Source organism: Garra rufa, chromosome 18 (assembly GCF_049309525.1).
Source record: "Garra rufa chromosome 18, GarRuf1.0, whole genome shotgun sequence".
Classification (NCBI taxonomy): domain Eukaryota; kingdom Metazoa; phylum Chordata; class Actinopteri; order Cypriniformes; family Cyprinidae; genus Garra; species Garra rufa.
Window position 1 is genome coordinate 31,202,095 of NC_133378.1, and position 144,179 is coordinate 31,346,273.

General features: G+C 37.3%; 4 protein-coding genes across 6 annotated transcripts in view; all 4 read right to left on the minus strand.

Moving 5' to 3' along the window:
* itga5 (integrin, alpha 5 (fibronectin receptor, alpha polypeptide)) overlaps positions 1–19,176 on the minus strand; it is a 74,951-nt gene extending 55,775 nt beyond the window's left edge. The window contains exon 1 of the mRNA XM_073822951.1: positions 18,806–19,176. Within this exon, the coding sequence (XP_073679052.1) occupies positions 18,806–19,002 (197 nt within the window). The 5' untranslated portion in view covers positions 19,003–19,176. The remainder of the gene's footprint in view (positions 1–18,805) is intronic.
* Positions 19,177–76,802: 57,626 nt separating this feature from the next.
* On the minus strand, positions 76,803–89,445 carry csrnp2 (cysteine-serine-rich nuclear protein 2). The gene is made up of 5 exons (XM_073823021.1): positions 88,820–89,445; positions 83,421–83,590; positions 81,356–81,618; positions 80,966–81,262; positions 76,803–80,731 (listed from the first exon to the last, which is right to left on the minus strand). The coding sequence occupies exons 2-5, from the start codon at positions 83,575–83,577 to the stop codon at positions 79,874–79,876; spliced, it is 1,575 nt and encodes a 524-aa protein (XP_073679122.1). The 5' UTR covers positions 83,578–83,590; positions 88,820–89,445; the 3' UTR covers positions 76,803–79,873.
* Positions 89,446–91,638: 2,193 nt separating this feature from the next.
* Positions 91,639–108,627, minus strand: tfcp2 (transcription factor CP2). 2 transcript variants are annotated; one of them, XM_073823258.1, is made up of 17 exons: positions 108,339–108,627; positions 107,850–108,060; positions 106,919–107,070; positions 105,377–105,453; positions 105,060–105,165; positions 104,820–104,926; positions 102,699–102,851; positions 102,432–102,542; positions 102,022–102,110; positions 101,804–101,852; positions 100,015–100,056; positions 99,670–99,763; positions 99,324–99,414; positions 97,953–98,059; positions 97,427–97,569; positions 92,963–93,014; positions 91,639–92,865 (listed from the first exon to the last, which is right to left on the minus strand). In XM_073823258.1, the coding sequence occupies exons 2-17, from the start codon at positions 107,969–107,971 to the stop codon at positions 92,828–92,830; spliced, it is 1,533 nt and encodes a 510-aa protein (XP_073679359.1). In that variant the 5' UTR covers positions 107,972–108,060; positions 108,339–108,627; the 3' UTR covers positions 91,639–92,827. The 2 variants fall into 2 exon arrangements, with proteins under 2 accessions (XP_073679359.1, XP_073679360.1); XM_073823259.1 differs by lacking the exon at positions 100,015–100,056.
* Positions 108,628–131,058: 22,431 nt separating this feature from the next.
* The window catches only part of pou6f1 (POU class 6 homeobox 1), a 13,407-nt gene continuing 286 nt past the window's right edge, over positions 131,059–144,179 (minus strand). Inside the window, exons 2-11 of one of the 2 annotated variants that reach the window (XM_073823261.1) lie at positions 143,986–144,030; positions 141,238–141,421; positions 140,917–141,032; positions 139,491–139,716; positions 139,068–139,261; positions 138,488–138,616; positions 136,128–136,364; positions 135,766–135,901; positions 135,372–135,537; positions 131,059–132,912 (exon numbers count right to left, since the gene is read on the minus strand). In XM_073823261.1, coding sequence (XP_073679362.1) covers positions 132,567–132,912; positions 135,372–135,537; positions 135,766–135,901; positions 136,128–136,364; positions 138,488–138,616; positions 139,068–139,261; positions 139,491–139,716; positions 140,917–141,032; positions 141,238–141,421; positions 143,986–144,030 — 1,779 coding nt within the window. In that variant the 3' untranslated portion in view covers positions 131,059–132,566. The remainder of the gene's footprint in view (positions 132,913–135,371; positions 135,538–135,765; positions 135,902–136,127; positions 136,365–138,487; positions 138,617–139,067; positions 139,262–139,490; positions 139,717–140,916; positions 141,033–141,237; positions 141,422–143,985; positions 144,031–144,179) is intronic. The other variant, XM_073823262.1, reaches the window with a different exon arrangement.

Sequence of the window (144,179 nt, forward strand, 5' to 3'; positions counted from 1 at the left end):
CCGAAATAAGTTCAAAGCTTGTGTTTTTTAAACAACATTAATATATCAGTAACACTAACGTTCAACTTTCCACTTTATAAACGTCCCAAAGTGTCACACTAAATTGGAAAAATACACGTATAATAGGTGGATCTGGCAACAAACGGAGGCTGCACACGCGCTCTCACTCAACGCGCTCTCAAGCCCCGTTCACTGCGCTAGCTTCTCGCGTCGCATCAACATGAATTGCAAACACTCATGTGATATGAGGTGGTTTAAACGGCTTAATAATCATTCAGAGAGCTTGGCATTTTATTTTTGAATATACAAAAATGACCAATGGCCGGACCTCGGTGACCTCATAGCTGGCTACGGCCGTGCCTGGAAACGCCTTACAAATGAGCTAATCATTTTTTTTAAACAATTTTCTTGTTTGATAATACTATAGCAAAATAAGCCCCCTCAAGACCATCCGCTTCACATTCTGACCACACGGCTTAATCTGCGATAAAAACCTGTTGACTTAATTATTCCTTACCTAATATGCATAGCCTATTATAGGCTATTTTCACTCAAACAAAAGAGAACTAAAAACAATAGACAATTTTAACTACAAGTTTTAATTAGGCTACAATAACTTAAACCTAAACATACCTTTGCACATGAAACAGCCAGGTGCTTGGTAACCTTAAGCTGGTCATCAGAAAGAGCTCTGCTTATGACGTCTGCTTCGCGGGCATTTCACGGTGTATGCGTCACCGTCGCATTTGCGCACACAATTTGAATTCATGTTTTTGGTCTGCCAAATTGATATAATAAAGAGAACGATAAAAATACCGTTATTAACCGGTTAATTTGGAATTTCTGTTTCTGTTTCTGTTCAGAACGATTAAAATTGATTTTGTTTTCGTTTTTGTTCCTGTTCCTGTTTAATGTCATTTGTTTTCGTTTTTCGTTTTCGTTCCTTAAACCGGTTCAGAGCCCTGGTTCCGACTCACAAAACGTCTACAGGAAACTTTGTTAAAGGGTTCGGATTTGACCATCAGAGCTTTCTTTCCATGTTAAAGAAGAAAGATAAAAACACCAGTGTTGGGAAGCCATTTTGAAATAGTTTTAAATTGAAACAAGGTAGTTATATTAGTAGAACTATTACTAGTTACTTTTAGCTATTTTTTCCCCCTAGAATTCTAAAGCTTGATATTAGTGCCATTTTGGACATAATAAAGACCAGCACACAACTTATGATCTTTGAGGAAATGGACTGTCTCATAATCGACCATACAGAGCTGAATTATGTAACAGCGTGGCCATGTGCAATGGTTAGTAACTTGGTTGGCAACATGTGACCGCCAACACACAACCACACACACACACCAGGCCCACTGGGTAATAAGTCAATGGGAAAACAAGAGCCAAGACAGCCGAAGTCAAGCTAGTGCTGCTTCTACAGCTGCTTTTCCCCCTGGGTTATCACAAACATATCCAAATATTTGAACACAAACAGACAAACATAGCCACATATATTTAAAAGCATGATCTCCAAGTAATCCACACATCAAAACTTCACAAAACCAAACAAACTTCTCAATACAGAGGAATAAACAGGTTTTGACAGGATGACAGAATGAAGCAGGAACAGCTGTTTACAGCATTTTTACATTCTTTGAAGAAAAAGTGCGGGAATGTTGCGATTGGTGTTTAGCATTACTAGGTAGGGTTGCCAGGTGAAATGCATGGTTTTTTGGAGTAGTTCCCCTGGTAAAATTCACATTCCAGGGGCTAAATATCACATTATTGGGGTCGCTCCAACCCACGGACAAACTGAAAAACAACTCGCGGCAACAGTGTTAATGTTAAAAGTTCCACAGGAAAACCGCGGACTTGGCAACACTGTTGCTAGGTGGCTTCTTACAGGCTCAAGTCAAAACTGTTTGTGATATTCTGGTCTCCAAATACGGCTTCATTCCCTGTTTTTATGTCTACCGTCATTCACATTTTTGAAGTCAGTTAGTTTTTGTTTGTTTTTTACTTTTATTCAGCAAGGACAAATAAATCAAAGTAATCAAAAAAGACATTTTGTGTTAGATTATATCAAAACCAGTCTTAAGTAGCACAGGTTTATTTGTAGAAATAGCCAAAAAACATTGTGTGGATAAAAATGATCGATTTTTCGTTTATGCCAAAAATCATTTAGATATTAAGTAAACATCCAATTTTTGCTTAGTAATATGCATTGCTAAGAACTTCATTTGGACAACTTTTTTACGTGATTTTCTCAATTTTTCTTCTCATTTAGATTTTTTTTGCACCCTCAGATTCTAGATTTTCAAGCCAAATGCTGTCCATGCCAAATAAAAACCACGCATTAATGCAAAGCTTATTTATGCAGTTTTTTAAGGTGATGTATTTTTTTTTTGTAGTCCAGGGTCACATATGTTGTTACTATTTTAATAAATGATATTCTATTTAACTTTATTCATCAAAGAATCCTAAAGAATTTATCACAATTTCCACAAACATAAAATATTAAGCACAACCTTTTTACCTTTGAAAACTGACTTTTTTCTTGCAATGGCAAGTTTAAAGCTCACAGTTTTTATTCAGCAAGGACACATTTAATTAATAAAGTGCATGTTGTTGCTATTTTTAATAAATGATGTTCTTTAAACTTAATTCTTTTAATCCTAAAGAATTTGTTAAGGTTTCCACAAATATATTAATTGCCACAGTTTTCACCTTTGATTAAAAAAAATTTTGAGCACCAAATCAGCATGTTAGAATGGTTTCTGAAGCATCATGTGACACTGCAATCTGGAGTGCTAAAAATTAGGGATGCACCGATATGAAAATTTTGGCCAATATCGATATCCGATATTAATTTTTCTGTTATGGCCGATGGCCGATATCGATATGTGTTTTTAAAAAGTGTATCTGAGATGATAAAAGTTTGTACATACTTAATTTCTTCCTTTATTTTCAGAATGTATTTTATTTCCAAATAACAAGGTTACAGGGCTACCATAAAACATAAGTAACCAACTTTTACCACTTATCAAGCATGCCAGTATTCTAGGGCTGGTCCGCATTTCCTGAGCTTCGAAGCTTCGGTAGTAATCAAAACCGAATATTCGAAGCTTCGGTGGGAGGGGCTGAACATATTCTTCTCTCTAATAAAGGCATGAATCTCTGCATGTCTTTCTGTTTGCATTTGTATTATGTTGAAAACAGTTCATCCAAACGATTTTTGCTGTGGACCCAAGGGAGTGCAGTGTTGCATTTTGGTGCAATATGGACACATGAAAGGAACGTTCAGAATTAATATAACGTTTGTGTATATAGGCCTATATATAAAATACAAATGTATATTATTTTGAAACCCAAAATAAATGAGGCTCAAACATTATTACCAAACGTGCGTGTTTATTTGAGCACTTCCGTCAGTGAACAAGCAGCCTACAAAACGCTAAAATAAATCAAATAAATAATACATTTAAATATGAAACTAGCCTAAATAATAATGTTAAATAGGCTATTAAACAAATATTTGTGGCAAAAATTTCTGAATTAGAAATCATCAGAATTACTGGCCCGAGTCCGACTGAAACCGGTCTTTTTTATCTTTCTCTTCCCCATTACACAGCTGCCATTTTTAATAGCAAAGTGATTACACTTATTTTCATTTCTTTAGTTTATGAAGTTAATTTAAAGATACATTTGGAACACTTTTTGTTTGTTAAATTCCAGTTTTTGTTTTTTGAAGTAAAGACCAAGCGGCAGACAGATCAATTTAGCCCTCTCAAGTCATCACGATTTAAATTAAAATCCATAGATATAAAAAACTTAAAAATATATCACAACATTAGTTGAAACGTTTAACCTAGATAAATGTGTGCTACTAGGCTCATATCCAATCGTTTGTGCGGAGAGTAAAGCTGAAGCGCGCTTTGCAGGACATGAAGGCACCGGTGCGATGTGAAACTTCAAGGTAAGACTAATATATCATCCGGAACTGTAAAAAAAAGAATTACAAAACTCTTTCATTAGCTATAGGCCTAATCCATAAATATGCATTTATAAATACACTTATAAGCTCCTTGAGAACCATTTCGCGGGGGATGCAAGGTGCAAGGTGTATCAAAAAAAAAAAAAAAGAATATTCGAATCTCAAAATTTAAAATCGAATGCCAACCCACCAAACGAATATTCGAATAATCGAATATTCTGGTCCAGCCCTACAGTATTCATGGCAACATGTTTTCAGCTCGGTGCACTCCAGTTAAACTCAAATTTGAGAAAAAGGCTAAATCAAAATATCCAACACATATCCTGACTGTTCGTGCACATTTTTATGTAAATGTAAATGTCCAAACCCTGAAACAAGGTTTCTACCAAGCAAACATAAAAAAACAAGTCAATTTTAAGACCCATCTATAAAAATGTTCAAACAAAAATGAGAACTGTGACATCACCGTAATTCAAAAGACATGGTATGATATCGGACCGATGAAAAACAAATTTTCGGACCAATGCCGATAGGTAAAAAAAAAAAAAAATGACGAACATCAGCCGATATCGATATTTATGCCGATATATTGTGCATGCCTACTAAAAATGCAATAAAACAAATTAATAATTTCACAATATTACTGTTTTTTCATGAAAGCTTGTTTCCGTCACTGAATCAAAAAAAAAGATTTTTTATTATTATCTAAATAAATAAATAAATATAAATATATATAAATATTCTTTCTTGCAATAGCCAGTGTAAAACTCAAAAGTTCAGACTTTTTTCTAAGAACTGAGTGATATAAGCTCTTTGTGAGACAAAAAGTTGCAATTAGATTTTATATTTGTTAAATTTCATGACAGAAAGAAGCTTCCATGTATTTTTAATCAAATAAATGCAACCCTGGTGAGCACTTATATTCATTTACTCTAACCTAATTTAACTTACTTTTAATTAAATGTTTTCCTGTTATATAATCTGTCAGCTGAACATAATAAGAATGACCATTTAGAAAGGTAATAGCACATTATTTCTTGAGATTTGACATTCGAAACAAGCTCTCTGAGAAGTACCCAACAGTTTAAACGGAGACTCCCACAGTCCCTGCTCTTCTAATCTGTGTCTAATTTTCCAAGAGCCGGCATGGATTGGTGCAGTGCCGCCATGACCTCATTGTCTGTAAACTTACTATCATCTTTCCTGTCATTAAGGCCCAGTCCATTGAGAGACGGGGGATGGGGGTGTGGAGGTGTTTGTAAGAGGGCGCTGAGGGCATCTCTAGGGGGGGGTCAAGGTACAGGAAGAGAACACCCTTTCCTGCCCCCTGGGCTGGTCTCAGTGACGCGTAACCGAGGGCTTCCTTACAAAGGCTGTATTCAGCCATGGAGACTCAAGCCCACTTTAGATGGACTGCAGAGATAGAGTCCTATAGGTAGGACCAGATGACCACTTAAGACGAAAACAGCAAAGCAAGCAGAAGACAGATCGTCAACTGCATCCTAAATGAGAGGGATGGATTTTCTCAGCTGTTATTTACAAAAAAACAGTGAGTCTGGAGTCAAAGAATTAAAAGGTTGAGAGCATCATCAAGGTCTATAGCTTAAAGGGTTAGTTCACCCAAAAATAGCTCACACTCATGTCGTTCCAAACCCTTAAGACCTTCATTTATCTTCAGAACAGATTGCAGATTCACTGTGTGAATTTTGTATGTTTCTTCTCATTAAAGAAAGAGACTTTCTCCCTTTTGTTGTTTGATGACATGAACAGATGGCAGGAATATTAGACTGCTGTCACTCTAAGAGCTGCCCGCATCCAACAGACTGTTACACATGATATTATACATGATATTATAAAATAACTTGGGCTGTTAAACAGCTCACGTTTATCGTGAAATGAGTTCTCTTTTGCTGCTTATTGCACTTCAATGGCTTAAAACTCAATGCTTTAAAATGCATGTAAACAATAAGATTTCATTACCACGAGCCTGTAATAGAGACAACAGTCATAAAAATCTCTACCAATTGACACATTTTTACCGGTTAATCGTGTCTACTGGTATCGCCCACCTCTATATTGGATGTAAAAAAAAACATTCTACTCTTTAAAAAAAAAAAAAGCCGGAAAATTAGAAATTTTGCATTTAAGTTAAAAATACTAAAATTAAACAACTTAAATAAAAACTAACAAAATCTAAATTAAATGGGCTGGTTCACCCAAAACTGAAAATTGTCACTAATTACTCACCTTCATGTCGTTCCAAACCCATAAGACCTTTGTTCGTCTTAGGAAAACAAATTAAGATATTTTTGGTGAAATTCGAGAGCTTTCTGACCCTCCATAGACAGCAAGGGTCCTTACCACGTTCAAGGCCCAGAAAGGTATCAAGAACATTAACAAAATAATGTGACATCAGTGGTTCAACCGAAATTTAATGAAGCAATGTTCTTGGTACCATTCCGGATCCTGTCTATGGAGGATCAGAGAGCTCTCGGATTTCATCGAGAATATTTTAATTTGTGTTCCAAAGACAAAAAAAGTCTTACTTACTTGGAACAACATGAGGGTGAGTAAGAATGTCTGAATTTTCATTTTTGGGTGAACTATGCCTTTAACCATAATAAAAATCCTTAAACTTCAAATAGAATTAAAATGAAAACTGAAAATATAAAAATGCAAGCCAATTCATCATCATATTCATCTGCACTGACTTTCATTGTTCTGGGGTACTTTTTTCTGTCTACGTCTTTGCTATTTTTACTACGCCTTGAAAGTCACGCAACAAATTTTGTTGCACAATGACAGTAAAATAATTGAATAATTTAATAGGACAGTTTCTAAATCCTACACTGGGAGGAATGCCAGACAAAAAGGAAAAGGCCTGAACAATGGATCAATAGATAAATAGTGAGGACATTAAACGTGGAAATGTTTGCTGGGGTCACCAGATTTCAAGGCCACTACAAGTGAAGCACAAACCACACACACGCACCAACAAAAAAAAAAAAGGAGCAGACGCTCCATTTGTTTTTATAAGGGGGGAACCAAAACAAAGCCTTTATCCGGCTTGGAGAGAGTATCCCATTTTTCCGCCATATGTGTGTATGGACAGAGGGAGTGTCCCAGAGGTGTTACAGGACCCCAGTTGAGTTGTAATGTCAACCCCAGATTCCCATAACGGCTTTCTCTTGGGAATTAGGATGTCGGACAAAATACCCACTCTTTTAGTGATAAAACCTATTGATAATGTCTTAAAACGAAGATGTGAACAGAACAGTCCACCTCATTTGAACCCCTCTACACTATGAATGAACTCAAGTGCACTAGTCTGATGAAATGTTATGTTGCTATGATGCATGTGAAATGCGTCTAACAGCTGCAAATTCACCAGCTTTCCCAAGCACTTTCACTCTTCTGCTCCAGTTCCTGGAATGCTGTTCACTTACACTACTGCTTTGGCTGACTGCTCACAAGTGTACAGTTACAGTCCAGCTACAATCATTGCACTTGTGTTATGATAAATTACACTCATTTAGTTTCAGTACAGTCGAGTTTTATCTTGAAAGCTGTTGGAAGTTTCCATAACTAGGTTATGTTTTAAATATTCATTCATTAATTTATGCTTAAGCATAATAAAGCAAATAACTATGTGCCTTCATTTGCAAAACAAACACCTATTTGTGTGGCACACATGTACTCTCACATAAGACATAAATGTCCATTCAAATGTGCCACTGTAAAGCAAAATTATAATATACAAAACTCACTATCAAACGTATTTAACAGGAAACTTAGAAACACAAAATTGCTTTTATCAGCAAGTGGAAATAACTGTAACATCCGCCTAACACTCAACAAACGTAGCCGAAATCGTGCCATTTCGATAATGATCTGAAAGAACTGTAAATAAGAAACAATTAGCATGTAATGAGGGTTTATCTTACGGGGGAATCTCCTCCCTCTTAAATTTCCTTCTTTTCTCCACTAAACGCATAAACGTTGGGCTAACATTAGCATAATGATAAGAGCCAGATTGCTCTTGGCTTAGATGCTAGCTTTTGTAACGGCTCCACATAAAATGAGAAAGACTTCATGAGGCCTTCCAGCAGAGCAAATGCCAAAGTGAAGCCTACTTTAATTAAAACAGTCTGGCCTTGTAAGAGAACAACAGAATGTTGTTTCAATTCTGTTATATGGAGAACAAATTTTGCTTTAACTGTGATTAGCATTTGTAAGTAGTAGGCGATCAGATTTATTACGAAAATCAGAGGTCATTGGACTTTTTAACAGTTGGCCTTCATTTACACTCAAGTCTTTGTAAAATGCTATGACAATTAAATATTTTGAAACATTTCCAGTTGTTTTGTACCCTATTCAATTTCATTGCATGAACACAAACCAAAGCATTATTCAAAATCATTTCAGAAGCGAAGCACAAAACAAAATCACTTGCAATAAAAACAGGAACGTACAAAGTAAACAGACTCAGATTTGATTTTACTTTAAGGAGGAAAAACAACATTAACACCACTTGTGGTATCTCTAAGAGAGACAACCACTGACTCCAACCAAGATGCAAACACTCGGTGTGGCTCTAATTAAGCTAATTGAGTTAGTCTGAAAATCCCTCTTGAATATGTTACCACTAAAATGCAAAGCTTGCTAAACGCTCACCGCCGAGGTAAAAGACGTCTTAAGAGTTAACCCATCACTTCTGAGGTTTGGTAATCAGACCAGAATTAAAGCTATAAAAATGAACTGGCGCACCACATATGTCATCTACTTAAGTTGTGGCGAGAAAACGTCGAGCGAAAGACGCTGATAGCGCAAAACGAATGGCACTAATGGTTGGAGGCCATCGAATGGCAAACGCCTTAATTTCCACCACCTTCTGCTTAAAACATTCTCTCACCCATTGCACGCTTCATTATCGTCCAGCTGTTTAACTTATGTCACTCGAAGGCTGTTGTAAATGCCTAAGCTTGCCAAGAAACCACACTGGTTGCTAATGAAGGTGCAAGAAAATCACAATCAGACAAAACACAACAAACCTTCATCTGCCATCACTGTAAATGGCACAGAAAACAGCATGAAACAGGGAATTTTCTGGGAAGCTTTGTTTACTACATTAGGACTTATCAGTAACACTGCTGTTTGAAAGTTTAGAGACATTTTTTTTTTAATTGATGCTTTCTATTCCAAGAATTCTGAAAAAAGTTTTTACAGTTTGTACAAAAATGTTAAGCAGAAGATATGTGACCCTGGACTACAAAAACAGTCATAAGGGTCAATTTTTTTAAACTGAGCTTTATATAAAGCTGAATAAATAAGCTTTGCATTGATGAAGCTTTGATTTGATAGGATAGGACAATATTTTGCTGAGATAAAACCAATTTGAAATGCCAAAAAATTCTAAATATTGAGAATATCGCCATTAAAATGGTCGAAATGACATTCTTAGCTACGCATATTACTAATCAAAAATTAGGTTTTGATATATTTACTGCAGGAAATTTACAAAATATCTTCATGGAACATGATCTTTACGTAATATCCTAATGATTTTTGACATAAAAGAAAAATCTATCATTTTGACCCATACAGTATATTGTTGGCTATTTCTACTAATATACTTGTGGTACTTATGATTGGTTTTGTGGTCAAGGGTCACATATGTTTTCAACATTGATAATAGGTTGAAAATGTTTCTTGAGCGGCACATTAGAATGATTTCTGAAGGATCATGTGACACTGAAGATTGGAGTAACGGCTGCTGAAAATTCAGCTTTGCCCTCAAAGGAATAAATTCCATTGCAATTGCAAAATTTCACAATATTATTGTTCCTACTGTATTTTATTCAAACAAATTCAGCCCTGGTGAGCATAACAGACTTGTTTAAAAAAAAAAAAGGCTAGTGTTTTTTTATATCTTTGTGTCAAATGGCAACAAAATCAATCAAGCTAATTGGATTTCAATATGTGTGCCAAGAACAATTCATTACCATCAGTCACTTTTGTAAGTAACTTTAATTATTTGTGATTATCCCAGTTTTCCCATGCCCATCAGACGTATATTAACTGATTGCAGTTTGTGGCCTTAGGAACATTTCTGAAACTCTGCGCAAACAAAGTTGAACAATTATCAAGCTATTTGCAGGCAAGCCGAATTTGAATGTTTTTATTAGCAAAAACGGTTACAGTGATAGCACACCACGTCCTCCCAAAAAACGTGGAACGGATCCAACACAAAGTGTACACTGTTGCAACTCTCCGACATTAAGAAAAATCCGATGACCTCAATGAACTAACATTTTCAAATTCAAAGAAAGCCAATGTGAAACTCAAGGCCTGGATGGTTCGTTTTTTAGGCGTTTTCCTTTATGCGACGCCAGCGAGCATTAGCTCGGATGCCGGTCTGTCTCTGCATCGTTAAGCAGCTAAGCGGTTGCGATGGAAGCAGCTAATAACGAGATGGATAAAAGTGGGCCGAAGAAGCTCTGTCTGTGGCCCCAGTCTGCTCGCTAGACCTGATCCAAACGTGCTCTGTTCTGCTGTCTGGGAGTTGCGGCCCGAAGATGATGAGCAAAGCAGTGACTGCTGGGTCAGCTGGCACTGGGGGACGACAGCTCACTCAAACAGTCGGCGTGCCAAAAGCCCTGAGGAGAACTGCATAGTAATGGAGGAAGACGAAAAAGCAGTCACTAAATCTCTTTGCATTAATACAAAATTGAAAATGACTTAAACTCAGTTCATGTAAAAGAACTGAAAATGACTAACAGATTCACTTACAGACTCAAAGCTTGCAAAATTCACTGGAATGTTGCAAGATGCAACAACCATCTACAGTTCCAACAATAAAACGTCACAGCCTTGTAAAAAAAAAAAAAAAAAAAAGTCTGGAATAACCGTTAAAACTGCACACATGCCCTCGACTGTTGATCTGATAAACGCCCCCACCCCGTTTTTACACAGGCAGATTTTAAAATGTCACCACAAAAACATTTCCTCCCAAAGGATATGGTTCAAATCAACATCACTACACCAGGTGCTGAGAGGTCAGCCAGATCTAGAGCACTTGGCTTGACTCACAAAAAGCCAGCTCTGCACTACCTGCTATGCCAATTAATGCACTAACTATCAAACCAGAGGGAGTCTAAAGTGAAAACATAAGAACAACATGCTTAAAGGTGCATTTTAAAGAAGTGAAAAGTGAGTGTTGTGTAAACTTTGATGTATATTTACCTCTAACACTCTCAATGCCGTTTTCAAGAGCACTTTTTACTAGGGACGTAACGATATTAAAATCTCAAGATACATTAGTATTGTGATATGATATCCTTGATACAATATTCATTGCAATATAAAAAAAGACAAATTAATAATTGAAGAAAAAAAAAATTTGTACATTTTAAAAAGTTAAATTATTTTATCTAATGCGCTTTGAGAGTTCAAAATTAAGAGCTCCAACCCATGTTCTTAACTAAAAAAAAACAAAAGTCAGAAAAAAAGTTAGTGAATTGACTTGTACCTGAACTTTAAAGGGGACTCAACCCTCTTTTTAGTTGTGATATATTGTCTCAATCTAAATGACATACACTGATATTGTTAGAAGCCAAACAAATTTGAATATAATAACAACAACAACGACAACAGTAATAGCCATACATACACTTCAAAGAGACATTTTGAATTTGGACTGCAGTAGCGCATTTAAACCACTATCTTTCAGCCATTTATACTGCACTTTTATTTTGACGGAAACGGCAGTAGAGCTTTTTTTTAATGGAAAACCCCAGCTACAGTCAAAACAAGCTTACAAAAACACAAAAATAAAGCACAACTGGTGTCCGTTGCGCTCCCAAACATGTGCTAAACTCACAGCACATGCAATAAATTAGTTCACTGCATTCACTGTGAACTGAGCCATTCTAAGGCACAGAAAACACTGGATCATTAGTTGTTCACCTGAATGAAGTGAGCACTTTGATTTGAAACACGCAGCAAAAACAGACTTGATGAAGGGATTAAGTCATATTGTGCTTTCGGTTTTAGTTTGTTGGACAGATACTGTGCCAAAGCATAATGGCTCAAAACAACTACACTGTATGCCTGATAGATCTATCGTTTCATATCATCATGTGACCACGATGATATCGAGACAGTTTTGATATTGTGATACCACGATGTTGCTAATACCATTACATCCCTACTTGTAGAATTACAATATTCTTACAAATAGGGCTTTCAGCAACAATATTTGCATGCAAAAACGTTACCATTGCATTTAATAATGCACCCATGCCACTAGGTGTCAGCATTAAGTCTGAAACTACTGTTGTATCCACTAAAGAAACAAGAACTTGGTGCAAATCAGACAATGACCGTTTCCAAAATTGCATACTCTCTGATTAGGTATTTCTTTTGAATAATTAGTTACTAAGCAACTGTTAAAATAGTATATTCTATATAGTATGAATGTGTGTAGTACAAATGTCATCAAAGCATACTATATTCACCATGTTGTCATTGTCATGTGATCTACAGCATCATATGGGTCGCTTCATTGACATTCACAAATCCTCTCCCATGTCCTTATGGAATGGTGAAGTGTCCAGAAGTAGTAAGTAATTCAGGTACTTTTCACCTACCGTTTTAAAAATATTGTGAATTTGGACATACTTCTTTTCTAACATGCTTTTTCCCCTTAATACATATCAGGGAAATATGTATTTCAGATGCAGCCAATATGCTAATATGATGCCCTCAAATTAATAATGTATAAAAGTTTACACTTTGAAGAGAAAATAACAACTTGTAGATTAAAACAGTCTGGAAAATGCATCTAAGAAAGCAAAAACAAAGTCATTCGACTGCAAGCCACATTTACGGATGTAACAGAACAACAATTTCAACCACCCCGTGACATTTACATAAACACAGTGTGGTTTTACCTCTTAAATCTCTTGATACCAAATTGTAACCCCAGCCCCCAAAGAGCTATAATTCACACATTCGCAGAGACCAGAAAACATCCCATAGCGAGTTGCAACTGTTGGCCGTCGACACCTCCGAGGGAGCTTTCTCAGCATGGAGTCCCATCTTCACACTTGAAAAGAGTAAGAGGGGCCATCAGGCGCAAACAATTAGCATCAATCGCTCACCTTCGCATGCTATGCCTCACGTCCTTTGTTTGTAGTCCTGCAGGCAATAAACAGGCCATCTAAATGCTGGCTGACTGGACATTCATTGTCGTTGCCAGCCCAGCAGGGGCCTGATAAACCAAAACAGAACAGTCCAAGATGATAACGATCTATCTAAAATGTACATCAGGAACAATGGGGATCTGCAGTAGTCCATGGATCAACCCCAGGGCCATTGTGGAGCCCAAGGGCACAGCGTCTGCAAAGTTGACTGGGCCATTTGTTCTACCGTGATCGAACACATGCCTGTTTTTCCACCAAGGCACATGTACACCCTCGCACACAAGAGCCTATTATGCGAGGCTGCCAGGTCTAGAGAGGTCATAAAAAGCAGACGACTTGTCAACGGTAAAGACAATCTAACTCACAGTCCCAATCAGCTAAGGTTGCACACATTTAACTGCTAAATAGTACAACCGGCCAACCATCACGGCCAAATGTCAGCAGGCCAAAACATGGTTTTATCAAGAAGCAAATGAGCCAAAAACATGAATAAATAAATACGGATTTAAGTCACGTGGAAAAGTTTCGCTACTGAATACAGCAAACTTTTCTAACGACGCACAAAGAGCTCTATTGTACCGACTCCATGGAAAACACTAGTCGTCGTAGGGAGAACCTGGGTGAAGAATAGCTTGGCAGCCAACGTACACACACCCATCTCCAGCTGGATGCAAGACTGTGGACAACAGACAGACTAATCCATGGAGGAAGAGTGAAAATGATAAATAGCAAATGAAACCCTGGTAGAGCTGAAGTCTCTGTATTTAGCAAAGGCAAACTGATCTCAAGGTCTGAGGTAAATATTGATTTAGTAATGGCCTTCTTTGAAAGAGTAAACTTTGTGAGAATGATGACCACAGCTAAGGACGACCGACTGTACATGATATCAGAGCCAAATCATCTATGACGTAATTCCAGTGTACCGTTTCATACAAACACATGATACAAGACCAGAGGACAGTTTCATGAAACCTTTGGAGCAAAATTTTTCTAAACAACTTTTTCAGTAAAAAGTTTGTATTCCCAAAAATGTTTTTATCTTTCTTTCCTTCTTGAATCGAACGTTTATAAAATCATAAATGTGAACATAAAACCAGTCTTTAGTAGCACAGGTATAATACATTGTATGGGTCAAAATTACCGGTTTTTCTTTTATGCCAAAAATAATTAAGATATTAAGTAAAGATCATGTTCCACAAAGATAGTTTGTCAATTTTCTACCATAAATGCATCAAAACTTAATATTTGATTAGTAATATGCATTGCTAAGAACTTCATTTAGACAACTTTAAAGGCAATTTTCTCAATAATTGAATTTTTTTTAAACCCTCAGATTCGAGATTTTCAAATAGTTGTATCTCTGCCAAATATTGTCCCATCCTAACAAACCATACATCAATGGAAAGCTTATTTAACTTTCAGATCTCAAATCCTTATGACTGGTTTTGTGGTCCAGGGTCACAAATATCTTCAACTTCCAACTTGTCTTACATCCACAAAGGTACGACTACAAAACTAAAAAAAAATATATATATATCATGAGGTTCTTGCTACTTAAAGTTTAACAGATGGAAAGTTTTTAGAATTCATCTGAAGAACTTTCTTCATCTTTTTCTTATTTTTTGTGAATCCAGCCCCAGTAGGTCATTATCAGAAGAGTGCCTAAGGGTTTGATAGCCAATGCAACTTGGTAAACCTCAACTTTGTGAATCTTTGGGTAATAAAATACACGGAGGCAGGTGAGAACGTTTTTTGTGTTTTTACAGTAATATTCCTGCCATTGTGGCTGTAAATTTGTTTCCCTTGGCTGCTAATGCAGACAGTCCAGCTCCTCGGATTCAACCACAAGCTGCAAGCGCTCGCCAACAATCATCAGACACCAAAAAACGTCTTTTTGAACATCATAAACACTAAAGGAACTTTTGCATAGGAACACATTATTCTCTGAAAACAACACTTATCATCCGGAGCCATGCAAATCCCAGCAGGAACGGAGATGGTGGTGTTTAGTTTCTATTGTTTCTACAATCCAAACATTTCAAATAAAGTCATCTCATTTTCTGACACTCAACCCAACAGCCAGACCCTGACCTTCGCCCTTTTACAATACACAGGATCATCTAATCCAAAGATAAAGAAGACACAGAGTGAGGAATGTGGTACACATCATTTTCTCTGGGTTTCTGACAAGAACATACAAGGAGACACTTGTTGCAATAATCAACTAGAAGACTTAAGAATCCCCTCAAGACACCAAGTGGGACTTTTAACATCCAGCTACAATTCTTGAGGACAAATTAGGTTTATGCACCAGACCATCCGGATGAGGCCCTGTTCTTCTCTCAGAATTCAAGAACCATAAATTTCTCTTCCATGTATACAGCTGTAAAGCCCCCTGACACCAAGATCGTGAACTCTGTCCTCAGGCAGTTCTCTGTGGTGGTCTGCATACTAGCTAATTCTATTAATGCGTGCCAAGGAGTACTATTCTTCACAGACCTTTGGGGCCAGACTATCAGGGAGTGGACAAGGCCAGGAGTGAATGTTTTGTAAAAAAGGAAAGATTTAGAGAGCGAGAGAATGAGAGAGAACATGCAGGACAGAAAGTTTATACCTGCCACCAGATTATTCATTTTAAAGAAAGAACATTGAGTTTTCAGACAGCTGGCTGCCGCTCTTCAAACGAAGCTTGGAAGACAGGCTTTTCCGTCCCACTTTGGCTATGATTTCACTAATATACGTAAATCAAACCACTCGTTTTGGAAAACCACAATAATATGGAGGCACTCCAGTGGATCTTAAACTCCTTTAACTTTTAAATACACTACCAGTCAAAAGTTTTTGAACAGTAAGATTTTTAAATGTTTTAGTTTTAAAGAGGCCCTGAATAAATGTCCTCCAGACTCCATTCAGGAGTAAAAAAAAAGCCTCAAAAGCATCGCAAGCCTAAGTAAATTCTATCATTCTATCAAACGCCTGGGAAGAAAACTCTTGATATCGTACATTCTTCCACCCCTTCACTCAGCCTCCAGTTTGAGGCCCATCCATCCTCCTCCACGACGACATCTCGGGAGTGAAAAGTTCAGATGAAGTCATCATCGAGAGAGCTGCCTCTTGCCATGACTTCACAGTTCACAAGAATAAGGCCAAGATGCTGTGTAGGAGTCGGGGGGCGTATGGTCTAGAGTATTAGACTGGAAGTACAGGGTAAGGAGTTTAAATACCATGCTGAATTACATCATCAGAGACCCTGAATGGAGAAACGTACACTTATAGATGCACACACACTCTCCTCTGACTCATTCGACCATGCGTCATGCTCTAAATCATCCGCCGCTTCTGAATTATATCTCCGCCAGACACACTATGGCAGACTAAAACAATAGCCGGAGGGTCTGCCTTAGAGAAAATGAGCAAAGAGGACTAAAAAGAGAGAAATAGAGAATTCTCACTGAAAATAACACCCCCAAGAAACCAGATCCAGCATGAGCCCACTCTGACTAAAGCCCCTTTACAGCTGTGCACAGCCAGACACAATCCAGCAGACAAACACAGATGGAGATGGCTGATTGTGGCATGTTCTAGTCAGGGCATGCGTGAGTTGATTATTACCGCAATCATACCTCCGAAACAGTGCCGCACAGCTGTCTACAGCTTGAACGCCGCCAAAGGGCAGGAAAACTCAACAGATCAGCATTGTGATTAAATGGCATGCATCATACTCTGTGATTTCCCTTTGGATTTATCACCTTGTATGCCCACAAAGATCATATCTATAGGTGGAAGGTGATCATGTGGTCTTGCAATCAAAACTAGATTACATTTACGATAACTGCTGCTCCATTCAAAGCTGTGCCGAAGGCAGACCCAAGGTATTTGGGGTGCTTAAAAGCACTTATACATCATATGTGACCCTGGACCACAAAACCAGTCATAAGGGTCATTGTTTTATTTCCCATTGATTTCCATTGACGTATGGTTTGTTAGAATAGGACAATATTTGGAAAAGATACAACTATTTGAAAACTATTTGACTTTGTTTCCTTTGTGGATAGAAGTTATTCTTAAAAATGTCCCAGTTTTTGGTTTACTTCCATCCATTGAAAGTTAATGGGGTCCAATGTTGTTTTAAACTCCTTCTGCTTTCATTGTATGGACAAAAACAGTTTAAACATTCTTCACAATGTGACCATGGACCATAAAACCAGTCATAAGGGTCCATTTTTTATTGAGATTTATACATTATATGAAAGCTGAATAAATAAGCTTTCCATTGATGTATGGTTTGGATGGGACAATATTTGGCCAAGATACAACCATTTGAACATCTAAATATTGAGAAAGTCGCCTTTAGAGTTGTCCAAATGAAGTTCTTAGCAATGCATATTACTAATCAAAAAATAAGTTTTGATACATTTACGGTAGTAAATTTGTGGTCCAGGGTCACATATCTTCTTTTGGGTTCCATGGAAGAAAGACAGACTTACATGATTTCACCAACATGTGTTTCTGTAACTATGCAGAATCAGCAGTTAAACCAGTAAATATTTGGATACTGTCAAAGCATCACTTTGAATATGTCTTAAAAGTGAGTTCTGTGACTTATTTACAATACCAAAAGTTAGTTAAGACCACAAGACTCTACAATAACTAACATTTCATTTCCAAAGAGTTACTCATAATCTAGCAAAGGTCATCTCTGAATGGTTGGAGATTCTCCTGTTAGATTATGTGGAAGGTTTAAGTGACCATAACACATGCAATCAGGGATAATTATGGGGGCAATCTTCATTCCCCTTTAAGAGAGCCGGTACCTTACTATGACATCATTACCTCCAGTCAAGTACTATTTATAGAAAAACCACCAGCGATGCCACTGACAGAGGAGAGGCATTGTCATCCAGCTCACATCTAAACCTGCACACATACTTCAGGCTTGCACTAAACAAACACTAAACCACACTTTTAGGACTGTCGCTCCCCAACTGGGGTGATACGCTTTGATCTGAATGGAAGTGCACAGACTGGGTTGGGAGTGTAAACAACAGTTGGGGGATACCCCAGGTTTCATTGCCCCCAGGACTGGAGAGTGTGAGTTAATGCAGAGCTCTAGTAGACTTTAGTACACAACAAGTCTATTGGAATGAAAGGGAAACACATTAAATCAATGAATGAACTAGGTTTGATGAATACGCTTAGAACAGTCAACCTAGGGATCCCCTTAGGACTGAAAAAAGCTTCTACTTAAGAACATTAGGTAACATTACATTACATGTTTAAAACATTGGTTACAAAGTTAGAAATCAAGAAATAGTTACAAATGTCAATCTATGACATCTCTATGGAATCCTTAGTTTAAAAAACTTGGCTAAACTAGTCATCCTTCATCACACTGATAAACAAAACTGTACCTTTCTTGAATATGAATGACAAAAATGACATTCATACAATCATAGAAGGATGGACAAAACACCAATATATGGTATTTTAATAGTCTATATAGTATAATTAATCAACTTTACGTTGGCAATGGTTAGTAAACTTGGTCTAGTTGTACTTTCTTTGAATGCACGCCAAGCCTCATTAATTTCAATATGTAAAAACAAACAAGAAACCCTACCTGGAGCCAGTCATGTAAAAGTCCACCGAGTACCCGAAGTAACTACCGTTGGGTCCGGTATACACCGCTGGGTTCTCCACATCCAAGTTGAAGGCAACAGACAAAGGTAGAAGAATCAACAGAGAAAGTCCCATTGGAGAGCAGCTCGCGTTGCGTGAAGACGCTGAAGTCTTTGAACGGTGCCTTTTGGAGCCCATAGTAATCGATATGTCAAAATCCACTTTTTTATTACAACTTCTCTCAGAACAAAAGGGGTCACTTGAGCGGAATCCTCCCGAAGATGCTGCCTTACGCAATTCTCATGCCTTAGTGAAGCGTACGAGTCTGATCCTTATTTTTCCAAGCGCTCTGGTACCGCGCCTCCGTCTATCTGTCCCCTTCTCTCCTTTCTGCGTCCTCCCTCCAGCTTAATTGAAGGGGTATTAGGAGGAGGTTCAGTTCTTCCACTCGTGACAAACTCCCATAGAGGTGGAGCTACGAGCACAATTCACAAAGTGGGGAAAAAGAGCGCTACAACATTGAGTTAGATAACTTCATTAATCAAATAAGGAGAATGCATTGAATAAAGCAACGCGATAAACCATTTAAGGATTTATTTAGAAATAGGTGCATTTTACATTTTGAAAGCTGCGTATAATACATATAATTATTTTTTTTAATTAATAAGCATAGCTTGAAGCATAACATATGCTCACTGAAATAAAATAAAAAACTAAAATATTAAATTAAAAATAGCTTAATCAATAAAAATAAAAACGTAAAAATTTGTGACCTGTTCAACAGTTTATCTGTCCACTTGAAGGACTCTCTGCATAGTTGTCAAAGATAGCCGAATGAATGATTAACCCTTTAAACAATGAAAGAGTTGTTTTCAAAGTCCGTTATCAACCAAAAAACGATCTCCAAACTTGTTGCCTTCAACGTGAACCTTCTCAGCATAGCTAAATGTTGATAAAGCTTGTCAGGAAAGCCATCACTTAAGGATTTTCAGCAATACTACAAATTCCGCGTGTAGGTATTAAGTAGACTGTGAGTCAGTTTTAATTTGGAGAAATGTTGTTTATAATACACAAGCCTGTACACTGAGCAATCCCCATTTATAGATCTGACACCGTCAAGACACACGGAGCTGGGAAATTGCACGTCTCTGAGCTGGAAAAAGCCACTCCACCGACTGGAATTAGATTGTGTTGTTTTAGTTGATTCAGCCACTGCCTAAGGGATTTAAATGGGGAGCCAAATTTGGCTGTATGGCTAAAGGGAACTCGCCGTGAGAAGCTTTCTATTTGGGAAAGTAGCGTGTGAAGGGGGAGCACACAGCTGTCGGACCACCACAGCCACACCAATCTTTTAGTCTTGTTCAAACTGAGATCAAAAAAATGTTCATTTACACAAACCATGTTTGATTCGTGAACAAATCTTCCCTTTAAATTCGATATTTCAATGAACCATTCACAAATGAATCTTAACGATTCATTCACGAGAACGATGCTTGAGTCAACTCACTCGAATCAATGAACTAAAAAGAATCTCGTTCGAACCATACGATTAAGCAAAACACACACATTAAAAACAGATGTGGTTTCAATAAACAGTATTTTAGTAAAACAGAAACCCTGCACCTTTTGAATTGTTTCATTAAATTTGGCTTCACTGAAATATTTTGATAACGCTGAGGGATCACATGATGACTAATTTCGTCATGGCGCAAATAACCACTGAATCGGTTGTTTGAAATGATTCTTTCGTAGAAATGAACACTTTGTGAAAGGCGGGAATTACCTATTTTCCCGAATTTTGTGCAAACACAAAGACTCAAACATCTAACAGAGAGAAGGTAAGCAATAGGCTAATAATAGTTTATTTATCGTTTAAATGTTTCTAAATATGTTACAAATGCATTACAAACATTTTCGTACTAAATTTACATTTGTAGTTATAGTTTTCATGTGACTGGGCGGGGCCAGTTTCTTAAAGGGATAGTTCACTCAAAAATGAAAATTTGCTTATTATTTACTCACCCTCAAGGCATTTTAGGTGTATATGACTTCCTTCTTTCAGACGAATGCAGTTTGATTTATATTATTAATTGTTCTGGCTCCCCCAAGCTTTATAATGGCATGGGTGGGTGTTTCTCTTCGACAGTCTACAACAAGTCCAATGAAGTGCATCCATCCATAATAAAAAGCACCTCACACAGCTCCGGGGGGTGAATAAAAGCCTCCTGTAGCAAATCGATGCATATTTTTAAGAAAAATATTCATATTTTAAACATAATATTCACTTAATCTAGCTTGCACTAACAAATGTACACAGAAGCCTGCGAGTCTCGCGAAAACCAATGTTTGTTTACAGGAGCAAAGGAAGCAAAGTTTCCTTACTTTAGCAAAGGAAAACCAGTCTCCTCTTGGCTTATATGGAAATCTTCCAACATTTTTTTTTTTTTTACAAATCTGCATTCTGTTCTTCCAATTCATGACCATTGTTTTGTTTCGTCACTTCTCACCATTGAACGTCAACGTCCTATGTCATCCGCCTGGAGCGGCTTCCATGTCCAACAGTTGGAGCAAGCTAGAAAAAAAATTATTTTCTTTAAAATATAGATGCACTTTATTGGACGTGTTTTGGACTGTCTTTTGACTATTCACCCTCATGTCGTTCCAAACCTGTAAGACATAAGTCATTATTTTTGTTTTCTGCGCACGCAAAAAGTTACACCTCCAGTAATTTGGGTTCATTTTGTCCTTCCCCTTTTTTTACACCTACTTGATTTCCATCATACACCCATAAAACATGAACAGATAATAATGCAGAGTGATGCTTACATATACAAATATATATACATGTATCCTGCTGACACTATAAGGGTCAAAAGTTTGAGCACCTCTGAGAGACTTCAGCATACACAGTTTAGAGAGAGATAAATGGTTACACGATCATGCTGTCTGCCGCTGTGAGTCCGCCCCCCTACTCCAGAAGGTTTTCCTCCCTATTACCTGAGAGACTCTAAATTATTGACACTGAAAACATTACATCTGCTGTGCACCTCAGCATATAATACTACAAAAAATATGGTGTACATTTCACAAATCACAACACAAATCAAAGCAACACAAAAGGAAAGCCTTATAGGTAATTTAAGGGAGTCATTTTTAAAATCCATAGCATGAGAGGCCTTTGTCCAGATCTGGTATTGCAAATATTGAGTTGGAATAACAGGAAAAGATTAGGTAATGGAGCTGGGATGTGGGTCAGGTTTTCTTTTCATGGGCTCTGCAAAGGGGTGTTATGTCTGTAGGATATTGCTTGGATGTTGTCATACATGAAGGGGCATTAACAAGTGGAGGCGGTAGCCAAAAAATGTCTTAACTAGCAGTACAACACATGCCAGATTGGTATGCCACATTTTTTTTAAAGCCGTCCAGCATATGTAGCTATAAATGGGTGAGAACACAAATTCTTTAAACATATGTGACATTTTTTCACAGGTTTTAAAGACTTAAGGGATAGTTCAACCAAAATAAACATTTTTGCAATCTGTATGACTTGCTTTCTTGTGTGGAACACAAAATGATATTTATAGCTTGTCCAAGCTCAATACAACAATAACAAAAGTGAACAGTGACCACAAGCTTGGTAAGCAGGATTTACTGTAACTATATCATAAACTTAAATTTCACTCTGTTCCTCACACAACGCTATCACATGGTTTAAGAAGACTTTAGTTCATGGTATGCATGTCCTTTCACTTCCCCATTCCCCATTTACTTTCATTGCATAAGATGCAGTGTTGCATGGAAGAAAGAAAGTCATACAGGTTTAGGATGGCATGTATGCAAATAAATAATGACAGAATTTTTATTTAAACTTTGAGTGAACTATGCTTCCATACAATGAGTGTATATTACTACAGCGTTTTAGTGCCAAAAATAAGATAACAAGATTAAAGTTGTAATATTTCGAGAATAAAGTGGAAATTACGAGAATGAAGTTGAAATAGTTTGACAATAAAATAAAAAATATAAGACTAAAGTCAAAATGTTTCAAGAATAAAGTCAAAATTACAAGAAAAAATTAAAGTGTTTTGAGAATTAAGTTGAAATGTTTTGAAAATAAAGTCAAAATATTTTGAGCATAAAGTCAAAATTACAAGAATTAATTCCTAGCAATTACAAGATTAAAGTTATAATATTTTGAGAGTATATTCTAGTCTTTTGTGCATACAAATGGCCTAGATTGAGAGCACTGGGAGATATTCCAAAGTCTCAAAATCTGTCCATTTATAGTGAAATACAAACAATATGTCTTACAATAATGTGTTTTTCACACTCTTTAATGTGGCGTGCCAGATCGCTTTATTCACCTCAGTTTAACCGGCATGTGAATCAGTCATCTTTCTGATTACAGTGAGACATTTGTTTCATTAAATTAGGCTAGACTGTTTTTTCATTCCTTCTAATGTTCCTTCACGTGAATAAAACAGCTTGTGAATCATCACTTATGTACCTCAGAAGAGACAATAATATAACCTATGTTAACAAGTTGGAGTCCACTTCAACCTTTAGAATGTTTTATTGTTGTTTTTAATTAAAAAAAAATTGAGGAATAAAAGATTGGACGCCACAGACGTTTTTGCAGAGTAGGTGGTGGAATTTTTTCACAAAGAAAACCGTATCATTTAATGAAATGAATATCTCACTGATGTAATTGAAAAGACGATTGATTCACATGTATACACAGCTATCTGTCCTGCCACTTAAAGAGTGTGAAAAACAATATTGCAAGACACACTTTTTGTATTTCGCTATAAAAATGACAGATTTTGAAAGCTGAGATTTTGTTTTATATTAAAAGCACAAAAAGCACAAAGCTTATTGCTATTATTGGGTGGCTGACACACTACAAATAGGCCTAATGAATGCAATCGAAGATGTGAAATATTATTTCCAAGCATACTGTCTCTGCGAGTATAACACATGTATGATTTCTGCTAGTAAACCCACATATATTTAAATAAATTCTGGTCGCCTGGCAACGACTTTATTCTCGAAACATTACGACTTTATTCTCAAAACATTACGACTTTATTCTCGAAACATTACGTCTTTATTCTCGAAACATGTCGACTTTATTCTCGAAACATGTCGACTTTATTCTCGAAACATGTCGACTTTATTCTCGAAACATGTCGACTTTATTCTCGAAACATGTCGAATTTATTCTCGAAACATGTCTACTTTATTCTCGAAACATGTCGACTTTATTCTCGAAACATGTCGACTTTATTCTCGAAACATGTCGACATTATTCTCGAAACATTTCGACTTTATTCTCGAAACATTTCGACTTCATTCTCAAAACATTTTGACTTTATTCTCGAAAAATTTCGACTTTATTCTCGAAACATGTCGACTTTATTCTCGAAACATGTCGACTTTATTCTCGAAACATGTCGACTTTATTCTCGAAACATTACGACTTTATTCTCGAAACATGTCGACTTTATTCTCGAAACATGTCGACTTTATTCTCGAAACATGTCGACTTTATTCTCGAAACATGTCGACTTTATTCTCGAAACATGTCGAATTTATTCTCGAAACATGTCTACTTTATTCTCGAAACATGTCGACTTTATTCTCGAAACATGTCGACTTTATTCTCGAAACATGTCGACATTATTCTCGAAACATTTCTACTTTATTCTCGAAACATTTCGACTTCATTCTCAAAACATTTTGACTTTATTCTCGAAAAATTTCGACTTTATTCTCGAAACATGTCGACTTTATTCTCGAAACATGTCGACTTTATTCTCGAAACATGTCGACTTTATTCTCGAAACATTACGACTTTATTCTCGAAACATTACGACTTTATTCTCGAAACATTACGACTTTATTCTCGAAACATTACGACTTTATTCTCGAAACATGTCGACTTTATTCTCGAAACATGTCGACTTTATTCTCGAAACATGTCGACTTTATTCTCGAAACATGTCGACTTTATTCTCGAAACATGTCGACATTATTCTCGAAACATTTCCGACTTTATTCTCGAAACATTTAGACTTTATTCTCGAAACATTTAGACTTTATTTTCGAAACATTACTACTTTATTCTCGAAACATTACTACTTTATTCTCGAAACATGTTGACTTTATTCTCGAAACATTACGACTTTATTCTCGAAACATGTCGACTTTATTCTCGAAACATGTCGACTTTATTCTCGAAACATGTCGACTTTATTCTCGAAACATGTCGACTTTATTCTCGAAACATGTCGACATTATTCTCTAAACATTTCCGACTTTATTCTCGAAACATTTAGACTTTATTCTCGAAACATTTAGACTTTATTTTCGAAACATTACTACTTTATTCTCGAAACATTACTACTTTATTCTCGAAACATGTTGACTTTATTCTCGAAACATTACTACTTTATTCTCGAAACATTACTACTTTATTCTCGAAACATGTCGACTTTATTCTCGAAACATTACTACTTTATTCTCGAAACATTATGGCTTTATTCTCGAAACATTTCGACTTTATTCTCGAAACATTTCTTTTTTATTCTCGAAACATTTCGACTTTATTCTCGAAACATTTCGACTTTATTCTCGAAACATTTCGACTTTATTCTCGAAACATTTCGACTTTATTCTCGAAACATTTCGACTTTATTCTCGAAACATTTCGACTTTATTCTCGAAACATTTCGACTTTATTCTCGAAACATTTCGACTTTATTCTCGAAACATTTCGACTTTATTCTGGAAACATTATGACTTTATTCTTAAAACATTACGGCTTTATTCTCTAAACATTTCGACTTTATTCTCGAAACATTTCGTCTTTATTCTCGAAACATTTCGACTTTATTCTTGAAACATTATGACTTTATTCTTAAAACATTATGGCTTTATTCTCGAAACATTTTGACTTTATTCTAGAAACATTATGACTTTATTCCTGAAACATTTTGACTTTATTCTAGAAACATTATGACTTTATTCCTGAAACATTTTGACTTTATTCTTGAAACATTTTGACTTTATTCTCGAAACTTTTCGACTTTATTCTTGAAACTTTTAGACTTCATTCTCGAAACATTTTGGCTTTATTCTCGTAATTCTCATTTTATTCTCTTAATATTTCCACTTTAATCTTGTAATTTTAGATGATTTTTTTTTTACATGGCAAAACGCTGTCATAGTATAAAAAGGGTATGGCTATACATAAAGTGATAGCTCGCTATTTGATAGACAAGTGACTTGTGGAAATTTGCTGTCCTTGGATGTTCAACTCTGAGTCAAGAGGTTTGTCATAGATGACTGGAGTCTAGAAAGCATTCAAGGCCTCTTTAAGTTTAGACACTTCAGATGAGTCTGATGTCTGTGTCTCAGACACATTTCTTGAGGTTTGTCACTGAAAAAAAGCACTTCGTTTTAAAAAACAGTATCTGACAGGATATCACACTGAATTGTAAATGTAACCCCATGCAGAAAGCTTTCTGGAAACCCTAGGTTAATATTCTTGTGAGGTTTTAAAAAGAAAAAGCCAAATTGATTTCATACTCCACTCAAAAATACATGTTCCCTATACAATGCTATTTTACAATGTGGCTTGTAAACACCTTGTATATTTGGTTAACTTTTACTTGGACAAATTTTGTAGGCGGGGGACTTTCATACTTGAATTGTTACTTCACAAATGCTGCCATGGCAACCAACAGTGAGCACAACAAAAATAGTGTGAGTGGCGCATGCTGTAGTTCAAACAGCTGGTGAGCTGTTTTAAGACGGAGCATACACTGTAAATATTACAAATACTCATATTCTTTTGCATTTATAGATATATACACACAGGTGTTATATTCACAAGATAGCAAATGCCTCTCAAGGGCACATAAGCTTCCTCATAACTTGTATTAACCCCTAAACATTTCATAAGTGTATCATTGGATTCTTTATTAGTGTTTTTAGTGAACCAAAAAATGAAAGAACAAAGCAAAAGACAGTAAATCCCCAGTTCTCAGATGTTTGAACTTCAAAAGCGAGAACAAGAAACCGAGACGCTTTAACTTCCATACTCGATTAGTCTTATGTGGTAGTAATTTGATTTTAAAACAAGAAAAGGCTGTTTCTTTGTTTTCCTTGAGAGTGAAGTTATGTTCACATTTGTGTTGGCTATATGCCTTCATCTTGCAATCTCTTATCAAGATCTAAATACACAATCAAGTGTGCGCTCTTTCTCCTTCTCCCTCTCTGTCACACACCCATTCTACCTAACTTCAGAAAACTGATATGCATCACTCAGACAGGAAATGCCTCTAACGTAAAGACCTGCCTTCACTTCCTGCTACTTCCACTTATTGCCTCTCTCACGAAAAAGACTCTGTGGTATTTCTTTCCCTCATTCTGTGCTTCTTTAACATTTTCCTTTAAAAGGGAGGAAGTTTGGGAAGCTGATGTTGCTGATAGCTTCAGACTACCTGTTATACTGTGAGTTAGCAGACGGATGCAAGTTTAAGGAATGGGATTGTGGCTAGTGGGAAAGTTGGGCTTTCCATTGTACTTGAGAAACTGTCAAATTGACTTCATTCTTATAATTCTAGAGTTTTTTGTAAAAAGAATCAGTAAAACCCAAACTCAGTCTTGGGTGGGGTTAAGAATTGTACTATAATAACCCCTAAAAACAACTCATACACTGAACACTTCAAAAGAGACAGACATGTGGATATTTGTAAAAGATGTTTTCTCTGTTTTGGAGGGATGAGCATTGTTAAATTCCATCATATTTACTGCATCACAATTTGTTAATACTATAGGTTATGGGTGGAAAAGATTAAATAGATAAAAAAGACATAGATTATATCTGTATCTAGTGGTCTTGTGAATGTTTTTAACATGACTTTGTGAATCTGTTTTTTTGATAGTGCTAATGTTTCTGTATGGAAGCACGTTTTTGCTACTAGATAATAAATAAAAAAAGGTAATTGTAACTTTTTAATCTAACAATAACCTTTTTTATGCAACTGCAAGTTTACATCTTGAAATTTTTACTTTTTAAAAAAAAATTGCGTTATACAAACTCGCAATTCTGACTTTTTTCTCAGAAATGTGAGATATAAACTTGCACTTGCGAGATATGAAGTCACAATTCTGGCTTTTTTTTTTTTTTTTTTTTAGAAATGTGAGATTCAAAAAAAAATTTCTTGCAATTCTTACTTTTTTTCTCAGAATTGTGAGATATAAACTCGCAATTGCTGTTATAAAGTCACATTTGTGGGATATAAACTCGCAATTCTGAGAAATAAACTCACAATTCCAGAATTGCAAGATATAAACTTGCAATTGCGAGTTATAGTCACAGTTCTTGCTTTTTTTAGAAATGTGTGATGCAAAATAAAACTCAAATTCTGACTTTTTTCTTGCAATTCTGACTTTTTTCTCAGAATTGTGAGATATAAACTTGCAATTGCTGCTATGAAGTCAGTTTTGTGAGATATAAACTCGCAATTCTGAGAAATAAACTCTCAATTCCAGAATTGCAAGATATAAACTTGCAATTGCGAGTTGTAAAGTCAGAATTGCAAACTATAAAGTCACAATTCTTGTTTTTTTTGTTTTTAGAAATGTGTGATGCAAAATAAAACTCAAAGTCAGTCAATAAAGTCAATAAAGTCAGATTTGTGAAATATAAACTCGCACTTTCAGAATGTTAAATGCTACTGGTTTTTGATAGCATTGATAACATTTCTGTATAGAAGCCCGTTTTCGCCACTGGATAAAAAATAAAAAAAGGTAATTGCAACTTTTTAATCTCACAATTCTGACGTTTTTTCTTCCAACTGCGAGTTACATCTTAAAATTCAGACTATTTTTTTCTCAGAATTACGCGATACTAACTCGCAATTCTGACTTTTTTCTCAGAATTGTGAGATATCAACTAGCAATTCTGAAAAATAAATTAGCGATTCCAGAATCGCGAGATATAAACTTGTAATTGCGAGTTATCAGTCAATTATGAGATATAAAGTCACAATTCTGCCTTTTTTTTTTTTTAGAAATGCGTGATATAAACTTACAATTGCGAAAAATTAAGTCAGAATTGCGAAATAAAACTCTAATTCTGACTTTTTTTCTCAGAATTGTGAGATATAAACTTGAATTGCGAGTTATAAAATCAAAATTGTGAGATATAAAGTCACAGTTCTGGCTTTTTTTTTTTTTTAGAATTGCATGCTATAAACTCACAATTGCGGAAAAAAAAATCTCACAATTGTGAGTTTATATCTCACAATTCTGACTTTTTTACTTGCAATTCTGACTTTTTTCTCAGAACTGTGAGATGTAAAGTCTAATTTTGAGGGGAAAATAGAGACTGATATGTTCTCACAATTGCGAGTTTATAGCTCACAATTCAGACTTATTTCTCAGAATTTCAAACTTATTTCTCAGAAAAAGTCAGAATTGTGAATTTATATCTTGCAATTCTGACTTTATAACTTGCAATTGCAAGATTTTATCATGCAGTTCTGAGAGAAAAGGTCAGAATTGTAAGATGTGATTTTTGTGTTTGCCTCATCGAATGTGGAATCCTGTTAGCAGTAACTGTGGGCTTTTTCTATGAAAACAAATTTAAAATGAAAAATAAATTAAAAAATAAACAGAAATTCAAATTCAATATCTCAGTGTAAATATTTTGAAAATAAGAAAGGAAAAAGATATTACTAACCCTGCAACTTCTGCCTTTATTAATTTTCTGAAGTGTCAAAGTGGAAAAGACAAGTCCAAAAACGCTTATAATAGCTGGATCTGGCAACGCCCACGCCCTCTCTCACAACCACTGATCTAAAGAACTGGATTGCTCATAATGTCATTTTTTGCAGGATTGCTCTGTGACCTCATAGCCTGGAAACCACTCAGAAAACCCTTGTAACTGCATAGCAACACCCTGGCATTGTGGTTTTGAGTTTTGCATGGGCAAGAAAGAACTTCAAGTTTTCTTCAGAACATGTCAAAATTGTCTCAATTTTATGAATGTGAATCTCATGTTGTGACTGAAAAACAGTTCTGTTTTCTTTCTTTTTTCTTTGTTTAACTTGTCTGTGATAAAGTTTAGCATATGTGGCAGACGGTGCTCTGATCTCCATTTTTTGATGTTTAGTTTGTGTTGCTTGGACCTCCTTCAGATTCCCTGAGTAACTTGGTCCAAAGCTACATTGCTCTTCAAAGGCTCATTAGAATTATGTCCTCCTGGAGAAACATCGCAGACTCCATAAATTCTCACACTGTGTAATTTCATTACTCTGCTCTAGATCTCTAGAAGGTCACCAAAATCGCTGTTGTTTTTGCACTGTTGATAGGTACGGCGAAAATGTACGGTCTTGTACGTTGCTTTGGTACTCAAAGAACATAAGCCAAGAAAAGTAATTTGAGAAACAAAGATGTAGAGAAATTCAGAGCTGGCTTCCTAAGTCATATTTTCGTTTCTAACAAAATATTTCCCTGCCAAGTCATATTATTGAATTACCTCATTACATTACAGACTAGGGCAGTGGCTCTGGCTTTGCTTAAGAATTTACATTTTGCATTGGACATAAATGATCCAAAGCATCAAAAGTGCACGAGTAAACTAAAAAGTTATGTTTAGCAAAACATAACAAAAACTGGGCCAAATATTGTTTTAGTGCTAGTCATATTGCAGAGGGATTTGAAGGTTGATTGGACAGGTTTTTTTTTTCATATGGTTTGTTTATTTTTATCATTTGCATTTAGCTTTGGTTTTTCCCTGTTATTTTCCTGACGCCCACCAACTGAGAATCATATTCATAGTGAGAAAGCTCTTCTTAACACTTGGTCAATACTTTTAACTTGAACACAGTTATTTTCTTAGCATATTATAGTAAATATAACTTTAATTGAGCTCAGAATACAGTTCACCTCACCCAGGTTGATTTTATGAGAAACAAGAGAATATTCTTCATTCAGTAAAAAAGTAAAAGTCCCTGTGGTGACATTTGTCCCAGGAGTTGGGGTCAAGTTCAGATGGTGTAAATTTAGAAAACAGAAAATGCAGTGTTACATATAGTTGACCCCAAGTCTTAAAGTACTCTAAGGCTCAATCCCAATTCTACCCCTTACCCCTACACTTAGCCCTACCCCTCCGTTTGGCGCGTTCATGTGAAGGGGTAGGGGTGTCTCATTTCTCTTTTGGTTGGAGGGGTAGGGGTAAGGGGAAGGGCCCTCCAAACGAAGATTTTTCAGGACCTCACTTCAAACGAAGGGCTAAGAGAAATTTCCAACATGGCTGCTCACTCGAGCAAGCAGACTCGTAAATATAAGTAATTTTTGCCTTTAATAAGGATTTTGATGACAATGTTTCATTATATGTATATTACCTTCAATCTTGTGTTTGTGTTTAAGGTGTTGTTTTGTAAATAAACGTTTGCAAAAAAATCGCTAAAGTTTGCTAGCAGATAGCACTGATTGCACGATATTACAAAATATATTTTTATGTCATATACACTTGACTGCATGTTAGAAACATGATAGACCAGCGGCACGGCAATTTGCAACAGTGGTGTAGTGGAGGGTGTACGCAGGTATACGGTGTATACACACTTTCACTTTTTAAATCCCCTCTGATGCGCATTATTCAGTAGTGTCCTGCATTCACCAAAATCATGGCAGTCCACCACATCCAGTCATGTGAATAAATGTAAATAATCGCTAAAAACACCCAATAAAGGCAGTGATGATGCAGTCAGGACCGTGGAGCCGGCTTGCTTTGAAATGTATTTGATGATTGCGCCTAATGCACCTGCGCCTGCTACGTCTACCGCACCAGTAATTTAAATCAGTACATAATAATAAAAACGATACCTTACAAATAAAAAGAAGCTGATTTTTACGATCAGAAATTTCTTAAACAAGTGAACCCCTGTAAACATTTTAGTCCAAGGATCCAGAAAACGAACGCGTTCAAATAGAAAGTTGAAAACGAAATTCACAAATGAAGCATATATACTTCTCCAGGCACCACTACACTGATCAGCAATTTGCCGCGCATGTGATAATGCGTTGTTTGTTTTGCTTACGGCCACATGTGAATGAACGGTGCATACACCATACATTTGTACTTTTTGAAACATGACAACATTTTGACATCTTGGAATGAGTGATAAACATCTGCGCATGTCCTCTGACGTAACATTAGGAACTAGCGACAACCTATGATGACGTATAACAGTGTTGTAGTGGTGTCCCATTTCTTAGGGGAAATATTTTAGCCCTTCCCCTTTACACTTTGTTTCAAGGGACAAGGGGAAGGGGCGAGGGGTAGGCGAAGGGGTAGAAAATAGAATTGGGATTGGGCCTAAATCTCATCTGTTGTGTCTAAAGTTTCACTGCGCTATTTTCGTTTCCAAACACAGGCTGTAACGGTGGCACCACAGGAAACAACTCTAAAATGACATTACAGTGTGCATTGTTTCGAAAGAGCCACAAAATGGTTCACGGCGCGTGCTTGTGTTTAATGCACATCCGCTAGGATCCCACACTGAGACATGAGGCTTAGTATTCTGCATTGAGCCTAAGCTTAGAGTTCGCCAGACAACTAATGAGACACATAAACATCCCACCATGCCTTTAACAACACACATGTTGCATTAGCTTAAGATCAGTTGTCATCCATACATGTACTGTTAAAAAAAATGTCAACTTAGTGCTGATTTTCTAGTCTCCCACTTGACATGCTTGTTCAGGAATCACATAAAATGTGACATTACTTCACAGAAGAGGTATAGGACATTGGTCAGAGTGGGTATGTTGACAGAGAGTGTGCAAAGACCTATGTGAAGGCCTTCAGGGTCACCTAAAATCCACAAGACAGCAGAGGTGAGAGGGTGAGCACGTTTAGAGCAAACATTTGAGTTAACGTCAGTTTAACATAAACTAACGTGCCTTGAGCTGTGTTCCCAATCCCAACCAGCTGCAGACATAAATGCAGTGTTTAAGTGTTTTTAAAAGACAAGTTCACTTAGCTTGCGCAATATATCATGCAGTGCATTCGAGATTGTCTACACTGCAAAGTGTACATGTTGATTTAAAACATATGTATCATAGATCATAATGAATGCAATCCTAAAATGCACTGTGCAACAGTAAATAAACTATTCAATGAGTACGAAGTAAGAGAGATATACTTTTTTAAACAGATTAATGATTTTATTTACCAAGTATATATTAAACTGGTAAAGATCAAATAATAAATAATAAAAATATCAAATAATTAAGCAGCATCAAAAATATTAAGAAGCACAACTGTTTTCATCATTTATAATAATGAGAAATGTGACTGAAGACTGGAGTAATGGCTTCTGAAAATTCAGCTTTGCCATCACAGAAATAAATAACATTCTGTTATATACAATACCAGTCAAAAGTTTTTGAACAGTAAGATTTTTTATTTTTTTAAAGAAGTCTTTTCTGCTCACCAAGCCTGCATTTATTTGATCCGAAGTACAGCAAAAACAGTAAAATTTTGAAATATTTTTTACTATTTAAAATAACTGATTTCTATTTGAATATATTTTAAAATGTAATTTATTTCTGTGATTTCCAAGCTGACTTTTTAGCATCGTTACGTTAGTCTTCGGTGTCACCTGATCCTTCAGAAATCATTTTAATATTCTTATTTGCTGCTCAAAAATCATTATTTTATATTAATAATAAAATAACTGTTTCTTAAACAGCAAATAAGCATATTAGAATGAAGGAAACATTTCTGAAGGAACATGTGACTGAAGACTGGAGTAATGATGCAGAAAAGTTAGCTTTGATCACAGAAATAAATTGCATTATAAAACTTTCTCAAATAGAAAACAGTTATTTTAAATGGTAAAATATTTTAAAATTTTACTGTTTTTGCTGTACTTGGATCAAATAAATGCAGGTTTGGTGAGCACAAGAGACTTATGGTTCAAAAACTTTTGACTTGTATTGTATATAACAGAAAACCAAATTTTAAGTTTTAAATGTTTTACTTTTTATTCAGTATTTGTGACTGTTTGTTTTTATGCTAAGAGTTGTGTGTAGTTAGCTTAGCTACATGCTAATGGCAAACTCTATTTGAGTTATTTTGAGTCTTTTTGGGTTGTTGAGTCTTCTGAAGGTTTTTGACCAGAGCTTTAGTGTTTGTTTTCCTCTTTAAGTGAAAAACGAGAGCATACAAGACAATCTCTGTTAATCTCATAACGATCTCTGGCCACTTGCTAATGAGCTGCTTTGAATCTGTGCGATTAAGTCAAACACTTAATGACATAGTTGGCATTTTCTAAATTCTTACTTTGAATGGGTTTGGAACGAAACACACATACTTGACTGTATTCTAATAATCCTTTGTTTTTTAATAAGAAATGGTATCTCTTGGAATGAGAGCAACAATACTGAAACAGCTTCCACTCATGGACATTTACTCAGTCCATTGGTTTTTTAGAGTAACAGTGGCCCTGTGACCCCCTCCAGTATTTTCTCATTGGGTTAAACCAAGTCGGAGTGCAGGCATGAGGCCCATCGGGGAAAAAATATGGAGTATGGGTTTGTGTTTGAGTGTGTTTGTGTGGGTGAGTATGTGTGTCCAGGGGTCCTGAGCAGAGAACAGACAGGCAGTAAATCAGGCTTTTAGGGGGATGCCACAGGGGAACGCTGTTCCCTCTGTCTTGAACCCCCAACACACATACTCACGCACACATAAATAAACACAGATCACCTCTGCGGTCATTCCACATCCATGGGCTTCAAAAGTTAGAAGTATTGTGCTTAAAAGAATGGCTAGCTGTAGACCATAAAATCTTTTCACAATCAATGAATTCCTTTTCAGAGTTCTCAAAATGAAAATGTCAATTGTGGCATTTTAAAATTAGATTAGGTCAAACTAACTGATATTTAAATCACTGAAAGGATAGTTCACCCAAAAATGAAAATCCTTAATTCTCACCTTTATGTTGTTCCAAACCTGTAAGGCCTTCGTTCATCTTTGGAACACAAATTAAGATACTTTTAATGCAATCCAAGAGCTTTCTTGAAGTACTTGAAGACTGACATGGAAGAGAATAAATTGTTGAACCACTGATGTCACATGGACTATTTCAATGATGTCCTTCCTACCTTTCTAGGCCTTGAACGTTATAGTTGCGTTTCTGTCTATGCAGGGTCAGAAAGCTCTGGGATTTCATCAAAAATATCTTAATTTGTGTTTCGAAGATGAACGAAGGTCTTACGGGTTTGGAACGACATCAGGGTGCATAATTAATGAGAGATTTTTATATTTGGGGGAACTACCTCTTTAAAGATACTTAAATACTGTGAAAAATTGTTTTGAATCATTTCCACAACATCATATTTTGATATTCATAGTTCAAGAGGACATACTCAGATCAGGGACAAGGGTAGAACAATAAAATTCAGTGATTATATAGATATTCAGACTTAAACTGAATACTATCAAAACCGAAGCCCGCTGGTAGGTCACAGCCTCTGTATGTTGTGTTTGGCTCTGAAGCATTCTTTAATGCTCTGTATCTTATTGTTTCTTGCATCCTGTGCTGCTATGGTTCTGCCATTTTTGGTGAGTGATATTGTTGGCAACCACACAAAATGTTAGCATAGTCTAAGAGCATCTTAGCACCCCAACTGCAATGAAACATGGTGTTCTCTGGAGTGACTCACAGCATTTTCTAACAACCATCAGACCCTCAGAATAAGACAGAGTCTTCCTTATAAGACTATGCTCACAATAAAACAGGGTGACAGAGCACAGTACCTTATATAGATGGCAGAAAAGGTTTTGATTACAATATTTGTATATCTCTATGGTGGTGAGGACCGTTTATTCTGTTCAACGGTTAAACTGAGTCACTTGTAGGTCATCATCCTTCCTCTGTGAGCAGTTGTTTGGAATATGACACCATTTAGGGTGCATCTCAAAGAAGCTCTGGAGTGGCTGTTTTAAAACACTCGGGGCAGGGCTGATGGAGAATGGTTTACACTACTTTTCTTTCGCAGGCTCGGGTTTCTGTGAAAATAAACCACAGTTGTCTTCACAAACAAACTTGGGGCAGGGGTGAGATGTTTCCTATTAATGGAGAAGTCCAAGGCATGCTGACCATGGGAGATGCGCTGGTAATTTGAGATATTCTAACCATTAATTATTGTGAAGACAACTCCACCTGTTCGGATGACCTAAATTCAATATACTCCTGCAGTTTATAAGATAATTGTCCAGACTGTGTTCTGTAAAATACATGATGTTTAATCAATAACGTATAACAATGACTAACTAACAGCTATTTGTATTATTTATTAAAATAATCAAACTATGACATTGATATTAGTTGATGTTCTGCTGTCAGGCTCGGACGCTGGCTAGTACTTTCTGGATCCTCAGTTTGAAAGCTACAGTTGAGATCAAAAGTTTGCATACATCTTGCAGAATCTGCAAAATGTTAATTCTTTTACCAAAATAAGAGGGATCATACAAAATGCATGTTATTTTTTATTTATTACTGACCTGAATGAGATATTTCACTTAAAGGACATTTACATATAGTCCACAAGAGAAAATAATAGTTAAATTTATAAAAATGAACCCGTTTAAAAGTTACATGGGAGGTAAAAACGTTTTGAATTTGAAGATCAGGGTCAATTTAACTTATTTTGACTTCTGGGAAACATGTATTTATCTTCTGTAGTTTCAGAAGGGCAGTACTAAATGAGAAAAAAAAATGTTTAGGCAAAATAAGAAAAATGTACAGTACACATCTTCATTCTGTTCAAAAGTTTACACCCCTGGCTTTAATGTATCGTTTTTCCTCCTGGAGCATCAGTGAGCATTTGAATCTTCTGTAATAGTTAAATATGAGTCCCTCAGTTGTCCTCAGTGTAAAAAAAGATGGATCTCGTTGTTGGAAAGGATTAAAATACACAAAAATGCAGAAAAAAACAAAGAATTTGTGGAACCTAAAGGATTTCTCTGAAGAACGGGCAGTTTAATTGTTCAGGACAAACAAGCGACTCATAAACAACTATCACACAAAAAAAAGAAGTTGTGAATCATTCAGGTAACAACACAGTATAAAGAAACAAGTGTATGTAAACTTCTGAACAGGATCATTTTAATTTCAGCTATTATTTTCTCTTGTGGACTGTATGTAAATATATTTTATGTTTTATGTAAATATATTTTTTTGCATGATCCCTCTTATTTCGGTAAAATAATTAACATAATGCAGATTCTGCAAGATGTACGTAAACTTTTGACCCCAACTGTATATAATATAGAATAGATTTATTCTGTATATACATTTTATATTACATACATATTTTACTGAGAAATTGTGCTTACTTTCTCTGTTGTGGTCTGTCATCTTTTTATTTTCATTAGTGATTATTACTAGTCTGTTAGATCCTATAAAATCATTTGCTTTGTAGAACTGGTTTATGCTGGTTAGTGTTGGTTTAGAGCTGATCTAGCTGGTGGACCAGCATTATCAACCATAAAATCTCTCTGGCAAAGCTTGAAGACCAAGGAAGTCTTGCTGATTAAGTCTCCTGGTAGGGACACTTTGTGTGTGCACCATTTATGGCGTTAAATCCGGACTATATGTGTTGTTACAGGAACAATCCATCACTTCCTGCTATTGTGTAAAGGAATGCTGCTGTGTTTTGGGTTTGTTGGGAGACTCTGATGCATCTCCAGCTCTTACAATAAAAGACATATTTCATGGTGTACTGTTGCTGTACAGTTGTGAACAGCATGGGGTGAAGCTTGTTTATGACTGCCTGTCCATAAACTAATGTGCTTCAGTCTTTGTTTAAAAGCTACTCCGATATCACCCCCATATTTCCATTCCACAATGTTTTCTGACCATTTCTCATGACACACGGCTTTGGTTTACAGCTCAGTGGACTGCCACAGGGAGTCTGACACCACACGGGACTTTAAGATGCATGCAAACATCTGCTACTGTGAGAGTCTTATCTGCTCATCCTCCTGTTTCCCAGAAGAAAGTCTAGGATTCAGACTGGATTGTTTGTGGCAGATCGGACAGAGGAAATGCATGGTATGCCACGTAACAACAAAACAACATTCTGATAAATGTGTTCAGCTACGGACGGGCAGCTGGAGAATGATAGGACAGTTGCGTTGCCTGCTGAGAGACAGACTCTTGTGAACTCTATGTATGTTGTTTCTTTAAGACTGTGGCATGTGCTGCCCTATACTCTACCAATTTTGTCTTTTAGTGTTTTCTGCTACACTGGAACACCCAAGAAGACTGAGACCAACCAATAGATCTAAACAGGTAAAGTTTATGGTTTGTTATTTTGTTTCAACATATCACTTAATGAAATCATCCAAATGCACCAAAACAAATGATATTTTATATAAATAAAATATATGGGCCATTCTACAGAATTGGTCCTAAGTCAGAGTTGGAAAATGTCTTTTTCCAAACAAATTGTATGTATGCAAATCATATAATATCCAAGGTACACATTTCTAGTGATTGTGCAGTTAATTCTCATATTGTTTTTTTCAGAAAGTTCTGGAATATTTGTCCTCTCCCCAAATTTGTCACTACCGACACACAGTAATAATAATTTAATTAGAAGGATTATATTGACCTATTTTTTTGCTATTTTGTAAACTTTTTTCAGTAGTAAATCAATAACAATTACATTTGAACAATATTTCAAGTGTAATTTATGAGATTCGTTGTATTTGAATCCAATTTTTGTCTACTGATTTAAAAGTTAAGGATTCATTAGTTTGAATATACATTACACCAAAAACTATCTTAACTTCTAAGTTGATAATTCAGTCTCAGCCTATAGACTAAAACAAAATGATAATAACAAAAAGATACTTTTAAAAACAACAATGGAAAGTACCCAATAAATGACGATTTTATATATATTAAGCTTGCTGATATTTGAAATATTATTGTGGGTTTCAATGGGCAATAGAAGGATCTTAGTAAACATCTAAGATTTGAATACTTAAATGCTTTTTAAGAGTGTTTTTGGTTGTAGCACGACAGTTTGCACCAATTCTGTGGAATGGCCCATATACTATATTGTTCATTATTTTCTGCAGACCCCAGTTTGAAAACCTCTAAATCTGTTGAAATCATCAGGGCTTTCACAGAACACTAGGTCACCCTGAATGTTCCCTTTAAGTTAATTTGACATCACAGAGTCGAAATAAACAAGACCAGCTGGAAGCCAATGAGAATCCATCACAGGTACTTCAGAAATAATGACACCTCTTTATAACACAAATAAACCTAAAGACACCCACCAATACACAAAACCATAAGGAGACCGAAGCACCAGAAGCAGAAGAGATTATGCCTTCTCAAATCTTCCAACCTTAATTCCTTCCTTGTATGGAGAACGGCACGAGCCGCGAACAAAGAACAAGACATAGGCTTCCTTAGTAGTTTTAGGCTAACAGAGGCCTGTCTGTGTAACAGGGGCTCCATTAGCAGCTAAAGTAAACTAAGCAAGAACAAGAGGAGTTTTTAAAGCAGTACAAAACCTTTTCAGATGATTTGCTTAGGTGAGAAAGCTGCTTTTGTATTAGATATTGCATTCCTCTCTAGTGTGTAAACATCGAGAGACTATAAAAACGTTTTTATGTTGTATGACTGCAATTTTGAGAGTGTTTGTTTTAAAATTATTGTAAACTCACTGCATGCCGTGTGTGTAATCCACCATGGTGTGAATCACCAGTATATTTTTATTGCTAAACATAACCTTTATATAAAAAGACTCATGCAAAAAGACCTTCGTTTGTGATTTCAAGCATCTATTCTTATGTGAATCAGCTCATAGCATCTAACTGTTTACACTAAACCTACCAAGCCACCACCATGTATGGCCATCTGTGTCCTCGTAAAGACTCAGCTGAATATTATCCGGAGACCTTTGGCTATTAGACTGCTGATTCAAGTGCACTTAATGATGACCGCAATGAGAGTGAGGTTCAAAACAGAACACAGACACAGTTGTCAGCTTATCTATATCATTCCTGACCGCTAGTATCAAGTGATGCTGTGGTAGCGTCATACCCCCCGTCTAAAAAAACTAATACAAAGGTTCCCAGAGGAGGTGATGTAGAGTCTGTTCTGACATGATTTCAATAGTGCAAAGGGAAAGTGATCCCAGATCTGCTGATAAGAGGCCAGGGTAAGTGGAGCCATTCTGACAGGATCACGTGAAGCTTTTCGGAAGTTGAATGCTTTGCTTTATATCTCTTATGACAGCTGACTGCATAATAGTTCAGGGCTTGAGAGAGGGTACTATCCCCTAAAAAGTTCTTGGGAAATGTGAGTCACAAACAAATGATTATGAATCATATGATATACCGCTTGAAATATTCACACACCCACTGCTTGTCTCTTACAAGTCTTTCCGTACTAGTCCTCCGAGTCATTTTGGCAGTCCTGAGATCACACTTCCCTTTTTTTAACTTCCCACTGTCACCTCTCAGACAGGATTTAAATACAGTTGAGGTCAAAAGTTTACATACACCTCGCAGAATCTGCAAAATGTAGGGAATCATACAAAATGTGTTATGTTTTTATATAAAACCTTTGAATTTGAACATCAGGGTAAATTTAACTTATTTTGTCTTCTGGGAAACATGTAAGTATCTTTTGTAGCTTCTGAAGGGCGGTACTAAATGAAAAAAAAAAAAGAAAAATTTACACATCATTCTGTTCAAAAGTTTTCACCCTGGCTCATGCATTGTGTTTACTTCTGAAGCATCTGTGAGTGTTTGAACCTTCTCTAATAGTTGCATATAAGTCCCTCAGTTGTCTTCAGTGTGAAAAGATCTCAAAATCATACAGTCATGTGAAATATATCTTATTCAGGTCGGCATTAAATAAAAAATAACATGCATTTTGTATGATCTTCTTATTTTAGTAAAATTATTAACACTTTGCAAATTCCTTTGCATTGTCCAGGAAGTACTAGCCAACGTCCGAGCCTGACAGCAGAACATCATGTAATGTCTCACTTCATGAGAGAGTGGACTTGGCTGCCATCCTATCAGTCTACATCCCACCAACCTCATATTTCCCTTCCAAGAGGTCAACCTTCCAGATGTCCTGGGCATGACAGAGTAGGTAAGCCTAGAGAGTGTGACGTTGTCTGGAAAAACTCTAGAGGAGGTAAAGAAACAAACTTTAGGGTACAGATCTCACGCTACATGACCTTTTGTAGCATGTGATTTTCCACATAGCCATGGCAAAGAGCAAACAAGAGGAACCCCACATTACTATTCCCCTCTCCTCTATGCATATCCTTCATTTCTTTTCCTCAACTGTGAAAAGTCCTGCTCCCCCATTTGCCAGAGATCTGGCTTACATTAGCGATCTGGCATAGCGCCCCTTGGGGCGGTTCACACAGCCACGAGACCCCCGCCTGTCTCAGTCCCATCCACCAATCAAAGCATCCCAGCCCCCTACAGTCACACACACCGCCCTCCCTTTTTCCCAACAGAATTTTTAGACTCCACGCCAGAGCTTGGAACGTGTGAGTGAGCTGGGAGTTTGGTGTGTAAGCAAGCTGGTTGCTAAGCTGGAATCTGTGAGGAGTGCGTACACACTCATGGCTAACTCATCCTGTCATGTTCTGGCTGCAGACCCTGAGCTGATGCTGGGGATTTTGGGAAGGCCCAGACTACTCAATTCGGACGTGAGCATTACTGGAGGCTGTAAAACATGTGGTCAACTCAGGCAACACTTTCAGAAAGCGAGATATGATGCATGACGTAAAGCTCATTGCAACAACTCAGGGACTTTGGGAGATCTGAATGAGGGAGTTTATAAACTTGGTGGACCGCCAGGTTTACTGATGTCACTCGAAGCAACCACAAGACCTAGGTACGCCTTTGTCCTGTAGAGCTTGTCCCTCAATAACATCTACATCAGGTCTTCAAATTCAAGTCTTGGGGTTCTTCCATCATCTGTAATATCATCTGGCATTTATGGTTCCCCACCCAAACAGCAGATCACACCACAGTAAAGCCATCTATCCTCTCATCCATGCTCAAGTTCACATCACCTCCCATCTCACATGTGTCACTGAGTCTCAAATGGTTGATCAATGGTTTGGCAGGCACCGAGACAGGGTTGCTTTGATCCCACCGTTTGAGCGCTCACTCTTTTAAAATGTTCCCGTGCTTTCCTACGGCCTTAATTGCTTCCATCTCCCTCAGTTGTGGTGCAGTCAACGCTGACTGCTACAGAATTAATGCAGGGAGGGCTAGGAGAACGGGACGGGTGGGGAGGATTAGGTCACCTAGTTTTGATTTCTTTTTATTTGTGTTGGACCCAACACCTTTGAAAGTACTTGCTGCCTAGAGAAGCTACGAAAGTATATCCAAGACTCATTCACACATCTACACTTATCTAAGTCCCAAAATAGGCAAGGAAAATAAGACAAAGTGAAAGAAAACCATGCAAGATGGAGACAGACTCTCACTTCCACTACAAGAACTTGCTGAATAAGAGAGTGAGAAATGGGAGATTCTGATTGAAAACACATTGCGCATGGGTTTACGAAACCCCACTCTCAAATATCAAAATGTCCTGACTCTTTTGATAAGAAGCTCTCAGCACTCTAAGTTGAATCTTAACTTGCTGCTCTCATGGGGTCCTTCACTTTACCCCATCGCTATGGAAAGGCTTGCACAACAACACCACCTTAAACCCAGATGATTTCCACCCACACTACCAGCAAGAGTTCTTTTTAATAAACAAGTCTATATAGAAACCACATTGAGTTTGCGGTTGTGCTTCTTTTGTATCAGGAAAGATCGACGAGTGGGAATTGGAAGGTAGCCGCTCCCGTGTCTCTCCAAGCAGGTGAAGATGTTGAATTCCACAGGTGTGCTTTATCTAAGCCTTACTGTTCTCCAGGTGTGTTCTGAACACATGTTTCTTTGATATGAATTAAGAAGGGGTGACATAAGGATAGGTAAGTAGGGGAACAGGGGCTCCATGGCTGAAATAGTTGGATTATCCTTAAATTACCCCATTAGAGGTCCCTGCATGCCATTAAGTTGTTAAAGCTCCATCTCACTGCTAAACCTTGACCAAAAGGGTGTTGTAAGCAGAGCCACTGTTTCACCTACTTTTGCGTAGGGGCCGCAACCCCAACATGTCTGTTTTTTTCCATTGTGTAAACCTGAGTCATTTTGATTCCAGAGTCTCCAGCTGAGCTAATGAGACCCTTACCTGGGGAGTCGGCACGAGACCTAGTTTAGCTTGCCCTACAATGGTTGACTCTACTGTAGGAAAATAGAAAAAAACAGTTCCCACAGTCTTTGCGGTGAGTGACGTTACAGCCCTACTGCCCGAGCCATCACCACCTCCCCTGCTGGAGCCAAAACAGACTCCTATTGATGAAGGAAACTGGTTAGTTACTCACACAGACATGCTTAGAATAATGCAGAGTCCACATGTTCATACAGATGATGAGTCTCCTACAGAAATGACTGTGAGGACATTGCTCCTGGGAATGAGTGTTGAGAAGAGCGAGGCAGACAAAGTGTGTATGTGTCTGCAAGAGATAGGATCTGCTTGCTGTCTGTCTGAGTATGTCTCCTAAGGTCACATGATAATGAGGAAGCACTGACCAAGTCCGTCTGAGCAGCGTCTGTGTAAGTGAAAAGACAAAGTTTTCTTACGTGAGAGTATGTGAATGCCGGAGTCCGTTTCACAACTTTAGGGAGGGTGCGAATGTCAGCTTAAATGTTCACATCCATTGGAGGATGTCCAGGTCTAATATAATGAGGCCTAGCTTGCATTTCTGTGCAGCGAGATTTAAATCCCTGGGAGATTCCCTTCAGTCATGACTGTGCCTTGGAAAACTTACATTTTATGACAAAGTTTATGCCTATAAAATTAAGCAATAAGTTCTCCTCCCTAGTTCTCCCCCCTGCAAAGATAACTAAATTCCAACGGAGGTGAGAAAAAACAGACCACCCTATGAAAGCACACAAAACTTGAATTCTTTGACAAAGTTTTTATCATTTTTCAACAAAGACTTGAAGTAATGAAATAACATCAATTTTACCTCCATTGTTTACCTAGGTTTTCAAAGACATATGGTGCAGAAATGACCAGGCTCACATCCAAAAAACTCAACAGAGAGGTTATATCATTGGAATGCCATCATTCACAAAGTTCCACAACTACTCAAATTTTGTACTTTTGTTTATTAAATAATTTTAGCTAATTTTGATTATGCTTTCAGCTATGAAAAAGAGTAGGGTATCTAGCCCTGGCAATGGCCAATTAGAATCTGTTATAGGCAAAGAATTAAATCATAGGGCCTCATTCATGAAACTTGTGTAAATATACGAGTAAATTAAGAGTAATTTGTGTGTTTAACAGACCTCCCAAAAACTCTCCTACCGATTCGAAAATACTTCGTAAACATCAGATTTGATAGTTAAAAGTGCATGTTAATAAATTCCACCATTTGTAAATAGGGTGCGCATGCACACTCATTCATGAAGTCAGAATTGCATGATATAAACTCGCTATTGCAAATTAAAGTCAGAACTGTGAGATAAAAACTCACAAGTTATAAAGAGTTTGTCAGATTCTGTGAGTTTTTATCTCGTGCAATTTTGACTTTTTTTCCCCCGAATTGTGAGATACAAAGTTTGTCTTGCAATTCTGAGAAATAAACTTATAATTGCGTGTTACAAAGTCCAAATTGCGAGATATAAACTCACAATTCTAAGAACGTATCAGTCCTTTTTTCTTCTCAAAACTGGACTTTATCACTCGCAAATGTGAGTTTATATCTCAAGAAAGTCAGAACTACGAGTTATAAACTTGCATTTGCGAGAAACAAAGTTAGAATTGCGAGATATACACTCGCACTTGAAAGAAAATCTCGCATTTGCGGGAAAAAAGTCAGAATTGCACAATTATAATTTAGAATTGTGAGATATAAACTCGCAATTATGAGAAATGAAGCCAGAATTGCTGATATAAACTCGCAATTGCAACTTATAATGTCAAGATTGCTATTTTATCACAAATGTGTTTCTATCTCGCAATTTTGACATTTTTCTTTGCAATTCTGACTTTTTTTCTCAGAATTGTGAGATACAAACTCACAATTACGTGTTGTTCAAATTGTAATTCTGAAAACTTTGCAAGAAAATAAGTCAGAATTGTATATATATATATATATATATATATATATATATATATATAGATAGATAGATAGATAGATAGATAGATAGATAGATAGATAGATAGATAGATAAAACATGTAGCATCATTAGTTTGCCAAAAAGAACACAGAATGTTTTACGCACCATTTACACATGGTAGGGTGCAGACGTTTATACATTTACCTATAAACTAGCATATATCATCTTGAAAAAACAAACATTTTCATGAATTTGAAAGTTTACATCAGAACGGCTTTACAAACGATTTACACAAAAACTCGTTCTGCTCATGTTTCATGAATAAGGCCCATTGAGTTTAAATACTACAGCTAATGATTCTTTCAAATGTCAAATATGTGGGTTGCAGAGTGACCTAACTTGTCCCTTTGTAATGAAACTAATACTGATGTCTCTTGAATTCAGTTGTAACTGTTGTGTATGGTATGATTTTGTGTATATCTGAACAGATTATTGTTTGTTGCTAGACGATGGTAATTGGCCCTAGAAGTTATCTATATCTGTACATTAGTAAGGTCACATGCTCGAGCTGATCACAAATGTATGTATCTGTGCTCTCACAGAAAAACTCACAAACTGACAAAGCTAGACTTGAATGAAAAAGTCCAGGAAGGGGTAGAGGAAATGCATTCTCTCTTAATGTCTTTCTCAAGATTCCCCTCCTTTTCTATCTGTTTTCTCTCTAATGTCTGGCGTCACGTTGGAATGTTTTGGGAAAAACTACTAGATAAACAAAGGTACTGCATAGTAGAGCGTTACAACATTACTCTGCTATGTATCTGTCCTCATCCTCATTGCTTTTGCAAACTAACATGCCATTACAAAGTCTAAACATGTTAAATATCATCAGAGCACTATATGAAACACAGAGGGACTTGGGGACCAATCCTGAAGTACCAGTTACAAATCAAGACGGTATCTTATAGAAATCATTCTCATATGCTGACTTCGTGCTCTTATTATCAGTTACTGCTTATATTTTTGTGGAAACTGAAAAAAAAAAGATCACAATATCAAAAATTGTTTCAACAATTATTAAGACAGTTTCTTCAGCAACAAATTAGCATATTGGAATGATGTTCTTAAGGATTATGTGACACTAAAGACTGTTTGGTTTTAATATATTGTCAGAAATCACAAAAACTTCATATCAGGCATCAATAATGACCCTGATAGTCCTTGGTTTCAGGCTGAAAAGAAAATAAGTGGTATCATCCATCCCAGAAAAGGTGACCTTTGAGCATCAGTTGTCAACATGGTATTGTGTAATGTGTCGTCAAATCAAGACATAAATAAGGTGCAGGACGTCCTGTGGTAAAACATTATATTTTGACCTGTTTTGACCCTAGTGAGGAGTTCATAGGCCTGGTGACCTCAGGAGGACCATATCACAGTTTGATAGAGCCTTAAAGAATGTGATCTAGATTAAGTGAAGTGGACACGTAGTCAACGTAGCTGACACTTGCTGAAGATAAATGGCCGAACATTAGCTTTCTGGCCTTATCTTATCCTGAAGAGCCATTCAACACGTCTGGGTGACCAAGGTTACACAATGGAAACTTCACAGGTCATTGGAGCTCAGATGGGAAGTTCTGCTTCCATTTCAATAAAACAATCAATTAATGTTTTTTTTTAACTCTTATGGATGCAAACAATGCTGTGATGTATAAAAATAGTTAGGGAAAAATAATTAAGCTGACAACAGCAGAAATTCTTAAAGTCCTCTGTTTTCCAAGAAATGCTCTGGGGTATTTTGAACAGTCATAAAGTGTTTGAGTTCCAATGAAGTTTCCTTTTTAATTTTGCTTAGTGCTTCGGGTATATTGAATGGTGACTCATTCCTCATTGAGAAGAATGACCAGAATGATGATTGAGAAATAGTCTAGAACAATACAAATGGGACTGTTTTATTGCTCACAAATGTGATATTTTAAATAATGCTTCAAATAGATACTCACTTCACTCTAGACTGGATAAGAGGCTTACTGTATTAAAAGTCTTTAAAGTATTTTCTTGTGTTTTCTCAAATTTAATTACTTTCAAATTCCTCCGCTTATCATTTAAGGGATAGGTCCCAGCAGCACAAGTGATTTCCACACATCTATTCCACCCAGAGAGCATCCATGCTGGGTAGAGACAGTGAGCCACTCCACCCTTATTATCCCAGCATGATTTTTTGGAGCCATTAAAAGTCAGTGCCCTCAAGATGTTTAAGGCTGGTCACCTGCTATGTCTGGTGACAATAAGTGACAATAATGAATCTTTGTCAATTCATTCACCTCTTTTCGCCTTCCTTTTAAGCTTAAAGATGATACAGGATGACAAGTATGGAAGCCCATTTCCGCTACTGAATTTAAAAAAAAATGTTATTGTAACTTATTATCTCACAATTTTGACTTTTTTTTCCAAGAACTGGAATACAAACTTGCAATTCTGAGAAATTAAGTCAAAATTGTGAGATATAAAACTTACAATTGTGACTTTTTTTTCCTCAGAACTGTGAGATATAAACTCGCAATTGTGAGTTAGAAATTCAGAATTTTTAGCAATTTTGAGAAATTGAGTAAAAAATTGTGAGATATAAACTCGCAATTCTTTTTCCTCAAAATTGTGATATAAACTCACAAATTAGATTTTTTACTCAGAATTGAGTGATATAAACTTACAATTCTGACTTTTTTCTCTATAAGCTTGCAATTGTGAGTTATAAAGTCAGAATTGCTAGATATAAACTGTAAGAAACTCGAAATTCTGACTTTTTTCTCAGAATTGCGTGATATGAACTTGCAATTCTGACTTTTTTCCTCAGAATTGTGAGATATAAACTTGCAATTTTGAGTTATAAAGTGAGAATTGCTAGATATAAACTTGGGATTCTGAGAAATTAAGTCAAAATTGTGAGAAACTCAAAATTCAGATTTTTTTTTTCTCAGAATTGCGTGATATGAACTTGCAATTCTGACTTTTTACTCAGAATTGTGAGATATATACTTGCAATTCTAAGAAACTAAGTCAAAATTGTGGGATATAAACTCACAAATTTGACTTTTTTTTGCAGTTCTCTCTTTTTTCCACAGAATTGCTAGATATAAACTCACAATTCTGACCTTTTTCTCAGAATTGCGTGATATAAACTTGCTATCGTAAGGTATAAAGTTCAATTTTGAGGAAAATAAAGGCTATGTTCTCAGATTTAACAATTGCATAATATAAAGTCAGAATTGCGAGATATAAACTTGCAATTGTGAGTTATAAAGTCTCACAATTTTGACTTCATTTATCAGAATTGCAAGTTTATATCTTGCAATTCTGATAAATGAAGTCAAAATTGTGAGATAAACTCACAATTCAGATTTTTTTTTCAGTTATAAAGTCAGAATTGCAAGATATAAATTTGCAATTCTAAAATGATCTCGCATTTCTGAGGAAAAAGTCAGAATTGTGAGTTTATATCTCACAATTCTGACTTTTTTCTCAGAAATGCGTGATATATAGCCTACTCACAGTTGCGAGAAAAAAAAGTCAGAATTGCAAGTTTTTATCTCTGACTTTTATTCTCCAAATTGTGAGATTTAAAATTTTAGGGGGGAAAAAAGGCTATGTTCTCAGATTTGCGATATATCTCACATTTCTGACTTAACAATTGCATATTAAAAAAAATCAAAATTGCAAGAAAAAAAGTCAGAATTGTGAGATAAAAAGTCACAATTACCTTTTTCATTTAGTGGTGGAAATGGGCTTCCATAGAAAAGTCCTTGAAGACTGAATTGTTACTTTTGAACCCAGGTGCTTGGTCTAAAACCAGTTCAGAAACATTTTTTTTTATTAAGGAGCATACTTGCCCCCGGGACTAAATTTTAGATGCATATTTTGCCTTTATGTGGGACTTCTATACATTGCAGTTTTTTATGCTCACCAAGGTTGCATATATTACTAATTATTTTAAAGTAGAAATAATTACATGTATACCTTTTTTAAGTGTTTAAATTTTTTTGCCAAAGCCAAATTTTAATCCATTTTACAAAGCATATTTTTGATTTACCTACAGGGAAGACTGTGCCTATACATTAAAGAGAAACCTATGACCTCTCACTCCCCAGGAAACCCCTCATCATGAAAGTCTGGAGCTCTTGAGGAGGGGTTGAACACACTGGAGGAAACCCTGAGGGAATGATTAATTAGACGAATCCTACATGCCTCAATTCAAGCCCTGCGAGAAGACAGAATTACAGTGCACATGTTTTGGTAAGTGTGTATATATGCTGTGCTCATCTTACAGCATTTCATTTCATCTACAATATCCATAACCAATTATGTTAAACAATTTAAAGCATGGCAGATATCATGAGACGGGATCCTTCATGAAGTTTAAACACTGCCAACTGTTTTCTTTACAACTTACCCACTCATTTCAGTCTAACAACTTTATACTGAAAATTAATTTGACATAGTTCAGTGACATCAGGCTCCACCTGCCGCCATTGGCCGTGTGAGAACACCACTTCTCACATTAAAACTTGTAAATGGAGGATCCATAGATTAAGTGTGGACTATTCAGGCTTTGTGCCACCTCAGCTGTTGATGGAGACGGGTGGGAAGGAAATGAGAAAGACCATCCATTTCCCAGCCGTAACACACCACACGGGTCTTCCATTAACACTTCTGGATCATTAACTTCAATATGGTAACCGGATTTAGTATGTAACGACTGTTTTGATTAGTTGATCTTGCTTTTCAGTGTCTGTTACATATGAGGAAGCTGATATTATGCTTTAATATTTGTGACCCTGGACCACAAAACCAGTCGTAAGTAGCACGGGTATATTTGTAGCAATAGCCAACAATACATTGTATGGGTCAAAATTATCGATTTTTTCTTTTATGCCAAAAGTCATTAGGATATTTAGTAAAGATCATGTTCCATGAAGATATTTTGTATATTTCCTTTCGTAAATATATCAAACCCTACTTTTTGATCAGTAATATGCACTGCTAAGGACTTAATTTGGAAACTTTAAAGGCTTTTTTTTTTAATACATTTTTTTGCCCCCTCAGAATGCAGATTTTCAAATAGTTGTATCTTGGCCAAATATTGTCCCATCCTAACTAAACATACATAAATGGAAAGCTTATAAATAAATTATTTAAAGCTAAAATTATGTTTAAGAGATTACATTATAACGTTGTTTAAAAGTTTGGGCCAAATTTTTATGCTTTTGAAAAAAGTGTGTTCACCAAGGCTGTATTTATTTAAAAAATATGCACTAGGTATATTATGACAACTCTTGGAAGATATTAGGATGGTAATAGATAGGACAATGTTAATGCATTTGGTCTTGCCAATACATACGCCAATACAGTTCTGTGAGTATTTAAGACATTCTGCTGCTGCACAAATAGCATATATAATAACCCGAAGCAGATCTATACAGGTGGAGCTGGGGAGGTGGAGGGGTTCAGAGAAACTCTGAAAGCAGACTGCAAACTACTTTAGTGAATGCTTTAGTAAAGTCATTTGTACTAGCAACATCAGTGCCTCAAATCTAGTAAGCTTGTAAGCAACCACCTAGAAAAGCTAGTAAGCAACCACTTAGTACAGCCTCGCAAACTCCATAGCAATGTGCTAAAAAGTAGTCCAAAACACTTGATCAGCTGCGTAGCAAAAGCCTCGCATCATGATAGCAAATTTTGCATGGTTAAGCACCACTAAAATCAAATTAATTTTATGTTGCATGCTATCTTTCCTTTCCAGTTTAACACCTGGCATACCAAGTCTCACAGCTTGAACGGCATTTCTCTAGAAATCTCAATGGACTTCGTCTCTGATGCATGCCAAGAATCCACCGCTTTCCTTTGGAGTTGAGTTTCCTGTATCCATACAGAGAAAAGAAGAACATGTGCTTTGGATGGTCTGGATGCGTAATGTACTGTACCTGTGGAAGGCCACTAACTAATCAGGAACAAACCCTAACATCTCAAGCCAGCTCGAATTACCGCCTGAGAATTTATGGTGGCTAAAAGCCGTTCCTGTCCCTCCCTCTGAGCTGGATCCTGTGTAGGCGAGATTGGGTTGCCATTGAAATTGTTTTATCAGTTCCTCTGGAAGCCAGCCAGCATGGGAGTATAACGTAAATCTGAAGAGATTCAAGCCTTTCCTCTGAAGTCCTAAGGAATTCGTTTTGTCAGGCCTGGTTTGGGAGAGCGAGATAAATGAGTACCCTGGGCAGCCTAGCACCATGAAATCCCACTGCTGAGAGGAAGTGCAGGGAGAGATACATCTCTTGGAGAGGTATGGGGGTCGACTGTCCAGCCAGGCTGGCACAGGTGATGGGCGATGCAGTGCAAAAGAGAGGAATGACTTTGGGCGGCTGGTGGTGCTTTATCCTAAATCTCCCCTTCCAAGATGGCAGTAAATCACGTCACGGTGAGCGGCAGTGCATTGACCCTAAATTCCAGCCGTGCCTGTCGGAATCCCCCACTCTGTAGCAGGTTTACAACTTCACCAGGACAGCATTACAAGACAAATAAGGGTCCATGATGAAATAAAGAGCCGATCCTGATGAGGTCTCACTCATGCAGAACATTTGCTGATACGGGGATTTCTGTGTCCGCTGATTTATGAAGGGAGGTTATCCACGATCGTAAAACGGAGTGGATTCTTTGGTAATTACCGGAGCGTTTTAATTCTAGAGGATTTGAGGAATGTTATTTACAGTAGATTGAAGGATGAATGGCCTCATTGGTTTATAAACGTTGGCCAAGGACACTGGCGTGCTCTCGAGAAACATACGGAATAGAGTCCATTTCCATTCCCATGACTACAAACATTCATCATAGTTGTGGTAAAATTATGTTTCACAGCACACTCGCAAGGCATACAGCCCAGATGTCCTTTATTCTCAAAGAGCATAACATTATCCCCCCTCTACAAGCCCCCTGTCCCAGGGAGACCCTATAAATAACATTATGAGCTCATTGCAAATGGTAATTAATTACAGGCAGGGGATCCCTACAGGAGAAGCCATGGGGTATTATGACACCCAGTCGTCCCTCAAGACCCACTGTCACCTGTCGGATCCATGCTGGGCTTGTTTTCCCACCAGTAACCTGGTTAGTGTCTCCTGCTGGGACGTAATGACCACTGTGGAAACCGAGAGAGGTGCTGGACATATCAACACATTAGAGACCGGAAACAGTGGCTGTCCTGCTAGTGTCTGTCTTCTTTTTTCTTCTTTAGTCTCTCTCTGGCTGTTGTACAGACTTTAGCAGTAAATCTGTTCACATCTGAATGTGTTTAAAACGACACTTCCTCTACTCTGAGTTCAATTAAAGATACATAAACTTCGAAAGCATGCTGGTCTTATGGTCGGTGTACTTATTTCTGTTCTGGGATTATTTGCATTACAATAACTTGCGTGTGATCATTTTCAACAGCTACAAGTTGTTCTGAAATTTTATACTTGGGTGAGAACCACAAAATAGAAAAACACAGCCTGTGTGAAAATAACATCCTCCATTTAATGGCACCACGAAAGTGCAAAATTGAAAATTCTGTCATGAATTATTCATCCCCATGTCGTTCAACCCTAATTTTATGATTCTCAGATTTCATCAAAAATATCTTAATTTGTTTTCTGAACATGACTGAATGTCTTACGGGTTTGGAAAGACATGAGGCTAAGTAATTAATGACCATCCCTTTAAAGCTCCAATTCATTTACTTCAAAACAGGAACCCCAACAGCCCTAGATAACATTGCCGGCCTAAACACAACAGGTGTCCTTGTGGGAACACCAACGAAGGCCTGTTGTCACCGCCCAGAGTGCTAAATTTACAGCTCTTTGAGAGTGTGAAAAACAAGTGTGCACTCAAGAAAACAATGGCACTCAATTTAACATAGTGATTTACCTGTGCTCTTACTTTACGCACTAATTCTGTCCCCATGAAATCAAAATGTAAGTTTTTTGGCTTTTAGTATGAACATGTTAGCCCAAAGGATATGTATGTATGAGCTGTGTTTCAAAACAATGACAAGATATAAGCATTCAAAACTTATAGTCTCTCACTTCCGCCAAAAAGGATAAATAATTTTGATGGCATCACCCTGCACTTCAGCTTCGCATCAAACTTTCTGTCCAATCAAATGCTCTCTAGAATTCGAAGTGTCCCACCCCCTACACTACAAGCTGAAGCTGCGGCTGTGTGTTTCAAAGCCCTTCAGTGGACCTTTAACAAGGAATACAAATATTTCCAATATTATATAAGAAATATATATATATATATATATATATTTTTTTTTTTTATACAGCGCTTTTTACAATACAAGTTGTGTCAAAGCAACCTTACAGTATTAAAATAATAAAATAAAATGTCAATAATAATGCAAGAGTTCCATATTGCAACAAAGTCAAATTGGGGAGGACTCATCTGGTTCCCCTGGCCTTGTGCCGGTGGCCGTTTAGGGTAGGAGTTCTTTCTTGATGATCTGTCTCTGGGGCTCATCTAGTTGACACGGTATCCGTTGACAGACCCACTGACAGACCCATATATATATATAAATATCTCCAAATAATTTGAATTTCTTAAAATATTATTATTCCAGGAAACAGATGCCATGAAGAAAAATGTAGCAGAGAGGAAATGTGCATCCTCTGTATCTCCAATTCTACAGTAACCACTTCCTTATTACCCTTCAAAAACAAGTGTTTTCCTTCTCATACTTGAGCCTCTTGTTTCTCTTGACCCGGAGGGCTTGATTTCTCTCTCTAAGGCACACAGGAAACAGTCCCTTCACCCTGAATCACCCCTTTATATATCCCATCCCTCAGCATGATCTCTCTCTCTGTGTTTCCAATGATTTCATGTGACTCAAGTGAATGGGCCTCTTGTGGGGTGATTTAGTAGTAAATTATTTCCAATCTCTCTCCTAAACTCTTTTTCTCTTGCTGTTCTCTGCTCTCTGTATCTCCACAACTTGCACTGTTGTCATTTTAGCCTGGGTATTAACATCCGTCTCAGGTAATCTGATCATTAGTGGTCCACAGAGTCAGATTGCTGTTTACACCTGGTATTAAAGAATTAGTTCACTTCCAGAACAAAAATTTACAGATAATTTACTCACCCCCTTGTCATCCACAATGTTCATGTCTTTCTTTCTTTAGTCGTAAGGATGTTTTTTGAAGAAAACTTCAGGAATTTTCCCAATATAGTGGACTTCTAAGATGTCCACGAGTTTGAACTTCCAAAATGCAGTTTAAATGCAGCTTCAAAAGGCTCTAAACGATCCCAGCCGATCCCAAGGGTCTTATATAGCAAAATGATCTAATACTTCTGCAGCAATGTACGATTTTGAAGTTGGAGGAGAAAATGAGATATCCTAACTGTACTGAACCAGAGTGCACAGAGTACACATGTGCATCGCAGAGCTACACTGTAAAAAATTTGCTGTAGTTCTGCAGCTGGTTGCCAGTAACTTACTGTAGAGTTTTAATTTATGTTATTTACTGGCAACAGTTTGTTCAAAGTTAAATGAACATTAAACATTAACAAGTCTTTGTCTTTACAGAATAAAACTATAAAATAACAACCTACTGCAAAGCATTCTGGGAACCAGAAACCTTCATCAACCTTTTTCAGTTTTTTTCCTTCAGATTTTGGTTCCCAGAATGCTTTGCATGAGGCTGTTATTTTAGTTTTATTCTGTAAAGATAAAGACTTGTTAATGTTTAATGTTCAATTAACTTTGAACAAACTGTTGCCAGTAAATAGCATAAATTAAAATCTACAGTAAGTTACTGGCAACCAGCTGCCAGTAATACTGTAATTTCTACAGATTTTGTTTACAGTGTAGACAAGATGAGCATTTGTGGTTAAAAAAGAAAAAATAAATAAATAGAGTATAAATTGTATTTTTTTTTTTTAGAAAATAACCGATTGTTTCGCTAGATAAGACCCTTCTTCCTCAGCTGGGATCGTTTGGAGCTCTGTGAAGCTGCATTTAAACTGCGTTTTGGAAGTTCAAACTTGCGGGCGCCATAGAAGTCCACTATGTGGAGAAAATTCCTAAAATGTTTTCCTTAAAAAACAATTTCTTTACGACTGAAGAAAGAAAGACATGAACATCATGGATGACAAGGGGGTGAGTAAATTATCTGTAAATTTTTGTTCTAGAAGTGAACTAATTCTTTAACAAGGATCTCCTGTGACTGTCTGTGGTCGAATTTTGGACAAAATCACCAAATCTGATTTTGTGCTGGTGATCAGACAGTTACTGATCATTAGCATAGTGCATGTTGATAAATAAAAAAAGTTTTCATATACTTTCAGTTTACATCTGAAAATATCTAGTTTTAAGGAAGCATTTGGGTATTGAATGCATTGGGTTGTGTTATCAATTAACAGAATATCTTATCTCTCATCACTGAACAGCTCCTGTGTGACTCAGTGGTGACCTCTTGCCCTGCCTGTATCTCCATCTGTCCATCCTTAGTTGTTGATTTGAAAACATTAACATCTTAAATCACTCAATAACGCTGTCTAGCAACCCTTGAGATACCGAAAATCCTCCTTGTAATCTAGAGTGTATCACATGTCAGATAAACTAGCTCATGTGGTCAGACATGAAAGTCAGAAATGACAAGCCACAATCATCTACCCTTTACACCCAAATTGACCACACTCGCCCTGATGTGTGAAGGCCTTTAGCAACCCTGAGAAACCAAAATCTACCCTTATACTTTCTCACGATAATATCTTCTTGTGAACGCTTACTTCCTCCCACAGATTCTCACTGCTAATTCGTCTTCTCCCTTACAGAATGATCAAGGCTTGATCGGCCGTCATCAGCACGATGATAGACGTTTAAAGATGAGATCAACGGACAGACAGGCAACCCAAATCTCCTTCCCAGCATTCCTTTTACCAGTATCTTTCCTTCCAATTTGCAAACTCCCGGCACTCCCTTTCTATGTGACCCAACGATGCAAAGCTCTCCATGCATTGAAATGATTTCATGGCTAAAGCATTAATGAGATGATGTCACTTCACCTCCCCCTACCAAAACTTCAGCAACACCACGGTTTTCCGCTGACATCACCGTGCACAATTCATGTCAGACAGGGCCCCTGAGCACCCAGATGCACTCAGGTCCTGTAAATAGAAGAGTGTTGAGCTAATTTGAAGTGTATGCTGAAGAGGCAACAGATGTAACGTTCATGACACAATGCTTCTGCTGAAAACAAGGTCACATCTGCGACAGGACACATCTCCAATAGCAAAGGAATGCTGAGAGATTGACACAGGGAAAGAGTTCAGTGAGTTTCTATGACATTGTTGATAAAAAAAAAGGTTAATTGTAATACTTGCGTTTAGTTAATGAACCCTAATCTCAAATGTTTTTAAAGTCAACATGAAAACCTTTTGTATTTTAACACATTAAATTAAATTTTTGTTATGATGCCATCTGGGAAAACCCGTCAGATGTCACGCTGGGACATTTTCAGGAAATTCCAAAAATAAGTCGAATGTCAATTCTGGTCAAAATTAGGTTTTCATTCAATTATTCTATAACATCTTGTCTATCATCTCTGAACATATCTTGGCAAACTTCACTTGTTTAGTGCAGAAAAATAGCAATTTATTGCAGCAAGCAGAAATGACTGTCTTTCTCTTTTTTTTTTTTTTTTTTATCAATATATTTATTATTTTGCATCAACAATTTACAGATTTATTTCAATATACATGTAAACATTCTTTTCTAACCACCCTTCACCCCAGTCCCACCCTCACTAGACAGAACACTTAAATGGATATAATTGTAAGGCATTGAGCTGATGTGTAAAATAAGAGGAAATAAACAATGATAACAAATAATAGAGTAAAGCCATGAAGAGTCACATTATCCCATCAGCATTTTCAGTCAATGTAGCATCCACATTATTCATGTATTCAATAAATGTGCCCCAAATCTTTTCAAACATTGATGACTTTTTTTTAAGATTAAACATTATTTTTTCAACAGGAACATAAGATGAAAGTTCTCTAAGCCAAACAATGTGACTTGGTGGTTCTACTGATTTCCACTGTATAGCTATGCATTTCTTTGCTGCTATCAAAGCCATTTTAACTAAACGTAAATTCTTCCTTTGATCAAGCTGCAGAACTGATTCATCCCCCAGTAGCATAAATCTTGGATCAGGTGGAAGCTTCACATTAATAATTTTGTTGATAGTTTGAATTATATTTCTCCAGTAGGTGTTAAGTTCAGAACATGTCCAAAACATATGTAATAATGTACCAACCTCTGTTTTACATCTAGGGCAACATTCTGAATATGAATCACTTATCTTGTGTAATCGTTCAGGTGTGTAATATACCCTGTGTAAAATATTAAACTGTATTAATCTATGTCTACTATTAAATGAAAATGTTAAGGCACTTTTACAGATAAGTTCCCAAGTATCTTGATCAAAAGTGCATTCCAAAGACTGTCTTTCTCTTAAGAACGCGGTGTGGAGGTGCTTTCTCTGAACACCACAAAAACAGTTAACCTTTCAAAATAAACTGCATAACATATTTAATAAAGGTGTATCAATTTACATTGCCCACCAGTCCTGTGTAAACTACGGCACACAAAGTTTTATTTATTTATTTATTTATTCTAAATGTAAACTACAAGGTACACTATTCATGCTATCTAAACATACAAGGGGTGATCAAATGTCCAGAGACTATGCCCATGATAAACAACGTTAGTCTGTTATATGCAGTAATGTAATGATGCATTATAGCGCTACTGACTTGACAGAGAGCTCTCGTTACATTTTGGTCCATTTGGTGGTATATACCGGAACAAAGTCTGACCTAATTTTGTAGTTATTCATTCGTAAAGTTTTAGATATGTGTGAAAGTGTGGTATATGAAAGTATTGACAGCTAAAAACGCTGGTCGTCCACATAGGACAAATGCTAGAGAAGACAGGATAATGCAGACTCTCAGTGGGGATTCGGTTCAACACTGCAGCTGGAATTGCTTGCCAGTTCAGCACTGAATAGTGTAAGGATCTGTCTCATAATGTTTAAAGGTGACATATCATGAAAATCTGAGTTTTCTCATGTTTAAGTGCTATAATCGGGTCCCCGGTGTATCTACCAACCCAGAAAACTTGAAAAAACATATACTCAGTAACTTTGTATTAGTAAAAGTTTTTCTGCAAGCATGTGAAAAACTTGCGTCAGATTTTGCTCCCTCCATGATGTGGTAAGGGGATCTTATTATGATATTACCACCCCTTACACCGTGTCTACACCGGATGCGGCGTGGCACGGCAAATCCCCGACAGTTATCTGCTGCCGCGTTCTATTTATGATGTGCTCACACAAAGTTTAAATGATTTGCAACGGTCGCTTTGTCGCATCCAGTGTAGACAGACTTTAGCTGTTGCGGCGCGGCGCGGCGCAGCCCGACCAACGTCCGGTGTAGACACGTTAATCTGTTAATCTGTTAATCTGTTAATCTGCACGTTTCCACCCACGGCACCATCATTTTTGCTGCTGCCACACAGATATATACAGTGGTGTGAAAAAGTGTTGGCCCCCTTCCTGATTTTTTTTGCATGTTTGTCACACTTCAATGTTTCAGATCATCAAACAAATATTAATAACAAATAACAAAATATTAATCAAAGATAACACAAGCAAACACAACATGCAGTTTTTGAATGAAGTTTTTTTATGAAGGGAAAACAAAATCCAAACCCACATAGCCCTGTGTGAAAAAGTATTTGCCCCCTAAATTTAATAACTGGTTGGGCCACCCTTGCAACAACTGCAATCAAGCGTTTGTGATAACTTGCAATGAGTCTATTACAGCGTTGTGCAGGAATTTTGGCCCACTCATCTTGGCAGAATTGTGGTAATTCAGCCACATTGCAGGGTTTTCGAGCATGAACTGCCTTTTTAAGGTCATGCCACAGCATCTCAATAGGATTCAGGTCAGGACTTTGACTAGGCCACACCAAAGTCTTAATTTTGTTTTTCTTCAGCCATTCAGAGGTGGATTTGCTGGTGTGTTTTGGATCATTGTCCTGCTGCAGAATAAAAGTTCGCTTCAGCTTGAGGTCACGAACAGATGGCCGGACATTTTCCTTCAGAATTTTTTGGTAGACAGCAGAATTCTCAGAATGCATTGTTCCAATTATCACAGCAAGTCTTCCAGGTCCAGAAGCAGCAAAACAGCAGTCCACAGAGTATTTTCCCAAAAGTCTTGGGGATCATCAAGATGTGTTCTTGCAAAACTGAGACAAGCCTTTATGTTTATTTTTGCTCAGAACCTTTTCCAGACTGATAGATCTCAATTACTTTCCTTCTCATTTGTTCCTGAATTTCTTTGGATCTCAACATGATGTGTAGCTTTACAGGATCTTTTGGTCTATTTCACTTTGTCAGGCAGGTACTATTTAAGTGATTTCTTGATTGCGAACAGGTGTGGCAGTAATCAGGCCTGTGTGGTTTGGACAGGGTCATGCAGGTTTGGATTTTTTTTTTCCTTAAAAACCCCTTCATTTAAAAACTTCATGTTGTGTTTTACTTGTGTTATCTTTGATTAATATTTACATTTGTTTGATGATCTGAAACATTAAAGTGTGACAAACATGCAAAAAAATAAAAAAAATCATTAAGGGGGCCAACACTTTTTCACACCACTGTAAACATGCAGTTTATTTCCTAGCTGTTTAGCTTCACAGACATAACCGACTGCTTTTGTAACTCCTGCGTGTTTTTAAAATTAACTTGTGTGAGTTTAGTATTCGCACACCATGTGATGGCCACTTTCTTTGCGCATACTTTGGATGTGTGTGCTTAGAAAACTATATATCATAAGTTTAAACTGATTTAGTTTAAAACGCATGATTTCAGCAAAATAGACATGATAATCAAAACAAAACAGATGTTTTTTAGCAGAGTATTAGAGGTACAAGCTGCAAAGCACAGTCCTATTCTGGAAAAAAGGGGCAGGAACCAGCCGCTAAATTGCATTTAAAGAGACATTTACGAAAACAGTTTCTGCTTCCACTCAAAATGGGCATTTTCAAAATTATATAATAAATGATCTGTGGGGTATTTTGAGCTGAAACGTCACAGACACGTTCTGTAGACACCTGAGACTTATATTACATCTTTTAAAAAGGGGCATAATAAGTCTCCTTTAAGTGAGGTCAGCTCATGACTAGGTCATTTCAGAGTAGGACTTTGGGTAAAAAGTAAATGTAAAGTTTGATTTCAAGTTAACTTCACTCACAGCTAGGGAGGGTCTGATAGTGTTGCTCTTGGTCGGGTCTCCTGAGGTCTCCCTCTAGCAGACCATAAAAGGGCCGGGGCATGACTTCCATCATACTGTAGCTAATTACATACCTCTCTCATCATTCATCTGCTTGATGTCAGCACATCCCTTCTGTGTTTGGGGTTCTACAGCAGAGTGAGTTGACCGTGATACGTCTCACGAGAGCCACTTAGAAAGGGATTATGTATGAAATAATTAGCTTTTACATGAAAAATGTGAGTGGGTGAGTTAGATTCTCCTTTAACATGTAATTTACTGTGACCTTCTTTGTTTTCCTATGGAAATGAAGATGTCATTTGTTAGGTAAGGCAAAAAATATTTGGAAGAGGTTACAGCCGTATTGTTTTCAAAAGGCACTTCAGCACCACAAGTGTTTATACATCAGTGTTGTCAGAACAATGGGAGGCACAGAGACTCATGAAAAACTACAAAGAAAGCGATGGCAGGGAATAAAGATGAAAATGGATATGCGAGGCAACATTTTTTTTCCTACCAGTGAGAAATGCTTAGAAAGAAGGCCTCTTCCCAGCAAGGTACAATTTACACAAAAATTTACACATTTGGAGCATAGCAGGCAAATTCCTGTGAAAAAAAGTAAGAGTGTAGTTTGCAGAGAGTGATATAAAAAAGACATTAAAGATCAATGTGTGTAACAAGCACTTACAGTTTGAGATCAAAAGTGTACATACACCTTGCAGAATTTGCTAAATGTTTTTTCTTTTTTTTATGTGTTAGTTGTTCATGAGTTGCTTGTTTATTCTGAACACTTAAACTGCCCGCTGTTTTTCAGAAAAATCCTTCAGGTCCCACTAATTATATTTGAACCCTTTCCATCAATGACTGTATGATTTTAAGATCCATCTTTTCACACTGAGCACAACTGAGGGACTCTTGTAAAAGATTCAAGTGCTCACTGATGCTTTAGAAGGGAACACAATGCATTAAAATCCGGGGGTAAAAACTTTTTGAATTTGAAGATCAAGGTAAATTTAACTTATTTGTTTTCAGGGAAACATGCAAGTATCTTCTGTAGCTGAAGGACAGTACTAAATGAAAAAACTAAATGTTCAAAAGTTTTCACCCCCAGGCTCTTAATGCATAATCTTTGGTAAAACAATTAACATTTTGCAATTAACATGTGACTCCTAATGCATCGTTTTTCCTTCTGGAGAATCAGTGAGCATTTGAACTTTCTAAAATAGTCCTTAGTGTAAAAAGATGGATCTCAAAATCATGCAGTCATTGTCGGAAAGGGTTAAAATACACAAAAATGCTGAAAAACCAAAGAATTTGTGGGACCTGAAAGATTTTGCTGAAGAACAGTGCGCTGTTTAACTGTTCAGGACAAACAAGGGACTCAAGAATCGCTAAACAAAAAAACACAGGTGCAGTTTATTCAGGTAACAACACAGTATTAAAAATCAAGAGTATGTAAACTTTTGAACAAGGTTAAAATCATTTTGATAAAATAATTAACATTTTGCAGACTCTGCAAGATGTACATAAACTTTTGACCTCAACTGTACCTTGTTTATCCTTTTAAACGTAATATTGTGTACTATGAATGCTGTTAACTCCTATGAGCATTAGCTTGTTCTTTTCCACATTTTTAGGTTGCTTTTGGATTTTGGAATGAAAGATGATGCAGAGATGTTCTTGACTGTTTTGTGAGATTCATCCTTTTACATAAACTCTTTTCCTATAAACCAATTTTTCTTTTCAGGAAACTTCAGCTGATGTGCAGCTGTGGTCCTCTTGGAACAGCTTGACTATGTTGTCATGTTCTGCCTTTGTTAAGTTCCTCTCTTATTTTCCTGCACGATGGCCGTGCGCCTGCAAATGTATGACATAATTGATTTCGTATGGTTCTAGCCGTATGGTTCAGTAGTCCCTCTGCTGCAGCGCACAAACATCTCATAGGACAAAGAAGATTTTAAAGTGTGTACTGTAACATAATCAATAGTATGTTGGGATTTCACCTGCATATTTTTGTCAATAATATGACAGAAACTCCCATCTGAGGGTTCAGCACTTCAGGACAACCACAATTTACATCATATGGGTGGATCCTCACTGTGTGATTCATATCTCCCTCTGCCTGCAAAATGAGGAAGTACATCACAACAACATCCGTTACTAGACCTTCTTCTGCTCCCACAGAACTGAATCTTCTTTGTAAAAGGAACCACAACTTCCTTTCCAAGCTGCCTCAGCTTGCTAAAGCAATATTTCTGAACAAACATACGCTCAGAATTTGGTTTGACGCTATGTGTGATTTAATTAGATTCTATTTTAGAAGCTTAGAGGAACTGAATGTTCTAACAGTCATTCAACAATTTTTAATTGCATTTAATGCGCTTAACAACAGCTAATATGTTGCTATAACCGCAAGTAACAATAAAACAAACAAAGCTTAGAGGCTAAACTGTTTACTCATTCAAAATGAGTCACCAGTACGGTTCAGTGGAGAGTACTGTACGTACAATAGAAATGTCTCTACTCACCACTGTTTCTTCAGCTGTCATGGCAGCCCTTGTGTTTTTTCCTCCTTCACTGGAACAAGAACATGGAGTTGTTTCCGTTACCTGCAAAGGAAACTTTGTAAGTTCAACAAAAAAAAAAAAAAATGAAATGGAAAAAGGCATGTATATGTTTTGAGTTATTCAGCTAAAATAATTTTGAGGTTTGACTGCTGTTTATTTAACCATTTTTAGGAATGGTTATGTCATCAGGGAATAACAACATAACAGTGTGACATAAGAGGGAGCATGATGTGACTACAAGCAAAAATATGACAGCTCAACTTGCATATTTTTTTTAAAGAAAATATGTGAAAATCACAAACTTGCAGCTATGATGCTAGGTTTATGTAAGTGGTTGCCAGGGATTTCAATGTAGCATCTGTTCTGAGAAGTTGCTAACATGTCACTATGTGGTTGCTAGGGTTTTCTGGATATTTACTAGGTATTGCATAAGTCTGGATATTCATATTTTCTAAATATAGCTTAAGTACCTCTTTTAATGCATGTGATGTTTTTTTGTTTTATTGTCTGCAAGGTAAAAACCATAAGTCAGATCACTTAGAAAAATAAAAGCATACCTCATCTCAACAAGTGGCAAGATTTGAGATATCATTCATGTCTTTAGCACTTACTTGAAGTGTGAGACTAGTTACATGCCTAGGTTTGCTACTTAAAGGGACAGTTTACCCAAAAATAAAAATTGGATGTTTATCTGCTTAGCCCCAGGGCATCCAAGATGTAGGTGACTTTGTTTCTTCAGTAGAACACAAACGAAGATTTTCAACTCATTTTCAACCCGTTGCAGTCTGTTAGTCATTTAATGGCAGTGGATGGGCACCAAAATTACACCCTGCGGCTTGTGATGATACACTGATGTCCCAAGACACGAAGCGATCGTTTTTTGCAAGAAACTGAACAGTATTTCTATCATTTTTTACCTTTGATATACAGCAATGTCCAACAACTGTCCCGAGCACGTGCTCAACATCCGGCATGTTACATGTGTACGCGCTCTGATGTAAGAGATAATGTAAGAGCTCCTTGCTCTAGCCAGTGTTGTATAGTTAACTAAAACTTATATTAAAAATAAAACTATTAAAAATTGTTTTTTGGTAGTAAAGATAAAATAAATTAAATGATCCCTTTTATTTTTGTAAAATAATTAACATTTTGCAGATTCTACAAGGTGTATGTAAACTTTTAACTTCAGCTGTATATAAATAAAAACAGCACTGCCTTTAGTGAGTATACCACCAATATTAATTATGTCATATTAGCTTGGTTATGTAGTATTTGAGCTCTTAAGTTCAAAACTAAACAGAAAAATCACCAACATTGACATTCAGCCTACTATTAAGTGTTTTTCTGCAAGAAACTATTTTCCATTTGTCAACCGGCTTCTTTTTGCCAAGTTCTTAACTTGCTCATTCATTTTACAAGTGCATAAAATGGCAAAAAGCACCTTTCCATCATTCTTGAGTCACATTTTTACAGCTTTGCTTCTCTCCTCACATGTGAAGTTTTCCTCCATTCAGTGTGTTCCAGAGGGAGGTGTTAAATCTATTCCGAGTGTGGATGTTGGAGTGCAGTGGCGTCAATGGGACTGTTTTATCATTCTCTTTGTAAGAATTACAGAATTCCCTCAGCCTGTGGTTCATCGTGGCTCATCAAACTTGTGAAGCTCTAATGATTGTGAGCTGGCTGTGATCAGAGAGCGCTGTTTTTAATCATTGGCTGGTCTTTTTTAGATATTCACACTGATGAATCCCTTTAAATAGCATAGTGCTTTGGTGGCCACTGAACTTGTATAAGATTTTTAGCCAAGTCACACTAATAGAAACACACAGTAGCACTGAATCTTCAAAGAACAGTTTCAAATACTAAGAGACAACCAGATGTTTTGAAACTTTCTAAGAACAGCCTGAGACAATTAACTTTCACTTCAGCTTAAAAATGTCTTTCTTTTGGCCTCACAACAATGAAGCTCAATTCATTGATTGACCAGATTATAGCAAGGGCTTACTACTAAAACGAGAGCAGAATTTTTCACAGGAGGGTACAATTGGATAAATGAGGCTTGCTTCACACCTCATACAAAAGCAGAACTCATTTATTTTGGCGCCCATAATAACATCATTCACATTCCCCGCAAAAGCAGCTTCTCTGTGGTGCCTAACGGTGCGTTCACACTGGCACGTAGCGAGCGGGGCGAAGCAAGCGTTTTCAATTCATTCATATGGAAGTTGCGCGTAAACGGTCGCGTGGTGCATTTTGGGATTGGAAGCAGCGCGGAGAAAGCGTTGAGAGCAGCTGACAGCGTCAAAAGGTTGGGCATTCCTCAACTTTATGCAAATTTCGAGCGCAAAACGCCGGCGACAACCAATCGGTGTGAGAAGTTGGCAAGGAAAGACTATGACGCGTGTTTCCGAAACTGGTGGATTACTGAGCTGAAATCACATATTATTGAAAAAGTCACGCAAAAGTAAATGTACATTGCATGTTGTTAGTATACGCTACAGTTTAGTTTGCGAACCGCCGTTAAAAGAAGACAATGGAACGTAAATAGGGTGTGAACATTGTTTTTCAGAGGCGTGCTCTGCCCTAAATTTGACACACCCCAAAGCAGTGGCGTTGTAGCGTTGCCAGCGGCACTGAGCGCATATTTAACCCTGTAGTGTGAACGCACCGTACGTAGCGAGCGGGGCGAAGCGAGCGTTTTCAATTCATTCACATGGAAGTTGCGCGTAAACGGTCGCGTGGTGCATTTTGGGATTGGAAGCGGCGCGGAGAAAGCGGGACTCACTAAATTCCAGGGGTTTCATTACCACGACGTAAAATGGGCGTCCCTGGGGGCGTTGGGAAAACGCCCCTTTCTAAAAAAAAAATTATTAAGAGAGGTCACCGATCATGCGCAGTAAGTCAGTTTTTTTGCGCGGGCATTTCAAAACCTAGGATCAGCACTGATGGATAATGAAGGACAACACAGTCATACAGGTTATTTTTATGTTTTAAAATCTTACATTTAAACGATTTTCGAAAACAAATAAACAGCCGTTATAGAAATGTAAAACGTGTAGCGTCTATTTACGAAAATAAATCATGGTTTACAACGGTATCGTGGACAGGTAACGTTATTTCAAGACACTGTAACGTTATATGAATATAAATATGAAGGGCACGAAACCCCTGTGATTGTGGACAGGTATTTCAAAATACTGTATATGAATATAATTATGAAGTGCACGAAACCCCTGCGATCTTGGACAGGTATTTCAAGATATTGTATATGAATATAATTATGAAGTGCACGAAACCCCTGCGATCTTGGACAGGTATTTCAAGACACTGTATGCATATAATTATGAAGTGCACGAAACCCCTGCGATCTTGGACAGGTATTTCAAGATATTGTATATGCATATAATTATGAAGTGCACGAAACCCCTGCGATCTTGGACAGGTATTTCAAGATATTGTATATGAATATAAATATGAAGTGCACGAAACCCCTGCGATCTTGGACAGGTATTTCAAGATATTGTATATGAATATAATTATGAAGTGCACGAAACCCCTGCGATCTTGGACAGGTATTTCAAGACACTGTATGCATATAATTATGAAGTGCACGAAACCCCTGCGATCTTGGACAGGTATTTCAAGATATTGTATATGAATATAATTATGAAGTGCACGAAACCCCTGCAATCTTGGACAGGTATTTCAAGACACTGTATGCATATAATTATGAAGTGCACGAAACCCCTGCGATCTTGGACAGGTATTTCAAGACACTGTATGCATATAATTATGAAGTGCACGAAACCCCTGCGATCTTGGACAGGTATTTCAAGATATTGTATATGCATATAATTATGAAGTGCACGAAACCCCTGCGATTGTGGACAGGTATTTCAAGATATTGTATATGAATATAAATATGAAGTGCACGAAACCCCTGCGATCTTGGACAGGTATTTCAAGACACTGTATGAATATAATTATGAAGTGCACGAAAGCCCTGCGATCTTGGACAGGTATTTCAAGACACTGTATGAAATATAATTATGAAGTGCACGAAACCCCTGCGAACGTGGACAGGTATTTCATGATAGTGGTCGCCAACCCGTCGATCGCGATCGACTGGTAGATCTTTATCACTGTCCTGGTAGCTCCCGAAAATAAAAACATTTTCAGTTTTGCAAGCATCTGTATTTCTTAATCCAACTGCTTTATTTTCAATGAAGTGACCAATCAGATAAAAGAAGAGCACCCGTAAATTAACTGTCGCAAACGTCAATATGGATCTCCATGGTGATAGCCCGCGCGAGCCGAGGTAACATACTACAAACTAGAATGGCGGAGGCTCCACGAAAGAAGGCAAAAACCTACAATTTTCATCCAGAATGGGAACAGGAATTTCTGTTTACCTTGGTAAAAGAGAAGTGTGTATGTATGTTGTGCCACCAAAAACAAGCATTATGTAAAAGAGGGAATCTGGAGAGGCATCACAATACCAACCACCCGAAATTTAAAGACCGCTACCCGCAAAAGAGCGCGATTCGTGCACGGAAAGTTGACGAGCTGAGATCTGAGTTGAAGGCCCAGCAATCACTTTTTACAAAATCTGCTGATCAAAATAAGGCTGCTACTGAAGCATCGTTTCGTGTAAGTCACTTTCTGGCTAAAAACAAAAAGCCTTTTACGGATGGCGAATTATTCAAGGAAGCCATGGCCATTACTGCAGAGACTATTTTCAAGGATTTCAAAAACAAAGACGACATAAAAGCCTCACTCCGTGCTGTGCCTCTCGGCCCTGCATCAGTGGCAAGGAGGGTCGAGTCACTGTCAAGGACGTGGATCGACAGGTGTTAAAGGACTTGTCACTCTGTGAATATTTTTCACTGCAGTTCGACGAATCTCTGGATGCCGTGGACACAGCTCAGCTTGTTGTTTTTGTCAGAATGGCTTTCCAGGATTCTACAACAAAAGAGGACTTCCTCACTCTTTTGCACTTAAAGGAGAGAACGCGAGGTGAGGATATTTACACTGAGTTTAAAAAATATGTAAGCGAAAATGATATCCCCATTCATAAACTGGTAGCAATTACCACCGACGGAGCACCGGCGATGCGTGGCGTGCGCCTGGGTTTTATAGCACTGTGCCGTAATGACCCTGATTTTCCCGAGTTCAAGAATTATCATTGTGTCATTCATCAGCAGGCCTTAGCAGGGAAAGTCGTAGATTTTTCACACGTAATGTCATTGGTGGTCAAACTGATAAACTCGATACGAGCAAAAGCACTTCAGCGTCGCTTATTCAAGGCGTTACTGGATGAGCTCGATGCCGCGTATGGAGACCTACTACTTCATGCTGATGTGCGGTGGTTGAGCCGCGGGAAAGTGCTCCAGCGGTTTGTTGACTTACTGCCTGAGATAAAGACATTTCTATCTGCAAGAAACGAGGAGCACAAGGAACTGTCAGATGATGCGTGGCTGTGTGACCTGGGGTTTCTGACAGACTTGACCGCAAAGCTGAATACACTCAATAACGAGCTCCAGGGAAAAGACCGACACCTGCCACACATGATCAGCGCAGTGAATGCGTTTAAGTCTAAGCTTGGTGTTTGGATCACACATCTTAAAAACGGGAGGCTAACACACTTTCCCAACCTGGAAAAAATGTCACAGAGCATTAAAGACAAGGACGTTTTTCATCCTGAGAAATACTGTGCTCACCTGGACAAAGTTGCAACAGAGTTCAATATGCGTTTTGGTGAGTTAAACGAAATGGAATGCATTGCTGCATTTGTCTCAAACCCATTCATGCTCATTGATATAGAACAGGTAGCAGCCAAATTCCAGCAAGTTTTTTCTTTGTCTAGTGGAGTTGACATGGAGATAGTTGATTTGCAAAATGACATTGAGCTGAAAGCCAGATCAAGGGACAGTGACTTTTGAAAAGTTTCCGCTCCTCACTGCATGTGCACTTAAAGTGAGTGCCTATTTTGGATCAACTTACCTCTGTGAAATGGCATTTTCACAGATGAAAATAATCAAATCCAAATACAGGAGCCGCCTTACTGACAGACACCTCACAGACTGCCTCAAACTGGCTGTCTCTAGCTATGAGCCAGACTTCAGAGGACTCACAGAGAGTATTCAGTCACAGCCATCACACTGAGTAACATTACTTCAGCAGTTTTGCCTTCTGGTGGCATTGAGAAAAGTGATGTTGATGATGGGACATAACTGCACTTAGCTTAATTTGAGATTGTTGATAATTTTGTTGATAAAACAGTTCATTTATAAAATGTTAAGGGTAGGTAGTACCGTCAGAAACTTAAGTGAATAAGCACTTTACTGCTGACAATGGCATTTTCAGTGCCACTTCATATGATCTGATTATATGATGGTTGCTTCCGAGTTAAGTAAAAAAAAGAAAAAGAAAAGAACATTTAATGTATATTAAATTCAAATACAATTCAAATACTAAATAAAAGGCCTCATGTTGGAAGTACAATCTGGGCTGTCTTTTTCTATCTATTCTTCGATAGGTAGATCTTGCCTTTCATTAAGGCCGAGGTCAGGGATCTTCGGCTTGAAAAGGTTGGTGACCACTGCTGTATATGAATATGAAGTGCACGAAAGCCCTGCAATAGTGGAGGTATTTGAAGTAAATTGCTTTTCCCTAACTGCGCATGATCGGTGACCTATGCAAATTCTCAAATAGGCCACGCCTGCCTGGTGACGCAGTATCGATTACGCTGTACTGAAACCCCTGGAAAAAAGTGCATCCCCGGAGAAAGCGTTGAGAACGTCAAAAGGTTGGGCATTCCTCAACTTTATGCAAATCTCGAGCGCAAAACGCCGGGCGACAACCAATTGCTGTGAAAAGTAGTCAAGGCAAGATTATGACGCATGTTTCCGAAACTGGTGGATTACTGAGCTGAAATCACATATTATTGAAAAAGTCACGCAAATGTAAATGTACTTTGCATGTTGTTATTATACGCTACAGTTTCGTTTGCGAACCGCCGTTAAAAGAAGACAATGGAACGTAAATAGGGTGTGAACATTGTTTTTCAGAGGTGCGCTCAGCCCTAAATTAGACACACCCCAAAGCAGTGGCGTTGTAGCGTTGCCAGCGGCACTGAGCTCAAATTTGACGCTGTAGTGTGAACGCACCTCTAGGCCGCGATCACACCGAACGCGTTTTTGCAGTTGGAGGCGCCTCTTTTGAATGGTTTTCTGTTGGCAGTGAGCGTTCTCCGCGCTGCTATGCGCCCCGGGCGCCTCGCGTTTTTGCAGCAGCGCTCTGAGCGCCTGAAGTCAGTGTTGCCAGATTGGAAATGTCCAAGTATCGTACCAGAAGCTCAAAATTATCGTATTTGGGAGAAAATTATCGTATTTGAGTCAAACGTTCAAAATAAAGATAGGCTATTTATCTAGATGTTACAGCTATTCTCCTTTTCAGCACTCATTTTCTATACCTTATTGTAATGATAAAAACTAATTATCTTACCCGAGTCAAACGTTCAAAATACAGCTATTAATCTAGATGTTACAGCTATTTATCCTTTTCAGCACTCAATTTCTATACTTTATTGTTAAACTAACAACCTCAGTTTTGAAACAACTGACCTAAGTGCGGCAGGAACGTTAACTTGTGCTCGTGAGAGAGAGCCATTCTCCACGATGATTGGTTGTGAAGACGTAAGATTGGATGCGTAACACCACGTTCACGTCTCCTCACAATCATGAAGGTAGACATAGGATCCACACAACTACATCTTTGAGAATAGAAGCTCTATAATTACAACGATCATGGTGTCACAAAATTCAGAAATTATCGTACATTGTGGTATTATTGATCGTACATCGTACAGAGGTCAAAATTATGGTACAAATACGATAATTATCGTACGTCTGGCAACACTGCCTGAAGTTGAAAAAAAATCAACTCTGAGCGGAAAAACGCCCAACGTCATTCGCGTTCTTTTCCATTGTCCAATCGAATGAATGGAGAGGCGGGCCTTCTGTTGTGGTGACGAAAGTTGTTTAAAAAGTCCGGAGACTGCAGAAAAGGAGGAGAAACCTTTGGTGTCTATCGTGGGTAACCCGGAGCTGTATTATTTAGGGTTTCTGCTAAAATGACAGTTTACTTAACAGAAAAAATAAAGATTTTAGAGGGCTCGCACTATAATCCTTTGATTTGACTGACAGGACAGCAGTTTTGGTCGTTGCTTAGCAACATAAAAAAACCGCAGCACACTGCTCTTTTATTAAAAGTCACCAAACAAGGCAGTGCTGTGCGCCTCGCGTTTTTAGAACTAAAAGACGCGTTCGGTGTGATCAGGGCCTAATTTTGCCGCGCGTTATACGCTGAACTCAGCAGAAAACGTTGGAAATGCACAATAAAGCTATTTATCAACACAATATTTTGCAATGTAGGCTTTTAAACGTAACATAAAATATCGCCGGAAGAGACTGTCGGATGTCAGTGACACAAACACATATTCAGAATATTTAAACAGTTCCTAGCTACAGTTTGGTGTTTGGCTTTAGTTAATTACCATTTCGATGTAACTGTGGTCCCGCTCATCATGTAAATAATGTCTGTTCGCATTTTAGTCAGTCATTTGAATAATAATTAGTGATAGTAGTTACTATTTCTATGGCGGTGCGCTGGGAATGAAACCACGCCCACTTTGAAATGTCATTGGTCCAAATTACTGCTCAACGTGTTCTGATTGGACGTTTTCGTTTCAGGTTGTTGTATTTTAGTGTGGACAGACAAATTGACTTGCACTGGAAAGGTATTTAAGAGTTGTTTATTAATCAGTTTAAACAAATCAAACGATTCACATTAAAATGCTATAAAAAATAAAAAAAAGTAATAAAATAAAAATAGGAAAAAGCCAAAGACAGGATTTTTTTTTAATGTCAAGGGTCACAAATAAGCCAATTACTTTTTTCCTGTAAATGTGATCAGTTTTGAAGGATTAGTTCACTTTCAGAACAAAACAGATAATTACTCACATCCTTGTCGTCCAAGATGTTCATGTCTTTCTTTCTTCAGTTATAAAGAAATACGTTTTTTGAGGAAAACATTTGAGGAATTTTCTCCATATAGTGGACGTCTATGGTGCCTGCAAGTTTGAACTTCTAAAATGCAGTTTACATGCAGCTATAAAGGGCTCTAAATGGTCCAAGCCGAGGAAGAAGGGTCTTATCTAGCTAAACGATCTGTCATTTTCTTAAATAAATTAATATTTATCCACTTTGCACAAATGCTCAATTGTCAAGCCCTGCGATTCCTAGTGCGCTCCGGTTCAAGACAGTTAGGGTAGGTTGAAAAACGATGTAATTTTCTGCTATTTCAAAATCACCCTACATCGCTGTTTTACCTTTTTTTGTAAAGGGCATTTGATCTTTGCATGTTCACTTTGTAAACACGGGGTCGGTACTTCTGCAGCAATGTAGGCCGATTTTGAAGTTGGAGGACAAAATGAGATGAGTTTTTCGACATACCCTAACTGTACTGAACCAGAGTGCACAGAGTACGCATGTGCACCACAGAGCTAGACAAGACACGCATTTGAGGTTAAAAAGTATACAAATTGCAATTGTTTTTAGAAAATAACTGATTGTTTCGGTAGATAAGACCCTTATTCCTCGGCTGGGATCGTGTAGAGCCTTTTGAAGCTGCATTTAAACTGCATTTTGGAAGTTCAAACTCTAGTTGTTTACCTCAAAAAACATAATTTCTTTATGACTGAAGAAAGAAAGACATGAACATCTTGGATGACAAGGGCATAAGTAAATTATCTGTAAATCTTTGTTCTGGAAGTGAACTAATCATTTCAGACTGATTCTCTGAATCATTTTTCCCACTCCTTTTGCCACGTCATATTAAAGGATGTTGTTGTTAATCCACTGAAAGCATTATTTGTGTTCCTGACACATTCTTTAGCTTATCTACACAAACCTGCTACTGAAAGTTCAAGTGTTCTTATTCACATCATTCTGTTAAGTTATTCAGCAAATACATGTTAACACTTTGGCATTTCCTTACCGTTGCATTGTATTGCACAGTCATTGGTTCTTACTCTATCTGCATTCCTTCGGCTTTTCCGGCTTTTGGAAGCACGACACAATGGTGAAGCCGAGCCAGGAAGTGATGGATCACTGACAAATATCCCTTACCGCTTCTTGATTATTCCTCAGATCCTGGTATGCTGACATACATGCAGCAAAAATATTAGATAAGTCAGTGTTTTACATAGATGTATGCATCTTTCAAATGCAGATATTTTGCAAAAACTCATCAAAATCATAAGTGAAAAGCTAAAAGCAGTGGCTGGGGACATCCTTAAAGGACAACCCAACATTTCAGCGATGTTTTAGGCTGTGTGTGGCAAGGTTTTCCACTGCTAAAGCATACAGGAAGACATTGCAGACACCCCTGAGACAAAGAGGTATTTGGTCACTGTACCCACCAAGCTGTTTCCTCCCATTCAGGGGATACAGGAAAATTTCATTGTTCTCCAGGCAAGGCATGAAGTGATGTTGAAAAGATGGGCGCAATTTTATTAGCTGCTGCCAAAACAGATACAATACAGCCTTAACTTAAATTTGCATGATTAACTGACACTGGCTTAATGCCTGTTTCACCCTGCTAAAATTGAAAGTGCACAGCAAGGCATGCTGAATGTCAAAATAAGCCTGGTCTTTCCCTAGATGCAGTTCTTCACCAGGATGTCAGCAGCTTTCCTCAGGCCATCCCTTCCTCTTTCATTCTAAGTAACTGTGGAACATTAGAGACGTTCATGTGTTTATTGAAAGCCCTGTATGGTTTCACAGCATGTCGGTGATGCTATCATCATTACTCATATTCTGTAACCAAAAACAGTCTTGTGCGAACATTAAAGTGATAAATGGCTGAAAGTGCAAAAGCTGAGCTGAAAGACAGGCTGGTTTCTGCTGGTTTTACAGTCGGCATCTGGGGTGTGAATAAACAGTAGATGACTGCAAACAATGAGGTGTTGAGAATCTTCGGATGGCTTGGTAGGCCTCATATTTGACACAGTTAAATGTATGTACAGTGTGTGTGTGTGTGTGTGTGTGTGTGTGTGTGTGTGTGTGTGTGTGTGTGTGTGTGTGTGTGTGTGTGTGTGTGTGTGTGTGTGTGTGTAGTTCATCTAAAAATACATTTCCCAGATCTGACATGGATTGTTGTTGGTTCAATAGCAAAGAACAAAGGCAAACAGTTAACAAGACAGTTAAAAGTATAAAATTTCCCCTCATCCCCTCATGAAGCATAAGCTTTATGTCTGATGAAAAGAGGGAAACGGCAGGTTTTCCCTGGATGTAAGCCCACTAACTAAACATTTACCATGCCAGGATCTTGCTCAGATCTGCTCCATTCATGGCATGGGAGAGTTTCGCCCTCTAGTGGAACGGAACGCTTTGTGCTAAATGCAAAGTTAAATGTATATCACGTGACTCGTTCCTCAAACTCTCTAAACGTGTTAAGTTCTTCCTAAAAAGATTTACTCGATTTGCCAGCAAAATATAATTGTTTGTACTACATATTTTCAATTAAATTACCTCAAAATTGTTAAAATACATATGTGGTAGTAGGTAAATAAATTACGAGCGTTAGATATAGACTTGGATACAATTTTTAATTTTATTTTACATGTCAAACGTGTATTGTAGTGATACTTAAGAGACAATGTGTAGTTTTTTCTCACTTTTTTAACCCTTGTGCGCTCCTCGGTCATTTCTGACCGGAACATTTTACATTTAGATTTTTTAAAAATCACAGCTTCATCGGAATGATATGAAACTTGGTGACTTTTATGGCACTGGGAATGTGAACACAGAAAAAAAATTACGACATCATTCGAAAAGGCTAAGTGGGCGTAAAAAAAATAGTCACACTCATGCTCTTCGGTCAGAAATGACCGACCATAGGAAATGAATGGGAAAAAGACAAAAACACAGCAATTCAGAGATTAACTGTGTGCACAATCGACAAATCAGACACAAAACTAAAAAAAAGTACACAGCAGTGAAGGGATGATACTATAAAACATCAGGAGTGTGATTTAGACACATCCAGTCACACACAGACGCGCACACACACACACTTATACACACACACATCAATAAAACTACTGTGTCTGTAATAGAGCAAACGTTTGAGAATATGTGAAATCCATTCAATAATTCAGTCATAATGCAGAAAAAGCTCACAGCAGTGAAGTGGTGACACTCTAAAACATCAAGACTGAAAAATAAACACACACACACGCACAAACACGCACACACACACATACAAACACACATCTATAAACTGCTGTCTGTAACAAAGCAAAGTTTTAGGAGTACAGTATGTCAAATTAATTCAATAATTCAGTAACAATGCAGAAAAAAGCTCAGAGCAGTGGGCAAAACTGACACACACTGGAAATTAATTTGAAATCTGCAGTAAACAGTGATGAGAAGCAAGCACTGCCTCTTGGGTTTGTCAGTGCAGTGCCGTTTAGGATCGACTATAATCATAATGCAAAAATTAATTTGAAATCATTATTTATAAGAAGAAAATATCTAAAACTTCACAAAAAGTACTCTTTGAGAATGTCTGAATATATTTTAAAGTCCATTACTTATTATATAAGTAAGCAATTATGTCTAAAACAAATTGGGAATTCACTAGCATCTCTATTGATGTCTATACAGGCCTCTAGTGGTTACACTGTGAAATTGCTTATTTTTCTTCCTGTGCTCCCACCAGGTGGTGCTAATCTGTCTTCAAAAAATTGATTTGGAAGGCCTATACTCTATTTTAATCTGAAATACTGCATTCATTGAAAAATAATTTTTAAAAATTAGGATTTTTTATTTTTTTTCTATTTTCAGTGGAAAAAATAGATCATAATTATTGCATAAATAATCATTAGTACCATAAAATTCTCTAAAATTACAAAGGAAAAAAGAAAAAATATTATGGAACAAAAATATATTAGATTGGTTTTACTGAAGAAAAAAAAAAGTTACATTTCAGGTGTCCGGTCACTTTTGACCGTGAGGAGTATGAGTGTGACTCCCAAATGAGGAGCGCACAAGGGTTAAACAAACTGAGGTAGTTTTTCTAAGATTATCATTGCTGTTCGTTTAGTTTTATGTTTTTTTCACAAGGCGTCGTCAATCAGACATTTTGACGGCACTTAACGTAAACAATGCTACTGAACCTAACTAAACTCGCATATTTTTCAGAGTATTGCTCCTGAAAATAGTCAATTATTGTCATGTTTTGGGCTACTAATCGGTCAGACCAGGAAAAAACATTTGGAGTACTATAGACTGCCAAAAGTTAACAAATTAAGAAGAGGAGTGCAAAAAAAAAAAAAAAACTGAGGAAAAGTGTTTGTGGTTGGCGACATTCGTGTTTTTCATCATTTCCGGTCAGGTAGGTGAACTATTAGGCTAATATCTTAATTAATGCTGCTAGTACATATCACCTATTAACTTTAGTTCACAAAATATTGTGCCATTTCCTGCTTACTAAGTCCTTCTCTATATGATTTAGCAGCTTCCACACGTTTTTCTGTGGTTTAGACAGCATAAATTAGCTGAACAACACATTCAGTGGCACATTAACCCATTAACAACATTAACCCATGCTGTCCTTTACATCCAAGTTTCGCAAATATGGCTGCGCATCTGGGTAAGTGACATGAATACTGCTAATATATAATTTTATGCAACTCAAGCTTATATTGAAAAAGGACACAGTTGTTGTTTTTTTCATTTTAGATTTTATTTCACTCACATTTTCATATAAAACTTTGTATGTTTTGTCTCCTCTGTAGGCAACAGTTAGCATAAGTCACTCTTACAGCGTAGAATTCAACTCCATTCAGCCTTATTAATAAAGCGCCTCTAACACACACTCACACACTTACACACAAACATAAACACATACAATCATAACGTAAGTTGGTTACTGTAGTGGTCTCAAATCGGAGTATTTAAAAAGGAGGTGACATGGAAAACAAAAATAAAACGTTATCTGACTAAAAAGAACGTTACAGCTACAGGTACATTAGCATGTGCGACATTCAATCCTCCTTTTTAAAGCCATTTTGGACCACTGGACGGGTGGATGCTCATACGTAAAAACAACACCAAACATGACCATGTTTTGGTCAATAGCAGGCCCTTAGACCACCGTTTTTAAGGATGCGTCAGTTTCTAGCTCAGACACTGCTACAGACTAAACTCATTTGAGTGCAGGAATGTGTGGAGGTGACATTTTTCCATATCCAACATAAAAACAGACATACAACACACTTAGCCAATACATTATGATCATTCAGTAAACAGAGACGAAGAGACATACAGTACAATGAGGCAAAAACAAAGTAATAAAAACATTATAAACACAGTAACAGTATAAAACAAAAATCCTTCTTGTTTGATTGGTCATTTGCAAAACTATTAATTATTGCAGATTTAGGTTTGAATCACACTTAATGCTTGGAGCTTTACGATGCTAAGTCATATGAGGGCGCAACCATGCTAACAAGTTCACGATTGGCCTCACGTGTTCCATTTTAGCTAATGTAGTCACATAATGAAGCATCTCCTTTACTCAAGACTTAAGAGTGTTGTAAGGGTGAGTAAACTTGAAGGAGATTTTTTTTCTCTCTCTACATATAGTGTTAATATGAATATGTAAAAACTAAAATAAGAGCACCTTTTGAAACATGATGACCTCATACTGCAAACAAATCAGCTTGAATCTTTCAAGCACATGTACAAACACTCACACACACATACACAGCAAAATGACATTTTTCTTCGGTTCCTTACGTTTAAATAATTTAGCAACATCACAGAACTCATCATACTATTTGAAGACACCATTTTTTTCATGTAACCATTCAAATTATTACTTTGTCTTTAACTAACATTAAACAGAAGTGAACTAAAACGGCTTTAACAGAAAGCATCTAAGTAAAATTTTCATCAACATTATTCATATTCTAAAACAAGGGATGAGGGAGGGATGGAGTATAAAAATGCAATAGAGGTGGGAAGATGGTCTTCACAGGGTTTAAATGAGGGTTTGGACGTTTAAAATGAGGTGCACTGTTAACACAACTTGTAATGTTGTTTAAATACCAGGACTGGTTAAAAATGTGGCTTAGTGAGATAAACTAAAAAGGCAAATGTGTAAGTCAAAATTACAATATATAGTCTTCTCAAAGTCTTTTTGCCTTGTCATACAGTACATAAAGGCCTACATGATGTATAAGATCACCTTGGATTTTAAGTACTGGGTTTTTCTCAGAAAATATGTTAAGAACACGCCATGCATCACAGTAAATTCTTGCATTGCGCTATTTTCAATTAACCACATTTTCACCCAAACTTCTAGTAAAAAAAAAAAAATTATTGAATGAGAATCACATTTTAAAGTAACAAAAATGTCAAAATACAATTAAAACAGTTATTTGATGGTGAAATTGTTGTAAAAAAAAATGTAATGGCCCTAAAACATTTTCATTTATGTATTTTTTTCGTATTTTGGAGTGAAATGTGACCTGGATGTGTTTTCATGAGAATCACCCAAACAATCTCTTCTGTAATCTTTAAAGGCTTGATGTGCAATAAATGTGTATGATCTCATTCACTCACGAAAATTAAAACACACCCAAAAAAAAAAAAAAAAAAATCTAATGATTGTAGACAATACTCAAACTCATTGTCCTCGCCCTAACAATACAAAGCGGTGGTAAATAAATAAACGTCCACGAACTGGGACGGTAGGCTACAGCTTTAAACGGTGTCAGGTCAAGACTACGATAAATCAGTAAAGAACTGCTGTGCAAATGGCTTGCACATTCATTCATCCTCCTGATCCCCTCTTAGCAAGTTCAAATGAATCAAGTTTTCAACGTGCATACAGAGAACAAGCAGCTTTTTCACTCATCTTCATGCTAGCTCTTAGCAAAACACTTGTACAGTACATGAAAACCAAGTATTTCCAGGATTGTTGGGTCTATTCACAGAAAGGATGCTACAAACAACACCCTCTTCTAAAATTAGCAACTCCTTCTCTTAGCGTTAGCACTGAGTTAGCATTAGTCATATGCATATTACTAATGTCGCATTCACGCCCTGGAAGAATTACCATAATTACCGGATTCTGAGTATTAAAAACCATTCAAGGCTTTTGGAAACGTTTGAAAACATTTAATTCCAAGGTTGGACCTGTTCCTTTTATAAAAGCTCCATTTCCAGGTTAACATGGAGATTTTATTGTAATAAGCAACAAAGCTATGCGTGGATACATTTTGGCGTTATGAGCATTAAGCTATTCACAGTCATAACTGTGGTAATTCCCACAAGACGTGAACATAGCGTTAGCATACCCGCTCCCGACAGTGCCGATTAGTTGTTGGAGTGCGCTATCGGAACTCTACAAACTGGAAAGGCCGTACAAAGGTGCTGGATAATCCTGAAAATGCTTGCTCCTCGACATAAAGGCCACTTTTTCCCCACTAGTATCAAGTAACTGATACCATATTGGAGAAACAAACACTTGTTGACAGATCAGGATCTCTTTTCTCGAGTTTCTTTTTTCACCTTTATAAATAAATTATTCTATTTTTTTCTTTTTAATAACTTATTTTACCACGGACAACCTACTTCAAACACAGTACATGCTTATCTCCGGCTAAATTGGATACAAACCCATTAAGGTAACTTGTTTCTTTAACATTTAATAACATTATGCAGTCTTGTAACGTATCGCACTGTGCGGAGTAGGCTCTCTTTGAACTGAATGACTAACTTGTGCAAAACATCTGCAGAGGTGATGGGCTCTACACTTCTGGAGGAAGTTGTACTGCTTTGTCATTCAGTGCCAGGCATGTCTCGAGGCATTCCCCATCATTTGAGGCCTGTTCTGGACAAAGTTGTTCTTTGCCCCCATCCTCCAGAGGTGGAGGTACTTCGACAGACAAGCTCTTGGCTGAATCCTGCCCGCAGGTTTCTTGTTTTTGCCGATCGCTCTCCGTATCTGGATCCCCACCTTCGCTCACCACCTCCTCTACTTGCGCAGGAAGTGTCTCAAAGGCTGCTGTCTCTACGTGACCTACCTGATAATACAGGACAGAAGCAGGGTCTTTGAGGAGCCTCTGCTCGGTCTGTTCATCCTCATGATTCTCTGTAATACACAGCAGGGTGGCACCTTCAGGAAAAGGTCCTTCCAGAAGGACTCCCTCAACACCTTCCATGCCCTCCATCCCAGCCTGGCTGGTGAGGGCACCCTGCAGGAGGCAAAGGGTTGGGTCAGTGGTCTGCGCCTCCTCGACCTGCTGCTCTTCTTGTTCCAGTCTCCTTTCCCGTTCCTCTGCACTCTGTAGGTGAAGCACGGCTGTTTCGTTCTCACGCTCCAGGCTGTCGCATTGCTCCTCTTGCAGCTCCTGAATGCTTTGGCTTTCCACCTCCACATCCGAGTCCAAGGGAGAAAGAGACAGAGATGGCGAGGAGACTAATTCTGTCTCTTCCCCACAGTCTTCTCCAGACCTTACACCCAACAGGCTTCTCTTTTCCAGGTCAAGCTTCATGACAGTGTGAAGATAGTGGGTACGCACACGAAGAGGGTTGAACTCAATGCGTCCGGCTGTATTACCACAACCGTCACGGGTGCAGCCACATGGGAAGGACATCCGATCCACCTTTGGGGCAAGGTGCAAGAGAAAAAGCATGTGTTTTATTTGAATAGGATAACAGGCAAAATCAGGAGTGTCTTATCTTGCTTCTGGAGGACCATCTTTCTAGCATAGTTTAGCTCCAGTCCCAGAAACTTGTAGGCAGGTGTGCCAGAGCTAAACTCTGCAACAAGGTGGCCCTTTAGAAGCAGGATGGGACACCCCTGTCCAAGTCTGTCTTTTGATTACAACGTGCCCTACCTGGCACTTAATTCCAGCTTGGCTGCAGCCACAGTGCCGAGGGTCGCAGTAGAAACGGCAGTCACAACCACACTCCTCTCGGGACAAACGTATGGCACGAAGCTCAGCCTTTTCTCTGGCATCTATGCGGGCTATACCTGAGGCCCTCAATAGTGCGCGACGCCTCTTAGTTGGAAGAGGCTGCAAGAAGAAGCAGTCATCCACTTCTACACTCTCAACGTCCAGATCCTCATCAGATATGTCGTCCAGGGTAAGCAACTCAGCTTCAGGACAATCCACAGTTCCATTCCGTGTCAGCTGGGAAAATTGAATAAAACAGATCTTAAAATCAAAACAAAGCAGCATCCTGTAGGAACAGAAGCTACAACAGAACAGTGGCACACAACTAACCTTTAACTTGCGAGCATTGAGCTTTTCTTGCCGTAGGTGTTGACGCAGCACATGCTTGTGGCTGCTCTCTTGTTCTCGTGCAAACTCGCCAAGGGTGTAATGCCGTATGGCACAGTGATGGCGCGCCATGCCCAGGGAGCTGCCACCCTGACTGGGCACACTGGTGAAGCCCTGCCTTCTGGAGAAGTAGTAGACCGTCACCGCATCAAAGCGTACCTGCTTACGACCTAAAGATGCTTTGTGTCTTCTGAGAATAGAGGGGGCTACAGAAACAAGATAAAGAGACACTGTAAATGCCTCCGTAAAGGGATAATTCACCCAAAAATAAAATTTGTGTCATTAATTACTTACAATCATGTCGTTCCAAACCAACAAGACCTTAGTTTATCTTTAAAACTCAAATTAAGATATTTTTGATGAAATCCGAGAGCTTTTTGACCCTATGTTGACAGCAACGCAACTACCATGTTCACGACCTAGATAGATAGTAAACAAATTATTAAAATAGTCCATAGGGGCTTTCACACCGGAGTAACTTTACATTACATCTCCGTTATCACAAAACCCACAACACACAACAAAAACAGGTCCGTCTATGGCCTCCTGCTGTAGTTATCCTGCCGAATAAAGACGTCGCTGTCGCTTATAGTTCCTGCTGCCGGTGCAAATGCAATCAGGAAAACGGCCTGAGGGGGAAATTGCTTCTTAGAACTGAGTTTTTAGAACTACGTGGTGTGAAAGCTCCTTATGTGCCATCAGTGGTTCAACCTTAATTTTATGATGCTATGAGAATACTTTTTGTGTGCAAAGAAAAAACAAATGATTTTATTCAACAATTTCTTCTCATCCCTGCCAGTCTTCGATGCTTGTTCATAAGAACCACTTACAGTTGAACCACTAATGTCACATGGACTATTATAACGTCCTTACTACCTTTCTTACTACTAATGTCCTTACTATCTTTCTTGGCCTTGAACGTGTCAGTTGTGTTGCAGGCTATGCAAGGTCAGAAATCTCTATGATTTAATAGAAAATATCTTAATTTCTGTTCTGAATATGAACAAAAGTCTTATGGGTTTGGAAAGAAATTTCAGTATTGAGTGAACTATCCCTTTAAATGACATTATTGTGGTTCAAACTAAGTCTCACTTTATCCCAAATTGGTATTTAAGAGTTTTTCATCTAAGGGCTTGCTGCATTAGCCACAATGCCCAAGTAGGACATGTTCCTAAAACAATATCCATTGTTAGTCCTTGAACAGTATTTCTATAAAGGAAACCTTACTTCAACCCCTATCCATAACCTATCACTAACATCTGTGGAAAATAGTGAATTGATAAGAATGTAGTTTTCTATAGCTATAATACTAACCCTAACCTGAAAGGGTTAGTTCATCCAAAAATGAAAATTCTGATTATTGTGTTTCAAAGATGAAAGCTCTTACAGGTTTGGAACATGAGGGTAATTAAATGGCAGAATTTAAATTTTTGGGTGAACTAACCCTTAAAAACCTATTCCTAAAATCTGAATGTTTTAACCTGGGGTCTCCAAACTTGGTTCCGGAGGGACGGTATCCTGCAGAGTTTAGCTCTAACTTGCCTCAGCACACCTGCCTGGAAGTTTCTTGCATGCCTAGTAAGACCTTGATTAGCTGGTTTAAGTGTGTTTAATTAGGCTTGAATCGAAACTCTGCAGGACACCTAGGGAGTTTGGAGACCCCTGGTTTAAAAGCAGTGGTACTCCATTCCAACAAGAATGTTGATCAAGAATCATGTATAGATAAGTGTGTTGTGGCTCTTACAAACAAATGAAAATTTGGTTGTACCTCCAACTTGGTTGGAGAACTGACTAAAGAGGTTATCATGGTCCACAGACTGCCTTAAATGGTTGACGCTAAAATGGATCTGATTTGCAACTGCTACAATAGTGCAAATGTTATATGTGGAATTACCTCAGGGGCTAGGAACAAAACAAAACCCAGGGAAATTGTTTGCGCTCCTGCATAACTTTCGGACAAGAATATATAATTTTGAAATCATAAGACTAACTTCTGGTCTGTTCTTACGTGTGAGAGAGCTGGAGGGAGCATTGAGACTGTCGCAGCTATCAGCGCTGTCACTGCTAGAGATGTCATCATCCGAATCTTTGGGTGTGGAACACGGCGAGCCGCTGTCCACCTCCTCGAATCTGCGCTTCAGGGCACGAGATGACACTGTCTCCATGGAAACACTGCGTCTGGAGGCATTACAGATAGGTACAAGCTTTGTCCAACAGACTGACAGACCATTGCTGGTGAAAATTTAAACATGAACAATCGTGACTGAAAAATGTGCATGGCAAGTAAGATGTCCAGGAGCATTTCTACTTAAGAAATGTTCTCGAATACACTTTCTAATACAAGTTATATAACAATCTAAAATACTAGATGAATACAAAAAAAAAATACTTTTATCAATCCACTCAGAGATTTCTCAATGTACATTTTCTGATTTCAAATATTTTTGTGAATCAGTTTGGTCCATATCTTAATTGCTAATACTGTTATTAAGATTTGATAGATAGACTTGAAATTATTAATATCTATTCACAACTCCTCAAAAAGTGTTAAATTACTGAAAGTTTCATTAAATAAAAACAAAATAAATAACAGTGTTAGGAAGAAAAACAATGTGAAACGTGGCCAGTAACAGAGATTAACTAACAGCTGCAGTGCTGAATAAAAATACCTCATTCTGGAGGTCAGAGTGACCAAATATAACATAAAAATGCAACCAAAAGAAGAAACAATCTGGAAGCTTATGCAATATCACCTATTTTGCTACCTAATCCTTGACATTCGCTTTCTCCATCCAGCATGAAAGTCCTGCTTAAAAATCATGAAGCCTGCAAACATCACCATGGTAACTGGTTTAAAGCAATAGCCGTGGAAAAACTGCATCCACGTTTTGGGTCTCTTTCACTCCCATTAAAACCGGTGCAACATTACAAACAACAAGCCTTTGCAAGCCAATGACAAAACCAGTTCAGTCAAACCAGGGAGGTCACACAAGGCCGAGTCGGGACGTTTGATCAGACCACCTCCTTAGCCCGAGGGAGCTGTGTAATACAACTGCTTTGAGCGGCTCCATGCCTGATTTTCTTCATGATTAAACACTATTTTTAAACAGGCAGTGGATTTTTGCTGGGTTAAATGAGAACAGTTCGGCGGTGGCTTTGAGGAAAGGTCGGGTTTTTCCATGCGAAGGAGAAAAAAACAAATTGACTTACGAATTACGACTGACAAACTCACAGCATAATGGATTTAATCCCACAGATTTGTGAAATCCATAAAAACTGGATTAGTTTTATGAACTCTGATTATGAATGCTAAGGAAATAGCATTAGCCTGACTCAGCCGGTATTATTTATTCATTTTTACAATCATTCATTCTACTCTCAAGTCAGCAGCCTAGAATTCAAGCCACATACATGCCAATCACCTATGCGTTGCGACCTTGAAGCATCAAAAACAGCAGGATGATGAAATGAGAGTAAACGCTGCTTTACGCATCAGTGTCTGACACACAGTGCGCTGCTCTTGAATGAACCGTTTCCATAGAAACAAGAAAAGCTGAGAAACGAGTCCATTTTTCTCTGAAACTGACCTCGCTTTCATGTGTTCCTTTTATAATTAATGCTACCGTGGTGATGCAGTTAAATGCACAGAAATGATGTGCTGATGTACAAGTAAGCTGCTAGCAAATATTGCAGTGCGTCTGCCAATTACTGTGCGTTCGCTGAAGCGTGCCAAGATTTATCCTCACACTCAGAGCCAAACTTAAAGCACGTCACTACTGTTGGACACCATCATGTACAGTCGAAGTGTCCTAAAAGCATACGTTCTAACATATATATGCATATAACCAGGCAATCACAGCAGAGATTTGCTAAAGTTATTAAAAGGGTCATGACATGGATATTATTTTAATATGTTCCTTGAGGGTTACTTATAATGTTAATACTGTTTTGTGCACAAAAGAAACAAATATGAGAAAAACTTATTCACTTCAAACTGCATTCTAACCCTCTGTCTGAAACGGCCCATTTTTAAGGGAGGGGTCCTTTTAGGCTTCTCAGTAATCGGGCCACTGTTTTGATTGGCTAACGCATTGCATATTAAACAGTATCAAGGCCCCTTCCTTATTGGATATGAGTATTTTGACAATGATCAAAAAAACATTTTCAATCATTTCACGTCTTCTCCAGACAAAGCATTATGAACAACTCACTTACAGTTTGTGATGCAGCTGCAGTCTAGTACTAGGGCTGTGCAATTAATCGAAGTTTCGATTTCGGCTTCAAACGATCATGAAAATACAGTAATTGATGAAACGATTATTACACCCTATTCCGCCCCCTTTTCAGTGGTGCGCTTTCGCTCCTCCATAAAAGCCTAATTTCACATGTAAATCAGCACAATCAAGTAATGTGACTTTCATTAAACAGGACGTGCTTGATTTATTAATGTTTCTTTGATATGTTTTTAAAAGCGAGAAAGAGAACTTGCGCTGTTCTGTGTATGCACTCAAAGACGGAGCAGAACACGGACATGTAAAGTTATCTTTTAGCTCAAGGTGCGTGCCTAAATGGTCAAATACACGCAAAAATATTTCAAAATGAGGCGCTTGGTGATTATTAATGTAAACCCTTGTCAGTGACGTCTTAAATGATCATAAACGGTTTAGAATGAAAATACGTGTGTAACAGTATATTGGATCCGTGCGGCTCTTAAAGCGGCAATAAATAATATTTCTTCTGCCGTCTCTGTGCTTAATATTAATAAAACGTAAATATACAAAGAGAAAAATCACTCACTGCTCTTGAACGAAGGACTTTTGTAGTTTTTAATAAGAAACAAAGCATGTTTAATTCTTACAGTGAAGACGCGGTTTTATTTTACATTCAAATAATTACATTCAATTTCTAGGCTGTCAGACTACTTTAGACTTGCATAAAAGTATTCAGTATTTTATTTTTATTTTTTTCTGTTGCATTGCTATCTTTAAATTAATCACTAATATAAAGTTTTAGACCCAGTCATAATCATGTTAAATAACCGTGATTATTACTTTTGCCATAGTCGAGCAGCCCTAGCAGACTGACTATTTGTCGATGCCTTGCTCTGGAGGCGGTGTTTATGCAAATGGTTTATGCTTGGTTAAAAAAAATGTGACCTTGGACCACAAAACCAGTCGTAAGTAGCACGGGTATATTTGTAGCAATCAAAATTATCAATTTTTCTTTTACACCAAAAATCATTAGGATGAGTAAAGATTATGTTCCATTAAGATGTTTTGTAAATTTCCTACCATAAATATATCAAACCTTAATTTTGTGATTAGTATTGTGCATTGCAAAGAACTTCATTTGGACAACTTTGAAGGCGATTTGTTCCGTATTTCGATTTTTTGCACCATCAGATTTCCAGATCTCGGGCCAAATAGTGTCCCATCCTAACAAACACATATAATGTAAAGCTTTTTTATTCAGATTTTAGATAGTGTATACATCTAAATTAAAAATGGACCCTTATGACTTTTTGTGGTCCATGGTCAAAAATTCTTTGTTTATAATGGGGAGGACATTTTAAGCTATAAAACGTGCAGGATGTTTTAATGGTACAAAGACCTCTTATATGCCAAAAGATAAAGGCATATTTGATTTCTCATATTATGACCCCTTTAACAAACATCTCATCCCAACCCAAATCGGTTGAGATGTTTAGGCAACTTACCTGTATATATTTTGTATAACAATGACTGGGCAATAATAATCTTCACTTGAAAAGCATTTATCCTGCAACGTGAGACTTACTATGTAGATGCTACATCATATATCAAGTACTAAAACTTGTTAGATATGCAACTAAATCAAGGTAAGATCACTATATCAAATGTGAAGTAGTTATTAGTCCCTAATTTGTGAGTTATGATCATTGGCAACTGGTAAAAGGCTTTTAATAGCACTCCATTTCCTCATGCAAGGACTAGATAGTTCGTGAGAAATGAACATCATGTCAAGGTGTATGTATGATAAGAGCATATTTGCATATCCCAAAGATGTCCACAAAGATGCCATACATCCAGGGATGCTCCATTTTCATAAAAATAGCATAAAAGAAAATCCATCTCCAATAGCATCGGTGTATAATGCCGATAACTGGAGGAAAGCCAGACAAACTAACTAGTTTCTGACTGCAGCACAGGTCACGTAAAAGCAGGGACGCGACTGCGAGGCTGAAATATGTTTGCAGATCTCCTGACACACATCCTGTGGCCTATTTGGGGTGGACAGAAAGCGTGAATAATCACCTTACAGTTACTGACTACGCGTCAGCCTGTTTGACTGGTCGGCACTGAAATAGCCCATCCTAGACAAATGACACATAAACGTCACGTCTTTCTTTTCCAGAACCGATAAACTCTGCGTAGGTGACGTTGCAATTTCTTAAAATGCAAACATTATTCCCATTCTGTGGATGCATCCGTGCAGCACTTGCATGCACAAGCAGCAGCTGGGAATGTAAAGAGGTCTAGCAATACATAAAGTAGGAAGATTTTTTACATTTTAACATGACATCACACTTTGTGTGTCCATGTTACTAGAAATAATTATTTTAGCAATAATTAGCATTTACTAAACAGGTACATCATACAATATGTACGCTATTATAAAACATGACCACATCAGATTGTGGTATCATTTATTCCTTAGTTATTAAACTAACTAGTACAATATCTCATATTAATAATACTTAAGAAATAATAATAAAGAAACAAACTGCAAATATTTGTCAGATTGTATTGTATTTTTTTTTAGTATTTATAGTAGTTACTATACTTACTTCATCTAATGGATACTATTTATTAGAGAGTATGTATTATAATTATTACTAGTTCGTTAAAACTAGCCTTTTTGACTAGCCATTGTTCAAAAGTGTCTTAAACTAGCAAATAAGTACTAGTAAATCTGGTACATATGCTAATAACTAAGAAATAACTACACAACGAATAAGTGAAATAGATAAATAGTTAACAACTAACCACATATTTCTATAGAGCACAATTGAAAAATTGTTACCAGTACTAGATTGACCGCTAGTACATCAGAAAGAGTGTGTAATAACAGTGCTAGTGAAACAACTGGACACTAGTTAGTTTAAAGGAATATGAATGCCCTGAATGTTAATAAGGCTTGCCATAATGTGACCCAATATGATAGGATGACACATCACATATGATCTGTCCTGTGATTTTTATTCTGTACTGGAAAACACAAAGAGAAGATCTTATGACAGAGCAGAAAATGGTATGCTGTGTTGCAACCGGTCCAATGATCAACCCATTTTTCCTCGTTTTTCCTCGTAGGCTGGGCTGAATGGGAAAGACAGTGAAGTGAAACACAAAACCATTCTCTTCGGCTTACCTTGGGCAGAAATAGAGAGCCTTTAAACCGGCGAAGCTGTCGCTCGATCCGTGCTTCCTTTATTTGGATGGTTCTTTTCTTTGGGGATTTTGAGCCTGTTTCAGCTTTAGACTTCCACAAGGTTACAAGATGACAGACAAAAGCGACTTCAGCCCATCGAAATGGCCAGACCACTGAGAAAATAGCAGTTTATTCACGAAGATATAGTGATGTCCGAACATTTAAGCATCGTAAACAATGGATATTAGTCTTGACACAGACTACAAATGGGGGGTTTTGTGAATCAAGAAGGCTATGCGAGCATTTAACGTTGCAGTCAAGCTCTGTAAAAATTCAAAACGGGGCAGACGAAGGCAGACAAGGACCTTATTCATTAAAAATGACAAATCCCGGCGCAGATGCTTCCAATAAATGCAGATAAAAATCTCTAGGTGATCCTTTAAAATGCCTGCATTCAAAAAGACCAAATAGAGCCGAGCCTTCGGGGTTTTTTTTCCTCCGGATTGGTGGTTGTGTTCTGCGCTATGTTTAGACAAATCGCAACGTTATATTTCCACCCCGAAGGAAAGAAAAAAACAAAAATGATGTGTAGTATCTGTCGGCCCGAGGACCCTATGGGCCTCTCTTCTGCCCCGGTTTGTTACAATGTAACAATAGAGGAAGGAATGCCGCACGGGACACATATATACTTATTGTGACGTCATATACGTGCGGCGTAGAGGCTACTGGGAAATGTAGTTCTAAAGAGCCTATTGTTAGCATTGGCAGCTACGTTGTCTTACTCGACAGGAAAACGGATATTGTTTCTCCGAGCAGTTATATTTGGGAACAAGGCGTGTAAAGCCATAAAGGGCATCTGTACCTCAAACAAACGTCCCATCTGTGACATTTACGCTAGGCTATCTAGGCCTAATTGTAGTTCTCCCTTCTTTTTTTTGACAGCTCGGTTTCCATAGAAACTAAGTGGGGTCGTTTTTAAACTGTAGTCAAACACTATTAGCAAGAGACTGACAATGAAAAATAAAATCTGAATATAAACATATAAATCAGTAAATCTCACAAAGACTAAGAACACACTGGGGTCATTACATCTTTAAACACAGAAGAAACAAAATCTGTACATAACAGCACAATAGTCTTAAAAATAGGTTTCATTTCCTTTTAATGCAAAATCGGTTTCTATTGAGATGAAACGTTACCCAGGTAATTTTATTTTTTACATTAATGCATTTAACCAAAGCCTTTTGAATTTTCCCCTCATAAATGGCCAAAAAAAAAAAGCTGCCAAAAAAAACTGCTAAAAACCAGCCTAAGCTTAGACTGGTCGTAGCTGGTCAACAGGCTGGTTTTACAGGGGTTTTGGCCACTTCTCTAGCTGTTCATTCTGGAAGACCAGCTGGAACAACCAGCTAAAACCAGCTTGCCTAAGCTGGTTGGCTGGATTTTTGACTGGACATCAGATTTTATCTGATCATCCAGCTGGTCAGCAGGCTGCTTTTAGAGAAGTTTGGGCCACTTCCTTATGATGGATTCCTTAGCTGGTCATTCTAAACACCAGCTAAAACCAGCTTGACTAGCCTAGCCAGGCTGGGAGACCAGCTAAAACCAGCCAATCTTTTTAGCAGTTTTTTTTCAGCAGATAAACCAGCCTAAAATGGTTGGATGATTTTTATCTGGTCATTCAATTTTAACTAGTCATCCAGCCAGGTTTTAGCTGGTCATAAGGCTGGTTTACGAGGGGGATTGGCCACTTTCTTAGCTGCTAATGCTGTGAGACCAGCTGAAACAACCAGCTAAAACCAGTTTGACTAGCCTAGCCAGGCTGGGAGACCAGCTAAAAATCAACCAACCAATTTAGACTGGTTTAAGATTTTTTTCAGCAGATTAAACCAGCCTAAACTGGTTGGATGGTGTTTAGCTGGTCATCTGGTTTTAGCTGGTCATTGCTGGTCAGCAGGCTGGTTTTAGAGGGGTTTTGGCCACTTCCTTAGCTGGTCATGCTGGAAGACCAGCTGGAACAACCAGCTAAAACTAGTTTGACTAGCCTAGCCAGGCTGGGAGACCAGCTAAAATCAACCAACCAATTTAGGCTGGTTTAAGATTTTGTTTCAGCAGATTAAACCAGCCTAAGCTGGTTGGATGGTGTTTAAGCTGGTCATTTCAGGTCAGCAGGCTGGTTTTAGAGAGGTTTTGGCCACTTCCTTAGCTGGTCATGCTGGAAAACCAGCTGGAACAACAAGCAAAAACCAGACTGGCCAGCCTAGCCCGGCTGGGAGACCAGCTAAAACCAGCTACCATGTTAAACCAGCTAAAACAGGCAAAGCAGTGTAGGCTGAGTTTAGCTGTTTGTTTGTTTTTAGCAGATTAAACCAGCCTAAGATGGTTGGCTGGTTTTTAGCAGGTTATCTGGTTTTAGCTGGTCATAGCTGGTCAACAGGCTGGTTTTAGAGGGTTTTTGTGTACTTCCTTACCTGGTCATGCTTAGCCAATCATCTTAGACTGGTTTTAGCTGGGTTTTTTCCATGAGATTAAACCAATTTTAGATGGTTGTTTGGTTTTTAGCTGATCAGCCTGGTCTTAGCTGGTCAGCAGGCTGATTTTAGAGGGGTTTTGACCACTTACTTAGCTCGTCATGCTGGAACAACCAGCTAAAACCAGTTTGACCAGCTAGCCAGGCTGGGAGACCAGCTACTATCATCTTAAACCAGCTAAGATCAGCCAACCAGCTTAGGCTTGTTTTAGCATTTTTTTCAGCTGTGAGTTGTGAGGAACAATTGTGTGAGGGAAAAAAAAGTTAATACAACATAAAACAAAACATCTTGTTTCAAGGTAAGTCATTTTAATCATTGCAATGACATTGTAAAGGGTCACAAAAGACAATACCTCACGTCTTTACCATCTTGGTCTGGTTTGCATCTAGCACTAACCACGGCTACCATTTCTCATGCAGTGCAACGTTTCTCCCTTTACCCGACCTGAAAGATTAGTACATCAGTGGTCATGTCCAAAAGGAAACAAAAAGAAAGTAAAACATGATCTCTCTTTTATACCATAAAATAGTGCTCTGGCAAGTCTGACATTTGTAAAAACTATTCTAGTATATGCAACGAAGAAAAACGGAAGGGAGGAGAGGTGTTAAGCACAATGTTAAAAAAATAAAATATAAAGACGCACATATATAATGCCCACTGCTGCTGTTCAACTCCTGTCTGTAAAATAACGTGCATTTGCAGCAACACCTGAAAAATCATCAGGGATCAAAGCTACAGAACCTAATATCACGCCCAACAGTCACAGTCGTGTCCACAAGGCTTAAGAAATCAACAATTAACGTACGAAAACCATAAATGATTCACGCAGCAATGCGTTAGTCAAGCTGCTCGCCGTGAACCTGCCAAAGAACTGAACTTGATAATGGCAGTATAGAGCGAATTTCATTCAGTCTGTCCCTCGCAACATCAAGATCACACGTTAAACCGTTTCTGTAAAAATAAGGGGATAATATGACCATTGGTCTGCCTACTTTTTCCTCAAAGATGAGAGAACTGATGTTCATCATGAACAGAGGAAATTTCATAAGTGTCCTGGAAATTTTTTTGCAGCTAAAATACTCGGGGGTGACATCCAGGCAGACAACACCAAATAATACTGTATTTAACACCAGCCAATTCTCTCTGTTTGAGGTGGTAAGGCTGTAGCACATTATACATTTTTTTCTGGCTTAAAAACAGCAACAAAGCAAATTGATGGAAAGGCAGATAGTAAAATAGAAATTCTGTAATGTAAATGAAAAGGGGTGGGAAAAGGCAGCACACACTCCATGGATAAAACAGTAAAGGTTTCAAAATGGATCAGGTGCCTTTTTTTTCCTTTTCCCATGATCGCCTCCATTATTATTCCAAGCCAAGCGATCTTCGGTAAGGTTCAGGAAGTGTGCAGGGAAGGGGCTGTGGGTTGAATCTTAAGAAAAACATAAGGGGCCTGTTCACTCCCCCTCATCCTTTGTTTTCACTTCAAAATGATGTGATAGCCATCGTTTGTTTCGGCTGCAAATTCAATCGAAAGAGTGCAAGTTATAAAACAGAGGTTGAAATCAAGGGCATGTGGTTTAAAACTTTTAAAAAAAAAATGCCTTGCACATACCTTTCATTGTGTCCAGGACAAAACACACCTCATCTTGAAAGTTCTGAATCATCTGTAGAGATCAGAAAAAAAAGAGAATAAGAGATATTAAGTATTTGAATGGAACTAGAGTCAGATCTTTTCTTCTGTATTGTGATGCATAATCTACGACAGCATTTTAGTGCCATGTTAAAAAAATTAAAATAGTCAATTATAATAATAGTAATCATAATAGTCAAAATATTTAGAGAATAAAGTCACAATTATTAGAATTAATTCATAGCAATTATGAGATTAAAGTTATATTTTGAGAGTATATAAGCCTATTGCACATGCAAACGGCCCGAATATTGGAAGCACTTAGAGAAATTTCTGTGACATCAAATTTGAAAAACACAATCAACATTGTACAATAATGTGTTTTTCAACTCTCTTTAATGTGGTGTGACAGATCGCTATTAGCTTTAGTTTAAGAGGCATGTGAATCAATCATCTTTCCGATAACAATGAGACTTTTGTTTTATGACATTTTTTTTCATTCCTTCTGATGTTCCTTCACGTTTATATTGTGCTAAAAACATGAAATAAAGAGGAAAACACATTTATAATTTGTACTTTGTGATAAAATTGACAGAATTTGAAAGCGAAGCTGTGTTATATTAAAAGCAACAAAGCACAAAATTATTGCGAATACTGGGTGGCTGGTTAACTGCAAATAATGAATGGAAGACGTTAATTATTATTTCCAATCATTTACTGTATTATACCATAAATAAAATAGCTTGTGAATAGTCACTTACATTATATACCTCAGAAAAGACAACAATATAACTTATGTTGACGAGTTGGAGCCCACTTTAACCTGCGCCATATAGGCTATACTCTCAAAATACTATAATTAACTGCTACAACTTTATTCTCAAAACATTTTGACTTTATTCTCCAAATATTATGACTTTATTCTCCAAATATTACGACTTTATTCCCCAAATATTACGACTTTATTCACCAAATATTACGACTTTATTCACCAAATATTACGACTTTATTCACCAAATATTACGACTTCATTCTCGTAATTTTACTTTTCTATATTTTTTTGACATGACACTGAAATGCCAACACATAACAATCAATGATGGATAATCAAAATGGGGAGAAAACAAACAAAAACAAAAAAAACTAAGGATGGGGATGTGTTTCTGTCCCTAGGCTGTTGATTGGATAGTGACGTGGGTGTTGAATTCGAAAAATGAAAAATGAATGTGCGTGAAGTATCATACATGTGAAGTAAGAAGTATGGCATACATTACCAGAGAAAAACCTGTCATTTTTATGACATTTACTTTCCCAATACATGTTCCTGGTCTTATTTTGCGTGTCAAAACATGATCCATTCTGAAACCGTTTACTTTAACTCACCAGGACTTCTTATTTTTCAACCAAGACTTTTATTATTCAAACATCTGGCTCAGTTCTGGTAAATAATTTTCACTTTTCAAATCCAATCGATATTTAATTAGTTTACTCCCAAAATAAAAAAAATAAAAATGTACTCACCCATGTCATCCAGTATGTTCATATCTTGTCTTTTTTCAGTCGAAAAGAAATTAAGGTTTTTGAGGAAAACATTAGAGGAATTTTCTCCACAGAGTGGACTTCAGTGTTGACTAACGGGTTGAAGGTCCAAATTGTGGTTTCAATGCAGCTTCAAAGGGCTCTACGTGATCCCAGCTGAGGAATAAGGGTCTTATCTAGCAAAAAGATCAGTCATTGTCTAAAAACATAAAAAAACAGTACTTGCATTAGTCTTGCATTAGCTCTGCGATGCGCGATCTCACTGGAAAGGTCACGAGTGGTTCTCTCTTCATCCGTGTACTTTGGCAAAAAAAAGAAAAAAAAAAGAATGTAGGGTACAAAACGTTTAGAATTGTTTTTTTTGTTTCCTCAAATGACCAATCATTTCACTAGATAAGACTCTTATTTCTCAGCTGGGATTGTGTAGAGGCCTTTGAAGCTGCATTGAAACTACAATTTGGACCTTCAAACCATTGATCTCCATTGAAGTCCACTACATGAAGAAAAATCCTGGAATGTTTCCCTCCAAAACCTTAATTTCTTTATGACTGAAGAAAGCCAGGCACATCTTGGATGAAATGGGTGAGTAAATTGTCAAGAAATTTTTATTCTGTAAGTGAACCAATCCTTTAAAAAGTGGCATATATATATTTTTGTTGTTGTTGTTAGTTTTTTTTTTGAGAGACAGAAGTAGTTTGTATAACAGATTGTACTGTTGTTTAACAACACACGACTGTTAAACTGACGAAACATCTTTCGGAGAAAACTTCCAGTTGACATAGACACCAAAAAACAGCTTTGAAACTGTGAGTTGGCAAAACTTGTGATCTAGGACCTTCATACAGAGTCTATCCCTCACAGCCTTAGCCTTGTTTTCATCTACGTTAAATTCAGTATGCTGTCTGGCCTGACTAAGTTCTATTACTGATGGATAAAATCAAGTGCTGTCTCTTATTTTCCACAGTAGAGCTTTTGGCACAAACCTTATTGCATTTGGTTTTGCAAACTCGGGTGCACACACACAGTCCATAAGGACTCCGGTATGGTTCACAATTGGTATGAAAGCAATCTGCTCTTATTTGTGAAAATGAACTGCTATTGATGATGGATTGATGACGACCGATGCACTGCAAGCACAGCAGCAAATTCTGCAAGCTCTGCAGAAATGGCCTTTGGCGAGCGGCTTGCGTCTCTTGCAATGCATCTTCAGACCAAACAATTGAAACAAAGTGTGAAAATAGCTTTAAGCTTGCCCTCTATTAAGTAGCAATAGGGTTAACAGTGGATGGGAAAATAGAGAGGGTCACAATCATGGGATTACTATCATGCCTCTTTGTTGCGTCCTTGAATAAACTACTGCCTTCTAAGGACAGAGCCCAAAGGGACTACTTTAACACATGAGTGTGTTAGAGGATGAATTATACAGTTCAAGTAAGCAAATTTTAACTGTAAAGTGCTCTTTGCCATGCTTGTGAGGCAAAGGGAATGTTTTTATAGAGAGCACAGGTTGGTGCAAAGAAATCTAAACAAATACCCAGTGGAGATCTAAATTAGAGAACAACCTACAATTATTTCCTAAATGTCAAGCTCACTGTTTAGTCCTTTTTGAAGTTATCCTAACATGAGTAGAAGGGCAGTTTTTCTAAGCATTTCATAAATTAATTGTATTCTGAAGTTTAAACACAAGTATAAAAAAGTAAGATATTTGATTAAAATATTAAATAAAAGTTATTGGTGTTAATCTGGCACCTGGTGCTAATGTCTTTAGGATTAGGATTAGGATTCATTCACAAATTGGTCATTCTAAAACTGTGATTTCTTGAATATTGCAGCTTTATAATGACACTAATTAATTCAAGTCTCTCAAAAAGGCTGGTTGTTCATGTATGACAAAGGCACGAGACGACAGGATAATGCTGAGACTCTCAGTGTGGAATCGGTTCAGCACTGCAGCTGGAATTGCTTGCCAGTTCAGTGCTGAACAGGGTAAGGATCTGTCTTTGCGCGTTGTTGGTCACCACTGAATTCTTACACTTATGACTTATAGACGGCAACTTTGGTTTGGTTACCCATATTCTTTAAAATATCTTCTTTTATATTCAACAGAAAAACTGAACTCATACAGGTTTGAAATACCTTTAGGATGAGTAAATGACGACCGAATTTCATTATTAAGTGAACTATCCCTTTAAATACTTCATTCTCAAACATTCAAACCTTTGAAGCTTTTAACATTTTAAATCTTAAAACTTTTACTTTGGGGAATACTGGTGAAATACTGTCTACAGAACATCTATCTACAGAAATGTTGGAAATTATGCAAATGTGTAAATAAACTCGCAACAAAGCTGCATGCATGTGCAGTACAGTGCGCTTTTTACTCTAAACCACACAGTGCAAAAGATGCTTATTTATTTAAACCATACACTTTAATTTGATAATTGCACTAAGCTATTCACCTTATTCTTCAATGTAGAAGTAAGCCTATTTCACTATAGTGAAATAACGAGAATAACAACATGCAGCAAAACTGTTTGCAAACCAGTGTTCATAATATACATTAAACATACATTAAAATAATATGGTAAAACACACCAATTTGCAATATCAAGAAGCATTTTTGTACAGCTAAAAATAGCTGGACGCAGATGAGACCGGAAGCCCGACCCATAAGATTTACAAATGGCCGCTCCCTGCTCTTACGGGAAAATTAAGGTGGATATTTTAATTTCTATTTTATTTTCACAAACTATACAGCCTGGAATTGTTATATTCAATTTAATCATTAGCTTTTCATCAGCTCACTAACCTCCTGCAGTTTCCTTACGAATCCCTAGGGCTTCACGAACCCCATTTGGGAAACTGGAATAAACACTGAAGAAAAAGAAAGCCTGTGGAAGCCCTCACCTCATCACTGACTAACACATGGATACCAGTGGGTCCCTGCTTGAAGATCTGGCTAATCTGGCGTGGAGAGATGCTGAAGAGCTGAGCCAACTTTTCCGTCAGTTCCACAGCTGTTAACTCCTCCAGATAGATTGCATGATACACTAAGATGGGGTAAAGAAAACATGAGACCTTAACCAACAAACCACTGTAGAAAAAAAAGACATAACAAAATAACAGGATACAAGGGTCACAAGTCTGGCATATTTAAAAACACCTGACAACATGAAATTTGATATTTACTTGCCCCATTTATCAGACCCCATTTACTGAATCTCCCAATTATTGTGGCAAGTTCACATTATTTTAAAGAAAAAAAACACTGCTGCTTCTAAAAAGCTTTTCTATTTTACTGACATAACCAGGCCATGCAGGTAAGGAAAAAACAATTATATCATAACATCACAGCCTATCAATTCATTGCTACAAATATTTTGAGCACAAATGTAATCACGTTTCATCTTATAATACTTGATGTCAAACTTACCGAAGAAAGTGTTGCTAGACCCGTCTCCGTTCTCATGTTTCTGGTGCTGTTCTCGAACCTGTTGGGACTCCTGGCACACATAAATGGTAAGCCTTGGACGGACCACCCTATACAAAAACATACAAATACACAGTATAAATGTTTCATATATGTAAACATCAACAGTAAAGAAAAAAGCAAATCATAAAAACTGAACAGAAGGAGTCAAAAATGTGATATATCACAATTTCCACAAAATATTAGGCAGTACAACTGTTTTGCTGCAAAGGCTGCTGAAAATTCATCTTTGCTATTACAGAAATAAATTCGATTTGAAAATGAATTACAATAAGTTATTTTAAATATTTCACATGACTGTTTTTACTGCATTTTTATCTAATAAATTCAGCCTTAGTGAGCAAAAGTCGAAAGTTTACATACACCTTGCAGAATCTGCAAAATGTTAATTATTTTACCAAAATAAGAGGGATCACACAAAATTCATGTTATTTGTTATTTAGCACTGACCTAAATAAGATATTTGACATTAAATACATTTACCTATAGTCCACAAGAGAAAATAAAAGTTGAATTTATAAAAAATGTTTAGTGATAGTTGTTCATGAGTCCCTTGTTTTTCCTAAACAGTTCAACTGCCCACTGTTCTTCAGAAAAATCCTTCAGGTTCCACAAATTCTTTGGTTTTTCAGCATTTTGGCCTATTTGAACCCTTTGCAACAATGACTGTATGATTTTGAGGACAACTGAAGGACTCATATGCAACTACTACAGAAGGTTCAAACACTCACCAATGCTTCAGAAGGAAACACAATGCATTAAAGGGCAGTGAAAACTTTTTTAATTTAAAGATCAGGGTAAATTTAACTTATTTTGTCCTCTGGAAACATGCAAGTATCCTCTGTAGCTTCTGAAGGGCAGTACCAAATGAAAAAAATATGACAAAAATGTACACCCCTGGCTCTTAATGCATTATTTGTCCTGGAACATCAGTGAGAGGTTGAAGCTTCTGCATATGAGTCTCTTAGTTGTCCTCAGTGTGAAAAGAGGGATCTCAAAATCATACAGTCATTGTTGGAAAGGGTTTAAATATGCAAAAATTATGAAAAAAAATTATTTGTGGGACCTAAAGGTAAACTTTTGACCTCAACTGTATGCTAAAAATATAGTGTTATTCTTGTATTACTGAGAAAGTAAAAGTTTTGAAGTATTGAACCAGTTTTTTTATTTTGGTGTTTTGTCTTTTTTAGTTTTTTTTAATATGTATATATATATATTTTTTTTTTTTTTATTTCAGTTAATGTTTATGTTAAATAACAAAAATGTTTATGGTTTTAATATTAGTTATGTAAAATTTCCTTAACAGGTTCTTACCGTCCTTTGAGTGCATTAAATAGTCGAATACCATCAGCAGGTCCACAGATCTGGATGACATCCTCTCGGGTCAGTTTTAGCAGATCGGCCCCTGAGTGACATCAAAGGACCATTAACACACTCACACTAGGATTTTTTCATTCTAAATGTTAATATAAAAATGAGAGATATATTAATTTCTGGACACATTATGATAAGAGAATGAGATTGGAGAGCATGTGTTATCTGAATGAGAGTGATGTAAGGAATGGTGGGGCCACTGTATGGTTGCTGAGTGAGCAGAAGCCTGATGTGAGAGCTGTATGGAATGTGATGCACACTTATGTAAGCCCGATCGTCCCTTTACCCGAGAAGTTTGAGAAGAGACGGCAGAATGGTGAAAAACGGTTTCTATGGAGCCACTGCTGTGCTTCCTGTGGCGTTGCCGTTGGCAACAGATTCTGTTTGTTCGGGGGCAAAGAGAAAGGACAAAATAGGCCTTAGCACACTGACCATAAACTTATCATAATTAGTCTGTTTTTCCATTGAACAGTCCCTGTACTGAAGTCAGACACTCCCCCTTTTACACTGTCCAGCCTGAGTTCAACCGAGTTCATTAACAGATTCAAGAACACCTTTGCACACCAACCAAGAGTTACCTTTAGCAAATAAACATTTCAACATATTCAAATTAGCAAATAAATTCATGTACCTGATTGCTTTCACTGTCTCTTGTAAGTAGATGGGACGACAACTGTAAGGCAGAACGTCTCTCAGTTTTAAAAAAATCTCAGATTTGTCTCGAGTGATATTATTTTGTTATGAGGAAGCATGTGGTGACTAATGGGGCTTATACGTTACAAACGGGAAAAAAAACAATAGGCTAAAACCTCACATAGCAGTCTTTAATTGAATGCAAGGTTTGGAGTCATTTTAAAAGTTGATCAGTCTATCAACATACAATCATTAAAAAGGAGGAAATCAAAACAGATTTATTACAGAAAAAGGTGCCAAACATCTAATTTGGTTCCTTTATCTATATACTACGATTCAAAAGTTTGTGATCAGTGAATTTTTGTAATTTTTTTTAAAAGTCTCTTAAGCCAGGCTTCATTCATCAAGGCTTCATTTATTTGTTTAAAATGCAGTAAAAACAAATTATATTTTACAATATTTGTATTTCAAATAACTGTTTTCTATTTTATTATATTTCAAAATGTAATTTAATTCTGATAAGGCAAAGATGCATTTTCAGGATTTTCAATTACTCCAGTCTTTAATGCCACTGATATACATTTTTTGAAGAACAGAAATGCATTTGTATCAAATAAAAATCCTTTGTAACATTAGAAATGTCCATACAATCACTTTTGATCAATTTAGGGCATCCTTGCTGAATAAATGTATTGATTTCCTTCAGGGGAAAAAAACCCACCTAACAGCCCAAACCTTTGAATAATAGTGTATATGTTATTTTTAACAAATTGTATAAGGGCTGGGCAGTATGATATATATGCATATATAGTGTGCAACAGTAGAAATATGTCAACAAGTAGATAATGTTATGTGATAGTATTTCTGTGGTACATTTTAAAAATTGCTGATATTGTAAAAAAAAAAAAAAAAAATTACATTAAAAAATTTGCATTATAAATCATTTAATCCACTTGATTAATTGTACACTTATATATAATAATTATATTTTAATACATAAATATTTAAATTAAAATTATAATTTAAATTAAAACAAATTTTGGTTTGAATTTCCAGCAGAAATAACTAGTATTTAGGTCATACTGCCCACCCCCATCCACTATGCTATATTATAAACTATTAGTTGTAACAAAAAAAATGCTACAATGGGCAACATACACACTGAAATGTGCTAATGAACATGCAAAAGCAACAAAAGCCTTTTACAGCTATTTTTATAATAGCAGCTGCACTGATATGAATGGGAACAAAGGGACTTTGATGCAGTACTGTAGTTCTCCTGACAATATTAATGTGCATGGAGCATGCCACACACACACACACACACACACACACACACACACACACACACACACACACACACACACACACACACACACACACACACACACACACACACACACACACACACACACACACACACACACACACACACACACACACACACACACACACACACACACACACACACACACACACACACACACAAGTAGATAGTAAGATCAGTTATGAACTAAATCCCACACAAATGCAAATGGAACAAAGATAAATTTGCTTTTACAAATGTAGAAAGCATTAATGTTGTAGAAGAAACACACAAGAGAACACTGGAATGAATCTATTAAAAAAAGTCTCAGTTTAAGTGTGAAGTAGTTTGCCTTTCATATCTCAAATGCATATATATGAACAGTGATGCTGATCCTAGAATGTCACTAGAGACGTTTAATGGATGTTATTGAGAGCAGTGGATCTCAAATAAGAGAGAAAATAAACACAGACACACTCACATCTGCTAACAGTGCCACAGGTTCCGGCTGGTGATTGGGTGAACCATTTCTGCAAGACAAAACCATAAGCCATTAGATGACAACAAATGCGATTCCAAAGAAGACTAATGTTTGCATAGACTTTAGTTGAAATAAAATGAATTGCTCCATTTGCTATTCAATATTCTATTTAGCTTCAGCATTATAAAGCTCAGACAGTGTTGATGAATGTTTCCTACCCTTCATTCACAGGAAAGCTGTTGTGAGTGCTGTTGAAACCTGGTGATGGCGAATTGTTGAGGTATGTAGCCTCAGGCCATGGAGAGCACTGGATAAAAACAAAACACCATATATCATCACATTTTAAAATCAAGTGAAAAAAAACTTATAAATATTATAGTATTTCATAGTATTTTTAGAGACAAATTCAGTAATTCATGTAAATATTCTTATCAAACCCATGCTTTTCAGATAATGGAAAGAACTGAATCAACACATCACACACCAACTATTATCATATATCAAATAGAGAGTTAAATGAATCAATAATCAATATATACACTAATCTCTAATATTAGAAAACAATTTCAATGATTAATTTTAAACTATTAATGTCAAACCCATGCTTTCCATGGAAGTAGATACAGACCTCAGTGAGAATGGTGGTTTCATATGAAGGCTGGTATTTCTCCTTTTCCTGCGGTGCTCGTTTCTCCATTTTTTCTCTGTCTGTTTTCTGCTTTCTGTCCGCACCTTTAGGCTAAACACAAAACAAACCTTGTATTAGCATCTAATACAGAGATCTGGTTCCAGCAGCAAGACTGCAGAAAAATCATGCTGCACTAATGAAACAGTACTTCCATTGAAACTTGCATTGTCACATTGAAAATGTTTATCAATAGTGGCCTCAGCCCACCTTAAAAACTTTGATTTGGCAGCTGGCGGAGTGCAGATGCTCTGTGTACTCCCCGGCCTCGTTCTCCTTGAAAGTGTCAATTTGAACACGGAACGGTACTCCCTTCTCTCCTCCATGCTTACGCATAGTGAACTCTGTGCTTATACAATGCACCTAAACAAAAAGCACAGTAACAGTGAATGATATTTAAAAACATAGAAAACTGCCTTTGTAAGTGGAATCCAGTGTTGATTCAGACCCCACAGGCTTTGAATGTATGGACAAACAGAGTTTAAACATTCTTCAAAAAAATAGTCCTTTAAATATCCTTGTAAGACAACCAAAAATCCATCCTAATGAGGAGGTCAAAGAAAAGCTGTCAGTAAATGTGTTTCCATTACAGATGTGTGTGAAACTTTTGCGAAATGATTGCGTTTACATTAACTGATGTTATAAAACTAAAGCTTAATTTTTTCCTCTTGCGACAAGTCAAGTCGATGGATGTTGTTAGGTGTATGTATATCACAGCCACTGCATGACCCATAAATTTTAATCATATGAGACACAGGCATCTATCTTTACAGCAGCAGAAACAAGCCGTGGCACGCCTGGTATAAACTCAAGCATTGACTAGAGTGGACGTGATCAGCTCAGCACACTTGTGCAATGTAAAAAGGGGTTTTCCAGGCTTTAATGGCAAAGAAAGCCCCTTATTCAAGCATTGTGTAGTCAATGCTTGTCTGAGCGGCCACATATGAAGTGTTTTTCTGAGGTTATAGTACATTAAATAATCATGTGACTTTTCTGTATGCAAGGTGACCTGTAAATGCGAAAAGCTGTTTCCATTGCAGTGTCTGTAAAACCAACTCATGCGAGTGTAAAAACCTTTTTCCGATATATGGGAGTTTTTTGCGCGTTTCCATTAGGCAAGTGGTCTCAAACTCAGTTCCTAGAGGGCCACAGCTCTACACATTTTCACCCCAACTCTAATCAAACACACCTGATCAAGCTAATCAAGGTCTTCAGGATTACTAGAAACTCCAAGCTGGTGTGAGTTGGAGCTGGTTGGAGCTAAACTCTGCAGAGCTGCAGCCTTCCAGGAATTGAGTTTGGGACCTCTGCTAGGCTTATTTTCCATTTCTATTTGTGCAATTTGCAGGGTAATGGAAACGCAGCTATTGACAAAGTACATAGAGTGTGTATCAATGGATAAATTAAGGAGAAGTTCACTTCCAGAATAAAAAGTTCCTGATAATTTTCTCACCCCATGTGATCCAAGATGTTCATTTCTTTCTGTCTTCAGTCACAAAGACTGTTTTTTTTTTTTTTTTTGTGGAAAACATTGCAGTATTTTTCTTCATAAAGTGGACTTCAATGGTGGCCAACGGGTTGAAGGTCCAAACTGCAGTTTCAATACAGCTTCAAAGGGCTCTACACAATACCAGCCAAAGAATAAAGGTCTTACCTAGCGAAATGATGTGTCATTTTCTAAATAAAAAAAAAAAAAAGTGTAGTGTAGTAAAAGTGTATGTACTTTTTAACCACAAATGCTTGTTATGCATTCGCATTACAAAGCTAATGCATTTTGACGAATTACGTGATCACACACGGTTCATTCTTCATCTGAGAAGGGCAAAGTCTCATGAAAAATCTCATGTTCACCTTCAAAATCGTCCAACATCAATGTTTTACCCTAAAGGACATTTGACTTTCTTTGCACGCTCGCTTTGTAAACACTGGGTGACACATCACATATGTTCGGCTGGTGCAAGATAAGCATTTGTGGTTAAAAAGAATATAAATTTTTATTGTTTTAAAAAAATGGTCGATCGTTTTGCTAGATAAGACCCTTACTCTTTAACTGGATGTAGAACCCTTTAAAACTGCACTAAAACTAAAATTTGGACCTTCAACCCATTGACCACCACTGAAGTCCACTATATGGAGAAAAATCCAGAAATGTTTTCCTCTAAAACCTTAATTTCTTTGTGACAGAAAGACACAAACATCTTGGATCACATGGGGGTGAGATAATTATCAGGAAATTTTTATTCTGGAAGTGAACTTGTTGGGTTTTTAAAGGCTCCACTGATAGTGAATGGGAAAGTTGCTCTTGACATCAACAAAAGCAGTCTACGATACCTGAATAAACACAGAGGTCCTTTTTGAGGGGTCCCAGAGGAACTCCACAGTGTTGAGCTGTGTAGGGTTTGCCCTGGGATCAACCACCCCTACTGACATCGGGATATCTGAGGATTTCAGTGCAAGCATGTTATTAATGTCTAATACATTCCTGCATTTCCACAACACTGACATTTTATGTTATATTTAAGTGTCAGTTATAAACAATCATTTTTATGTTAGCAATGGTACAGTATTTACCTAAATCAAGAATTCTATCTCCTGGCCTGTTCCAGCGCCAACCCTCCAGCTGCTGGTGTTCGGTGTACTGAAGGCGTCGATCGTGAAACACAACGCGGATGATGCTCTGCAGGGAGTAACCACAAGAAAAACAGCAGTAGATATAAACCACAGATAGTCCGAAACAGCACATATAATTCAGCAAGTTCTCTTCAGAGATCCGGACACTTAAAGGATCCTCAACAGCTAAAGTGATTCAGCCTTGGTGCAAGCATAATCCTGTATGTGGGAAGCATGAATTATGGAGAATGAGAAAAAAAGAGCCAGCGAATTCTCACCTTCACCATTTTCCCATTGATCTCAGGAAGCTCTCCCATTTTCCGATTGTCCAGCATTCGAATCTCATAAGACTGTCCTGCAGCAGATGAGGGAACAAATTCTTAGCAATACTAGGACAAACATTTTTACATCTGTTTGTTGTTATTATGCTGCTTATTATGCTTCCCTCTGTAAAAGAACGTAGAACGGAATGGAATAGTTTACGGAAACATTCCATTATAATGGAAGGTTGAAAGCTCTTACCTATCATGCATCAATTGGAATGTATAAAATCAAAAAAAGAATTTGATTGTAAACAGTCTTTCCATATAATGAAATGAAAGTGAATTTGAGCAGGAACTGCAAAATATCTCTCTCTCTCTCTCTCTATATATATATAAATCAGGGACAGATTGATCTTCTGCAAAAAGTATGGCGAACGGACTTCTGAGGACTGGGGCAAAGTCATATTCTCCGATGAAGCCTCTTTCCGATTGTTTGGGGCATCTGGAAAAAGGCTTGTCCGGAGAAGAAAAGGTGAGCGCACCCATCAATCCTGTGTCATGCCAACAGTAAAGCATCCTGAGACCATTCATGTGTGGGGTTGCTTCTCATCCAAGGGAGTGGGCTCACTCACAATTTTGCCCAAAAACACAGCCATGAATAAAGAATGGTACCAAAACACCCTCCAACAGCAACTTCTTCAACAATCCAGCAACAGTTTGGTGAAGAACAATGCATTTTCCAGCACGATGGAGCACCGTGCCATAAGGCAAAAGTGATAACTAAGTGGCTCGGGGACCAAAACGTTGAAATTTTGGGTCCATGGCCTGGAAACTCCCCAGATCTTGATCTCATTGAGAACTTGTGGTCAATCCTCAAGAGGCGGGTGGACAAATAAAAACCCACTAATTCTGACACTCCAAGAAGTGATTATGAAAGAATGGGTTGCTATCAGTCAGGATTTGGCCCAGAAGTTGATTGAGAGCATGCCCAGTCGAATTGCAGAGGTCCTGAAAAAGAAGGGCCAACACTGCAAATACTGACTCTTTGCATAAATGTCATGTAATTGTCGATAAAAGCCTTTGAAACGTATGAAGTGCTTGTAATTATATTTCAGTACATCACAGAAACAACTGAAACAAAGATCTAAAAGCAGTTGAGCAGCAAACTTTGTGAAAACTAATATTTGTGACATTCTCAAAACTTTTGGCCACAACTGTAGTGTATTCTCCAAGTCTTCTGATGCACAAACTCTTTAAACCTAATTAGTTTGTTTTATCAAACTACAAACACTACACTGTCAAAATTATTTTTAAAGTTGTAAATAAAACAAAGCTTGCAGGTGCACATTTTACAAGAAAATACAATTTCAGCTTGTCTATTTCAAAACTTCACATTTAATTCAGTGTATAACTTACAGTTTCTTTGTAATTGTTTATTAAATGTATTAGCAATTTCTGAGTGAAATGTGTTTCCATACCATTTTTCTTTTCAGTGTGACATTTAATGTAAAACTAAGGAATGTTCAGATGTTCTTCAGCCAGTGTTGCTGAACAGACCTTGATTGAGGTAGGTGAGCGTCTCATCATGTAGTTTAACAGCAGGAGAGGTGGCAGCACACAGTACGTACTGGAAGGGAAGGATCTTATTGTCACTTTCCGGAGGTAAATTCGACTCCTCCTGCTTAAAGATTGGGAGAGCTAGCACATCACTGCAAAACAATAAGAGAAAGGGAGAAGTTTCAATTTTTACAATTTTTGGATCTGTTTTTTCTTTAGATTACAATAACATTTCAGACAAGCACAAAAGGCTCATTTCCAAAGCTACAGAAACATCTGGGAGCAAATCACCACAGATGGCAAAGCAGGACTGGAACATGTGGTTTATAACAGACAACTATTTTGTTACCTGGAGACCAACTAATGAGGCTAGAGAGAGAGCGACTTTATCTGCCTATCAACATGGGAATGCATTTTACTTTAAGTTTGAACCATTTAAAATGAAAGATTTTTGTTTAATTAACTAGTAGAACAAAATATTAGATGCAGACTGCATTTATGTCACACAGAAATCCAATTTGACTGTAAATTAAAACATAAAAAAAAACACTTGAAACCCCAATTTAATATAACACTTCACACATGATAACATCAGCACAAACAGGTTAAACGGTTCACTTTCTGCACAACAGTTATGTAAGGGAATACAAGATACAGAGTGTGCTTCTCTGGAAGGTCAGACACAAACCATGCCAAAACACATTCATCATGATATTTTAAACACCCAGCAGAAGTAGTTGGCTTAGACATGGCAAGCATGTAAAACAGATTAAACAACACTTCTCAATAAGGTAAAAACGCAAATCAGCTGAACATACAGTACATTTATTAAGCCCAGGGGTCTCAGAACACAACAAAAATGATTTGAGATGACATGAACATTCCTAAACAAAAAAAAAAAAAAAGGAAATAAGTTCATGGCCAAACTCACCTCATGCTGTAAGCACCAGCTCCAAGCTCTTGCCCGATCCCTGACAGACTGGCATCAAAGTCCTGGACCAGACCAGACTCGATCACCTCATCGGCCAGAGGTAGTTTCAGAGCCCAAGCCATGACTTTAGACGTCTAATTCAAGTGAACTTAGGAGCAAAATGAGTCCTGACAGTCTCCCTTTGGGTTTAGGGATGATCACAGACACTTGTCTTAAGAAAGAGAGGAAAATATAGATTAGATGGATTGTGTATTTATTATTATGGTATACAATATTCCTTCTAAACTAGAAAACACATTTTTTCACTTTAACAAACATACTAGATCAAATAAGATGTTAAAGAAAGAAAATTGCTTTAAATACAGACATGCACATGCCAAACACATTTATTACATTACATAAGTCAAACGGGCGCAAAAACTTAACAGATATCGTTTCAAAACAAAGCGTTTGTTTGATCACAAATAGCATAATAAGAGTGTAAATTACCTCTGACAGCAGTCAGATAAAGAATGCGGTAAAGCTCATCGTTTCACGCCATTTTTCCACCCATCGTCCTTCTTTTGGCAAGACAACTTCGTTTTGCTCGAAAGATGATTAATTTCTTTCGCCGGTCGCTGTAAAAAGTGACGACGCTGCGAAAAATTCGAGGACAATTTATAGGATGCAGATAGGATGGATTTTGATTGAATAAATGTCTTGGGTATAATATTACATGTTTGTTTATCTGTTCTACTCTGTACAAATTGCCGTAATATCCGCAGTAGTCTTCCTCACTAACGGCTGGAACAGTGAACAGCTCAGGCGTACTAGCGGCCCCAATCGACATGGAGGCTAGAGAAGGGATACGGCTCTGGCTACTGGGCATGCGCACATCAATCTAACGTTGTGTTTGGGTTAAGTTTAGGGTTGGGGTAGGTGTAGACGTTAATAAAACACAATCTAATAGGTAGAAACATACAGCCAGAAACGAAACACGGGTTCCAAAATGATTTTGACGCATTGTGAGCCATAACAAGTGGCATTTATTATTGAAAAACGTGACCCTGGACCACAAAACCGGTCATAAGGGTCATTTTGTTATTGAGATGTATCATCTGAAAGCTGCTTGGTTGGTGTTTATGATAGGACAATATTTGGCCGAGAACTGTAACAGAACTAAATTATTCATACCCTTCTCAATAATCAATAGAAAAGTTGGCTATTACAGCAATCAAACGCTTCCTATAATTGCTGACCAGCTTTTTGCATGTCTCCACTGGTATTTTTGCCTATTCATCTTTAGCGATGAGCTACAACTCTTTCAGGTTGGAGGGTCTCATCTTTAGCTCCCTCCACAGATTCTCAATTGGATTTAAGTCAGGACTCTGGCTGGGCCACTGCAAAACATTAATGTTTTTGTCTGCTAACATTTCTTCACCACTTTTTCTGTGTGTTTTGGGTCGTTGTCATGCTGAAATGTCCACTGGTGCCCCAGACCAAGTTTCTCTGCAGGCTGCCTGATGTTGTTGTTGAGAATTTTGATGCATTGCTCCTTTTTCATGGTGCCGTTTACTGTGATTAGGTTCCCTGATCCACCGGCTGAAAAACACCCCCAAAACATTAGGTTCCCACCACCATGTTTGACAGTGGGGGTGGTGTTCTTAGGGTTGAAGGCTTCTCCTTTTTTACACCAAATGAAGGCTACATCATTGTGGCCAAACAATGCAATTTGTTTTATCTGACCATCAAACAGAAGACCAGAAATCTTCTTTTTTGTCCCCTGCTGAAAAAAAACAGCATATGCCGGTTAGGTATGTTTTGGTGCTGGGATGCTGGTTTTAGCAGGTTTGTGCCGGCCTAAACCAGCTAAAACCAGCATCCCAGCATCAAAACATACCTAACCAGCATATGCTGTTTTTTTTCAGCAGGGTCCAGATGAGCATTTGCACCACCTACCTGAGTCTCAAAACCCGCAACCTTTGGGTTACAGGTCGGACTCTTTAACCAGCCTAAGATCAGTGGCGTACCGCACTTCTTAGAGGCCCCCCGCAAAAAACGAGATGGGGCCCCTCCCACCAGCAGTGATGTCATGCATTACAATTTATTGTGAACCCGTCAAATTTAAAAAATCCGTCTCTCCCATTTAATCAATGTGGTGAATTATCGTTGCATTGATGCATTTGACATTATTATTAATAGCATATATCATATAATGTGCGTATTTAATTGTTTTTCAATCAGACTGAAATCCATGCAGGAATAAATATTTAGTCTATATTTATATTGCGAGCGTTTCGGTGTGCAAAGACTTTGACTACAGATTTTATGTTGATGTTGCGAGCGTGGGCATTCTCAATACTTAGAAGAGCTAAACTGGACAGTATGGGAAAAAGTCTGGTGACAAGTCGTCAGTGAACAATTTGAACAAAGTGAACAGAAGTGAACAGTCGCCAGATTATTGTCAGAGAAGCGCAGCAGCGGACCACAGCACAAAAACATATATTTCACATTTCACATAACATTAACATCGATTCATTGTGACACAATCCAAAGTTCATGTAAAGGAAAACGAGGGGGAAAGCCGTTTTCTTTATTTCTTTCCTTTTTTGCCGAAGCTTTACAGTGATGAATGACATATTGCCTTGGCAATATCCAACCCAGTCTCATATAAAAACGTACCCTGACTACGTTGGTCCAAAGTGCAAAACGTAGAGGGGTTACAATAACGGGCCTTGAATTGTATGACTGTTACGTTTTTTTTTGCCTATTCTTTTCCTATTGTTTTACGTCCAAGTCACGTGACTTTCAAGATTCCGACCGTGAGAACAAAAAACATGGCGGACATTTCTCTCATTTTTAGTGAAAAACTCAATATTTAGAATTAGTTTCTGCATAAAAATAAGTTTTGGTTACATTTCTAGCGAGAAATATATATATTAGTTTCATAATATTCACTCAGTCAATGTACACAATCACTCGCTTGCTCGTTGTTGTGAAGATTTTTCAGATCTCGCCAGAATAATGTGAAACTGCAACGTTTTGGTTGGTATGGACGCTGCTATCGGTGGATGGATGGATGGATGGATGGATGGTCTCACTCCCAACTCGTCATATATTGACGCTTGGTCAGGAACCCTCGGCGTCACTTATTGACGAACAGGGAACCCCTTCAGCGTCACATTTAGACGTGCAGGGATTCCCTATAGAATCTGTACCGGAGCCTGAGGCGTTGAAATTTGACGTGTTAGGTATATTAAGCACGGGTCGTAACCACGATAAATAGGAATAAAAAAAAAAAAAAAAAGAATAAATAAGTTATGGCAGGGCTAGTCAGTTGGCGGCCACAAGGTCATATTTATTTAGCTCGTCAACTGATTTTTATTTTATTTTAAAATAAAATAAACGCTGTCTGATATCAAAGTGCTGTCTGTGAAACAGCGTTCAGCGGTGACTTTAACAATGCTCCATAGCGCAAGCAACACCAGTATCCTAAGCACTTTAGGTGTTTTCTAGTTTTTATCGGAGGTTTATTGATATTGATAAGCGTACTGTGTGTAATGTGCTGTGATTTTGTTTGGTTAATCAATGATTAATCAGCGCAGTGCGATTAATAATAATAATCATTATTATTTAATTATTTGTTTGTTTGTTTATTGGTTGGTTGATTGATTGATTATTTATATTGTATTTTTATTTATTTATTAATAAATCAATCAATCTGTGGAGCTGACGTCATTGTATGGCGCGATCCCAAGATCCATTGCGATTTTCCACTCGGTAAGTAGAACAGTTAATTCATATAGATGTGAACAATTTCTTACATTTTCGGTACAAAAAGTCGTTTTCAGGTCAAGAAGTTGTGTTTAGAACCTTTAGAAGTGCAAGGTAGTAGTTTCGTGATGCAGTAAATGACAGCAGACATTATAAAAATATAATTAGCTGCACCATATGTGTAGTATGCTAGTAAGTTAGCTAATTAAATTCAAGTTTGTTTATTTTTTTCCACATATAATAATGCAAGGTAATATGATAGGAGATTGCATGATTTTTATTATGTGTTTTCATATTACAGTAGCTCACAACACTTCAGCCAATTATAAATGTTGAGATGAGGAACAGTGTTGCCAGATTGGTTTGTTTTCCAGTAATTGTTAGAAATCCACACAAAATTATATAGTAAAAACACAAATCTTAACAATGGTACACAATACAAATGTATTCATAGCTACGACAATACTGTGGCTTATCACAATTATTTAATATGTCATAATAAAGCAAATTAAGTGTTCTTCTCTAAAGAAGGCTACTTTGTTTCGACATTGTAAACTGTTTTCCATGTCTGTCATTTGGCATAACAGAGTTATCAAAATTTCACCTGTCCAAGCCCATTTTATCCCATGTAGTACAACTCAAAACCAGTCAAAAACTGCCTAATCTGCCAACACTGATGAAAAAATAACTGGTAAAATTGTAAGAAATTCTGATTTTTTTCTCTTACCAGGTCCTTCACATTTACCAGCTTCTCACTTCTCCTTTATTTAACACGACACACACACACACACACACACACACACACAGACAGTCTGTTTTTTTTTTTTTTTTCTGCTGTATATTATTTTAGTTTTTTTTTTTAAGTTATGACAAGGCCCAAATTTAGGCCCTGCCCATCTTGCCAGACTCCCAATCAGGCAAGCAGGAAAACCTGCTATGTCTGCTTTGAAAGTCTGTCCAATAAACAAAAATTAAAAGAAAAAGTGGTGTCACTGGACAGCGAGTGGGGGAAATCTGTTATGAAAAGCAGAAATGTTGGCCGCATAATTGATTCTGCCCGTATTGCAGTAAGTAAAAAAAAGCTAATTTTTCATAAGTGTTATTTGAAGTGTAACTGTAAGCACATATTTGTCACATATCATAGACTAGTACCAGTGTGATGTGGCCTTTATAAACTTATTTAAGGAAGACTCTATCTTTATCTTTAAATTGTGTTAAAGAGAAACAATAAGTTGTGTTCTCTGTCACATAATGACTCAGTCATGTTGGCAATGTTAGAAACTGAAAGAGTACCTCTGGCCTTATCTGAAATTGAACTTTGATCATATAAAATACAAGATGTGGTAATGCTTTTTCTCAAATAATCTTTACAAAACAGATTAAGGCTAATTTTCTTACATTGCGCTTCATTAAATGACCTTAAAATAAAATTTCTTTATACAGTACTAATGTATCTAATATTTCAGTGGGTTTAACTAATGTGTAGTAACTGCTTTTGTTCATTTCAGGTGCGGAAACTTGAGGCAGTGGGTTACAAGCCCATTTTATTTATAGGAAAACAAGATAAAAAAAAAATCTAATAAGTGGGTTGCAGACATAATAACCCATCTGCACCCCACTCCTGTCACAAGAAATTTTTTGGAGAAGATGCGAAGGGCTTACGAATTTATCTTGACTAAGGGTAAGAGCAAGTTTTTTGTTCAAAAATAATAATTATTATTTAAAATATATGTACAATGACATCCCCATAGCAGAGCAGCACAACAGCCCCAGTCAGGAGCAGTGCAACGGTTCCGTTGTGGAGCAGTCGGAGAGCCTCACCTCGGAGCAGTCGGACAGTCTCACAAAGGAGTCCGAGACTGTATTTGTACTCGACCTGGTTCCTCTCTCTTTCCCACACTCTCCCACTTCTCTCTCTCCTTCCTCCTCTACTGTTGTTCTTCCTCCATACTCTTCTCCTCCTTCACCTCCACTGCCATGTTCTAAGTCTTTGCGACACAGGAAGAAAAGGACGACACCAGCCCCTTCTGCCACCTCTGTCTCTTCTCTATGTCTTATGACCACTGATCTCTCCCTTCCACAGTCTTGTCCTCCACCTGCTGCTTCTTCCATCTCCCAGTCCTTGGGTCAGGAGGGGCCATATGTGAAGAAGAGAAGAAAAAGTAAGTTTTGTTTTTCAGTGGTAAACCTTAATCCACACTATTAATGAATTTGCTCTCAGACAAAGTTGACTTCAGGCAAATTTGATTTATTTGGTTGGTTGTTTTTGTTTTTGGTTGGTTAAGTTGTTTAACTGTGTTTAAGTGGCCAGTGTCCAAGGGCTGTGGTTAATGTCAATCACTATTTTAAAGGGGTCATCAGATGCAAAACCAACTTTTTCATGTTGTTTGAACATTAATGTGTGTTGGCACTTTGTGAACACAACCACCCTACAATGATGAAAATCCACCCAGTAGTATTTATTTAATCGTTAAAAGTAATATCCGACTCCGATCATACGCGTCTATGTTTGTGCGAATTGTTCCTGATACAGCTTCACCCACAGCAAAAGTAAGTATTAGGGTTTTTTTATGCATCTTTGCAAACGTCCTTTCCTAATAATGTGCTCGTTGGCAAGTTTCGCCGCTAAATGTGGCTAAACATGGCTAAATGCAGATGAAGTAAACATCGGGACTCATCATACCAGGCAGAGAGGGGCGGGGCGAGCAGAGCTCATTTGCATTTAGAGGGACCTTGCAGTAAAATGAGTTGATATTTTGCAGAGCTGATTTTGACAAGGTAAAAGGGTGTTTTTTTACACTACTATTGAGAATTTTTAACCAAAATATATTATAAACTTTTCATTAAGACCCTAAAGAAGAATCATATGAACTTGTGGAAAATGGGCATGCGATGACCCCTTTAAGCTAGGAGGGCTTTTGGAAACCCAGCACAGTATATTTTGCTTGATTGACATTAAGCAGGGACAAAGTGGGACCACAGTTCACCTCACAAGTAAAATGATAACTATTAACTGGAGATTCAACTACAAAGCTTGACATTCGTTGCTTAATAAACTTTCCTTGTCTTTTAATCATTTAGGTTGCCGAAAATGTAGTAGGCAGAAGATCTTCCTATTTGATAAAATAACTGGGGAAAGAATGAATGAGGTAAAATGTCTTTTATTAGGCTGCTTGCTTGTGTCAGTGACTAATTCTGGCCTTTAAAGATAACAATTCAGTGATTGCTTAAACAGCTAAAACAACTATTACTTTGTGTGTGTGTAGGGAAAAGCAGAATTGAAAGTCCACTGGTTGCCTTGCGCTGTGTGGTAAGTTGTGTTTTATTAACTATTTAATTTCATTGCAATGCTAAGTAGTCTATTCCATGACCAATATGATGTAGGCAAAGTTTAAATGGTCTCTTGAAATCAGCATTGAAGTTCATTTTATTGATGTCTGTGGCAAGAGAAAGCTCCCTGGTCATGTAATTGATCCTGGCAGGAAATCATCCTCTGAAGTAGTCTGTAGAAAACTGATACAAGGTTTTGCTAGGACATGGGCGATGGTCAGTTGTCTGGACTAAAAACTAAAGTGTGACTAAATTCCAAGTTCTTGAAAGCATATTCCATTATTTTGGATACAGATAGGAGAAAGATCTACCTCCGTGTGTCAATTTAGATATCTAGTTATTAGTAAGAGCACAGAATTTATGAATTGGAAGTGGACACAATGGATTGTGGGTGCTGGACAATTCAGTGCTTTCTAATTCATACAATTTTAAAAATAGTTGACAGGCAGCCAGTGTATTAAAAATAAAATGGAGCTGATGTGATAAAATCTTTGGTTTCTAGTTAAGTACTTAAGCTGCTACTATACATACACAACTAGCTAAAGCCTATTTATTGAGCAGGACATTGACCATGGGCATTACCAGTAATGTGTTACAGTAGAAGTGACCTTAGTGAAAAATAAATATACTAAAATATATTTACAATATATTTATTTCATGCTAAGTATACTACAAATACATTTACTTATTATTTACTTAATAAAAAATACTCTGTAATTGTACTTTTATTGTACCAACCTGGTATATTTAAAGCCTATTAAATTGGAACAAATCATTTTGTACTTAATGCTTAATACTTAATGCAGAAGTAGTACTGAAGTCCAACTAAAGATATACTTGGATATATTTGACTGTGCTAAAGTGCAACTATTGCAAGTAAACGTTGTGTACACTTTAATTATTATCATACAATTCTCATCAATAGTGACATTAAACATATTTTTGATTAATATTAAGAAATGTGCTTTGTGCACAAGTAGTACTCCATATAAAATGTAATTATTTTTTTATATCAGTATGTTTTGAGCGATATGTCAGTAAATATGTTAATAGATTTGAACTATACTTGCAAAAATAAATGCATTTTAAATCTATGACTTTTTTACTAGGGGAATCATGCATGCATAAAATAATTTGTCAGCATCTGAAACACTAAACTTGGATGGAGAATGCTGTTCTACATGTGATTTGCATCATATTTTTGAGCAATGAAGATGGAAACAGTGACAGTAGTGGTGATAAAATGCATTAGGAAGATTAGGGAAGTGAGAAACAAGAGCAGTACTGAGTATGAAGAAGAGGAGAACAATGATGAATGGCAGTGGAAGCAAGATGCAGTCACTCCTGATCCCTGAGTCTGTAGAACTGCCAGATCTACATGTAATACAACATGAAAACATGCTGAAATTTTAAAACGTAGTCAGCATTCTGCAAGTCGAAGCCCTTTCTAGCTAATCAAACAGTGTCAATGATCTTGATTTTTGTCCTGTCTTCTAATGATATGTGCACTTTTGATATTTTACAGTGGCAAAACTTGGGATGACACATGGGAGCCTGCCAGGGAGTTCCAACATTTTTTGACCGAGTTTCCACACCCCAACCAACCCCAACTGTTTTGTCGTTGTTGTTCTTGTTTTGTTTTGCTTGCTGTTCTTCATTAAAGTTTTTGCACAGTGCATACTCTCTTCTAGTATTTTTTTAAAAGTTGTTGTTTTAAACATCTTTTACATTTGTCATGAACTGCGTAACAGCCAGGTAGTGTAACATGGAGAGGACATGCTACAAATATGCTGTTTCTACATTATTTTTAAAGATTTGTGCAGTGCAGTTTTGGTATAGGTAAGTTTACATGAACTGTCTGTTATGCCAAGCATGAAAAAATACAACATAAATGTAGTAATATATTTAGTGTTACATATTTCCCATTTACATATTTATTTTCATGTAGCCTAAAATAGAATAAGTTTATTATTAAGAATGCTTATTTAAATTGTTATATTTCACTAAAACTGATTGCCTTTATTTGCATTCAATTTTATACTGAACTGTTATTTTCGTGTATTTAATTTCAAGTATCTAGCTGAGAGAGGATACTGTACTAAGCACTACATTTAGATTTTGACTTTTTTGGGAAATACATTTTGGGAAATAAGTACATCTCTCTCTCTCTCTCTCTCTCTCTCTCTCTCTCTCTATATATATATATATATATATATATATATATATACACTGCTCAAAAAAATAAAGGGAACACTTAAACAACACAATGTAACTCAAAGTGTTCCCTTTATATATATATATATATATATATATATATATATATATTTATTTATTTATTTATTTATTTATTTATTTTTTTTTTTTTTTTTGACAGCTGTATACTGTATGAGGAATAAGTACTAAACTATTTCAAAACGTCTAATTTCTGCTTATATATATCAGAAATTAGACGTTTTGAAATAGTTTAGTATTTATTCCTCATACAGTATACAGCTGTCAAAATTAGCTTCCCTCTGGTTCATACCATGGAAATAGGCCCTTGCTTTGGAAAAAAGATTCACTTATCTTAACTAATCAATAATCTAATCTACATCAGGTAAGACACAGATAGGAATCAATAACTGTGAAATTTTATTTTTAATGAGAAGAAATAAATATTTAACTGCCCTTCTGTTATATGGTTAGAACCCACCTTCAGCCGGAAGATCCCGTAATTACCATATTTGGAAGTAAGTGTGACGTGGATTTTGACAAGCTGTGGCTGGACTAACTTTTAGGCCAAAATACAAGGTGCTTCATTTTGTAAACTACGTTTTACTGTCATTATGACTTAAGTAATACTGTCACTGAACAATGAGGCATTGCTGTGTTGCAAGAAATTACCCATTTACCGAGATCCTAACCCTAACCCTACAGCGTAAGTACAAACTTTAATGAACTACAATATACAGCGCCATGTTTTCCCGTCCCATCGATAGAGTGTAAAAGGCTTATGGGTAATGTAGTTTAAAAATCTTTTAGTAATTAAATTAAGTAAATACTATATTCAATGAATAAAGTTATATCTAAATATGTTTATTGTGCAAGCTTTTATGATATATTTGACAGCCAAGTTGAAATTTGGTATTTTACTAAGAACACTTTTTAAAACGCTTTTTTACAAACTTTCTGTATATGTGAAAAAACTGTTTCCAACATTATATATTAAACACAGCATAATTAGTTGTCCTGCTGATTTTCTCTTTGATATGTTAATCGGACTTTAAGTTACATCCATTTGAAATGTGCAGTTTTGTTACACTACCAGGAGGCTCTACTGGGCCCCTGGGGGTGGAAGGGCAATAAAACCTGTACAGATGTACTCCCTTTACCATGGACAACAAACTGTGTTGTCACATTTATGCCTAAACATTTTTTTTATTTTTGCCCCTTTCTATATTTACAACATGCTTGTGTTAGGTTTTGATGGTACTGTGAGACTCTGAAGACAGAATACAGAAATACAGTAAAAATTTACACAAATATTTTAACGTAACATGTCAAGGCAACATGTTTATTATTTCTGTATATCTTTCATTCTTTCTTTCTTTTCTTTTTTCCTTTAGCAAAATGATTTTGGATGAACTTGCATTTAATGTTGGGAAATAATGATTCCTCCTTGTCATAATGGTTTTCTTTGTCTTGCTTGTCTATGTCCCTATAATCTGCTTATTCCATAAACAAGTTTCAATTGTTATACAGCACCCTACACTAGGACACAGGCATATGTGGGCATAGTTGTTTTTTTCTCAGCCCAGGGCTAAAGACCTAAAATTCCATTTTCCCCTGTGAATCATATTTACTTTCCAGCGATATCATATACTATTTGAACTGAACTGTATGATGATATCACTGAATTCATTGATGAACTGCCTTTAACTGGAAATTGATTGTTTACAACAATGCGTTACTTACACACTATTGTGCTGTTTAAATACTGTGAAGTTGCTTTGACACAATCTGTATTGTTACAAGCACTATATAAATAAAGGTCTTGACTTCATTATTACTCATAAAACTCATGATTATTTAGTCTTGTAGTTGATTAAGGTGGAGCTCATTTTGAACTATTTTGTAGATATCTACTGTATCTAATGATTATTTTCAATATGAGTTAGTCTGCTAATTATTTTCTTCATTACCCAACTGATTTGGTTTGTAAGTATTATGAAAATAGTCAGAATTACACATTACCAAAAAAGAGTACCATTACACATGCTGTGAACAGTTCAAACCTCCACATGATTAAACATGTCAAGCAACTAAAAATTAAAAAAATGCAATGGAACTATGTAATGTTTTTACATTAAAATGATCAACACACTTGATCAACTTATGATCAACAAATTAGTTGCCAAATAATTTTTTTGCCAATTGACTACTTGTTTTGGCTGTACTTATACTGTAAGTATGAACTACTGAGTAGTTTTATTTATACCAATTATTTATTTGTACCTTCATGTGCTGTCAAGTTCAGTAAAAGCTTTTTTTTATTTTAACTGCAGCCTAGTACAACTAAAAAGTGGCATGAAAAGAAACAAATCATTGAGAGAGCAAGTACCTCAAATCTATACTTTAGAACAGTACAGTACTTACAGCCTTACAATAATGCACTTAATTTCCACCACTGACTGGTTGTAGAGGCATGCATGCATACATTTTTATGTATGTAAAAAAAAAAGAGAATACACGTTGATGCACAAGGTGATGAAAAGCATATTTTATTACACTCTTTAGAATCAGGGTTTAAGGTCAAGGCCACGGTCAAGAAAAAAAAAAAGAGGTCACTGTTGATTACAGTTCGTCACCAGAAATTGTCATAGTCATCAGCTGACGACTTGTTTAAGAAGTTCTCTGCTCCAGACAAAACTTGCAGGTAACACTCTCTTGCTTGCACCCGCATATCTCTGATTTTATGTAGCTTCCTGTGGATGATGCTCTGCAGACCTTTCAAACCCTCTTCACTTAGGCCACATTGCGAATCTTGAAAGAACAAAAATATAACAAAATAACATTAGGCCTCCCTTAGAAACTTTAAAAACATTCATCATTGTTGTGTATGTTTATTAGGGCTGCCCCCTAATAGTAACGCAAAATTGTTAGTCTGTTAGAAAAGTCATAGTTGGACTAAACTGGATTGACTGTGTAGTTGCAGAAAAAACAAAAATACAAACAAACTCCACAGAACATGGTGATGGTTGGTCCCTGTAATTATTAGATAGTAATTACATATAAGTGTAATGAAGGCTTACACAGCCAGTTATGGTACAATAAAATATGTTTTCATTACTAGGCATGTCATCTATGTAGTTACAGGAATATGCACGTTAGTAAAAAAAAATCAGACTCTTACTAACAGTGAAATAAAAATAGTCTGACTGTTGTAATGGCTCAAATAACTTATTCTTTCTCAGCCCTGGATCTGACTCTTTAGTGAGTCAATTTTCCAGGAAAATATTTGGTCGGGGGCAACCCTATGCTTATGTTTGTGCTATATATTACAAATACATACTTTTTAGTGTCTCAGCAAACAGTTCTCTGAGGGTCTCAGCACGAGTTGAAAGATATTTCCAATGATGGTCCATCTCTGCAACAAGAATCTTCTGCTCCTCCTGAAGTCGCCTAACTGACATGATGATGTCGAATGCCTTTCTTTTTGTCCTTAAGTCAACAGAGTCTAGAATGCATGAGAAAAAATTATGACAAACTGACATTTAAGGCATTGTGGGTAATGTGTGTAAGTGTAAAAATATGTATGTATACGAATTGTGCACATACCACTGTGTGGCAGCTGCCATGGCCAAGCTGTCTCACCAGACAAAATGGTTTCTAAGCACAGAGTGTCTGTGTTTGGAACCATTCTGTTGTATTTCTCTACAACTGATGTCAGAATCCCCTTCTCCTCCCTGATCTTGCGGCGGATCCTGGCACGACCTTTGTTGCCATCTGTATCTTTATAGAGACGCTGGGAACGCCTCTTGATACTTGCCACAGCACCTCAATTCGGCTGGCCAAGGCATCAACATCATTTGTGTTTGTTGTTGTTGTTGCTGAAAAGAAATTACAATAACAGTAACTATTACAATTATTCACGACTAAATCTATTACTAGAAATATATAAATACTAGCCATTTCCTCACCGTCTGCCCACTCCTTTACATCATTGACTCAATCTTTCCAATTGGCTCTCTGTCACTGCCAGTTCGAATTTCATGGACTCTAAGTTTTGCACCTGGCTTTGTAGAGCTTTTGTGGTCTGCAATGACAAATAATCACAGATAGTACAAAAACAAGAACCAAATGTTTAATGCACAGCTTCAAACACTAATAACATACATTACTGAACATCTAAAACAAATTCCACTGATGTCATTACCTTCTGATATCGACGGGTCAGTGCGGTGGCCAAATTGTTGAACTTTTGCTGATTCCAGCGCATGGCCATGAGAGTCAGCATGTCTGTGCGTCCTGCAAACACAGAAAATATCATGTTACTATATTCCCCCTACTTATTATGTAATGATGTAACTAGTGAAGTACTGTATGTGGTCATTTTACCTGCTTTGGACATGTGTTTTGTGGTCACTGCAATCCTGGAGAGAAAAGCATTGCACTGTTCCACCTCCTCCTCTAGTGTTAAACCAGCCCCATCCTGATACGCCCACTCCATTTCACCTGATTAGTAGTAATAAAAAAATAATGTAAATAATGCTGAGAAAGTTTTTACATTCATTTGCAGATGCACAGTTTTGATAATCACATAGCAAAGTTCACCTACCTCGCATTTAAATTCATGGGCTTTGGCATGGAAAACTGAAAGGAAGGGCTTCATGTTAAGAAGGTGCTGGAGCTCTGGGCAGCTTTTTGCAACTCTTTGGAGGTAGGGCCAATATTTGCAGGTCACATCCATACAAAAATAAGTGATTTGCCTACTGGCCAGCTTTTCTTGTAGGTACAGGGGATATGCAAAAATTCCCCCCCTGTACATATTTAAAGCACAGAGCAGCACTCCATGCCGACACACAGCAAGCTCCAGTCCCTCCTCATCTACCTTGCTGGCAGATCTTTGGGAGGTCTCTCTGGCTGCTGACCACACCCCTCCACAAACACCTCTTCCACTGACCTATAATATGGAAAAGGGTTGAAGAAAAACAAGACTCTTCTAAACAAACTCTTGAGTAGAAGATAAATGTAGTCCTGTATGTAGTCTAATCATCTACAATTTTACGTGTTTGGATGTCTTGTGAATATAGTCCACAAATCTTGTCACATCTTCATCCTTAGCTATAAAGACGTCTTCAAAGATGGCCTGTTCCTCAGATCTAAAAAAAACAAACAAAAAAAAACAATAATAATAATAATCTGTTGTAATTGTAATATAATTTTACTTGGTGCACATTAAAGAGCTATTTTTTCTTATTAATATTGTTTCAACAGTGTGACATTATACACAGTTTGGAGTACCTAGCTGCATTCTTGAAACGGTAATGCTTGCGGTTTCCATCTACTGAAACTGCCAGCATATCTGGGGTGCACGCAGGACAGATGAAGGACTCTTCCTTGCAGATTTTGTCCACCTCATATCACACAGCCTCCCACTCAAAAAAAACTTTTCTGAAAACTGTCTGTGGAGATCTTGCCAGTCTATTAGAAGTAAGGAAAACAACGGCTAATAATGTACAACAAATACATTAGCATCAAACAGCTTTTCAACCCACAATACAAAGAGATTAACAACACTATAGGATAAATGAATTCAATACTCACACGACCAAAGCGGACAGTTCGCTGATCCAGCATTCTTAAAAATGCTTGGCAGGACACTCCTGGTGCTGCCATCTTCATTTCTTCAAATGAAAAAAAGACATCTGTGGCATAAATTGTGGAAAAGTGAAGGGTCGCAGGCCAGTAATCGCTTCGATTTAGGTCGACCACTCCAGCAGCCCAAGTGGCTTGGCATGCCTCACAACTCAACTCAGGCATGCTTAGATCATATCGTCCTGGAAAAATCAAAAACAAATCCACTTTAATGTAAACCTTATGTGATTAATCAGGGTTTGGATTCTTAAAATATTTTTTACATAATTTCATTTACTTTTTGAACATTACTCAAAAGTGTGTATATTTTACAAACAGACCTGTGCTCCCCTATGAGAGAAGAGCATGTATAGATGTTTATGAAAGTGAAAGTCATGACATATTGTCAAGTATGGTGACCCACACTCGAAATTGGTCCTCTGCATTTAACCCATCCAAGTGCACACACACAGCAGAAGTGAACAAAGACACACACACAAACACTGTGAACACACACCGGAGCAGTGGGCAGCTATTGCTCCAGTGCCAGGAAGCAATCTGAGGTTCGGTGCCATGCTCAAGGGCACCTCAGATATGGTATTGAAGGTGGAAAGAGCGCTTTTCATTCACAATCACCACCTTCAATTCCTGCCGGTGCAGGAATCGAACCGGTGACCTTCGGGTTACAAGCCCAACTCTTTTACCATTTAATAACACTTATCTTTACACCCTTACCATTCATTGTGATCACAGCAGCTGGATTGCTCCCACACTGTTGGCAAATGTCTGTTGCCACATTTTCTTTTCTTGTGCCGCAGCTGTGTTCACCAGACGGGGTGAGAGACTTTGTCGTATGCTCCAGTTTGAGGAAGCTAGGAGAGGATCTCTTGAGGTTCCAAGAGGTGATGCCTCCTCATCTGAGGTATCGCTCAGTGAGTGCTGGAGATCTTGCAGAAAACACTCTGTTAAAATAGTATGGAATATTTAAAAACAAAACATATATTAAAGTGTACTGCTTGGAGTGCCTTTGGATTTTGAAAATGTAATTTACAAAAAAAAAAAAAAGTACACACCAACAGTCTCTGGAGCAAAGGTCACCTCACAGTTGGTGTCAGGAGCATAGATGGGACGATCAGTTTTCTGAACGGGTTCAGCTGTACCAGATAAAAACAACAAAAAACAACCTTTATAACATTTTCAACTTGTCCCAAGGTTAGTAGCACAAATTTACCTCCCTTATTATAAAATGGCCTAAGCTCACTGTTTAACGTTTAGCTAGAGAAAAGGACTAGCAGACATTTATTTCCCAAACCCACATGTGGACAGTTCAATTACTTGCAGTTATCTGTCTATAAGTTGTCATATAGATGATAAAAGCAAATAAGACTGCTTGCTGTAAAAGCAGATCATTTAAAAAGAAACAAGCTGGTTGGCCACTGACAAGACACTCAGAACAAACTGCTTCAAACAAAGACCAATAATTTAGTGTAGTTTATACTGCTTTACACAAACACTGTATGTAATCAATTTATTTTCATGTCAAAAATCAAGTGAGCAGTTCTGGTTTGATTGTTTCTCTGACATATTCCATGTTTGATACATTCATAAGTGCCTAAACAATGTAGATATTTAATATATTGAATCTACAATTATACTGACCTTTATTTGACTGATTCCTGCTTGACCTTGGTCTTGCATAGACAATGGTTCCATCAATGTCTCTTTTTCTCCAATGCACCCTTGGTTCAGGTGTCTTTACTGGTGCTGCTTCCTCCTGTTTCTGCAGCTCACCAAGCAAGTCATCAAGACTCTGGAGCTCATCGCTGAGTTCATGATGATCAACCAGGTTATCCAGCTTCATAAACTGTTCTTGGAGTTCTGAATCACTCATGGTGATGGGCAGAAACACAAACAGACAGACAGAAAGACTCACAACAAAGATGGACAGATATGACAACTACAGATGTAAACAGACAGAGAGAGAGAAAGAGTGAGTGAGCTACAGAGAGACAACTACAGGTTAACAAAATGGACGTGGCTCTTAAAAGTGCCTTTGGTTTGTGTGTGTGTCTGTGTGTGGGTCGTGTTAAATAAAGGAGAAGTGAGAAGCTGGTAAATGTGAAGGACCTGGTAAGAGAAAAAAATCAGAATTCAGAATTTCTAACAATTTTACCAGTTATTTTTTCATCAGTGTTGGCAGATTAGGCAGTTTTTGACTGGTTTTGAGTTGTACTACATGGGATAAAATGGGCTTGGACAGGTGAAATTTTGATAACTCTGTTATGCCAAATGACAGACATGGAAAACAGTTTACAATGTCGAAACAAAGTAGCCTTCTTTAGAGAAGAACACTTAATTTGCTTTATTATGACATATTAAATAATTGTGATAAGCCACAGTATTGTCGTAGCTATGAATACATTTGTATTGTGTACCATTGTTAAGATTTGTGTTTTTACTATATAATTTTGTGTGGATTTCTAACAATTACTGGAAAACAAACCAATCTGGCAACACTGTTCCTCATCTCAACATTTATAATTGGCTGAAGTGTTGTGAGCTACTGTAATATGAAAACACATAATAAAAATCATGCAATCTCCTATCATATTACCTTGCATTATTATATGTGGAAAAAAATAAACAAACTTGAATTTAATTAGCTAACTTACTAGCATACTACACATATGGTGCAGCTAATTATATTTTTATAATGTCTGCTGTCATTTACTGCATCACGAAACTACTACCTTGCACTTCTAAAGGTTCTAAACACAACTTCTTGACCTGAAAACGACTTTTTGTACCGAAAATGTAAGAAATTGTTCACATCTATATGAATTAACTGTTCTACTTACCGAGTGGAAAATCGCAATGGATCTTGGGATCGCGCCATACAATGACGTCAGCTCCACAGATTGATTGATTTATTAATAAATAAATAAAAATACAATATAAATAATCAATCAATCAACCAACCAATAAACAAACAAACAAATAATTAAATAATAATGATTATTATTATTAATCGCACTGCGCTGATTAATCATTGATTAACCAAACAAAATCACAGCACATTACACACAGTACGCTTATCAATATCAATAAACCTCCGATAAAAACTAGAAAACACCTAAAGTGCTTAGGATACTGGTGTTGCTTGCGCTATGGAGCATTGTTAAAGTCACCGCTGAACGCTGTTTCACAGACAGCACTTTGATATCAGACAGCGTTTATTTTATTTTAAAATAAAATAAAAATCAGTTGACGAGCTAAATAAATATGACCTTGTGGCCGCCAACTGACTAGCCCTGCCATAACTTATTTATTCTTTTTTTTTTTTTTTTTATTCCTATTTATCGTGGTTACGACCCGTGCTTAATATACCTAACACGTCAAATTTCAACGCCTCAGGCTCCGGTACAGATTCTATAGGGAATCCCTGCACGTCTAAATGTGACGCTGAAGGGGTTCCCTGTTCGTCAATAAGTGACGCCGAGGGTTCCTGACCAAGCGTCAATATATGACGAGTTGGGAGTGAGACCATCCATCCATCCATCCATCCATCCACCGATAGCAGCGTCCATACCAACCAAAACGTTGCAGTTTCACATTATTCTGGCGAGATCTGAAAAATCTTCACAACAACGAGCAAGCGAGTGATTGTGTACATTGACTGAGTGAATATTATGAAACTAATATATATATTTCTCGCTAGAAATGTAACCAAAACTTATTTTTATGCAGAAACTAATTCTAAATATTGAGTTTTTCACTAAAAATGAGAGAAATGTCCGCCATGTTTTTTGTTCTCACGGTCGGAATCTTGAAAGTCACGTGACTTGGACGTAAAACAATAGGAAAAGAATAGGCAAAAAAAACGTAACAGTCATACAATTCAAGGCCCGTTATTGTAACCCCTCTACGTTTTGCACTTTGGACCAACGTAGTCAGGGTACGTTTTTATATGAGACTGGGTTGCAATATCAGCTGCAGCATTGCTATGACTAAATTACGAGTTGGAAAAAACAATGCAGTGATCGCGGTGGCGCCCCATGCGCACACGCATTTTTGCTATAACATTGCAGCTTGTTCATTATCAAAATAAAATACATTTAAAGAAAAATATAAAGGTTACAATTCTTAATTTAAATAGTCCGTTTAGCGTGATCAGCGCCTCACTGTGCTGTACAGTCTTTGTGAAAGATAATTTTGTGGATAATTTGTTGTGGAGAGATATGAATAAAATAGCCTAGTTGTGTTTATAATGTTTGTAAGCATTTTGATTTAGGCTAGCGGTATTTTAACCTACATTAGCTATTTCTGAATGTAATTAAATGCGACGTATGTTTTCTCCTCTCAAAACGCAATTTTACACAAGTAGCGTGTTTAGCAAACAATTTAAATATATTGAAAAAAATATTTTAATATCTTTAAAGCGTTTGAAGTTTTTTTCTTTCGTTTAAAACATTTGGCTAAAATCTAGAAAAGATGATGCTGTATTCAGGGGCGGATTAAGGTTGTCAGGGGCCCCTAGGCTCAGTGGTGTCAAAAGTATTCACATTCATTACTCAAGTAGAAGTATAGATACTAAGATTTAAAAAGACTTTTGTAGAAGTTGAAGTATCAACTCAAGCTTTTTACTCAAGTAAAAGTATTAAAGTACTGGTTTCAAAACTACTTAAAGTAAAAAAGTAAAAGTAATGTAAGGGAAAAAATGCCATTGAGGACAAAAGCTTAGGCCGCGCCACAGGGGCATATTGTGCATTACCCCACCTCCCCAAAAACATTTCTAAAGGCCATAGTGACTATGTTATATTAAAATGTTAATGTTGAAAAATTTGGAATGCACTAGGCTACCTGTTTTAGCTGCATATTTGCCCATTGAAAATAAATGCATTTTATTACAATGCAAATACATTAAAGAACCATAAATGTGTACTACTGAGCATTAACATGTGTTTCTTGGAGCGGAAGATATGATCATTAGTTGCTGCCTATAAGTATTGTTATCGCAACATTGTCAATCGCGTTGTCAATCGCAAACGTTTATTTATTCAAACGACTTTCTATCAAACTACCTACTATAGCTTCATTTGCAGAGGATGAAGAGAAAGCACCCATTTGATAAATAAGCAAGTATTAGAGAAATAATAACTTGTAAGAAGTAATCTTTTTTGAGTAATGACCCTAACACTGGCTATATCCTTGCTGGAGTGCAGGGCTGGACTGGGGTTAAAATTTGGCCATGGACAAATCCAGCCCTTCCAGCCCACAAGTTCCCCCGTGAGTTTTGTTGGATTATAGGGCCTTTAATTAAAGTAAATAAATGAATGAATAAAACAGGACAATCAAATAATGTTAGATACTGAATTCAAATGCAACTTTTATTAATAATTTATCAAATTAATAATGCATTTTTGTCACATAGAAATGCATGCAGTAAAGCATTGATTTTGAGCTAGAATGCGGGACTTTTATTGCTAATAAATTCTGTAAAAATTACTTACTTTTGTAGAACACAAAAGATATTTTGTAGAATGTAAACAAACATATTTGTTTACCCTTGATTTCTACTCTATAGACACAATTTTTGAATTTCTCAAAGTATCTTCCTTTATGTTCCACAGAAGAAAGAAGTTCATACAGGATTGAAATTACATGATGTTGTTGAGTAAATAATGACAATTTTTATTTTTGGGTGAACTGTCCCTTTAAGAACTTTAATATCTGTAGTAAACACCTCATTTATATAAGGCACTGATATATATCTTTAATCAGTCTCTTACTGAATTAACATTTTACTCCAATTAAAATGAATTACAACTTAACATTTAAAAAGATAGAAATTATTGCTTAAAATCCAGATATTAACTGACTAGTAATAGTAAGATGACGTCACAAGAATAAAATTACAATGGTTATGTTTTTTTTTTTAATTATTCATAATAATAAACTATGAAATTTTTAATAGAACAAAATGACAGTAATTATGTATTGACGTTTATCACTTTACCTCCTCATGCAGCTGTTTTCAGCAGCCCAGCAGATACAGAACCTTTAACTGCCTAACACCATCCTGTGTTAAATCTGAATGCGTCAAGCTTCAACTTGCGCTATTTATCACTTTGCATCGCTCTGTGCGGGTGACTGATTCTGCCACTTCACACTTTTGGGGTATTTGCAGTTTTGAATGTCATTTAAAATAGCGCATAATATGCGGGAGGTCTGCCTCTCTTCGGCGATCGGCCCACTACTCCACCGGCCCACCGGGAATGTCACGGTTCTCCCCGATGGCCAGGAGTGTGACGTGATTTGTGTCATGTCACGTGCAAGTGTGATGGATCGTGTACAAACCAATAGGGTGTCGGAATGGTATATATTTATACTTCTCATCCAACCACAACCAAATTCACTCTATGTGGATGGCGCGATTTATCTGGATAGGTTTTTTTTAACGATGACATGAATTAAAACAAGCCGAAAAGAAATAGGAGTAACGAGTCTATTTTTAAAATGTAAGGAGTAGAAAGTACAGATAATTGCGTGAAAATGTAAGGAGTAGAAGTAAAAAGTCGTCTGAAAAATAATTACTCCAGTAAAGTATAGATACCCAAAATTTCTACTTAAAGGGTTATGAAACCCCAGGCAACTTTTTCTGAGATTTTAGCAGAAGTGTTTGTGTTGCACATCATAGAAAGCAACGTTGGCATCTGCTAATATTAATTGTTAGAGATAACTGGTTAATTTTGAGCTTTTTTGCGCTATTTTCATCTTCCGGGTTTAAAATCTACATTGTCCTGACGTCAGCTTTTGTGACGTGGCGATGGACTATAGTACATCGATGACGCGTCGGTGTCTCATAAATATTCATGCCGCTGCGTGTTCTTATCCTATGCGAAGTCGATTCGCTTAATTATTCACGACAGCGCTTGCTGATTTGCTGTGGCAGGCGCTTCAGTCTCAGTCTATGAGATCGCCCAGAGCCGTTTGTTTCTCTATGGCTCTGAGATCGCTTACATTAACTGAGAGGAACGTTCATGAGTGAAAGAGTCCGGCACACGCGATTCATTCACAAAGTAAGTGTAAGCGGTTTTTCTTTGACGCAACCAAAGGCTTATATAAACGCGCCAAAATAAGCCTTAACAGTTATTAGTGGTTCAACAGTGTGTTCATATATAGGTTTTCGATGCATAGTGCAAAAGAATGCACATTTATTTGTGTTTTAAACTCGTGGGGAGCGAAATGAAACTGTCTGAACCCAAAGTTGTCTGTGTGGTCTCTCTCCCCGATCTCCCCTCTACTCCACGCAGCGCTGTGAGCGCGCCACGCCCACTTCTGCAGCATTTTTCAAAACTGTGGTGAGAGTAGCCAGTGCTGAAACAGGGGGGTTTCGTAACCCTTTAAGTAAGGTAACGAAGTATTTGTACTTCGTTACTTGACACCTCTGCCTAGGCTGATCTATGTGTGAGCCCCCCCCCCCCCACACTTTTCAACAGGCCCATCCAAAAATTATTATTTTTATATATATTCCAATTTTGTCAAGAATTATTTATGTTATTATAGAACATTAAACTCGCTCTACTGCACTACTTTTGCGCTCACGTCTCGCGTCTTTTGCAGCGTCTCGAAGCACTGCCTTTTAGAATGTCCTGCTACGGGGCCCCCCAAAGGGTCGGGGCCCCCACGCACCGCGGGGGCTGCGGGGGTGTCCCGTACGCCACTGCCTAAGATGTATGTATTATAATTTCAGGTAATGCTATAAATGCAATGACGGTATTGTGGTGACAAATATAGTTACCATGGCAATGGTAATTGTATTTCTTGCATAGTAACAATAGGTTTACCAGTGCTATTTAAAGCCCACAGAAACCATAAAAAAACATGGATTGGTCCTCTTTATCATCATGGTTTCTATCTATTTCTGGGAAACAAAAACATTTAAATCCTGCTGAAAAAAAGAGCTAAAACCAGCCTAAGCTGGTGGTAGCTGGTTTTAGCTGGACTCCCAGCCTGACTAACCAAGGAAGTGGCCAAAACCCCCCTAAAACCAGTGAACCATCTTAGGCTGGGTTTTCTTTTTTTTTTCAGCAGGGAACACATTTGAAAAAATGTTATTTAGCATGTTTTTGAAAAACTCATATTGATTTTATGATGGTAGTATTATGGTGTTATGTTGATGTCTATTGGTTCATTTGTATGTGTTCTGAGGAGGAGTATGATGAATTTAATCATTACTGGCAAGATGTCAAACGGTACTTACCGAGATTTTCAAGTCAAATACAACAAGTCTGTTTAGTGTTAATTTATTCAAATAACAAGTTAATACCAAACATTACAATTGATACAAAATAAATATAGTTAATGGAGTACCATACAATTGTTTATAATCTGTAAATGCATTTTCGCACCATTTTAAAATCGATAAGCTCTGTGAGATTTGAAGTGTTGAACAAACGCTGCTTTTTCACGTTTAGTCTACGTATAGCGTCGACTTAAAACACTAAAATGTCTAATACCATTCCTTCTTCACAACATTAAAATGTAAATGTATGGTATTGTACCAATCAAGATAAGAATCCATTAGATAAATACTGAAGGTCCATAAGAACAATATAGCTTTATGCTTAGAACAAACATGTGAAACATGTTACAACACACTTCTGTCTGAACAGTTTTACTAAATGGGGAAAAGTTCATATGACCTGTGAATATTGCTGTGACAAAGAGTACAAATGAGAGCACAATCCAATTTCATAAATGATGAATTGCATTTATAATAGTAATATCATTTAACACTTGTTTGACGGCTCATCAATTGACATTAAAACAAACTCTCAGCTAATGTTTCTTAAGTGCCCCATACAGATAGGCAAGTCTTTCTTTAATAGCATCTCTTAATATTAAGAGCTGCTTTAATAGACTGGTTATGACAAAAAGGGAAACAGTAAAATCCATAGGACATATTCTACGTCAGTCATTGTACAGTTTTCTATTTAAATCAAAAGATAGACATAACAGCTGAAATCATACAATTCTAAATATGAAATTACAATTACAGCCGAAACAGAATAATTGGATTTAGCCACATAAAAGCAGGGCATGCTTTCTGATTCAAAGTACTATGATTGTCCATTGACCAAACCACATCTACAGTATGCACAAAGACAGGGGAACCACTGTACTTATAGAAATTAGACCTGAATACGCCCTCTTAGATGGACTTTTTTGAAAGTTAAAATGTCCAAATATCATTTTTGTCTCAGGCAATGAGCATAGCTTAAAGTTCACAGCAAAACTATATGAAAAAAAAAATCAGTCAAACGATTAAACCTTTTAAATGTACTAAATGTATTCAAAAAGGCATAGCTGTTATTACTACAGCGAAAAAGCAATTTTAACGGTCAAGAATAACGTTAGTTTGTGCAAAAAAAATAAAAAAAATAAAACACTAGTTGAGAAGGTCAATATTTTGGAAGTTTTCTTTTTTGAAGTGCTTCTTTTTGTCTATAAAAACAGCAACTAGAGGATTTCATAGCTTCTTCCATATTTTAAATAGTTCAAGAGCCATTTTAGCATTGAAAAGAGTGGTGGCACGGCAAAAGGTCACACTGCATGCAGCATAACGGAAACCAAATAACCAACAGAAAGAGTATGTTTGATACTATTCTAGGACCGCACACAATTCAAGTGCCGTTGGCTTCATCACATCAGCATTTCAGTCATTTCGCAACTAGCACCAATACATCAACATCCAAAAAGTTCTTCTGTTGCACTCTCAGAGACACACCCGTCGTCCTACTGGACCTGAAACACGTTGATCTTGCTAGTGTTTTTCAGAGTCTGTCGACGGTTACAAAACCAGACCCGAACCACCTCTCGGTCGTAATTGAGCTCCTTGGCGATCTCTGTAATCTCCTGGCCTGTTGGAAGAGAGTTTTTCTCAAAGTAAGTGTTGAGGACCTCGATGGCCTGCGGCGTGAAGCTGGTTCTCCGTTTGCGCTTTTTGGAGGGTTCTCCGCCCACAAACTCCATCAAGTTCTGCTGACCTTTCTGATTCCAGAGCTCAGCCTCTGCCAGCCAGCGCTCCAGCACGGGTTTTAGCTTCTGGGCGCTTTTAGGAGTGATGTCGAGCTTTTCAAATCTTGAAACAAGATATATATAAACAACATATTATTACAACAACATATTCATACATAAATATATATGTATAGATATATACAGTGGTGGCCAAAATTATTAGAAGACTAGTATTTTCACCAGCTAAAAAATATTGCTGTAGTGTGTCAGTAGGAAATATCAGTTTACATTTACATACTAATAATTAGCATAAAATAAAAATGAATGAACATCTCATGTCTCATGTAATTGCTCATTTTATGTCCACAGCTCATTAGTTTACCAGAGAAATGGACTCATTTCACTAAATGTATGCACTACCTACCCTGCATGTCCATTTGTATGACTATTTTAATGATGTCCTTACTACCTTTCAGGGCCTTGAGTGTGGTAATTGCATTGCTGCCTATGCAGGATCAGAAAGCTCTCGGATTTCATCAAAAATATCTTAATTTGTGTTCCGAAGATGAACAAAGGTCTTATGGGTTTGACAGGGAACGACATAAGGATCAGTAATTAAATGACAGAATTTTCATTTTTGGGTAGACTGTCCCTTCAGTTGTAACATAACATTTAATTGTAAAGAAGGATCATACAAAATGCATGTTATTTTCTATTTAGTACTGACCTGAATAAGATATTTCACATAAAAGACATTTACATATAGTCCACAAGAGAATTTTTTCACCCTGAGGACAACTGAGGGACTCATATGCAACTATTACAGAAGGTTCAAACACTCACTGATGCTTCAGAAGGAAACATGATGCATTAAGAGCCAGGGGTTAAAACCTTTTGGAATTTAAAGGAATTTTAACTTATTTTGTCTTCTGGGAAAGATGTAAGTATCAGGCCAGTACTAATTTGAAAAATATGATATTTAGGCAAAATAAGAAAAATGTACATTTTCATTCTGTTCAAAAGTTTACACCCTAAAGGCATTGTGTTTCCTTCTGCAGCATCAGTGAGTGTTTGAACCTTCTGTAATAGTTGCATTGGAGGCTTTCAGTTGTCCTCAGTGTGAAAAGATGGATCTCAAAATCATACAGTCATTGTTGGAAAGGGTTCAAATACACAAAATGCTGAAAAACAAAAGAATTTGTGGGACCTGAAGGATTTTTCTGAAGAGCAGCAGGGAGTTTAACTGTTTTGGACAAACACAGGACTCATGAACAACCATCACTAAACAAAGAAAAAAAAACCCACAGCTGTGGATCAAGCGTATGTAAACTTTTGAACGAAGTCATTTTTATAAATTCAACTATTATTTTCTCTTGTGGACTATACGTAAAAATCTTTTATATAAAATATCTTATTCAGGTCAGCACCAAATAAAAAAAATAACATGCATTTTGTATGACACCTCTTATTTTGGTCAAATAAATAACATTTTGCAGATTCTGCAAGTTGTATGTTAACTTTTAACCTCAACTGTAAATAAAATTTATGTAAACGATGCTTCATTAAAGAAATGCTGTATACACAGAAGAGCCTTATGTATCATTGGTAACTGTTTACTTTCTTTTAACCCTTTCAGTGGTGAGTTTAAAATATTCTAGCGGACCCCCGAGAGTGAGTTTTTTTTAAGCGACCGTTATTTTAGAACGTTCGTCCTTATTGTTTCCATGGCGACGCGTCATGCTTGTCACGTGACACAACACAGCCACACTAACACTGTATGACAGATAGATCGCTTTAATTTCGTTTTTCCTTTTTTATCCAGAATACTCACACACTTTCTTACCATGCCATGAACTATCTAATATTCCGATTCACAAATATGTGTGAATTAGTATGATTAGTCGTTTAAAACCCTATGTAAATGATCTGGATCGTGATTTGAAACGTGAGATGGGCGCGGCCATGTTTGTTCGCGCTGCAGTTCAGAGAGTCCTGTCAGCCGCGTTTACATCACGTACATTCATCCGTTTCTCCCGAAATACATGCAAGTAAGTGGCTGGTGAACTAGAAGAGTAATATAGTGAACCTTTTAGTTTCTTTGCCTATGTGTATGTGATAGAAATAAAACACATCGGCAAATTATATTTGAATAGATGGTTATTTGCTGCTTCCATAGACCTAGGTGTGTATTTTACAAACTCTTAATGTCTCGTTTTACTAGTACTTATGTGTATTTAAATGTCTGAAACCTAAAATAAGCGTTATGTGGTTAAAAACACTGCATAGTTGTGATTGTATGACAAGTGCAGAGCTCGTCCGTCTCTGGCTCAGCGCCAGCCATCGCGCCAAAGCGCAGTTTGAATTTGTCAGCTGCGTGACGTCACCGAACGTTCTAAATCCCATATGTGGGACCGTACTCCCAGGGGCACAGAAATTAGAATCCCATATGTGGGACCGTACTGCTCAAAGGGTTAATATTTAGGTTCTACATAACCTAAATATAATGGGAGTGGTTCAATCAGTCCTGTAAGACAAGTAATTAAAGACAAAAAGAAACAAAGAGAAGATAGAAAAGAAAATAACCTGCAGATGGCTGACTGACTGTAGGCGGGTCCCTCCGTAGCAGTGAGCGCCTGACCCACTTGAGTCTGTGTCAACCCCAGAGAGAGCCGTCGAATCTTAAAATTCTTGGCAAACTCTCGGATCTCCTCCAGATTAATGGCCTCTTCTTCGTTCACAGACTGTGGCTCTAATGAAAACAAAAATTGAATTAGGACTTCTGGATCCTCTCCAGATCATAAACAGTAACAGAGTAATTTACCCATGAGTCATTGTAACATCAATCTTCAAAACTGAAATCTGATCTAGACACACCTTACAGCATTGCTCCTATTCAATTATGTGACTGAAGAAGGTTGTAAATGCAATATTGCAAATATTACATAACCAGTAAAGTACTAGTAAAACATAAACCTACTGCTGACAAGCTGCCCCACGGTAGGCATTTCTCCACAGGCGATGGCACCGGAAGAGGTGAGGGATGTGACTGATTTAACCACTTGCGGCTGGGGAGCAATGATGACTTTTGATGGGGCCACTTTCCCAACAGGACCCTAGAGAATGAATCACAGTCCTAAGTAATTCTAATTTTTGTAAACAGGAATAAAGTTATTGGTTTTTTTAATGCCACTAGTGTTCATTTCAGCTGGAACTGTCAATGAATTGTATGGTTAGGGTATTGGAATCAATTCAAATAATATTTATATAATTGTGCAAAAATGATGCACAACACAAAATGTTTACTGTATGTTAACCAACTAATGAAGAGCACTGCAGTACCGAGGTGGTGGTCTTGGTGAGTGTCAGGGGCACAGTGGTTTTGGGGAGGACAGAGGCGGCAGACGGCACAGCAGCTGTTGGACCATTTCCTATCGTAGCAATGATCTGGCCCTGTGAGTTGAGGAGCAGCTGTGGGGACACGGTCTGGACCTGCAGGCCTTGAGTGGGTAACGCAGACGCTGCCGCAGCTCCAGCCAGTGATGCAGGGTTTACCAACAGGGGAAGTGTTCCAATTACCTGAAACACAGGTATGAAAATAATGAAACTAGGATATGTAAAAACTATGTAAGACGGCTTTCCTTTAGAGAAAATGTGTCTATTAAATGAAACTCCGGGTATGAAGACTTGTGTGGCTTAATATAACGCAAATGATGTCTGAAATATGAAGTAGAAAACCCCCTGAAAGATTGACAATCTTTAAAATTTACATCATTTTATATTTATTCAAGAGCCATTATTTCGATGAAGTGCAAAGGTTGCACTCGGTGTGCTACTGGCTAGGGATGCTCATATTGACCGTTTAACCGTTAACCGACAGTAAGAATTTTAACCGATTATTACTATCAGTTCAACGGTTTAAAAGTTTTTTTTCCATTTATTTTTTTTTACGTTTGCTGCATGGTGAAAGAAAAAATAAAATGCTACATCTAAGTTATCTGTTTACCCACGGGCGCGTGTCGACACGTGCAGTGTGGCTGTACAGACATATTTCGCTTCACCTTTAACTGATGTAGTATATGCAACACAATGGCAAGTGGCGATATTGGGTTATCAGAGAGTGAATCCGTGAGTGAATGTATTCAAATTCTGAATGGATTATAGTCTAGAACGTGCGCAATAGGCGCTCCCGTTACAATCACTGGAAAGCTGTCAGTAGTTCATCGCAATCTCACAAAGTTATTTAAAGTAGTAAAATAACCTTTACACTGCACAAATAATCTCTTTTTTATATCATGCCTACACTTTCTTTGTTTTAATGAGAGGGTTCCCGGAGTTGTAGAAATAAGCAGAAATGAAAACCGGCACTTTGGCTGGTGAGTGGCAGAGCCATAGAGATATGGCTCTGGTGAGTGGATTGTAGCATAGCCGCCTCCGATTGGCCACTGAGATAATGAAATCATCAGATATGTCAGTTAACAGGCAGCGTTCCAGTCTATCCGTACAGCATGTCGACATGTTAAAAACCAGGCACACTGAGGTATTGGCTGGCCTGCTATGTATTTTATGTCCGACGGAAAGAACAAGACCGGTACCGTTCTTCAAAGCGCATAGAAGTATTCAGTGTGTTTTAGTTTTGTCATCTTAATTAGATAGTTATTTAATTTATATATATTTAGTGTAGGCCTATTTATTCTATTCTTTTTTATTTTATTCTGATTTCCTCTGTTCTCAGAAGCGCTGCTGATGCATGATAATTTGAGTACATGTGAATACAGTTTTTGTTGTTGCTCTGTATGCTGCTGTTTGCACGTTAAAATAAAACATTGGCTTGCATTTTTTATGTATCATCACCGATACTCCTACATTCTATTTTTATTTTGAACTAACTTATTATTCAAATTGTATTAGTTAACGGTTAATGTTCGGATAACGAGCAGCGGTTGTCAGTCAGGAAAATTAACCGAAATGAGCATCCCTACTACTGGCGCTACCTGTTGCTATTTTTACCACAACACAACTCAGAATATACTAAAATACTGATACAATGACCACAGCTACCGAAAGAGCTTACAGGTGGCAATGGATATAAGCATAGCTTAAAACCAAATAATTTTTAGTCTAAACGCCCCCAGATATTAACTGAAATCCTCGCTAAGAAACGCCTTCTGTGGCTGGGGCGTCAAGACATGGGTCGGCATGTTTACATCCTGTCAGGATGGCACCTAACGTTTCTTGTCTCTGCTGTTTGTAAGCCCCTTCAGTAGCTGTGGTCTACTAAAAGCCTCAAAGACATCAGGGCTAAAGTGGAGAGAACAAAGACGCAAGTCTTTACAAAGTTTTACTCATCCACAGGTCTCTTCCCTATCTTTTCTCCTCTTCTTATCACTAAGAAAGCAGTGAAGACTTAAATCGGTTCTCTTGTTGCCTTTCGCCTGAAAGTTACAACTTAAAGCCACACAATGTGGCATTGGATCAGTGTTTTGTTTTCAGAGTTGTGTTGTGATAAAAATACAACAGGTAGCGCCAGTACTTTTCAGGTAGTGCAGCCATTTCACGTCAACAAAATTATGGCACCCCTATAGTCCAAAATATATATAAACAATGTGTATATATAAATATATATACATATTTCAATAAGAGACATACAAATCTAAATTTCCGCGGTTCCCTTTAAATTAATAATTGTACATTTTACCAACCTGGCCCTGTGCATTGGTTATAAGTTGACTTGTGAGTCCTGCCACATTAGACATGGCACTGGTGATGATGGGAGTTGTAGTGAGAGAGCTGATGAACTGAGGCTGAGCTCCCAGAGAAGCTGCACTAATCTGAAAATGGAACAAAAACAAAAACAAAAAAACTCCTGATTAGACAGAATTCATTATGATTTTTTAGTAATTTAAGACTAGATGCATTTCCTGAAAAAGGATGAGATTAGAATAAATAAATAAATAAATAAACAAGTAATGAACAACAGCAATTTCAATTCTAGACATTTAAGAAATTCGAGAGCTTTCTGACCGTGGCAGCTGCATAGAATGTTTATGCAAGATCAGAAAGCTCTCGGATTTCATCAAAAATATCTTAATTTATGTTCCGAAGGTCTTACAGGTTTGGAACAACATAAGGGTAAGTTAATTAGGGTAACATAAGGGTAAATTCATGACAGAATTTTTTTTTTAGATAAACTATTCCTTTAAAAATTCAATTTTCCACATATATTATACAAGTGAACCCAATAACAAGTTTGTATCCACAACAGAAGTGTTCCCTACTCACAATAGCAGGGTTGAGGGACAGGCCTGCAGTCTGAATTGTTGCGACTGAGGCACTGGGCTCTGACACTTTCTGAACAATGGACGCAGTGGTGGCTGCCGTGGTCTGCGTCGGCTGCAGAGCAGACACCTGGGGCTGCAGGACTGCCTGCGTAGGTGACTGCAGCTGCGTCTGGACAGAGTTCAACACAGTAGCAGCTGGAAAAGAAAAACAAGCTGTCGTAACAGTCAAAAAGAGATTTAGAAAGAGTTTGTTCAGTACAACACCTCATTATTATGAACCACTGACTGGCCTGAACAAGTCACCATTTTATATATACACAACATGTTGCCCTTAACCCATGTATTTTAAATGGCAAAATAATTAATATAAGCACTTTTTCTAAGACGTTTTCCACAGGACAAGTATGCAAAATGAGCGCTATACCTTGCAGTCCTGCAAATGGCAGCTTCAGCAGTCCTCCAGCTGGGCTGGCTGCAGCAAGACCAGGGAGGGTGGCGACAGTGGCGGTGGGTAAGGTGAGCACTGCCAGACCCCCCTGACCCCCCATAGATCCGGCCATACTTAGAGGAATGAGCAGGGGCTGACCCAAAGAACCCTGCTGGGCAAGCATGCTGGTCATCAGAGAGGCCAAACCATCCTGAGTCAGGACCTGACAGGGCAATGGAATACAGATTTAATGATTCTGAGAAAGTTTTTTTAAATGTTTTTTTAAATGTTTTTTTATAGCTACTCTGCTGTACTTTTTCATCAATGTTGTTACTGTCACCTAAAATTAGAATTTTCATTTCTGGGTGAACTATCCCTTTAAGGAATTTAAAGCAGGTGTTTTTAACCTAAACAGAACTAGGTACCCCTTACCCATGTCTCCCAATATTATATAAACATATTTTCTTCATAACATTTTATTGTCATTAACCAACATTTTTGCTCAACATAATGCTTATCAGATGACTTGTTAATGTTCATTCAGAAAGTTAGAAATGTCATGATATAAACATCCCTGAGCACATTCAGCTTGAGGAAAAAATGACACTGAATTGACATTGTGGCATCTAGGGTTTAGTGATATGGCAAAAAGATCATATTTCAATCTTAAAAAAATAAGATTAAAAAATAAAAACAAAGATACACATTACAAATAAAACAAACAGTGCTTTATTTTTCAGGTACAGTAGGTCTATTTAGAAGTAGCATTTAAGAAAATTAATAAAAAACAAAAATAAAACACTATATACGCTTTAGTGTATAAACTGTACACTGATTCCTATTAAAGCAACTGTATTAAAGTTCTTCAGTCAAGTACAGCGAGTGATTTTGTTCTTTTTGTGTTTTTGTTTTTTGTTAACATTATGGGGATAGTTCACTCAAAAATTAAATTCTGCAATCAGTTTCTCTTTCAAGTTGTTTTAAACCTGAATGAGTTTCTTTCTCCCCTAAACACAAAAGTTTTTGAAGAATGTGGGTAACCAATCAGTTGCTGGTCGCCATTTACTTCCATAGTTTTTCCCCCTCCTACTATCTCAATGGGGAGCAGCAAATGTTTTACAGTCTTCGAAATATCTTCTTTTGTGTTTAGCACAAGAAAGAAATTAATACAGGTTTGGAACAACATGAGAATGAGTAAATGACAGAATTAAAATTTTTGTGTGAACTATAATGAATTTAATAACAAGCGGCAGCATGTCTAGCTGTCACTTTAAGACAGGGGTGCACTGTAGCATGATATTTTCAAAAGAAGATTGTGGAGACATTTTAACTGTTAACCGTTCAGAATCAAAAATTGCGATATCGCACACCCCTAGTGGCCCCTAATATTTTACATGGGGAAAAAATGGAAAATGGAGATCACCTGTGGGCAGGCCTGGACAGTGATGGGTAGGCTGGTCTGAGGCTGGGCTGGAGACACACTGATGGGGGCTTTGGAGACCACGGTTTGGACTGCAGGTGCTGAGATCTCTACAGACACTTTGCAGAAAGAAGAACATTTGCTGAAACCTTTGCTATATTTCCATGCACAAGAAATATAATGAATGGTGGCATCATTTTCAAGTCATACATTTATTATAATTTTGACACTAAATGCCTCTTGATGGTGGTGGCTTTGAATGCTGGGTTGCTATGATACCAAACTAATGTGGCTATTTATATCAGTCAATCTGATTAGTCTCACCAGCTGTGGTAGTGCTTGTGGTTACTGGACTGTCCAATGAAGCCTCCTCAGCCGCATCCAGGGTCTGAACAGCAACTTCCTCGCCTCCTGACTCCACCTTCCCATCAGCTCCGGTAGAAGACAAGGCTGTATCCACCTCCACCTCCAGCACACGAATAGTCTCCTGTCCTGACATGACAATGACCTGGAGGTAGGGGTGTTAGGAACAGGTTATAAACACTCTCCTATTCGAAGTAATGAGGGGCAGTGTTGACAAGATGAAAATGGGCCATGGTCTGTTATGGATGAGCATACTCCTCCTGTGTGCATATTCTGATCTCTCAGACATTTGATTAAATTATTGGTGACATCTGCTGAGCAAAAGAGCATGAAACTGTTGCAACTAGAGCCGGGGCGATATATTGAATATATGCAATGACTTTAATAAACAATAAACAATTAAAGCGATAGTTCACCCAAAAAAAATGAACATTCTGTCAATAATTAATCATCCTCATGTTGTTCCAAACTTGTAAGTCCTTCATCATATTTGGAACACAAATTAAGATATTTTTGATGAAGTCCGAGAGTTTGATGACCCTCCATAGACAGCAAGGGTCCTGTCCTACCACGGTCAAGACACAGAAACCAAGTAAGGACATCAGTAAAATAGTCAGTTCTTGGTACCTTTCTGGACCTTGACTGTGGTAGGACTATTGCTGTCTATAGAGGGTCAGAAAACTTACAGATTTCAATAAATAGATCTTAATTTTTGTGTTCCAAAGACAAACAAAGGTCTTGGTCAAAGGTCAAAAGTCTGTTGAGATCACATGACCATTTACTTAAAGGGATAGTTCACCTAAAAATGTTCACCCAACAATTTGTTAAGAAAACAGAGGATTTCAGCCAAGCCATCATTTTCAAAAGTATTTGTTTTGGCCAGTTTACACTGAAACGCAATCCCGGAGTTTGCAAACTAAAACAGGGTCGGTAGCATTTTCAAAAGTCTATTTTTTCAAGGGTCAATAATGTCGAAGTCGTGTAAACGACAGACGTAACCGTAGCAAAAGTTATGTGCTTTAAAAACAAAAACACACTAAGTTAAATGTAGCCTTAGTATAACATTAAGTTGGAAAAAAAAAACATTTGAGTGAATGTTGTAATTAAAGGAGAAGTTCACTTCCAGAACAAAAAATGACTTGTCATCCAAGATGTTCATGTCTTTTTTTTTTTCAGTCATAAAGAAATTATGTTTTTGAGGAAAACATTTTAGGATTTCTCTCCATATAGTGGACTTCTATGGTGCCCCCCGAGTATGGACTTTTAAAATGTAGTTTAAATGTAGCTTCAAAGGGCTCTAAACGATCCCAGCTAGGTATAAAGGGTCTTATCTAGTGAAATTATCAGTTATTTTCTTTAAAAAAAAAAAAACAAAAAAAAAAAAACAATTCCTATTTATATTTTAAACCTCAAATGCTGGTTTTGTCTAGCTCTGCGTGAACTCGGTGTATTCCAGTTCAAGACAGTTAGGTATGTCGAAAAACTGCTTCGAATTGGAATACCCAGAGTTCAGGCAGAGACAGACAAGACAAGCTTTTGAGGTTCAAAGATACATAAATTCCTTGGCTGGGATAGTTTAGAGCCCTTCAAAGCTGCATTTAAACTACATTTTAGAAGTTCAAACTTGGGGGCACCATTGAAGTCCACTATATGAAAAGAAATGCTGAAATGTTTTCCTCAAAAAATATAATTTCCTTAAGACTGAGGAAAAAAAGACATGAACATCTTGGATGAGTAAATTATCTGTGAACTTTTGTTATGAAAGTGAACTTATCCTTTAATTTAATTTAATTTTACACTGCCCACTTCAATTCCAAACCTTTCATTTGCAGCATTACTCAAAAAAAGGCACAGCGGAACATCCATGCACATTTTTACATAATAGACTGTTTATTAAAAATTACATGTAGGAAGGTAAATATTGCTTCTCTTTACTTTGCATGAATACATATCATTATACCTTGGGTTCATTTATAAAATAAAAGGTGTGTAAAACATTATTTTTTTTATTTTTTTTTTGCGCAATATCGCCCAGACCTACTTGGCACATATGTTTCATATGCATTTAACAGCTGTGCAAGAGACTCAGTAGTTTGAAAAAAGCCAATTAGATAAGAAAAAGCGGCAGAAGATGCTCTAATACGTTAACAGGTGCCCATGAAGGCAATGTTAACTTGAGCCTTTAAAATCTAAGCAAATTTTGCTGTTCAACTATGACACTACTGTTTAAAAGTTTCTTTTTAATTGTGAAAGTATCCTGAAACAACATGCATCATGGGTTCCACAAACATTTGAAGATGTTTCTAAAGCAACAAATCAGCATATTAGAATGATTTCTGAAGGACTGTGTGACACTGAAAACTGGAGTAATGATGCTGAAAAGTTAGCTTGGCATCACAGGAATAAATTGCATTTAAAATATATTCAAATAGAAAATAGTTATTTTAAATTGTAATAATATTTTGCAATATTACTGTATTTTCCATCAAATAAATGCAACTTTTAAACTGTAGTGTATTATGCATGATGCAGTTTCAAGCTTTTGCTCAGCTTAATATTTGATCAAGCTTTTCACTACAAACATTCCTCGATCATGTTTCAGTCGAGATCAGAGAAACATCACAGGGGCAAATGCAGGGCTCAGGCAGAGAGGGAAGCTCAGCTCAGTGCAGCACAGAGAGCAGTACAGAGGCAGGAGAAGGTGCGTACCTGGTCGTCTTGTACTGGGAATTTCAAAGTGCAGGAACCTAAAAGCTGAGAAAACACTTCTGCAGTCAGACAGTGAATGGCTAAAGAGAACAGAGATGCCAAGCACACGTTAGGACACAAAGAACCAACCCAACAAGGACACAAGTGACATGAGTACAGCAAACAAACGAGAGCACCTGCCCAAAACCTGGCAT

What these genes read in the sequence shown, in the direction of transcription:
- tfcp2 (XM_073823258.1), bottom strand. Translation starts at nt 107,971, where the DNA reads ATGGCTTGGGCTCTGAAACTACCTCTGGCCGATGAGGTGATCGAGTCT. An exon ending in AAACCACCATTCTCACTGAG is followed by an intron (nt 102,111 to 102,431) that starts GTCTGTATCTAC and finishes GTTTTTATCCAG; the next exon opens with TGCTCTCCATGGCCTGAGGC. An exon ending in TCTCTTCTCAAACTTCTCGG is followed by an intron (nt 99,415 to 99,669) that starts GTAAAGGGACGA and finishes GATGTCACTCAG; the next exon opens with GGGCCGATCTGCTAAAACTG.
- csrnp2 (XM_073823021.1), bottom strand. Translation starts at nt 83,577, where the DNA reads ATGGAGACAGTGTCATCTCGTGCCCTGAAGCGCAGATTCGAGGAGGTG. An exon ending in TCAATGCTCGCAAGTTAAAG is followed by an intron (nt 81,263 to 81,355) that starts GTTAGTTGTGTG and finishes CAATTTTCCCAG; the next exon opens with CTGACACGGAATGGAACTGT. An exon ending in AAGCTGGAATTAAGTGCCAG is followed by an intron (nt 80,732 to 80,965) that starts GTAGGGCACGTT and finishes CTTGCCCCAAAG; the next exon opens with GTGGATCGGATGTCCTTCCC.